Genomic DNA, 141,684 nt, shown 5'->3' with positions numbered 1-141,684 from the left:
AGGAGGGGAAGAAGAGAGGTGAAATCACACAGCAGAACTGGACGTTGAACCCGGAAATCCCTACACCTAAGAGCTAGGCCACATTTGTGAGCTGGCAGCCTCTTGCCTGGCAGGGCCTCTGCAGACCCAGGGTGAAAAGGGAGGGGAAGGGGTGCTGCAGAAGGTTGTATTCCTTAGCCCTGCACAGCTGCTGGGTGGAGTTAGTCATGTTCCCTTTAATAGAAGGCAGTCGTTAAAGCTCTTTGCTTCCTGTGTGTAATGTGCATCCCTCGTCTGCGCCCCTGGGGTCCCCTTGGCTGTCCGCTCTCACAAGCAGCTCTCTGGGTTTGAGCGCAGACCGATCAAGTGGTTCGTTTTGCTGAGCTGGGTGGCCCTGGGCTGTGATGGGACCGATGCCAATGCCACATGGGGTTCAAGAGAGACCCGTTAGGAAGTGGTTGGGCAAACTGCACACAGCAGCTGCTCACCCCCATCTAGGCAGGAAGTGGAGCTGGCGGGGAGGGGAGAGGGGTTAGAACAGCGCTGGACATTGTTCCATCCTGCAGGCCACCTTGTTTGTGTTTGGGCCAGAGTGAAGCTCCCGAGAAACTGTCCAAGCCCTTCCCAGAGGGGGTCCTGTTCAGCCCCAGGGACACTAGGGCCGAGGTAACACACTGGATAGGCTCTGGCCAGCTAGCAGCAGCCACTGAGCCTGGCCACCTTCCAGTACTGGGGGAGGCTGCTGGGTGATCTAGGGAGAATCTCCAGCTGCTAGGAAGGACCAGGTGACATTTTGGCCACACCCAAACCAGAACTAGAACCAGAAAACAGGCCTGTCCTAACACCAAAGCCAAAGGGGAGGCTCCTGAAACATCCCCACCCTGTCTATCTCCAGTACTTAGGAGGAGCCACTGACAATATTTAATGGGTTTATTCTCACACCCCCTGAGAGGCAGGGCAAAGCTATTACCCCCATTGTACAGATGGGGAAACTGAGGCACAGGGAGGCTATGTGACTTCCTCACACAGGAAGTCTGTGGCAGAGCAGAGACTTTAACCTATGTGTGACAGGTTGGATCACAGAAACCCCCTTGAAGGCTGCCAACTGATGTGCCAAGACTACTTCTGCTCCTGCTTTCCTGTCCTATCACCTTAGGACTTCAGTGCCCTGCCTTGTTTGAGCCAGACCCACTAGCCTGCTGCAAACCCAGACCCAGGTCTGAACCACGTCCCTTAACAGCTGTAGGCGTAATTGAAAGAAACTTAGGAAGTATTCCTGTCCTTGCCACTCAGATGCCCAACTCCCAATGGGGTCCAAACCCTAAATAAATCCGTTTTACCCCATATAAAGCTTATACAAGGTAAACGCATTAATTGTTCGCCCTCTATAACACTGATAGAAAGGTATGCACAGCTGTTTGTCCCCCCCCCCCCCCCAGTATTAATACATACTCTGGGTTAATTAATAAGTAAAAAGTGATTTTATTAAATACAGACAGTAGGATTTAAGTGGTTCCAAGTAGTAACAGACAGAACAAAGTGAATTAACAAGTAAAATAAAATAAAACACACCAGTCTATGTCTAGTACAGTAATCATACTGAATACAGATAAAAACCTCACCAGTTCCAGTCAGTTTTCTTTTACAGACTAGTCTCCTTCTAGTCTGGGTCCAGCACTCACTCACACCCCCTGTAGTTACTGTCCTTTGTTCCAGTTTCTTTCAGGTATCTTTGGGGGTGGAGAGGCTCTCTCTTTAGCCAGCTGAAGACAAAATGGAGGGGTCTCCTAGGGGTTTAAATAGACTTTCTCTTGTGGGTGGAGACCCCCTCCTCTCTCCTATGCAAAGTCCAGCTGCAAAATGGAGTTTTGGAGTCACTTGGGCAAGTCACATGTCCATGTGTGACTGAGTTCCTTACCAGCCAAGCCACATTCCTGGGAAAGCCCAGATGTGGATTGGCATCTCCAAGTTTATTGATGGTTTAAGCGCTTCTTGATGGGCACTTACTGAGAATAGCCTTTTCTCAGGAAGTTGACCAATGGCTTCACTAAAACCTACTCAGAATCAAACAAGTGAGCAGCCAATATCCATAATTTTGAATACAAAAATGATACATACACACAAATAGGATTAATAGAATCAGTAGATCATAACCTTTACAGAGATATGTTACATGGCATATGTAGCATAAAACACATTCTAGTTATGTTATATATACATTCTTAAGTATATTTCCATAAATCCTTATGGGGGGTACTGTCACACCACGTCTTAAGTCCCAGGCTAGTTCCTGACCCACAAGGGCCATCCTTCCAGCGTACTGAGCCTGTGACGGTTCTCAGGGTCCCCAGAACTGCAAGAGAGGTAGCCTTGTTCTTGGTGGCTAGCTGTTAACCACTCACGCACTCCCCTCTGGGCTACACCAGCCCTGTCTTTGCCTTGCAGGTTAACGATGGGTTCAGCCTAATCTCCAAGTTCCTTTGAAACATTCCCCTGTGAGAGCCAGCCCCTGACACTGGCTACTGACAGAACTCCCAAATCCTCTGCCCCCAAGGAGCAGCATACCACGGTTTTACTTTAAACCACCGCTCCTGTATAACACCCAGGACTTGCGAGGATTTCCAATAAAACTGAAGTAGTTTTATTTAAAAGTGACAAGAGATTCACCTGGAAACAAGTGGTTACGATACAAAACAAAGTCAGAAGACACAAACTAGGGCCAACGCTCACCAATAAAGTAGGTTCCTCCCAAACCCCAAAGTTCAGTCTGTTGCTGAACCAGCTGGTTGGCTTTACAGGACCCAGAATCCAAACCCACTCTCCTCCAGATGTCTCCTCAGTGACCGGAGACAGAGGACCTCTCCCAACTTTGGGTTAAGTCTTTTGGTTCTTTCTGAGACTGGGCGATCCCCTGCCTGTTGTAATCTCCCCACTGTATTTTCCACTGAATGCATCCGATGAAGTGAGCTGTAGCTCACAAAAGCTTATGCTCAAATAAATTGGTTAGTCTCGAAGGTGCCACAAGTCCTCCTTTTCTTTTTGCGAATACAGACTAACACAGCTGCTACTCTGAAACCGGTCCTGTGGGAGTGGCTCCAAGTGGTTGTGATTGTTTGCAGTTCTTGGATAGCCTTGGGATGGAGCAATTATAGACATCAGAGCTTTGCATTACATCACCAGCTAACCAGCAAGGGTGGAGCTCCCTCCTGCTTGAATGGGCCATCATCACGACACATTAACCCTTGGTGACTAACTTTTACATCCAAGACCATAAAGCAGACTTTCAACATTGTTACATTATTTCTTGAGTGTTACCCATACACACATTTCTCAACGATCCTGAGTCTTGCTAAATTACAAGCTTTCTGTAGACACCTTACATGTTACCCTTTGGATAAATACCCTGCAGGACATGTGTTTGGTGTAGTGCGTTGGTCAGGTCTGAGGTGAGAGTTGTTTGCAAAGAACAGGGGAACCTTGCCCACTGAGCTCTGTCACTGTTGTGAACTGATGTTTTGGTTTGGGGTCCATCTCTGGTTTTAGACATGAATAGCTTTCAAGTCTGATTCTGTTTAATCCTCCCATCTGGTACTATATTAAAACAGAGATTGGCTCAACCAGACAGTTTGGACAATAGCTACTTACATACTAAACAACAGGTATATCACTTTTGCTTATGGGGAACGTATATCGAGAACCAACCATTCGGGCTTTTTGAAAATTACACCACCAAAATGGTTATTTCAACAAACAAATTTTTCACGAAAGGTGTCTGTTTTCCACAGAAAAAAATTGATGTTTTTGGAAAAAAATAAAAACTGACCACCCCACTACCAAAATATTTTGGACAAACCCAGAAACATTTCAATTGGGCAGTGCTAGTGCCTCATGGGACTTGTAGTTCTGTTGGCTCATATCTCTATTCTCCACTATGGGCCAGGCTCCTGGATGAACTACATCTCCCATGATGCACCAGGGACTCCCCATGACACACTAGATGACCTCTCCAAGAGGGGAGGCAAGGGTGTATCATGGGAAACAAAGTCCAACCAGGGAACCTAGTGTATAGAGGCAAATAGGAGCATTAGGCACTTGACCTACAACAGCCATGGGGCAACATTTCTAAAAACCAAAATATTTTGGATTTTGGCCATAATTTTTGGTATTCAACTTCCTGCCACAAAGCAAACTTATCCATCCCCCATTTTTCATCCAGCTCCACTAACCATGCTGATAAGTAAAGCAACATTTCTCACCCCTCTGCACCAGCACAATTGCAGTCTTTTCTACACTGCAGGACCCACCAGGCCTCTTAAAGTAGCTCAGGGTCTCATTTTTATGGGCCTCAAAGGGTCATGTGGCTACTCCTGACAATCACATGACCCTTGCAATTCTTAAAGGGACAATGGGTTACCAAACATCTCTCATCTTGCCTTTAAAAAAGCCGTAATGGACTGGAAACTTCATGCCAAACCACTTGGTGTGTCAGGGTATGCTGGAGCTTATGGAATCAAGTCCCTGGCTCTGACCCTATGGCATTGCATTCAGGTTTGACCCAGAAGCAGGAGGGGGTCTGTTTTACTGCTACAGGTCAGGTGCTGTCGTTCTCAGTGCCTTTGTCCCAAGATGGCAGAAATCCCAGTAGGACAGTGTATCTCCCAAGAGCCCCACCAGTCAGGGTGGCACAAATCTTGCAATATTGACTTCAGTGTCTCTTATGACATTTTCTGCCTGTCTGGGCTGAAATTTCATGAGATGAGCTTGGAAGATTTTTGGCTTCTTTAGATCCAAATGCAACCCCTCACCCTGATTCAGTGTTAGATTGCTCCTGGAGTCTGGTCCAGATCCAGTCACACCTCCTCAGTCCAGGTATGTTAGAAAAAAGACATTGCATGTTACCAGTCAGTCTAGGAGTCAGAACAGCAGACTGGCATATAGGAGACCTGGATTCTTTCCCCAGCTATGCCACAGGCTCCTTGTGTGAACTTGGGCAAGTCATGTCATTGCTTTGTGCCTCAATTTCCCCATCAGTAAGACAGGGCTAAAGATGTGAGATGCCGTGCATGTGCACTGGACTAGTATTGCCCTGTGAGCTGGCAGGGGATATAAAGTCAAATGTTGACAAGAACATAAAAGCAAAGCCATTTCCGTCATAATGACAGTAGCCTCCTTTAAGGCCTTTCATCCACCAGCCTGCGCCTTCGTGTGCAGGCACAAGTCCAGGCAGGGTGCGGGCTGGTGAAGGAATGTTGCCATCAGCATTACGCTGGCAGGGCACTGTTCTGCAGCAGGTAGGTACAGGCCCTGGAGGAGCGCCTGGGATGCCTGCTCTTCGGTGTTCGAGCAGGGATTCCTGCCAGCCCCCGGGGGACATGGGGCGAGCTGTCAGTGCCCAGGAAGAGAGCTGGGCACGATTCCTGAATTTCCCAAGGTGCCCCCCCTCTCCCAATGGCTTTCGGAGGCTGAGTGGGCATCGCTGCAAATGCTGCTCTTCATCATGATGAGGAGGATCCTCAGCCCACCCCCTCTGCAGCTGGCCAGATGCTGCTGTCAGGGGGCTGATGCGACAAGCTGATGCAGGCCGAGGGGGATCAGCAGCAGAGGTGGGCTGGGCTGACAGCACCATAGACCTGTCTGAGAGCCCCCCAGGGCCTGCACTGCCACGCTGCATTGGCATCAGGCACCTTGGTGCCGAAGGACAACTTGACAGCAAATCCAGCTCAGTTCTGGTCACGCCCAGGTTCATTCCCAGCCAGCAGCTGCTGACTCAGCCCTTTGCTGGGATAGCAAACAGTGACACCCTGTGGCCGGCTGGTTGGCCTATATCCCTACTCTGCATTTGCTGGAGAACCAGCTGATCCCAGCAATCAGAGCCAGGGGCTGCCTCCTGGCCAGCCAGTGCTCAGAACCCCACTGGAAGTGGGGTGCCCATCAGAGATGCAGTCACTGATGGGGACCTCAGTAGCTGGGTGGCTGCAGGAAGTGGGCCAGGGGGATGCAGTAGTGACTGGGGAGGTGCTGATACCATGGGGTGATAGCACTTTACAATCCACAAGCTCCCCTCCCTGTTACAAGCCCCCCGGCTACTGCGCCCCCTCCTCAGCGCCACTCAGTCTTTTCTGCTACCCCCTGCTGGGCGCATCTGCCTCTGCCCATGGGCATCCTCCCTCTCCTTCTTCTACCTGGCCACGAGCACAAAGGGGGAGGGGGGCACTGGGGGTGCAGAGCTGTCGGCAGGGCATGGATCCACATCAGGGCAAGTTGTTCCAGGAGAAGGGGGCTTTGAAAGGGAAGATGGTCCTGCAGCTAAAGCCTGTAACAGGCCTCTGGGTTTCACTGCTGCCTTTGCCTTGTGTGGCCTGGGGCAAGCTGCTGCCCCAGCTGTAAAATGCAAGTTGTGATTCTGCGGGTACATGGGCCATGCATCGTGTGACCCCGCCGTGGCTGGCCCTGCACGCAGCCTAACTTAGCAACTGTGAATGGTGCATTGAACAGAGGGGGAGGTAAGTTTTTACCCTGGATTTTACAGGCTCGGGAGGCTGAGTGGGGCTATGCCTTGCAGCTCAGGCCCTTGAATTGACGCATGCTTCCTTAGGCATTGTGACTGTACCCTTCCGGGGACAGGAAGGGGGGCACGGGGCTAAGGTACAATCTTAGGAGGCAGGAGCCCAGAGCCCAGTTCCAAGCTCTGCCCCCGACTCTTGGTAAGGCCACACACTCTGTGCGCCTCAGTGTTCCCACCTGCAACGAGGCCAGTACCACCCCCTCCCGTGGGCTGGTGAAGAGCACTGAAATCCCAGCCGGAAGGTTTTAGGGCCAAAATCTCCCTGTTACTTGGTCCCTGCTGGAGAAACATGATGCAGCCAGGCTTTGAACTGGGGCGGGGCATGTGTGTGTAAAATGAGCAAATCATGCTGGCTTGGGTTAAAATAAAATCACCATAGCCCTTTCAGCCAAGGAGCAGGAGCCCTTCAGCACCCACAAAATTTCACAACCCCCACATGGCCTGGAGCCCCCATCTCACCAAGGCAGGCAGTGCAACATGAGACCCATCAGTCAGGCCAGGCTTGCTAGCACTGGCTACTCAGCTGCCTGCTACAAGAGTCCGTTCCCCTCTCTGGTCCTGGTTTATACCAGGTGGCAGCAGGGTCCATGATAGGAGTGGAAATGGTTCTGCAGGACCCATGACTGATGTGGAAGGTAGGAGCCCAAGAACTGGCAGGTTGGACTGGCCTATGATATTACCTTCACCCATGATCTTACTTGGCTGGATAGGCCAAAGCAAAGATACAAATGCCCATCAGAGGAGGGCACGTCGGGGGCAGGCTGACGTGGGGGGGAGGGGAGGGGAAAAGAAGATTGAAGCACATCAGGCCACATAGCTCCAAACATTTCCTGGCACCTCGCTTGTCACTGATCAGGTCAGGACCCACAGACGACAATGATAAACAGTCAGAAGCGCAGTAATGAAAGGTGAAGGGGCTCTTGCCACCCACCCTCCAGCTCAGCGTATTTTATACACTTTATTCTCTCGTATGGTCATACGACTGACAGCACAAGCGTCCACAGATTCCCCTCTTCCGCTTAAAACTCACTAGACCGGAAGTGGATGCGCACGGCTCCTCATGTCTCATGATGGGACGTGTCTGGAGCCCAGCCCAGTCGCTCATTGCAATCACTGTGCCGGAGGAGGTGGACCAAGGGTTGTGAAGGAGAGGCTAGTGCAAGGTCAGACAGAGCCTGAATGGACAGAGCAAACACATGGCCAAGGGGGATGAGACAAGCCTGGAGCAGCAGGTCCGGACAGTCCCCTCATGGGCTGCTGAACTTCAAGGTCAGCTCCAGTCTCACCCAAAAGCAGAATTCAGAGATCCAGTCCAGCTGAGCCAGCCCGTGCTATCCAAACATCCAGCCCAGCTGCAGGCTCATCCCCTTCAGAGCCCCTGTGGAACGGGCTACAGAGGAATGGCTCTGCGCCCCCAGGACAGTTAGATGCTTAGGGGTACTGAGTGACACCCCAGCCCCTGGTGCAGAGGGACGCTGAGGAGGTACACATGGTGGGTAGGGCTGGCCTGCTGCTGTGAAATGAGAGGGAGCCCCCACCTGCATCAACACCCAGTGTGGAGGGGTATTCCCTTGGCAATGAATTAGGAGTGAATTCTTTACAATGAGTGTGTAGGTGCTGAATTAACAGGCCTGGACCTGGACCTCCATCCCCCAACTTGTCTCCCCTGCTACCCTGCCGAGGGGCCTCAGCCTTGACTTGAAGGGACAGCCTCCAGGAAGAGAGCAAGGTCCATGCCCATTCACTCGCTAGCAGAGGCTGAGCAGGGGGCCGATGGGGATTGTGTGTCAGGCAATAGGGACACCTGTGCCTAGATCCAGCTGGCCACCAAAAAAGCAGATGGCAGCAGCCGGGTCTGGCTTGGACCAAGCTCCTCCTAGCCCTCCTGTCCACCATGGCCTCTTGCCCTCCACCCACCTCCATCACTGGCCTCATGCACTGGTTCAATGGGCAAGAAACTTGGCTTTGGGGTTGATCCAGGGACAGCTGGCTCCTGAGACGAGCGCAGCAAGCTCAGGCACCTGGAGAGGCTGGGATCGCTAGCGGACGAGAGGTTCTGGGTGGGGCAGGCTAGAGACGATCTGGAAAGAGCCAGCAGGGAAAGTGAAACCTTTAAACACCAGGGGTGGGGGGGAATGGTTTCCCATTCGCCAGTATGCGATGCGGAGGGCGACTGGGGGCCTCCCCATTTCCAGGGACTGGGGCACATCGACCAACCACAGTGTGTTTGGGGTGCGGGGAGCAAAGAGTCATCTAGGTAGTTTGCACCGTCCCAGGTTAACAACCGTCCATTTGATCATGTCCTCAGCAGATCGCCCCCGAATCTGGTTAGTATCTGGAGCACATATGGCATGTGAATTAAGCCGCTTCAGTTGGCACGGCCTGAAGCTTAAAATGTCACATTTCAGTCCTGGTTGCTGGGGCTTTGCCTTTCTTGCCATCGCTGGAACACGGCAGCCCCTTCCTCATCTCTCGGCTCCGGCCCCTCCACTTGAGGACTTGGTCACTGAGCTGGATTTTCTGCCAAGGGCCTCAGGCCTAGGCTGGGGCTGCCTGGAACTGGAACCGGGTTCTGGGAACCTTTGAGAAAAATCCTGCAGAGAAGGAAAACCCCATCCCCGACCACCACACAAATATTAGACAGTGAACAGCCTCTCCGGCCAAGAATCTGCACCCGCAGCCTGCCCGAGGAGCATCAGGGATAAGCTAACGGGCAGCTACCTGGGTCCCATAGCCAAGAGGACACAGGAGCTCTCTTGGGCTCTCACTGGGCTGCACAGCCTTGGCCCACTCCCCAGACAGGAGGGCCCTGAGGAGCTGCTACCTGTCTCCCTCCCACACTTGGGGCCCAGGTCTCTGCTGGCGTCAGAGTCATTCCACCACAGAGAACTGGGCCCTTGCGCTGTGCACAGGATGTTCTCATTTGCTCCATTGCAACTGGTGGCTGGCTTCATCCTCCTGCCTCTGTGGCAACTCCTTAGCTACCCATCCGGGTTCCTGTTGACCCGCTGTGCTTAACATACTTCTCCTCTCCCCGCACTCCCACAATTCCTCCCCCACCCAGGTCAACTCCTCCTGTGTCTGACCAGGAGTTGGGAGGTTTGGGGGGAACCCGGGCCCACCCTCTACTCCGGGTTCCAGCCCAGGGCCCTATGCGACAGCTACAACTCCCTGGGCTACTTCCCCATGGCCTCCTCCCAACACCTTCTTTATCCTCACCACAGGACCTTCCTCCTGGTGTCTGCTGATGCTTGTACTCCTCAGTCCTCCAACAGTCCACATTCTCACTTTCAGCTCCTAGTTCCTCTTGCTCCCAGCTCCTCACACACGTGCCACAAACTGAAGTGAGCTCCTTTTTAAACCCAGGCGCCCTGATTAGCCTGTCTTAATTGATTCTCTGCAGGTGTTCTAATCAGCCTGTCTTGTTTCCAGAAGCTTCCCGATTGTTCTGGAACCTTCCCTGTTACCTTAACCAGGGAAAAGGGACCTACTTAACCTGGGGCTAATATATCTGCCTTCTATTACTCTCCTGTAGCCATCTGGCCTGACCCTGTAACAAAGTATATAATAAATCATAATGGTATCATGTAAAAAAAAAAAAAACAAAAAAAAACCCTTCCCTGTTACCTTAACCAGGGAAAAGGGACCTACTTAACCTGGGGCTAATATATCTGCCTTCTATCACTTTCCTGTAGCCATCTGGCCTGATCCTGTCACAGTGGGCAGTCTCACCTGAGCCCGGCAGATGTCCAGCATGATCCCTGCCCGAACCAGGCACCAGATCTCACCCACCAGCGAGATGAAGATGTTCATGATGTCCATCCACCGGCCGACTGTCATTAGGAGGATGAGGAGGCCTCCCATCCTCACAAACACCGTCTGATAGACCATCTGCTCGCTGGGGTTATGCCTCTGCTCCTCTGCCAGGAACAAAGCCATCCCACAGTCACGGCATGAACCATTTCCTACCCTCCCTTTGGGCTTGGGCAGCAGCTTCAGCCACGCCATGGGGCTGCTATGGCCAGGAAAATGGCTTAGAAATGGTCCCTTCCAAAGACACTGGGTACAGCTACGCTGGAGGTGTAACTCCCAGCTTGGGTAGACACATCTGCACTAGCTTTGGTCAAACTAGCGTGCTAAGAACAGAAGAGTAGCTGCAGCAGCACGAGTGGTGGGCTGGGCTAGACACCTGAAGTATGTACCAAGGGTCCCAGGCAGGCAGGTTCTCAGGGTGACTAGCCCATCACCGCCACAGCTCCGCTGCTAGTTTTGTATGCAAGCTCGGCCACATCTCATGCCAGTCTCTCTACCTAAGGTGGAAACTGCCCCTGTGGCTCCAGCATAGACACACCCTTTGTGACACCAGGAGCTTTGCAGCCACATTGCAGCCATGGGAGAGAAAAACTGGCATCTGTTCTGTCCCCAGGGAGGGGCTGCAGGAAGCCATGCTCCTGAGCTGCTGCCCAGGACAGTCCAGATCTCTGCCCTTGGCAGAAATTGGAGAATGGACTGTAGGCATTGGATTTCTACGACCTGTGCTATGCAGGAGGTCAGAAGAGAGGATCACAGTGGTCCCTTCTGGATTTATAATCTGTGGATCAAGGTGGTGGGAACAGTTCCCGGGACTGTGCTTCATTGCAAAGGCAAAGCTAAATGCTGAGGTTAAGAATGAGAGAGAAACATGCCTGAGCGCTACCGAAACTACACAAGCAGCAGGAGAGAATTCGGTCCCATTCTGGTTCCAGACATTCATGCCCACCACACTCGCTCCACCAACAAAGGGCAAAACAGAAGCGCCACATCATCAGAACAAGCTCCCATTGGCTGATCATACCCTTGTGGGCAGCTTGGCCCCTTGTCCTGCATCCAACAGCTGGACTAGTGAAGAGGGCTTTAAACTAGGTTCACCGGGGGAAGGAGACCAAAGCCCTGAGGTAAGTGGGCAAGTGGGATACCGGGAGGAGGCACGAGCAGGAGCGCGTGAGAGGGGAGGGCTCCTGCCTCATACTGAGAAAGAGGGGCAATCAGCAGGTTACCTCAAGTGCCTATATACAAATGCACGAAGCCTGGGATGTATAAGTAGGGGCATAGTGAGCAGATCGAGGGACGTGATCGTCCCCCTCTATTCGACATTGGTGAGGCCTCATCTGGAGTACTGTGTCCAGTTTTGGGCCCCACACTACAGGAAGGATATGGATAAATTGGAGAGAGTCCAGCGAAGGGCAACAAAAATTATTAGGGTTCTGGAACACATGAGTTATGAGGAGAGGCTGAGGGAACTGGGATTGTTTAGTCTGCAGAAGAGAAGAATGAGGGGGGATTTGATAGCTGCTTTCAACTACCTGAGAGGTAGTTCCAGAGAGGATGGTTCTAGACTATTCTCAGTGGTGGAAGAGGACAGGACAAGGAGTAATGGTCTCAAGTTGCAGTGGGAGAGGTTTAGGTTGGATATTAGGAAAAACTTTTTCACTAAGAGGGTGGTGAAACACTGGAATGCGTTACCTAGGGAGGTGGTGGAATCTCCTTCCTTAGAAGTTTTTAAGGTCAGGCTTGACAAAGCCTTGGCTGGGATGATTTAACTGGGGATGGGTCCTGCTTTTGAGCAGGGGGTTGGACTAGATGACCTCCTGAGGTCCCTTCCAACCCTGATATTCTATGATTCTATGACTTGCTCATTGGGAGCTCTCCGTTTTAAAGGTCCCATTATGAACAGTTAGTTCTCATGAATAAGACCAGGGGGTTCCTCCGTCATGCCTGGAAGTGCGCAAAACAAAGCCCCTTGCCAAAAATCCCAAGGGCCCTTGGGAGCCTTCTGGCCAGGAAAGAGCTCAGCTGGTTTCTTAGTGGCCACGGGGACCTCACCTTGCATGTAGATGACCAGCAGGGTGTAGCAGATGGTGAGCGGCGTCCAGAAGCGTATGGCCTCCGAGGTGGTGAGGAAATCCCTGTTGATCAGCGCGACAGCGGCCAGGTCAGCCACCACGAAGGTGATCTTGAGGGCGTTGCAGAGCAGAGTGGGGATGCCGTGCCAGGTGGTCAGCAGGAAGATGCAGACTCCGCAGTAGCGCTCCTTGCTGTGGAGCTCGTACATGGTGCAGACGTGCCGGGCCAGCCTCCAGACGTAGCAGGTGATCAGGCCGGCCAGGCCCAAGCTGAGGGTCAGGTTGCAGCTGCGGTGGGAAGCCCCCTCCAGGAGGTAGCTGAGGCTGCAGGAGATGCCGCACCCCAGGGAGTACTGGCACAGCAGGTACAGCTGGCTGCTGTGCGCCCCCTGCGGAAGCGGAGCACTGGAGATGCAGCACGCTCGCTACATGCCCGTAGGGCAGCGGGACGTGTTCCTCGAGACGGAGGCTAGGATTCAGTGGCTGGTCTAATTCCCCAGCACAGCAAATGGAAACCACTCAAGACATCAGAGAGCAGCCGCCAACATGGGGCAGGTAATGTTACAGCACAGCCAAGATAATGGTGGTGTAACGAGACGGCCCAGTATGGTGCACATGGTGCAGCACGGGGACTAGAACCCTGCTCCTTCAGCTCCACCTCCCCCCGCCTTAGCTAAGGGACTGCCCCAATGCAGGCGGCGCCTTTGTTCTCTGTTGCCTTCGAATGTCCGGCACAACATCCCCTCGCCTGCCCTCCACCCCCAACCCCTGGTGGCCTGGGGCCATACATTACATACATGCCTTGAGGTTTCGTGAGCTGCAGACCCTGGTAGGTTCTCCCATCCCACAGCAGCCCAGACAAGGGATGGTCTGGTGTGCAAAACCTCTGAGCCTACACTTGCTTCTAATCATGTGTCATCTGACTCTGCCCAGGAAGGGTGGGCCAGTGGCTGGTACCCTAGGCCAGTGGTTTTCAAACTTTTTTTCTGTCAACCCAGTTGAAGAAAATTGGAGCTGGGGATGAGGGGTTTTGGGTGTGGGAGGGGGTCAGGGCTCTGGGCTGGGGCCAAGGATGAGGGGTTTGGGGTGCAGGAGGGGGTCTCTAGGTTTGGAGGGGCTCAGGGCTGGGAGTCGGGGTGTGGGAGGGGGTCAGGGCTCTGGGCTGGGGCCAGGGTTGAGGGGATTGGTGTGCAGGAGGGGGCTCCAGGTTTGAGTGTGGGCTCAGGGATGGGGCAGGGGGACAGGCTTACCTCTGGCAGCTCCCAGTCAGTGGCGCATCTGGGGTGCAGAGGCAGGCTTCCTGCCTGCCCTGGCACTGCGGACCGCACTGTGCCCTGGAAGCAGCCAGCAGCAGGCACCGCCCCCGCCAGCTACCATTGGCCAGTTGGAGCCAGTGCTCGAGGCAGGGGCAGCGCACGGAGCCCCATGCCCCCCCGCCTAGGAGCCGGATCTGCTGCTGGCCGCTTCCGGGGTGCAGCGTGGTGTCAGAACAAGTAGGGACTAGCCTCCCTTAGCCAGGCAGCACTGCCGACGGGACTTTTAACAGCCCGGTTGACGGTGCTGACCAGAGCTGCCGCGACCCAGCGTCTTCCATTCCTGGGTCGAGACCTGCAGTTTGAAAAGCACTGTCCTAGGCTGCCACTCAGCCGATCAACGTTTGACTCCTGGCTCTAGTCTCTTGGTCCTCAGAGCAGCAAGGTCTGGAGAAGGAATCAGAGTCAGCTCTGGAAGGGACTGCTCTGCAGCAACTCCCTCAGGCCAGCGGCAGGGTGTTCATAGACTCCACCCGTAATCAGGTCATCAGCTAGGGCTGGACGCTTCCTTGGGCAGGAATATTACAGGCAAATGGAAGTTGGAGAACCACGCACAGTGTGGCCTAGTGAATAGAGAACTAAACTGGGACTCATGAGACCTGGGTTCTATTCCTGGCTCTGTGTGACCTTGGGCAAGTCCCTACCCTCTCTGTGCCTTGGTTTCCCCTTCTGTAAAATGGGAATAAATGACACAAATCTCCTTTATTAAGCATTTTGAGATCTACTGAAGAAAAGTGCCCTGTAAGAGCTGGGAGTTATTACTACAGTGCACTAGACTATGCATCAGGAATCCACCCTCCTGGTCCAGTCCCAACGATGGCTCATACACGACTACAGAGAGAATCAGGCGATTATTACAGAGGCCCTTACTCAGAGATGACTCCTCACCTTATTCAGGGACAGCAGCATAGACACAGCCCTGAGGGAAAACTCCAGCACCACCAAAGCAGCCACACGATACCCAACCACCGTGAAGATCAACGTCAGTAGAAAGAAGTGGATGTGATCCAGTACAGACCACTGGGAGCGGATGGTCTCCTCCTCCTTCTGCCTGTCCGGGTCACTGGGAACAGAGAGAGACAGGCTCAGGACACTGCTGGCTCAGGATCAGTCCGTGGGGAAATTCCTCCCTCCTGCTGCATTAGGGGAAGTCCAGGTCCCAGGCTGCTAACCTTCAACCACCTTCACCCCCTGTAGCCAGGTTCTTGTAACTCGCCCCTCCGTGCAGTGCCAGAGCGTGGGAACATCCATTGGCTTCAGTGGAAACAAAGCATCTGCAGGATCAAGCCCCAAGGGGCTGTCCGACTGCCCCCCATCACTCCAACCAAGAGCAGCTTTTCTTGCTTTCTCCTTCAGTCCATCCAGGCCCCTCTCCTGCCTGGAGGCTTCCCCCTGCTCCCCAAGTCCTCCATCCAAGGCAGCCAATAATAACTACCATAGCAGCTCAGGATCCCGAAGTGTCACGTGTCTGCTCTAGTTTATGCATAAAGGCCAGCTATGAGCATCCTGCCCCAGCGAGATGCAGCCGGTTCGGGCGGGGGAGGAGCTCAAGTCAAAGACACCAGGCCTCAGCCATACACTTATGAACGAGGGGCAGGGGATTTTCACAGAGCAGCTGGGCTTGTGGGTCTTCGGGACTGACCCAAGAGATCCAGGCACACGAAGCTGCCCAAGGTTGGCTCCACCTCACGGGCAGCGACTCTCGAATTCTGGCCACACAAGAGGCCCCCTCAGCCGCAAAGTAAATAATAACCCTGAAGAAACCCAGTTCCAGACGCTTCCCCCACCAAAACTACCCACCCATCTCTTCACTGTCCAGCCCAATGCTCTTTAACCTACGCCAGGTCCCCTGTCTCAGCCCCCCTCCCCGGCAGCTGTTCCTCACAGGTCATCTCCTGGGCTCTGGCCAGGGGATAGAGCGGATCCACTCTGGTGGTGGGTTCAGGGCCAGGGAAGGGGGTGTTCCCCTTTGGCTTTTGAGGTGGCAGGCCTGCCCTGAGCAGCATTGGGGGGGGGGGCAGGTGTCCCTAGGTTGGAGCAAGGCGAAAGGGAAGAGACTCCTTCCAGAAGCAGCTGGGGCTGCGCTGAATAGGCTGCAGCTGCTATAGAAAAGCCGCTTCGTGCAGGGGTAGCTTGGTGCTTTCCCCTCCCTGTGCTGCAGGCAAGGGCTCTGGGGCGCACCCCCACAGCCACCTAGAGACACCCAATTCCCAGCCACAGGGGCGCTAGTGTGTCCTCACAGAGAGGGCTGAGCAGCTCGACCAGCAGAGGTTGCCCAGCCTCCAGGATTCATTTCATGCGATGAAACCTCCAGGAAAAAAGCCAGCCAAAATTGGCAACCTTAAGAGTGGCCTGTGCATTGCCGGGTGGGGCACAAAGACTTCTTTTTTGCCATCTTCCCCCCTTTCCCCAAGTGTAGTTAGTATCTGGCCCTGCTGGCCCCCAGAGCCAGCCTGAGGACTGTGGGGCCAGCCAGGGAGCCGATCCTTTGGGATTCGCCTGATCTGACACGTTGGCCAAGCCAAGAGGGGCCCTGAATGCATGTCTTTAATGCAATAACTTTGGAACGCCCTGTCTGATCAATTCCAAAAAGCCAGGGAATGTTCTAGGCATCACTGGGCAGAATCCTACTGATGGGCGGGGGAGGGGTCAGAAAAACCAACAGGGGGAAGGGGGCGGGGCACATGGAGACCCTGGCACCTGGTTTGCAGAGCCAGCAGCTTCAGCCAGGCCTGCAATCCTCTGCAGATCAAAGAGCTGATTGGGGGCAGCCCTTAATACCATCCAGCGTCACACCACCCCAACCCAGCTCTGCCCATCCTCCCCATAGAGGCTAATGTGCCGACCCCCAGAATTAATAATGGGCTGGAGGGGGACGGAAGGGAAGCCCACAAAGCCATGGGTATGGGGGAGAGGGAATGTAGGTACAGAAAGCCCCTGGCATGCAGGGCAGAAAGAGAGACAATTTTATGGGGGAGAGGGACACCCTGTGCCCCTGGCATGAGGGAGGAGTGGGGGGATTGCAGGGAGTCCCTGTAGTAGAAGGGGATGAGGGGGCAGCACACAGGGATCTTGGGGGTGGGGGGGAGGCGGGAAGAGAATGGAGGGAAGTGTGCAGTGAGCTGGGCCTACACAAGGCATGAAGTATATCACGCCCTTGTGTTATAGGCTAGTAAACAGCGTGCGTGTGTGGGGCGGGGGGGGGGAGGGAGGCAGGAGGCAGTCTAGCCCCAGATGCCAGTAAATCTTTGCAATCAGATCCAAGGCTCTGCCCAAGGAAAAAGAGCTAGAGACTCAAACAGATTTTCCTCCACCAGGCCCAGGGGCAGCTCCGATACCAGGGGACTGGCAGGAGCCCAGCAGGGGACAGAACCAGCCATTCCAGACAGCCTGGTACGGTCACGCTACAGGCCAGGATGCTGCGACCCGCCTGAGTTTTAATGCCAGGCGTCAGAGTCCGTTCTTCACCACGTAGCACTCAAGCAGCTTGGGTGCCCATCTCAAGTGAACCCACAGGGCGGTGGGACCTGGGGGCAGGGAGAAAGTGCTTGGAGGAAATCAAAGCTGCTCAGGGAATCATTTTTGTTGGGACAAGCGATTCCTCCCCCACTTACTTCAGACACTGGATGTAGAGATAAATCTTCACCAGGCTGCAGAGGACAGACACGGCACAAGCTCCTATTAGCCCTGCAGGGGAGAAAAGAGCCGGGTGGGTTGTGGGGAAGCCAAGAAGACCAGAGAGGCAACCCAGTAAAGGGCTTTAGCCTCACCTTGCAAGAGAGAGTCCATCAGGGAGGAACCCCAGGCGAAGCCAGGGAGCCAGGAGGCCAGGAACTCAAAGGAGAGCATTTTTCACCAGCACTGAGGGAGCTTGGAATCAGGTGTGAGGAGCTGGTCTCTGCACGGTCTCAAAGGTCTGCAGAGAGACTTTTGATAAGAGGCGCCAGGAGGAGGCTAGGGTGCTGGTAAATCATTCTCCATGAGCCCTGCCTGCAATCAGCTGGCCAGAGAGGGCCGGGGGAGTGGGCAGGCCAGCAGCAGTGGGAAGGGCTCTTCACAAGGTTGCCTGGAATTCCTGTGTTAAAGGGACCCAGCCAGGCAAGTTAGTTCTCAGAACAAGGGTTCACCTAAAGAAATAGTTCCACTCATTGCCCCGTTCACGGCCAAGGAACAGATTTCTGTTGGGCACAAATCATTCGCCCTGCCAATTTCGCATCCCCAACACTGCAATGTTTTGCTAGCCTAAGGCAGCCTGGCCCAGTAGCAACATGGAGGGGAAAAGCTGGGTTCTGTGCTTGGTTCTGCTACTAACTCAAAGCCTGTGATATTGGGCAAGTTAGTTTGTGGCTTGTGCCTCAGTTTCCCCATGTGTAAAATGCAGCAAATGATGCTCGCCCTCTTTCTAAAGAGCTTCCAACCCTTCTGATTAAGACTCTCCTTAAGTACTGGATATTGTTTTTAGTGCATGAAAACTGACCAGAAACAAAAGTGAACTTGCCCACCCCAGCTTCTCCGCTAGCCTCTGAGCATGAAACAGAAACAGCCAAAACATGGAAAAGTACCAGTTTTTAAAAAAAACCTTTGTGGGTTGTATTCTCTCTCTTGGTGCTCACCTAGGGGAAGAAAACTGGTTCTTTTCTTAAAGTGATTTTAAGCCTGACCCCGCCCTGCATCTGTGTAGTTAATCAGTGTAAACACAGGGGCGGGAGACAATATATGGGAGAGAAACTAGAGGAAAAGCTGGTCTCTGTCCCGCTCACCCCCTTTCCTCAGCTCTCTTCTGTCTGGGTATTTCTAACGAGCCTGGTGGGATCTATGTGGAGAAGAGGATGGCAAAGGACCAGCCTCCATTTACATGTCCCTGCCACAGGGTGGAAGGTGCGAATGGTCCAATATAACATTTCTCAGCCAGTTTCTCAACACGGTGGTATTTGTGTTTGAATTACACCCCCCTTTTTCTCTAGCAGTGTGGTCAGACACTGAGGGAGAGGGACCTGTTGGTACTTAGTGATGATTAAAGTAACCAATGATTACTATGATGTCCTGATACTTTAACCCCTTCAGAGCTGCAATCTGAAGGCCCCACTCCTGTGATCAGCTCTGTGTGGGTCAATGCTAACAGCCATGCACCCTGCAGGGCTCATTGCTTGCTAAGCCTAATTGTAGAGCATCTGAGTGGACTGTACTTCAAATCATAGTCAGCCAGGATTTTAGGAGAGCAGGGCACCTTCTGGGGCATGAGCCCAAATCTGCCCCACCTCGCTCCCTGCTACTGGAAACCCTCCCCAGTGCTCAGAGTTGCAGCCCTGTCTGCAAACCCTCGAGAGCAGCTAAAGCTTGAAGCCAGGTGTCATCTCTTTGCGACCTGGCCAGCTTCTGACTGCTCAATGTAGCTTGGGTAGCGGCCCCCATCCCCTATGGCACAAGGAGCTGTTTGGGGCAGGAGGGTTAATTGTTTGTGTCAGTTATTCTTGGCGCTGGGTGGGTCTGCTCCAGCCCACATCCATGGCCTTACAGCCCAGCTGCCCCTGGAATGTTTGAGGGGTGTCTGTCCTGCAAGAGTTTCTGCTGGTGCAGGGGGATAAATTCAGGGGGATGGGGAGGGACTGTGATTTGGGGGTTGGGGGAGTTAGAAGGGACAAGCTGAGTGCTTGACAGAAGGGGCAGGGAGTGGATGGGGCTACTCATGACTTGATATAGGTGTTGGCCACATAAGCAGACACCTAAAGCATCATCCTTTTAAGCACCTCTAGCCCAGCCACCGCCCACCAGCTGGAGGCCAATCAGTGACAGTCCTGGCCTTTTCAGAGTGCCCCCTACCCCCAGCACCAACGGGGTCCCCCTCCCACCCCAACTTTCAGAGGGGAGGGGAACTGACTAGAGCAGCAAACCGTCTAGGGCTAGCCCCAGGGCCAATTCAGAGGGGGGACCCAGCACTGAATTGATGGTGGTGGTGGGTTCTGTATATTGTTGAGTTTCTGCACCACTCGCTGGTGGCATCAGGGCAGGGCACCAGGGGGTGATTCTATGGGGCTGTGCCCCTTTCTGCAGTGCTGTATGCCCTTTGCTCCAGGGGCACACATGAGGGGAGCTGGGCACATGGCGGTATGATGCCAGTGAAGTATAATTGGTCGCATTTCTTGCGTGGCCCCAGTAGGTGGCGGCAGGAGTTCGCAGGTGAACCAGGCCTGCTCAGGGTGATGCCAGGTTTAGTTGCTGGTGCACAGGACAGGGATCCCAGCCCCCGTGTGCACACGCTATGGCTGATGTGCCTGGGATTGAACTAGGGATCGCCAGAGCTGAAAGCACAAGCATCTACAGCTTGAGCCATAGCTGGGGGCTGAGAGAGATGCCTACAACCGCCTGTGGCTCCGCACCGAGGGGCCCGTAACGCCCCCCCGTGGGTTACAAATGCCTGGCAGTGCCTGTCCTGCTGCAGCCTGGCATCGGCACCAAAGACCGACCAGCAGGTGCCTAGGGTGGCAGATTGGCGGCAAGGGATGAAGCTGGTGGGACAGCCTGAGGGCGGGGGCAGCTGCCAGACGGGGCTCTGAGGAGCAGGAAGTGGCCCCTGCCCCTTGCCCAGGTGCTCCCCGCCCCCAGCACAGGTAAGGCTGGGGCTCAGGCGCTGACCTGGCTCCATGTTAGTGCCCAGCACCCATGGGCTCTGCTGCCCAGCTGCTGCTTCAGCTCTGTGGTGTCTGCTGAGATACCCTAAATCAGTGCTATATAACCGAATTTATACACCCTGAGTCTTCCTATCCCTATCATAATTTAAAGTTACCGGTAATTCCGCCTTATTATATTTTTGTATCCATTTCAACTCAGTCTGTAAACTCACAACGCTTACAGAGTATTATTGTAATATATAGCTAGATAATATCTGAATGCTACTTAGAGTAAGCATTGCAAGTCTCGTGTTTTTCACAGCATGATGCAATGCTCATTCTTATGACTGCATGTGAATTGGTATAAATACTTGAACTGCTTTATGCAAGGTTAATATTAATACAAAAGTAGGTTTGCTTCAGGGAAAGGAATTTTAGCGCAGCCCACAGACTGTCTGGGAATCCTTCAGCTTCGAGGTAACAACTGACGTTATGGAAGTGTGGTGCGGCCACCGTGTCCCGGCCACGAACCAGACAGCGAGGTGCTCATCTGGAGGGGGGGGGGCCAAGCTGGAGGGGCAGAGTGTGGGGCACTGGCAGTGCTGGGGCATGGGGACCCCCCTCGCCCCACCCCCTGCGTATGGAAGATCAGTGTGCCCAGTCCTGGGTTGCTGGGGCTGGGGAAGGGAGGGGGACCACGTGCTCCCCATTAACTGGAGCCCTACGGGCTGCGAGCTGCCCACTGCTGAGACAATGGGTCTGTTTGTGGTTGAGCTGAGCCACTCAAGCCTGAGCTCGCTTCCCTCTTGGGCCCTGGGCAGATGGTGCCGACCTGCCTGGAAAGGGCCACTGGGAAGGGTAGCCTTGGCTGAGGGTATTGCCTACCCAGGGAGCAGGTCTCAGTCGCTTGCAGGGCTAAGGCTGAGGGGGTCTTTCATCCTGGTGTGGCCCAGTTCATCCCGGGCTGGTCCAGTTCATCCCAGGATCTGTCACTGGGGCCCAGTAGCCTCTGCAGCCCCAGGCTGGGGTGTGATAAATGAAGGGGGGAGCTCCCTTTTATGGACACCCAGCCAGCCAGTTAGCTAGCTATAAAACCCGTTAGTAGCTGTTCTCTACTTGCTTTACCTGTAAAGGGTTAACAAGCTCCCAGGTAAAAGAAAAGGAGTGGGCACCTGACCAAAAGAGCCAATGGGAGGGCTAGAACTTTTTAAAATTGGGAAAAAACTTCTTTGTCTGTGTGTTGTTTTTCTCCTAGAAAGAGGAGAACAGGGAGCAGTTATGCTGTGAGAAGCTGAAAGCCAGGTATGAAAAACCATCAGATCATACCTAAATATTGCTTATCAAAACCCCGCAAAATGCAAGTAAATCAGGGAATGTCTAGGAAGCCGTGATCAGGATTATTCCTTTTATTTTTTATTGGCTTGTGGACTCCTCTGTGCTAAACCCCAAATGCTTTTTGCTTTACTTGTAACCTTTAAGCTGGACCTCAAGAAGGTTATTCTTGATGTTTAAATTTTGTAAGTGGTTTTTTTAAATCTAGCAATAGCCTACGTTCCAGGTGTATTTTCTTTTTGTTTTTAATAAAATTTACCTTTTTTAAGAACAGGATTGGGGTTTTGGGGTCCTAAGAGGTTTGTGCAGGTGTTGTTTTAATTAGCTGGTGGCAACAGCTGATTTCCTTTGTTTTTCTTTCTCAGACCTTCCTGGGAGGGGGCGTGAAAGGGCTTGAGGGTGCCCTACAGGAAGGAATTCCCAAGTGTGCCTTCCTGGTTTCAAAGGGTTTCTTTTCATTTGGGTGGTGGCAGCAGCTACCCATCCAAGGTCAGAGAGAAGCTGTGACCTTGGGAGTTTAATACAAGCCTGGAGTGGCCAGTGTTAATTTTTAGAATCTTTGCGGGCCCCCACCTTCTGCACTCGCAGTGCCAGAGTGGGGAAGCCTCCAACCCAGCAGCACCAGGCCTGGGGGCGGTGGTAGCAGCAGCAGGGGAAGTGCCGGGGGTCCACTGCAAATCTCTAAAGGTGTGTGCAGCACAGCATCTTAAGCGGCCCCTGGCAGGCACCATGTTACCAGCACCGATCTCTGTGCCCCCCAGATGGCTACTCCCTGCCCAATTCTGCTGCTCTCTGGCATTGCACTCCCAGGCTGTCTGCATGGTGCTGCCCTTCCACTTCCTCAGCAAGGGGCTCAGAGCCTGGCCTTGCTCTGATGGGCCCGGTTAGCTGCACAGGTTTTTCTTTGCACTTTCCCTTGGAGCACCCCTCTGGATTTGATCACCTCCTTTCCCCCCACAAAATACACCAACAGTCAGCTAGGGAAGAGCACACATTGGTCCCTTCTTACACTGTGGCCTGGATCCCCAGACATCAAGAGCCAGACATAAGTCATTACTGCTGTTTACCCCGACACTGGGGAGCTGGATTCAATTCTGGCTCATACAGGTGACCTGATCACTAAATTCCAGTTGCAGAATCCCTGTTCAAGGTGCCAGAATGAATGGGGTGTGCTCTCAGACCACAGGGCAGGGTGCCTGCTGCTCCCATACAGGGCAAGTATCTGGGTGGAGCAAAAGCCTCCCCAAACCTGCATGGCTAACTGTCAACACTACGCTGCAGGGCGTTGCCCTGCTGCAGTCACTAATGGCTCAGTTCTCTAGTGCAGGTGCAGTCATAGAATATCAGGGTTGGAAGGGACCTCAGGAGGTCATCTAGTCCAACCCCCTGCTCAAAGCAGGGCCAATCCCCAATTTTTGCCCCAGATCCCTAAATGGCCCCTTCAAGGATTGAACTCACAACCCTGAGTTTAGCAGGCCAATGCTCAAACCACTGAGCTATCCCTCCCCCCAGTCTTTAAGCCTCGTATGCACTGGTGTATTTCTAACCATCTCCCGTGGCTTGGCTTTGCCAGTGGGGGTTGAGCCTGGGACCTCCTGAGCCAATGCCTACAGCTTTACGGCCTGAGCTGTTTGTTTCCAGGCAGTACCACCCCCACAAATCTCTATGCATGTCTAGCCACCAGAGGGGGACCAAGAGCCATACCGTGTTCATGGGGAGGCACAGTAGCCCCACCCCGGGCAGCTACAAAGGCCGGGGAAGCTGCGCAGGCAGGATACAAAGGCTGACAGCAGTTTATCGGCCCCTCAGCTCCCCCTGCTCAGAGCAAGTCTAAGGGTGATTGTTAAAGTTGGCTCTGCTAAGGGCCAGATTCTCAAAAGCTCAGCTCCTAGCCTTCCCTCCATCCTAGTGCCCCGCTGAATGCCTGGCGCGAGGGCAGCCCTGCTGCCCTGAACAACCCCGGGGGAATTCCTCCAAAGCAGCAGCACACGGCGAGCCTGAAAGCCAAACGCTCCCATGGCGGTGCTGGCCCGAGGGTGGGGGGAATTGAAATCTGTCACGAGAGTGCCCAGCTCCGCACTGACGCAGTGATCTCATCTCCTTTTCTGGGTGTGAGGGTACAGGGAGAGCCCACTGCTGCCACGTTCCCTTGGCAATACCAGAGATGCCCCTGCATCGGTTCAAACTTGCTGGTGCCTGAAATTCCTAGCCGGGAGGCCAGTCCCCAGATCTCCCCCCAGCAGCGTTCACTGGCAACACGCTGAGCTGGGTGTGATACAGGTGTGATTTGGGCACTGTACTCCCAGCAGAAGCAGGTGGTTGGGGCGGGGAAGAGGGAAAGGAACCTGGTTCAGCAGCAAAATAAAAACCTGCTGGAGAGATGTAAAAATAAAAAAGTAGAAAAAAATCTTTTATTTGATTGCCGCAAGCAGCCCGGAGCTGGGGCTGATTCCAGCATCTGCTGAGTAGAAGTGAACGCCCTGCACAGAGTGGGCAGCACTGGCTTAGGCGCACCCAGCGCCTGCCAGGCACTAGGGCAGGGTGAGATTAAGGCTTAGAGACGTGGCAGAGCCCAGGACCTAGACGTCTCCCTTGCTCAGTAAGCTGTTCTCCTGCTTGCCCCCTGGGAGGGCAGGAGCAGGCCCCACTGACCCGGCCTGTGGCACAGCATCCACCCCCGCACCTGCCTCCCTCACATGCCCCAGGCTGCGTGCAAGGACCTTGGAACACTGAGCACAGCCTGCACCTCCGGGTGCCGCCTGGCTGAGCAGAGGAGCTGAACTCGTCCCTGGAATCAGACTGAGCAGGAATGTGGGGAGGTGGTGATGTGGGGCGTTCCTGCCTTACAAGGCCAGGGGAAGCAAGTGTCGAAAGTTAACCCCAAACTAGCAAATCAAATTCACTGTGAAACCCACGCCTGCGCTGCCCTCCTTGCCCCGCAGCTGTGGGGCTCCACGGCCTCATCTAAGGGCAGCCCCTCACCAATTTGCTTCCCGGTTGATTTTGGTTCCTGTGCCGTGCCTGGTGTCTGAGCGCCTGGAACTTCTCCCGGGACAGGGATGGGCACAGCAAGGTTCATGGGCAACCCAGGCTGGGACCATGCTGGGACTCAGGCATTGCCGGTTACGTGCTCTTTAGGACAGACTGCTGCAGGATTTGCCTCCAGACTGAAATCTTTGTACCCTGTCCATGACAGTCCACTCTTCCCTGCAGCAGCTCCCATTAGGGTTAAATGCGATTTACTCAGGGAAGAAGTCCAAGGCCTGCACCGGGGAACTTCTCCTTGAACAACGCTTAGGAACGGCACTGGGTCCTTTATGTCCTTCGAAGGCCAAGTTAACCTGGCAAGAATCCACCTGGCACATGTATCTACTCAGCTCTTTACAGCATCAAAGAACTTTTCAAAACATCAGGTCATTTAATCCTCACAACTGCCCTCTGATCCCCATGTCACAGATGGAAACTGAGAGACAGAGCAGGGACATGGGCTTGCCCAAGGCCCCAGAAGGGAGTCTGTGTCAGAGCTGGGATCAGAACTCAGACCTCCTGGCTTCCAGGCACATACATAGAGGACAGCTCCCTCTCGCTCCACAGCAGCTGGCCAGCGCTCCCGGACGGAAGCCCATTCTCACTCGGAGCAGTGTCTGCAGGTGGGAGCTTCTTGTAGGCAGTGGAGTTGGATACAGAGCTCCTCTCTCCTGAAACCCTACAAATCTGGGGGATTTCAGCACCCCCCGAAAGTCTCAAGCTGACTGTCTGGGCTCCTATACTGCCGTATCCCCCGTCCCTCACTTCTGGTCCCATCAGACTGGCAGAGAGATTCCAGAATCCATGTGCAGATGATCTCGTGGCAGGATCTGCCCACATGGCCGCAGGGGCTTAAACTCCATGTTGCTGGTGGCGGTAGGTGAGCTTCCGGAGTTCGTCCCAGAAGAGCAGGCTGAGGATGGTGTGAGGCCCCAGACGGAGGTAGGCAGGACCGATCCCTTTGTACAGAGCCAGGATGCCCTCTTTTCTGGAGATCTGCACAAAGCAGTCGAGGAACCCTTGGTAGTGCTTCCCCTGGGGACAGGAGACACAGAGAGGTATCAGAAACCTGCCCCAGCACACACAGGACACTCCTCACGTTTAATATACATGGATCTGGTCTACGTGCTATTGTAACTCACTCATTGTAAGGCCAGCAAGGACCACGAGGACCATCTAGCCAGGCCTCCTGTCTGAGACGGGCCAGAGAACCTCAGCCAATAATTTCTGCAGCAAGCCCATAACTTCTGGCTGAGCTACAGCGTCTCATTTAAAAAGACATCCCAGTCCTGAGTTACAGACTCCAATTGCTGGAGACTCCACCACTCCCAAGGATTAATTCCTCCCTGTTAGTAACAAGCACATTATTTCTAGTCTGACTGTCTAGCTTCAGCTTCCAGCCACTGGATCTCATTGTCTTTTTCTGCTAGATTAAAAGAATCACCTGCCACCAGAAATCCCTTCCCCACATATTCACGTAGACTGTGATCAAGTTACCTCTTCACCTTCTCTTATGAAACGAAATTGCCAGAGCTTCTCTAATCTTTCACTAGTCTCCCAGACTTCAGAGCATTCCTGTGGCATCTTTCTGACTCTTGGAAAATTGTCAACATCCCTTTCGATGTGTGGACACCAGAACTGGCCAGAGGCTCCAGGAATGGTTGAATGCTGTACACAGAGTTAACTCTGCCTCTCTACTCCTGCTTGATATTCTCCCGCTTTAACATCCAAGCCAGGCCAGATTTTCAAAAGAGCCGTGCATGGTTAGTGCTGAGCACTACTGAAAACTCTGCCCCCTGCCCTCCCTGAGCTCAGTAAACAGAATAATTCACAATGCTCTGAGCTCCTTATGTGAGGATCTCTACATGCTGCAGACAGTGGTTAGTTAGCTCTCACACTCGTCTGTTTGGGGGAAGTCAACACTACTAAGCCCCATTTTACTGATGGAAAAATTGAGGCACAAGCAGTTCTGACTATTTTATAGTCCCCCCATCTTCCCACTCCCAAATTACAGCTTGTGACGTTTGCAGTGCATGGCCCCTAGGTCTCAACGGACCAGTGACAAACACATACCAGTCTGGTTCATCATGGTTAAAATAGGAGCTAGAGTTATATAAATGTCTTTAGACTTTATGAAATGCTGGTACGTAGTTGCCTGCATTCATCTCACAATATCTGAATCCCCCGTTAGAAAGTAATATTTAAAGTGTTTGCTGTCTAACTGTAAGTCATCAGGCAGGAGAGAAGCATTAACAAATGTGAAATACTCGTTTCCAACAGGTGTTGGCTCCTGCCCAACGAAAGAGGCCCATCAACGCCAGGCAAAGCATTGTGGAACATCAGAGGACAAAAGACTTTGTTGATTGCTCCCCTTCCCTCCCCATCCCCGCCATGAAGAGGATACTGAATTCCTTCCAACAGCTGAATTTGCAACTTGAAGCAGAAGCAGGGAAGGAATAACAAGCCCTAATGAGGAGGAATTTGTGTCTTTTATGCCTGCTTGGACTCTAAGGGCAAGGAATTCTAAGCACAAGCCCAGTGTTTGGTGTGGGTTAGCCCTGACGGACACATAGAGCCTGCTTATTAGAGAAGCTTCTATTACCTTTTGAAACTTAAGACTAACTCATTTTGTACGTGTCTGTTTACCTGCTTTAACCTTGTAACTCTCCTATTTCCTTTTCCTAGTTAGTAAATCCTCAGATCATTTATTATAGGATTGCCTACAAACATTGTGTTTGGTATGAGACCTAAGGTGCAATTGACCTGAAGTAAGTGACTGGTCCTTTGGGACTGGAAATAACCTGAATCTTGTAGTGATTTTGGTATAAGGGACTATCTATCACAAAGGCAGGCTTACTTGGGTGGCAAGATAGATTGGCGTACCCAAGGGGACTGTCTGTGACTCCATGGAGGCTGTTACAGTGTCTGAGCAGTTGATGCTTGATAATTGGTTAGTGAAATTTAAGTATAGGACTCACAACCAGTTTGCGGTTTGTGTCCTGATTCTAAACAGTCTGCTCTGAGGTTGGCACTCACACTCTTGAGCCACCAGGGCAGCTTGACACACCTTTTGGATCATTTTCACAAAAGGGTGGGTTTTGCATTGAAAGAGGTAAAGTACTGAAAATCCACAGTTCAGTAACAGAGCCATTAATGAGCCAGACTGTGTTGCCAGTTACCCCAAAGTGAGATTGATCAGCCTGCGCCAGAGTAACTGTGGGCAGAATCTGGGTCTTTTCTTTTCAAATGAAAACCTGCAAGATGTTGCAGTTTTGTGGACAAGACGAGGCCTAATGCCACCAGGTCTCCTCCATCTCCATTGGGAGCCATTCACCCTGTATCTGGACCTCATGAGCATTCTCATGTCTTTGTGAGCTCTCAGGCTGGACTATTGCAACAGACACCAACACACGCTCCTCAGCTAGTGCAGAACATGGGTGCAGCCAGCTTCAGGGGGCTTTCCCACCTATTCTCCTCAGCCTGTACCGGCGTCTGGGTGGAAAACTGTCAACTCTGATCTGTGGAGCCCTTCTATGGGTTGGGTCTCCCAGCAGCCAGGCCCCACCTCAGCAAAGGTCAGCTGAGCAGAGATGCTCAAATGAGCAGCCCTGCACTGGAAGCCCTGGGAGTTGTCAGCTCTCCAAGAGGCCCCACTGTTCTGGGATTCACTGCCCCATAGTCCAGCCGGGCTCAGGAGGGTGCATGGCTCAGCTGGTCACTCACTGTGAGGCTGGCACATAGCGGCTAGAAGGTGGGTGGTGTCGGTTTAGTCCGGGCCTGACCACCTATGCCCGGCCTTGAGCAGCATGGTGTGGATTTTGCTTTTAAATGCTGTGAAGTTGAGTGCATTCAGCAGACTGGTGCACGTGAAGACGGTCCAGGTAGCATAGCCTAGTAGGCTGAGCACAGGGAGGCGAGCCAGGAACCTCTGGGATCCAAGCCCCACAATTCGGCAGCCTGCTTGTACAGCTCAGCTATCAGTAAATGGGGATCCTGGCGTTCCACCTGTGGGACAGACTTACCATGCCCCGCTCATCCACGGGCTGGTTATAGAGCCTGGTGCTGACCACGTCGAAGGGAGTCATCGCCACGGCCACCGCCACGCTGCTGATCATGCCTCCCGCCAAGGCCACCATCCAGCTGCCCTCCTTGAACCACTGCCAGACAGGGGACCAGTTACACTCAACCCTGCACCAGATCCTGCTGCTCGTGATGCAGCAGCCACGCGTTGCCATGAGCACGAGAACGCCACCATCGCCAGAGCAACAGAGATGACAGGCACATGCAGGGAGCAGGCAAGGTAAATAGGGGTGGGGGTGAGAGAGATGAGGCTGTATAGGGATCCAATACTCCTCGAAGTGACCCACCATGCCCACTGAGGGTGGGGAAAGCCCCAGGCCCAAACCCAAATCCAGACACCCCTGAGCTCCTGGGCAGGGCCAGAAACATGAGGCTGGCTCCAAATTTCACAAATGCTCCCTTCTGCGTCATGGGTCGAACCAAACCCTTGAATCTGACGCCCCACCCACCCCTGAACCTTGGAAGCGTTCAAAAGCTGAGCCAGATCCGCTCCAAACACGGCTGGTTTCCTCCATCTCTCTAATGGGCCGAACTGGGGCCCTGGATCCGAATCCTGAACCACCAGGATGATGAAATGTCGATTCACGTGGGCCCAAGAACCCATCTCTCGAGACACAGAGGTGCAATTAATTCCCAGCCCCTAGGGGGCAACAGATGGGCCTGTCGGAGCAGCAACTGGCCCCGACAGCATGAGGGGAGGTGGCCCTGCCCTCTGCGTGTCCTCTTCAGGCAGCTGTTTATTTTCCCGTGGGCTGGGAGCAGCCGGGGCGCCCCCGCCAGCTCACCCGCCCCGCTGTTATTTTTAGCTTTTATGATCCAGGCGAAAAGCCAGGATAAAGTGTGTTTTAAGCAGTGCGTCAGTTCCGCTCGCCTTCCTGAATGTTCGCCCGCACCAGAGCCCTGTTGATCTCGTGGTGGGAAAGTACCGAGTCAGCGCTGGGGGCCAGGGAGGGATCCACTTGAGGGCAGCAGTGCTGTGTTTTTCTGAGTTACGTTAGGAGCAGAGCCAGCCTGTCAATCTGAGTGGCCAGTGGGGGGGAGGGCAGGCTATGAGACCACCTCACTCCCCCCCGCCCACCCCCACTTCTGGGGAGTTGGAGCAGAGGTGGGGGGTTAAATCTGGCAGCCCAGCAGCTGCTTGCTTTGCTGATCATGAAGGCCTGAGTCAGACCTGATTAGGGGAATAGGCATCACTGTCTCTAAGGGAACAAAGACCCATGTGAAATTGACACCAGTCCCTGCTCCCTCCAGTCCACCCTGGAGGGTGTACGGCAGGGGAGCTGGCATCGTGGGCTATTTCGGTAGATCATGTGAATGAATCTGTGGCAAGGAAGATAGCTGCGGTGTTCCTACAACAGAGGGAGGTGCAACAGAGATTTCCCCTGCCGGTGGCTGCCCCTCCTTCCCTGATCCCCACGTCTACAGAGCCTGGATGAATGAATAAGAAGCTGCCTGGCTCAGCAGTTGGCACCCTGCACTGCCCCATTGGAGCCCTGGGTTTGCTTCCCAGGAGTGGGGTCACTCCATGGGGGCAGCTGCATCCACGCACAAAGGACGGATTCCTCCTTGGTGATCGAAAGCAGGGGGAAATGAAGGCAAGGAGCCCTGGGTGGGAAGCCGCGGCATGAGCATCATCTCTGAAGAGATGCTGCAAGCGACTGGACCAGGGGCCTTGGGACACAGATGGCCTCAGAAACCAGGCCAGGGCTTTGTGGCTGCTTGTCTAACATGACAGGCCTTAGAGGCCCACAATACCACAGATGGCGCCTGGAATCTTTTGTGCCCGAGAAGTGGGTGTTGTGCTAAGCGTCCCATCTGCTGGGGTGCAAATTTAAAGGCTGGGGCAGGGATGGCCTTGGAGACTGGCCCACGAGAAGGGGATAGACCAAACCTAACCCCTGGATACCTCCCGTCCCACACTCCAGAACAGGGCTGTCAGGCGTCCGGTTTTCGATCAGACGCCCGGTCGAAAAGGGACCCTGGCAGCTCCCATCAGCACCGCCGACAGGGCTGCTAAAAGTCTGGTTTGCCACAGCGAGGCTAAGGCAGACTACATGCTCGGCTCCACGTGGCTCCTGGGAAGTGGCAGCATGTCCCTCCAGCTCCCAGGTGGAGAAGCAGCCAGGTGGCTCTGTGCGCAGTTCCAGCCCGCAGGCGCTGCCCCAAGTGCCAGCTCCTTAGCTCCCATTAGCCAGGAACCACGTGGCCAGTGGGAGCTGCAGGGATGATGCCTGCGAGCAGGGGCGGCACAGAGCCCCCTGGCTGCCCCTCTGCCTAGGAGCCGGAGCAACATGCTGCCAAGGAGCTGCGCAGACTTCCTCCATCCCCGGGAAATGCCAGGGCCACCTGAGGTCAGTGCCGCCTTTAGCCCACATCGCAAACCCCCTTCTGCACCCCAACCCCCTGCCCCAGCCCTGAGACCCTTCCCACACTCTGAACCCCTCAGCCCCAGCCTGGAGCCCACACGCCCAGCCTTCCCTCCCTCCCTCACCCCAACCCCCTGCCCGAGCCCCCTCCTACACCCTGAACCCCTCATTTCTAGCCCTACCCCAGAGTCTGCACCCACAGGTGGAGCCCTCACTCCCTCCCGCACCCCAACTCCCTGCCCCAGCCCGGTGAAAATGAGCAAGTGAGCAAGGGTGGGGGAGAGCAAGCAACAGAGGGAGGGGGGATAGAGTGAGCAGGGGCGGGGCCTGAAGAAGTGGTGGGGTGGAGAAGGGGCCTCGGAGAAGGGAGGGGCTGGGCCTCGGAGAAGGGCGTGGTGTGGCAAGGGTGTTCGGTTTTCTGCAATTAGAAAGTTGGCAACACTACTCCAGAGCCAGGCCCCATGACCCTGCCCATCTCTCACCCCTTAGGGGCCAAGCAGCCCCTCCCACCACTGCTCACCTTGAGCTTCTCGACCCACTCTTTGGCTGACGCAAAGGTGGCCAACTGCACTGCAGAGCCCACCATGACACGGGGCACAGCGCCGTTCACACCCCGCCACAGGCCCACAAGCCCCTGCTTCCTGTAGATGGTCTCAAAGGCGCTGGAGACACCCTATGCAGAGAATCAGACAGATGATGAGATATTAAAGTGGCAGAAAACAGGAGGATTTAGGGATCTCTGGGAGGAAGGGGGGAATCTCTGGGTCAATCCAGTACTGCAGTGGGCAGGGCATGCTGCACCCAGTCAGTGGCTTTGATGGGGCTCAGTGGCTTTGAGTGAGCCTGTGCCAAGGATGCAGCCTGGCAGAGGGTCTGCCTGTAAGTTAGTATCTGAGAGAAGCGGGGCTGCACTAGACCCAAGAGCTGGCAGGTGTCCACTTACATAATCCCCTTACAGGCAACTTTGTGGCTACACCCAGCAGCCTGGGACAGACTGCTGTCTGTACGGCGTGTCCTGGCCAAACTGTACCTCCAGCCCATGAGGAGGCCTTGGCTTCCTCCGCCCCTAGGAGTGGAGCCAATAAAAGTGCCGAGGACTTTGGAACCTGCTTCGTGCGGCTGCCACGCAGAGAAACACAAACAGCCTGGTGGGGCCAACGTCACCAGAGTCCCCAGCAGCAAATGGCCCATGACAACAATTCGTCCCCCCGCACCTCGCCCGCCCAGGCCCGTTCCTCCCATTCAGCAACTTTCTTCTTGAAAAACACTCTGTGTCGTCATCTGCAGGAGCATTCATGGGAGTGTGTACAGAGCAAGGCAGCTGCGGGAGCCTCAACAAAGGGGGCCCCCGGAGGGAACAGGACCAGTGCGTTCCAGGGAAACGGGCATGAAAACTCAGTGGTTCCCTGTGCCATTCAAGTGCAAGGGTCTTGCACTCCACAGGCCGGACAGAACATCCAGCACACACAGACAGCACGTGTTGCTACATGTCGCACATGTGCCACGTGTGTCATGGACACATGCACACACATCCACCATTCATGTCACATCCATCGCACACACATGTAACCATCTGCCACACACCACACTCAGGCACACACATCTACCGCACACGCCGTTCTCATGGGCACCTAGGCATTTCCACTAGATTTGCACACATGGACCCAGTATGCAATGCATGTCACACTTACACATCCATGCAGGCCCATTTACTACACAAAATCCACATGCAAGCACACACACGACCCCCATAGTGCTATACATTCAGACCCCCTTTGCACATCGTCCTACTGTGGAGAACATAGGAATTCTCTCTATTTATTTTTATGACTAATATAACTGTACATAATCTCTGTGGGTTTGGATGCTGAGGTGTTGCTGGCTAAAAGGTTCCTGCAGAACCCATGGACAACGGCTGAAGACAGAATCTATCCCCTGGTGCTCAGTGGGAGAACACCAAGAAGCCACTGTGCAAAGAGCAGACCGTTTGGAGAAATGCAGAAACTAGTCTGGCCAGGTTCAGATGCTCAGCACAAAACCACAGGAGATCACCAGGTGGGACAGGAGTGTGGAAAGGATCAAAAGAGAACCTGTGATTTCAGGGGGCAGAGATACTGATGGGGTGACAGACTATCCAAGATGCAGCCATTACAAGATGCAACTTGTCTCCCGCAGCTGGGTGCCTTACCTGGAACCTACTGGCAAGGAGGGGCTCAGGTTAGGTGAGACAGAATGTGTTTAGGCTTTTATTGTTTTAACCCCATTTCTCTCTGCTTGTTACATTTCTGTGAACCAGTAAACCAAACTTGGCTTTGATCAAGCTGCCCAGAGGCACCACAGGTTCACACTGGTCACAAGCTCCGGAGAGAATTCTATACCCAGAGCCAGAGGGGTCAGAGGCAGTAATATGATGTGTAAAGAGGGGGTGTTGTAGCCAAGTGACCCCTGAGGTTCCATTTAAAAGAGGGGCCCAAAGAGAGACAGAGATCCAGCTGCAGCTCACCCTGGAACCCCAACACCAACATACACACAACGCACACTCTACACCCAGCACAGCCACGCAGTCCCCTCAGCATCCTGTGCACCCAACACTCCTCATCCCACCACCAGCGTTAACAACTGCTCCAGGTCACATGCACAAACCAGGGAAGACTGGGCAGATCCCAGAACCCTCTGCTCACCCGGTGGTTGTGCTGATGCCCCACAGCCATGGCTGCCACAGTCTGGGCTTGCAGATGCGTTTTGACCTGTCACAATTTAAAGGGAATTGGCCAGGTTAGAAAGGAGCAAGCTGCCAGGCTACACCCAGCCCCCCATAGCAAGTTAGACACCCATGTGGTGGGGCTGGCTCAGGCCCTCGTGGACAGCAGGAGTCACCCCACTGAACCACTCCCACTCCTCTTAGTCTCTTCTAATGCAAGGGAGTGAAGATCCAGGCACCAACTTGCAACCTGTCCTAGTGATGTGGGAAACAACAGGGCACCCACCGCCCATGGGACCCACCCTGCTCTCCAGACTCACCCACAAAGAGCCCAAGTCCAGGAGGTCCTTTTCCAAACCCTCCCACCAGGTGCTGCTGCTAATGATCCATCACTGCTGTGACCCACATTGAGAGGCAGCATCCTCCCCGCCTTGGGCTGCCCCCTCACAAGGGCATAACTTGATTGACGGGAAGTTTCTTCTCTAATTTACCCCCCACGGGTCCACTACGGGGTTTACTGCATTGTCCTCTGAAGCAGCTGGTGCTGGGACATGACCCTAGAGTAACTGGACCGCTGGTCTGATCCATGTCTCAATTCCTCTGCTCCAACGCTGAGCAGGGTCAGACCTTCACATGGGAGACCTCTGAGGAGGAGCAGGGGAGCTGCTGGAAGTGGTGTTGGGCTTCCCGTAGGCGGCGCTGTTCCCTCAGAGTCTTTAAGCCCCAGCATGGTGCTTGTGGAGTACTGAGCACCCAGCAGCATCAATGGGAGGTGCTGGGGGATCAGCACTTTTAAAAATCAGGTCACTTAAGTTGGCACCTAAACATGGATTTAGGAGCCTAACTTTAGGCATATACCTGTTAGCCTAGAGGCATGAGCCCCAGTGTTGTGGCCAAATTCTGCTTTGGTTAAGTACATTTTGCCTCCCTGAATACCCCTGCGCTTTACATGGAAAACGATATTCTCATTCACTTTCTCTCCTCAGCAGCTGTATCATGTTGCTGAGCGCTGCTGAACAGCTACCACATCCCACCCCAGAGATGGCTGCATTTACAGTAGTGGGTGAAGCGATTCCTGTACATGCCCCTAGGATCCTTCAGGATGAAAAGCACTGGAAAAATCCTTATGCCCATTCAGCTGCCCCCTTTCTTGACACGCTAGAAGTCAATCAAGAGCTTGTGATCTAGTTGACTGGTGACCAACTGGCACCTCCAATGGCTCATGTGGATTTATTACCAAGGAAGGAATTTACTTCCCCAGACTCACCGGAGAGCACAAATTCCCTCTCCTAAGCCAACGAGTGTGGCTCTGTCCACCCCCTGTTTTGTTTCTTTTGGCAGAAGCAGATCGCATTTGATTTCCTCACAATGACTGTGAGCTCAGCAGACTTGATTCTGAAATCAGAGCTGAGGGGGAAAAGTATAACTCCGCCATCCGCATTCACCCTTCATCCACCTGGCTGGGTTTGTGTCTAATGAGACTGATTTGCGGCTGCAGTGCATCCTATAGAGCAGAGGTGGCCAAACTACGGCCCGCGGGACTGTCCTGCCCAGCCCCTGAGCTCCCAGCTGGGGAGGCTCGCCCCTGGCCCCTCCACTGCTGTCCCCCTTCCCCCGCAGCCTGAGCGTGCCACGCCGCCAGTGCTCTGGCCCGCTGCTCTTGCCGGGCAGCGTGGCGGCATGGCTGGCTCTGGCATGGTAAGGGGGTAGGGAGCGGGGGGTCCCGGGACAGCAGTCAGGGGACAGGGAGCAGTTGAATGAGTCGGGGGTTCTGGGTGGGGCCAGTCAGGGAGCAGTGGGGGGGGTTGGATGGGTTGGGGGTTCTGGGGGGCAATCAGGGGGCAGGAAGTGGGAGGGGGCAGATAGGGGGCAGGGGCCAGGCTGTTTGGGGAGGCACAGCCTTCCCTACCCGGCCCTCCATATAGTTTTGCAACCCCAATGTGGCCCTTGGGCCAAAAAGTTTGCCCACTCCTGCTACAGAGCTAGGGGGAAGGGGTCCCATGGGAGCTCAGGCATCTGGGGAAAATGAACAATTTGCCTCTTTGTAAGTCTGCCTGTCCTCCCAGCAGAGAGGAGCTGGGGGTGGGTTGCATGAGTCTCTGCCTGGCTCCCTTTCAGACTTTGAGCCCTGTTGTTTTCTTCTCTTGCAGCTGCCAACCTCCTCTCCAGAGCCCAGCTAACATCCACTGCAGAGGACTTGATAAAGGTCATCACCACCTCAGCTCAGGCTTCACCAGGGGAGGGATAGCTCAGTGGTTTGAGCATTGGCCCGCTAAACCCAGGGTTGTGAGCTCAATCCTTGAGGGGGCCATTTAGGGATTCCTGGGCAAAAATTGGGGATTGGTCCTGCTTTTGAGCAGGGGGTTTGACTAGATACCTCCTGAGGTCCCTTCCAACCCTGATCCTCTAGGATTCTATGGTTGTGGCAGCCCCACAGAACCCAGGCTGGTCCAGTCCTGAACAGCCCACTCCAAGCCCCTCTGCTTTTGTCTTGGGTTCTCCCCTACAGTTCTACTAATGCCCCTCAATCCTGACCCACAGTCTCCTTAGTCTGCCCCCACTCCTAGAGGGGCCCCTCAGCCGTGACCTGCAGTGATTCAGCCGAGCTCACTCCCAGGTCTGCCCGGCAGAGACATACCAGATCTGGTGGTACCCTTGCGAGGTGCACGGATAGGGACTTGCCAAGACCAAACCCTCTCTCTCTCACGACCTTATTAAGATTGAGGCCAGGAGTCCGGGGCGCTGAAAGTCTCCTCCAGAACTCATTGCCCCTTGGAACCCACCCCACCCAGACTGCTCTGTAAATACTCCAGCCCCTCCAGCAGCACAGAGATGGGCAGGTGGGGGCAATGGCTGTGGGCCAGAAGAGTCAGCCAGCTGCTCTCCCAGCTCAATTTCCCTGCAGGGCCCCTGTGAGCCATCACTCTGGCACTGCTGTGGGGGACGATTTGGGAATTCTTCATACAGGCAGAGGTGGCAAGGGGGCCATAAATCAGGTACTTCACAGGGACTCCAGATGCAAACCCAGGCCAGTCTGGGAACAGGATCCTTAATGACCCAGAAATGTCGCTGGAGGCAACTGAGTGACACTGACACACGATGCAGCATAAACACGATGCACATTCATGACAACTTTTACAGGTGGCAGGAGCCCTCGTCTCCTCCCACCCCCTTCTGTTTGACCCATTTTCTCTCATTAGAGACCCTGGTGCTATCCGGATGGGAGCTGTCACTTCTACCAAAGGGAAATCATAAGCCTCGGGGGGGGGATTGAACCCCACGCTCCTCTTGGGAACCATCTGAGCTTTTCCACCTTAAGCAGCAGAGACGAGGATACAGTTAAAACCTTTTTGCAGGAGAACGGGGCCAGCTAGCTCTTGTGATATTCTAGCCCTCCCTTGTATCTATGGGGCAGGGTGGTGCTGAGAACATCGCGCTGAGGTACTGGGTCTGGCTCAAATGTTAACCTCCCCTCCTGCTTTTATTTCTGCTCGGTTCTGTGGTCTCAGAGGGGTTCGTTTGGTTTCCAGACCTGTTGGATAGATTCCTGCCCCTCACCAATGTTGACAGCCGGCTCGGTGTGACCGGGAGGTTGTTATCAGCTCACATACTGTTACTGCTGCACCTGCAGGGCCCTGGGGGCTTTAGCATGGCGGGGTTCACGCGAGCATTTGCATCAGTTTCACCCATGTGGGTTGCACCTGGGGTTCAAACAACCCCTAATCTCCATGCAAAATGCAACTGGGGCTGATACGTTCCAGACCCAGAGTTCTATTATGGGGGTGATTCTCCACCCAGAGCCACGGGAGGGGACAGAGCTACCAGCTTGCAGGCTGTATGGCCACCTGTGACAGGGCTCCCTGAAGAGATGTGGCCCAATATCTCGTTTGCTCCACCAGGAGGGGTCTCCTGGGATAACAGGTTGCTACTAGCCTGGTACTGTGTGACCACAGCGTGCCAGCCGCCCCACAAGAGCCACCTCTCGCAGCGCTGCCCCCACCTCAGCCCTTCTGGAGACTCACACCACTTTGAGGGGACGATCCATGGAGCCACCACTGCAGAGACCCGGAGTCTTGTCCCTTCCTTGCCCCCACCAGACACCTGCTTTCCCCCTAACTCAGGCTGACCGCACAGGGAATTCCTCCAGCAAACACAGCAGCAGGGGAGGTTTCCATTGCATCTGCCCAGAGGGCCAGGTCTCCCAACACTCCAGCAGGCGGATCACTTCCCCCAGCACGGAAATGCAGCCCCCTCTGGAGCCGGCCGCGGCAGCTGCCCAGTTTTCACAGCCCAGCCGCGGTTCGGGAGGGAAAGCGGAGAAGAACCCTGCCTCCGAGTGACCGTGACCGTGCAGGAGGATGGTTCAGGAGGCAGAGGGTGTCCGCAGGGGCTGAGGAGGGAAGGCACCAGACGACGGGGGCACGGAGGGGGCCTCGGCAGCGCCGCGGCGGGTACTCACCAGATACGCCGGGCTGCCCACAAACGCCCCCAGCGCCCCAGCGATGGCCCCGGCCGCCACGGTGCCGCCGGGCCGCTGCGTGAGCCCGCGGTCCTCGGCGTGGGAGTAGCAGTAGAAGCGGACCCCGTTCATCAGCCCCTGGTAGAGCAGCCCGGCCGTCAGCCCCTTCTGCAGCCCCCGCAGCCCGTCGGCGCGGCTCACCGCCCCCAGCGCCTGCAGCACCCCGCGGTAGTGCCGGCGGTAGGTGCCCCGCGGGCGCAGCTCGCCCTGCAGCTGCAGCCGCGTCTTGATCACCTCCAGCGGGTTGGTGAGGACGCAGGCCAGGCAGCAGGCCGTGGCGCCCAGCACCAGGTCCACGTGCGGCGAGACCGAGCCCGGGCCCGGCGGGCGGGCGCGCTCCATCGCGGCGCCCCGAGGACGGAGACCCGGGGCCCCGCTACGAGCCCGGCCCCGGCAGCGCGGCCCCCGAGGGGCTGCCCCGGGCGCGCATCGGCAGGACGCGAGGGCGCAGAGCGAGCGGCTCGGGGCAGCGCTGCCGCCTCGGTCCTGGCACTGCCCGCTCCTTCCCCGCACCGCGGGGCCCCGCAAGCTGCGGCCGGGCCCCGCCCCCGGCCAATCAGCGCCGGCCCTGCCCCGCACACCCCCCGCGGCCGGCCCGGGGCCCCCAGCGACCCCCCCCCCGCACCTGCCGCCCGTGCAGCCCGGATCACCAGGGTGGGAGCGCGCAGCCCCCTGGAGGGAGCCGCCAGGGAGGGGGCCAGAGCCGGGGTGGGGGTCCAGGCTGACACACAAACGTGCGGGGCGCAGTCAGGGTGTGAGCGGCCAGGGGTTACCCCGTGGGCAGGGGCACAGCTCGGGAGGGTACAGGGTGACCCATTGAGCGGGGATGGGTGGGGCACAGACAGGGCGTGGGGGAAATGGGGTGACCCACTGAACGGGGATAGTTGCGGTAGGGGATCCCCTGAGGTGACCTGGTGTACAGGGCAGTGGAGGTACAGGGTGACGCAGTGAACGGGGATAGTTGCGGTAGGGGATCCCCTGAGTGACCTGGCATACCTGGTGCAAAGTACAGGGTGACCCATTGAACAGGGCACAGTCGGCGTGTGGGGTCCTCTGAGGTGACCTGGTGTGTGGGAGATACTCAGAGTTCAGGCTCCCCTGGGGTGACACAGTGTATTGAGGCGTGATGGGGGTGCAGGTTGCCTGGGGGTGAACCTGCTATGATGGGCACAGCTGAGGTGGGGTACTCAGGTGAGTCCGTATACTGGGCAGGCCCACCCAGCACTGTTGACATACGGTGATTCAAGAAGGCTGCCTTAGAAAGCACTGGCTTGATTCTTGGCATCCCTGGTATAAACTGACCCTGAGTAAGAGGATCTGAGCTGCTCACAGAAAGCTGCTGCCTGGCCAGGTATTTTTGACCCTCACTGTTCACACTAGCTGCGCATGCTGCCTTCGTGCTATGACTGGCCCGAGGAATTGCCTGGCCACCTCCTAGGTACTCAGATGGGCCGCAGCCGGATTGTTGCTCCCGGGAGCCATTCCCTCACCAGAGCCTACTTCCTGCTAACGCTCCCCCAGGCCATTGGAGAGAGGATGAGCTGTTGGCCCAGGAGAACGTTTCAAATGAAATACAAAAGGAGCTTGACTGTTACTCAGGCAGAGACCCATGGCAAGGCTGATCCAGCCAATAGGGATTGCAAAGGAGAAGGATCTCTCACCGAGCCTGGCCGTACTTCGTGGAGAATCAAAGGGCGGTGGGAGGAGAGTAGCGACGGCAGGGATTCAATTCAGCTGGAGCTGTCCGGAGCTGAGATCTGGTAAATATTTTCAAACCCCTTGGTGGGGTTGTGAGTTGGTTTCAGAGTCCATGAGGTCCCACAGCTGAAGCCTGGTGTGCCTCGCAAGGCAGAAACCCTGAGCTGGTGCCCTGAGTGACAGAGTGAGGGACGTTGTTCTAGGCATACTGAGCTGCAGTGGGGAAGCCTCGGGCTTGGGGAGTGAATGAGTTGTTTGTGGCTTCAAGAATAAACCTGCAGAATAAGGTGATGTAACATGGCACACAGCTGGCTGGTGGCTTTCTACCTCACCTTGAGAGGAAAACGAGCTGTTTGACTGTCCTGCAGTTAACTAATTAAGGATTATGTAAGATACCAGGTGCCATGTAGCAGCTCACGAAAGCAAAGAACTAATAGCCCTAACTACAGTCAGGTCAACTCAGTGCAAGTTTCCCCACGCACAGCTCAGCTGCTGCCCCTCAGTCCTGACCTGCAACCCCCTCGCATTAGTCTGGTGTCCCACCAACACAATGATGCCAATACAGTACCTCTTAAACTTGACCCGCAGCCCAGCCACCCCCATCCTGTGTCAGCACCCCAGTTCTGGTACTGCATCTCAGCCCTGATCTGCAGTCCTCCAGCTGTCCCAGCCTGTGTGTTGCTTTAGAATTCAGGTGGTTCTTAAGCTATTTACCAGTGTGGGCAGCATCAACACAATCTATATACTAACTGTATGGCCCTAAGATGTCACAAGGGCTGCAGCTGTGTGTTGATTGAGCTGCAGGTTGAGAACCACTGGTTTAGACAAAGATGCCCTGGACCTGAGGTTAAGACCATCCACCTCATTGCACTTGTGACAACATTTGGTCACAGAAAGCTACAGGAAACTGTGCAGATACTTGAAGGGCCAGGCTAATTTCAAGATTTTCTCTTCCATGCTGGGCCCTGAAACAGATAGACCAAAGGGGATCCAGTGCAGGCTTAGGAGGATGTTCTCATGGCCCGTGACCCATAGTTTCCTCTGTGAGGCTTGTCAGTTTCTCCCTAGATTAACGGTGGGGTTGGGTGCAAAGTGCCTTGAATCTGGAGAGCCCCCAGGGCTATGTCCTGGTGGTGGAAATGGTTGTTCGGCACTTTCTCACCCTAGCTCCGCCCCGTGTAATGTAACCCAAGCAGAACTCAGTCTCGGGCTGGACTTTCTATTTGGGGCTGTGTTTATTGTGAGCCCTGTTTATAGCTCGCTGCTGGTCTGCCCTTTAGCACAACCTCTGCATGGAGCGACACAGGGTGAAAACTCTGTGTGGCAGGTCTCCATCAGGCTAAAGGCTTTTCCCATGTGTGGCACCCAGCTGGAGAAACATTTGCTAGCACCTAGGTCCCTGGCTGGGCTCCCACCCCCCAGCACGTACACAACAGCTGCTGGTTGCAGTTGCCAGACACAAGTTGCTGTCATTGCAAACAAGCCTTCCCAACCTCAGCCAGGCGAACAAAGCAAAAACAACAAGAGCTGCACCAGTGCAGGGGGCTGGACTTGATGCCCGCTCGAGGTCCCCTGCAGGTCTATGGTCTGTCTCATGGGATAGACCTGCCCCAGCTGTTAGCAAATAGGCTCTGCCCCCCATAGCTGAGCAATGCACTAGTGCTACTGTAATAGTTTTACAATGTCAGGGGTGGGGGGGAACCATGCACTGGGTAAGTAAACAGCACGTGACTCATGGCCCTAGGCAGGAATCAGAAATGGATTGCAGTTTGTCGTGCGCTTCTTTGGCAAGGTCTGCTTACCCCCTTTCCCCTCAAGCAGCCTCGAGCTTGCTCTGCCGAAGGAATTTATATAGCCCCACTCCCTGTAGTGTTGAGCCCCTATCACTTTAACACACATCATCAGACTTTGCACTTATAAACTCAGAGCACTGAACACACACAATCCACCTTGCGAGGGCAATGGCTGATGGGGCTTTATTAGGAGCCAGTGACTGCGGCACCTGATAGACAGGTTTCAGAGTAACAGCCGTGTTAGTCTGTATTCGCAAAAAGAAAAGGAGTACTTGTGGCACCTTAGAGACTAACCAATTTATTTGAGCATAAGCTTTCGTGAGCTACAGCTCACTTCATCGGATGCATATCGTGGAAACTGCAGCAGACTTTATATATACACAGAGAATATGAAACAATACATCCTCCCACCCCACTGTCCTGCTGGTAATAGCTTATCTAAAGTGATCATCAGGTTGGGCCATTTCCAGCACAAATCCAGGTTTTCTCACCCTCCACCCCCCCACACAAATTCACTCTCCTGCTGGTGATAGCCCATCCAAAGTGATAACTCTTTACAGGGTTCCTTGCCTACAGACAGCCCCGCAACCTGAAGCAAATACTCACCAACAACCACATACCACACAACAGAACCACTAACCCAGGAACTTATCCTTGCAACAAAGCCCGTTGCCAATTGTGCCCACATATCTATTCAGGGGACACCATCACAGGGCCTAATAACATCAGCCACACTATCAGAGGCTCGTTCACCTGCACATCCACCAATGTGATCTATGCCATCATGTGCCAGCAATGCCCCTCTGCCATGTACATTGGTCAAACTGGACAGTCTCTACGTAAAAGAATAAATGAACACAAATCAGATGTCAAGAATTATAACATTCATAAACCAGTCGGAGAACACTTCAATCTCTCTGGTCACGCAATCACAGACATGAAGGTCGCTATCTTAAAACAAAAAAACTTCAAATCCAGACTCCAGCGAGAAACTGCTGAATTGGAATTCATTTGCAAATTGGATACTATTAATTTAGGCTTAAATAGAGACTGGGAGTGGCTAAGTCATTATGCAAGGTAGCCTGTTTCCTCTTGTTTTTTCCTACCCCCCCGCCCCCAGATGTTCTGGTTTAACTTGGATTTAAACCTGGAGAATGGTCAGTTTAGATGAGCTATTACCAGCAGGAGAGTGAGTTTGTGTGTGTATGGGGGTGGGGGGGATGTGAGAAAACCTTGATCTATGCAGGAAATAGCCCAACTTGATTATGTAAAGAGTTGTCACTTTGGATGGGCTAGCACCAGCAGGAGAGTGAATTTGTGTGGGGGGGTGGAGGGTGAGAAAACCTGGATTTGTGCTGGAAATGGCCCACCTGTTGATCACTTTAGATAAGCTATTACCAGCAGGACAGTGGGGTGGGAGGAGGTATTGTTTCATGATTTCTGTGTGTATATAAAGTCTGCTGCAGTTTCCACGGTAAACATCTGATGAAGTGAGCTGTAGCTCACGAAAGCTCATGCTCAAATAAATTGGTTAGTCTCTAAGGTGCCACAAGTACTCCTTTTCTTTTTGCGAATACAGACTAACACGGCTGTTCCTCTGAAACCTGTCTTTACACAATGTGCATGATAATCAAATTGGGCTATTTCCTGCACAAATCCAGGTTTTCTCACATCCCCCCCACCCCCATACACACACAAACTCACTCTCCTGCTGGTAATAGCTCATCCAAACTGACCACTCTCCAAGTTTAAATCCAAGTTAAACCAGAACATCTGGGGGGGGGGGGGGTAGGAAAAAACAAGAGGAAATAGGCTACCTTGCATAATGACTTAGCCACTCCCAGTCTCTATTTAAGCCTAAATTAATAGTATCCAATTTGCAAATGAATTCCAATTCAGCAGTTTCTCGCTGGAGTCTGGATTTGAAGTTTTTTTGTTTTAAGATAGCGACCTTCATGTCTGTGATTGTGTGACCAGAGAGATTGAAGTGTTCTCCGACTGGTTTATGAATGTTATAATTCTTGACGTCTGATTTGTGTTCATTTATTCTTTTACGTAGAGACTGTCCAGTTTGACCAATGTACATGGCAGAGGGGCATTGCTAGCACATGATGGCATATATCACATTGGTGGATGTGCAGGTGAACAAGCCTCTGATAGTGTGGCTGATGTTATTAGGCCCTGTGATGGTGTCCTCTGAATAGATATGTGGGCACAATTGGCAACGGGCTTTGTTGCAAGGATAAGTTCCTGGGTTAGTGGTTCTGTTGTGTGGTATGTGGTTGTTGGTGAGTATTTGCTTCAGGTTGCGGGGCTGTCTGTAGGCAAGGACTGGCCTGTCTCCCAAGATTTGTGAGAGTGTTGGGTCATCCTTTAGGATAGGTTGTAGATCCTTAATAATGCGTTGGAGGGGTTTTAGTTGGGGGCTGAAGGTGACGGCTAGTGGCGTTCTGTTATTTTCTTTGTTAGGCCTGTCCTGTAGTAGGTAAATTCTGGGAACTCTTCTGGCTCTATCAATCTGTTTCTTTACTTCTGCAGGTGGGTATTGTAGTTGTAAGAAAGCTTGACAGAGATCTTGTAGGTGTTTGTCTCTGTCTGAGGGGTTGGAGCAAATGCGGTTGTATCGCAGAGCTTGGCTGTAGACGATGGATCGTGTGGTGTGGTCAGGGTGAAAGCTGGAGGCATGCAGGTAGGAATAGCGGTCAGTAGGTTTCCGGTATAGGGTGGTGTTTATGTGACCATTGTTTATTAGCACTGTAGTGTCCAGGAAGTGGATCTCTTGTGTGGACTGGACCAGGCTGAGGTTGGTGGTGGGATGGAAATTGTTGAAATCATGGTGGAATTCCTCAAGGGCTTCTTTTCCATGGGTCCAGATGATGAAGATGTCATCAATATAGCGCAAGTAGAGTAGGGGCTTTAGGGGACGAGAGCTGAGGAAGCGTTGTTCTAAATCAGCCATAAAAATGTTGGCATACTGTGGGGCCATGCGGGTACCCATAGCAGTGCCGCTGATCTGAAGGTATACATTGTCCCCAAATGTGAAATAGTTATGGGTAAGGACAAAGTCACAAAGTTCAGCCACCAGGTTAGCCGTGACATTATCAGGGATAGTGTTCTTGAAGGCTTGTAGTCCATCTTTGTGTGGAATGTTGGTATAGAGGGCTTCTACATCCATAGTGGCCAGGATGGTGTTATCAGGAAGATCACCGATGGATTGAAGTTTCCTCAGGAAGTCAGTGGTGTCTCGAAGGTAGCTGGGAGTGCTGGTAGCGTAGGGTCTGAGGAGGGAGTCTACATAGCCAGACAATCCTGCTGTCAGGGTGCCAATGCCTGAGATGATGGGGCGCCCAGGATTTCCAGGTTTATGGATCTTGGGTAGTAGATAGAATATCCCAGGTCGGGGTACCAGGGGTGTGTCTGTGCGGATTTGATCTTGTGCTTTTTCAGGAAGTTTCTTGAGCAAATGCTGTAGTTGCTTTTGGTAACTCTCAGTGGGATCATAGAGTAATGGCTTGTAGAAACTCGTGTTGGAGAGCTGCTGAGCAGCCTCTTGTTCATATTCCGACCTATTCATGATGACAACAGCACCTCCTTTGTCAGCCTTTTTGATTATGATGTCAGAGTTGTTTCTGAGGCTGTGGATGGCATTGCGTTCCGCATGGCTGAGGTTATGGGGCAAGTGATGCTGCTTTTCCACAATTTCAGCCCGTGCACGTCGGCGGAAGCACTCTATGTAGAAGTCCAGTCTGCTGTTTCGACCTTCAGGAGGAGTCCACCTAGAATCCCTCTTTCTGTAGTGTTGGTAGGGAGACCTCTGTGGATTAGTATGTTGTTCAGATGTCAAGAATTATAACATTCATAAACCAGTCGGAGAACACTTCAATCTCTCTGGTCACGCAATCACAGACATGAAGGTCGCTATCTTAAAACAAAAAAACTTCAAATCCAGACTCCAGCGAGAAACTGCTGAATTGGAATTCATTTGCAAATTGGATACTATTAATTTAGGCTTAAATAGAGACTGGGAGTGGCTAAGTCATTATGCAAGGTAGCCTATTTCCTCTTGTTTTTTCCTACCCCCGCCCCCCCCAGATGTTCTGGTTTAACTTGGATTTAAACTTGGAGAGTGGTCAGTTTGGATGAGCTATTACCAGCAGGAGAGTGAGTTTGTGTGTGTATGGGGGTGGGGGGGATGTGAGAAAACCTGGGTTTGTGCAGGAAATAGCCCAACTTGATTGTCATGCACATTGTGTAAAGAGTTGTCACTTTGGATGGGCTATCACCAGCAGGAGAGTGAATTTGTGTGGGGGGGTGGAGGGTGAGAAAACCTGGATTTGTGCTGGAAATGGCCCAACCTGATGATCACTTTAGATAAGCTATTACCAGCAGGACAGTGGGGTGGGAGGAGGTATTGTTTCATATTCTCTGTGTATATATAAAGTCAGTATGCTGCAGTTTCCACGGTATGCATCCGATGAAGTGAGCTGTAGCTCACGAAAGCTCATGCTCAAATAAATTGGTTAGTCTCTAAGGTGCCACAAGTACTCCTTTTCTTTTTACCTGATAGACAAATGCCCTTGACACAAGTACGTGGCATGGGAAAGCAATGGCCAAACTGCAGAGAAGCCAACACACCCATGAAATAGCCTTGGTCTCCTGAGCAATTGTGTTGCCTTGCTAGTGGCAACTTTTGTATCTGTGCCTGAGCCCCAGTCCTGGCGGAGCCCCTCGCGGCACATGGCCTGTGCAGGGATTCAGCGGCGATTATTGCTGGGGGGCGACTGAGAACAGTCTTCTGCACAACACAGTTCCTGAGCTGCGCCCGGACATGAGCTCCCAAACCCAGCCCCGAGCTGGGAGAGGGGCAGCCTCTCTGCTCCAAGCACACAGGCGCGGCTGCTCCTTCCCCATTGCCATCCAGGAACGCACAAGGCTGAGTCGGGTCTTTTGTATCATGAAGGTCCATTTGCTGAAGTCCGACAGAGCATGATGTGCAGTGGGGGGAAGACATCCCCACACATACAGCACTCCCTGGGAGAAGATGCAAACACTAGAGAGCACCGACCTCCTTATGGACTTCCAGGCTCGAGGCCTTAGCGCCAGAGTCAGGATCTGTCTAGTCCTACTGGGCTTGCCCTGTTGTCTCGGGTGACTGATCCCCTCGAAGCCTGGCCCAGCTCTGTGAGACTAAAGCCCAGTGGTCCCCAGGTGTCCCCTACCGCCACAGACTGGCTCCTGTCACTGCAGTCAGTGTTCCGATCACCTAAAGCAGTGACTCAACCTTTCCAGACAACTGTACCCCTTTCTTGAGTCTGATTTGTTTTGTGTACCCCCAAGTTTCACCTCACTTAAAAACTACGTGCTTACAAAATCAGACATAAAAATACAGGTGTCACAGCTACACTGTGACTGAAAAATTGCCTACAGTCTCATTTTTAACTGTATAATTATAAAATAAAAACAAGTCATTGTCTGTATGAAATTTTAGTTTGTACTGACTTTGCTCGCTCTTTTTATGTGGCCTGCTGTAACCCTAGGCAAATCTCTAGATGAGCTGATGTATCTCTGCATACGCCCAGGGGCACGCGTACCCCTGGTTGAGAACCACTGACCTAAAGACCCCCTGTCAGGACCCATTGTAGGAGGTGCTGTTTCCAGGCTCCTAATAATAACCCCTAACTCTTATCTACCGCTTTTCATCAGTCACTCTCAAAGTGCTCTACAAAGGAGGTCAGGATCATTGTCCCTGCTACACAGATGGAGAAACCGAGGCACCAAGCAGGTAAGTGACTTGCCTAAGGTCACCCAGCAGGTCAGTGCCAGAGCTGGGACTAGACCCCATATCCCAGCCCAAGGCTCTATCCCCTAAGCCACACTGCCTCTCCTGAGGCCTGAGTCTCTTCTCACAAGCACCAGTGTTAACGCAGGTGTGAATGCAAGGACATCTGTGAAGTTAGTCTGGTGTGGGTGCAGACCTCAGTGATGGTTGTGAATATCATTCAGACCACATCAGGGTGTCCCTGGAAAGCCATTTTGCATTGGAACGACCATAGTGGGTCAGATCACTGGTCCATCTGGCCCAGTGTCCCATCTTCTGACAGTGGCTGGTGCCAGATACTTCTGGTAGTTGGAGTTTTAAGGGCACCTGGTCCTGGAGCATGAGCATCTTGGCTAATAGCCACTGATGGACTTATCCTCCAGGAACTTATCTAGTTCTTTTTTGAACCCTGTTATAGTCTTGGCCTTCACAACATCCCCTGGCAAGGAGTTCCACAGGCTGACCGTGCGTTGTGTGAAGAAATACTTCCTTTGGTTTATTTTAAACCTGCTGCCTATTCATTTCATTGGGTGACCCTTTGACTGGCCCTTAACTGTTCGCTAAACACAGAGCCACTCTCTTCTTCCGGGGTGCACCCCAGTAAGCTGAAATACAGTAAAACCAGCAGAGAACCAAACACATTGTAGGATTCGTAGCAATCTGGTTTGAGTCATTAGCTACCCCAACTGCTCTGGGGTGCAGCAGGGCAGAGGATCCCTGGCTCCCAGGGGATCTCTTACAGGCTGGGAATTTGGATTCCACACTTTGCAGACCCCGCACCCAGGCACCACCTGCGCTTTAAATCCTCTCATCACAGATGGGGATGCGGGAGGAGAAGGTTTCCCCTCTGAACTGGCTCAGTTGCTGCGGCCATTTCGGAGAGCTCGGAGCATTAGTTCATTGGGGCTGATGCAACAACCAGCTCTCTTTGGACCCAGCTCCCAGGTGCGTTGCCTTCCAGGTGAGTAGGCTCCTGCGGAGCAGCAGGCTGGATTGTGCTTTGCACTGCAGCTGTTTCTAGGCATACCTTTGTTCCCACACCCAGAGCATTCCAGAGTCAGATGCACCTTCCAAAGGGCAGAGAAATGCCATGAAAATAGCAGCCCCTGCCTCCAGTCACCTGCAGCTGGTGACTTAGGATGAGCTCTGATGCAAGTTCAAGAAGGGTTCTGGGGCAATTCAATGTTCCCTGCGATCTAACGGAAGAAGCTGGGCTGCCAACCAGGGAGGGGTTCTGAAGACGAGTGGCCCAAACTCCGAAGAGGCAGGGGTTGGTATCCATCCTGCACCTCACTCACACTTGTTTTTAGATGCTGGCTGGTGGGGTCCCTCCTCCTGAGCACGCCCACACCAGGAGGGAAGCTAATCAAAGTTAGGCATCTAATTCTCACTGAAAGTCAATAGGAGGCAGGCTGCTAAAGGCTATTTATAACTTTCACGATCTCCCCCCGTGCTGGGCTGCTCCTCCGCCGTGACTATGACATGGTGAACATTGGCTAGTAAAAGATGGCAACCACTTGAGGGGATTTTGGAAGGAGCATGTCCCATGGCTGAGGGGCTCCTGCAAAACAGCCTTGTTTTGGAAGGAGAAAAGGCTTGGGCCCAGATCCCCAAAGGTTCTGGGGCTCCCAACTTCCCTTGAAATCAAGGGGACCTAGGACCCTAACTGCTGCTGTGGATCTGGGCTGCGGTTACCTGATTAGCATGCCCAAGAACAGGAACTGGGCTTCGGCCTTATGGCCAATTCTAGGCTAGAACCAACGTGTGATTCCATCTGACATTTATTCTATCATTGCTCAAATGCCAGCTGTCCAGGGATGGAGGAGAATTCAGGGACGGGAGCATCATCTTCTGGGGATCGCTGATCAGCCAGGTGGAAGGATACAGTTAGTTCCCCACCCTCTAAACACAGTAAGCCACATGCACAGCACTCGCTGAAGCTCTGCGCTTTTTTGCAGTCACTTTACAGAGCAGAACTTCCCTTTGATCCTCTCAGCATGCTTGCAGGGTCAGCATCATCCTCATTTTACTGATGGGGAAACTGATGCACAGCGAGGGGAAGAGACCTGCCCAGGGGGTCACAAAAGCAGTGCAGAGCCAGGAGGAGCCCGTAGATATTCTAATTCCCAGGCCTTTGCCTTAGCCAGCAGGTGCATATGGTCCCTTATTTGAGTCCGGTCGAAGTAAGTAACTGACTAATAGTACAAGTTGGTAAATTAATCACCAGCTCCCAGCTGAGGAGAACGTTTGTTTGTTACCTCACCCAGCTGACTTTACGTTCAGACTTGATATCATCTCCCATCCCTCCCAGACGCCTACGCCCAGTGAATCCTCAACACTGCCCACAGAGCAGTCAGACAAACATGGAGCCCCTGCAAGGACACTGTCAGCGACTGCATAACCCAGAATCAGGGCTGGGCGCTAGGGTCAGGGATCTGATCCCCAAAATCAGAGAGGGGGCCCTTCCCACCAGAAACCCTCAACTCTCCCACCTTTCATAGCCACCCACCCAGGAGTGGAAAGGTTAATCTGGGATGAAGTGACACGGTGTGACAATGTTACTGTAGTACCCCTCGTGGTCAGTGGGGAGCAATGGTCCAGTTCCCTGCATTCCTGGAAAGACGGGCGGGGAAACTGGGAGCTCCAAACACCCCTTAACCAGGCAGGCTGGGGGTGATCAAAGGAAGGGGTTGGAATGGGGGCAGGGAAGGGGTGGGAAGAGGTAGGGCAGGGGCGGGGCCTCAGGGAAGGGGTGGAGTGGGGGCAGGGCTGGGGGCAGCGATGGGGGTTTGTCAGTGATGCAGCCCTCAAACCAATGCACTAGTCCTCATGTGGCCCTCGTGGTCATTTGACTTTGAGACCCCTGCTCTAGTCCAAGGCCTGCTCTCCCAGTAGGTTAGGAGTGTGATTGTTTTTCCAGTACAACCCCTCGTGTGGACACAGGTGCCTTCTACCTGGTCAGCAGGTGCCCCTTTCTGCATGGGAACCATTGTACCAGTAGGAAGCACCCTTACTGACAGAACTGCATGCCCACCAGGGGAGTTCTAGCACTTTAACTATACCTAGGTATAGGAAGCTGTGCAACAGTCTAGCCCAGACAAAGCGTAGGCAGGCCCAGGGGAGTCCAGCTAAGCACAGTAACAGGGGGCAGGGGTTTTTCTTTTAAAGATTCCTTATATGGCTCAGGGTCTCCTCCTGTTTCAATCTGTGGGCAGAGCCCTTCAGGGCAAACTCTCCACCTTCAACACCCCACTGCTTGGTTCTCAAAGTCCTTCATTCCTCCCAGCAATGGGACCAGCCTCAGTCCCCAGACTGATGATGATCCTGGCCCATAGATTACCAGTGATGGTTTAGAGCAAGCCACAGAGGAAAACCAGCTGCCAATGAGAGAATTCCAGCTCGCCAGACGTCAGCAGGACAGGCACCAAGTTACCAATGAGTATTTATTCTGGGGCAGAGGAAGCAGATGTATATACACGTACATTCAGTCACAAAGTTCACCTCCTGAAAAAAAGGCCCCATGAATATATATTACATTAGGTCTCCAACTTATTAAAAAAATTCCCAAACAAATAAAACCCCCAAACCATTCTCCACAGTGGATAATTGCTGTTACCTTACATGGCCCCAGTTTCATAAGGATTTGCTTTTGCACACAAAGGATTAATAGATATTCCCCCTGCCCCCCTCTCCAATATTTGTACGACCTCTCTCAAAGCTGAGATTTGGAAAGCAATCCAGGAGATTTAGACACATGTTCCAGTTAAATGAATGGAAGGCGTTTGTCTAAATCCTCTAGAATACTCTGAAATTCTCAATCCCCATGTGTCTAAATCTCTCTGCTCCTCCTACATTAGGTTGCCTGGATTTGTTTCAGTATTTCTCACACACTTCCCCTTGCCTGTGTCAAATCTCCTAACGACTCCAGCAGCAGCCACTGGGCAAGTGGGTGGAAGAGAGAGGGGCCTACATACCAATGGCCAACATCTCTGATGCTGAACATGCTGCTTGTGCTTCCAGAAGGGGGTTGATTTTGGATCAAGCACAACCCTGTGCTCCAGCTTCTCCCATTCTCTCCCCTTTTAGACATCAGATCAGACCCAGGAACCCACGACCATAGCCCGAAAACTGAGCTAGCCCGGGTGCAACTTGTTCTACCTGAGCTACATCTTTCTTTCTCGCTGTGGCTTTGCAGGGCTGTGATGGGACAGGTTATGTGCCCTGGGCAGAGATCTATTACTACCAGAGAGATCTCCTGAGCAGAGAAGACCCAGCCCATGCAGCTCACGAATGGTCAAGGAGAGGTGTTGGGGCGGGGGGATGAGCACCCCTTGAGATGAAGCAGTGCATTAGTTTGCGATTGTATTAACAAGGATAAAACATGCACAGCAGCCATTTAGTGTTCCAATCTCACCACATTTACAACCTAACGTGTTCTAAAATGAACAACTAATCAGTACTAATCAGCGCTTGGACCCAGTCTGGTGCCCAATGATGAAATGAGCAAACGCTCTGCCCAGACCCACCCCACCCTCATTAATGTTAGGTTATTATTCCTTTAAGGAGAGAGTAACTTGCCCAGAGGCAGCTGAGTGATGGAGGAGAGCCTGGACCCAGCCAGAGTCTCTGCGAGGCCCGCTGCACAAAGAACTTGATGCATGTGTCCACGCATGGTGGTTGACCTAGATGAAGCTCCCCTAACTCCCACGCTGTGGGCCTGGTACCATATGGTCCCACTGCCACGCAGCAGAGAAGCGACGTACCACGGTGCAGGGTGAAGGTTTCCGCTCAACAAGCCCAAGCTTCGCTATTGCAAGCGCTGAGAGGCAGTGCTCAGCCAATCCAGGATTTACACACGTATGCTCCCAGCTAGAGGGACATCACTGGGAACCCCGCCTGCAGCGAGTTCAGACACTGCCAAGGAGAACGTAAGCTGGTTTGCTGGAGAGAGTCTGCCTGCCTGCACCTGCCACCACCAGGACAGGGGCAGGATTGCCCCACAGAGTTAGTGTCAGGGGTGGGTAGGTTAGTTTGTGCCACTTATAACGTGGGGTTGTGTCTTTCCCTCTGTTAACACCAGGGGTCCCGGGAGTCCCGGCCACGGCACAGGCTGTCGCTGCGCTGCCAGGCGCTGTGGATCAGGCTCAAGGCATCCTCGCATTTCTTCTTCACCGAGGCTTCTTGGATTGCCTTGTGCTGGAGATCAACCTGGAACACCCAGAGAGCCACAGGTCACTGCAGCTGACTGGCACAAACTGTAACACAGCGTGGGGCTGCGTCAGGCCTGAGGAACCCTGCGGGTCACTGCCCAGGAGGTGGGCGGCACGTGGCCATTTGAGGAACCTCGCCACCACCACAAACTGCTTTGGCTCTCCAGACAAACTAGGGTCTGTGGAAGAGCAGGACTAACAGCGCTGGCAGTGTGGGGGATGGGTTATGTCACTGTTCGCCTCCCCCCATGCTCTCCTGATGCCTCTCCCGCCTGCCCTGCAGTCCTCCCTGCTCTTCCAGTCTTCACCCCAATGCCCCTCACTCTTGACCTATGGCACTCGCTGCCAATCTGGTTCTGGGTCCCCACACCCCAGCTCTGCTGATACCCCTCAGTCCTGCCCCACAGCCCCCACTGTTATCCCTGGACAGAGCCTGCCTTGAGCAGACACTAGTTGGTGTAAATTAGCGTCCAACTCCCGCTGGACCCAGGACACACATCACAGCTGACTCATCTCCAATACAGGCTGTGAGCTGCAGCCTCCAGTGAGGATAGCCACGTGACACCCCCAGCAATGGGTACTGCCCATCGCTCCCCAGGCACACCACTCAGTGCCTGCCCCCTCAGCAGGCACACAGCTCTCCCCACGGCCACCAAACCTGACCCGCAGAAGGCAGGAGTGGGGGCTGTGTTGACCCAGCAGGCTCAGTGGATCTTCGCTGCTCTCTTACCCTAAGCATGGAGGCCAAGAGTTTGAACCCGATCCAGCTGCAGGCAGATGCAGGCCAACCTCTGCAAGACCAGCCAGCCCCACCCATTCCCCGCAGTTGGGCCTCCTAACCCAGTTAGGGATGCAGGAACAGGCAGCTCACCCTGTTGCCAGCACTGCCTTGGGCCTGTTTACCTGGTAGATATTTCTCCACACAGTGCTCAGCGCCAAGAGGAACCTCTCCAGTTCAGTAGTGCAACTAAAGTACAGGACCCAGGGGGGCATGAACTGGTTGCGATCCTGAGCAAACTCCTAAATGCCAACAGAGAGGCACAGCGGTTACTTACTGGAGCCAGCTCCCCTTCTGTATGCCTGTCAGGCCCACACACGTGCCCACACTCACTATTATACAGTACTCCTTGCCGGCTTCCGTAGAGACAGTGGCCACGTCCGGCAGCTCCACGGTGGCGAGCGAGCGGAAGAAGCTCGTCTGGCAATCCTCGTGGCAGGTGAAGGCCTTCTCGTCCGTTATGACAAGGCAGCAGGGGATGCAAGGCGTGGGGACCACGCCCTGGGGGATAACCTGGGGGCGGGTGAAAGGTAAACTGTTAGAACCAGTCACCCTGCTGGCTGCAGGCCACAATGCTCTGCTTCTCATCCAGCCCCAGCGTACGTGCAGGGGTCTCTCTCCGGACGCTGCTGCGTGTGCCTGAGATAGAAGCCACTCCCAGGCCCAGAGCCACAACTGATGTAAATGACTTCAGTGGAGCCACACTGATTTACGCCAGCAGAGGATCTTGCCCACCCTCCACTGGCCCATTCTCCAAGATCCTACTCCAGGTCGCCTCTGCAGCTTCAAATCCTGGGCTGTGCACGAGACTCTGCCTCACTGTTTATCTTAAGGATCCCTCGAGAGCTGCCCTTTTGGTTCAGTCACAGAGGCCCTAGAAATGACAGTGCTCAGATGCTCTGGGGAGGGGCTGGCCAAGCGTCTGAACAGACAGATGTGCTTCGAAGCCAGGGCCGCTCTGTTGGCTGAGGGGGAAGCAGTGGTTGATTCACCAGCTGCTTCCGTGCCCCAGAGACTGGGCCCCCCAGCCATGCCTGAGCCTGGTCTCCTTCCCGGCAGGACAGTCGTTGCCCCAGAGCACCACGGCTGTTGGCCAGCGCTATGTATCAACACCATGGCAGTATGGAAAAGGGGATCCCTTCAGCATGCGGGGGCTCCTTGAGTCAGGACCCAGGATTGCACAGACTGTCCAGGAAGTTTTTGGAAAGGGTAGGGAACAATTTCCTGGTGCAAGTGCTGGAGGAACCAACTAGGGACAGAGCTCTTCTTGACCTGCTGCTCATAAACCAGGAAGAATTAGTAGGGGAAGCTAAATGGATGGGAACCTGGGAGGCAGTGACCATGAGATGGTTGAGTTCATGATCCTGACACAGAGAAGAAAGGAGAGCAGCAGAATACGGACCCTGGACTTTAGAAAAGCAGACTTTGACTCCCTGAGGGAACTGATGGGCAGGATCCCCTGGGAGAATAACATGAGGGGGAAAGGAGTCCAGGAGAGCTGGCTGTATTTTAAAGAATCCTTATTGAGGTTACAGGGAAAAACCATCCCGATGTGTAGAAAGAATAGTAAATATGGCAGGTGACCAGCTTGGCTTAATAGTGAAATCCTTGCGGCTCTTAACCACAAAAAAGAAGCTTACAAGAAGTGGAAGATTGGACAAATGACCAGGGAGGAGTATAAAAATATTGCTCGGGGATGCAGGAGTGAAATCAGGAAGGCCAAATCCCACCTGGAGTTGCAGCTAGCAAGAGATGTTAAGAGTAACAAGAAGGGTTTCTTGAGGTATGTTAGCAACAAGAAGAAAGTCAAGGAAAGTGTGGGCCCCTTACTGAATGAGGGAGGCAACCTAGTGACAGAGGATGTGGAAAAAGCTAATGTACTCAATGCTTTTTTTGCCTCTGTCTTCACGAACAAGCTCTGCTCCCAGACTACTGCACTGGGCAGCACAGCACGGGGAGGAGGTGACCAGCTCTCTGTGGAGAAAGAAGTGTTTCGGGACTATTTAGAAAAGCTGGACGAGCACAAGTCCATGGGGCCGGATGCGCTGCATCCGAGAGGACAAAAGGAGTTGGCGGATGTGATTGCAGAGCCATTGGCCATTATCTTTGAAAACTCATGGCGATTCGGGGAAGTCCCGGACGACTGGGAAAAGGCTAATGTAGTGCTCATCTTTAAAAAAGGGAAGGAGGAGGATCCTGGGAACTACAGGCCAGTCAGCCTCACCTCAGTCCCTGGAAAAATCATTGAGCAGGTCCTCAAGGAATCAATTCTGAAGCACTTGGAGGAGAGGAAAGTGATCAGAAACATTCAGCATGGATTCACCAAGGGCAAGTAGTGCCTGACTAATCTAATTGTCTTCTATGATGAGATAACTGGCTCTGTGGATGAGGGGAAAGCGGTGGACATGTTGTTCCTTGACTTTAGCAAAGCTTTTGACACTGTCTCCCACAGTATTCTTGCCAGCAAGTTAAAGAAGCATGGGCTGGCTGAATGGACTATAAGGTGGATAGAAAGTTGGCTAGATTGTCGGGCTCAAAGGGTAGTGATCAATGGCTCCATATCTAGCTGGCAGCCGGTATCAAGTGGAGTGCCCCAAGGGTCAGTCCTCGGGCCGGTTTTGTTCAATATCTTCATTAATGATCTGGAGGATGGTGTGGATTGTACCCTCAGCAAGTTTGCAGATGACACTAAACTGGGAGGAGAGGTAGATACGCTGGAGGGTAGGGATAGGATACAGAGGGACCTAGACAAATTAGAGGATTGGGCCTAAAGAAATCTGATGAGGTTCAACAAGGACAAGTGCAGAGTCCTGCATTTAGGACGGAAGTATCCCATGCACCGCTACAGACTAGGGACTGACTGGCTAGGCAGCGGTTCTGCAGAAAAGGACCTAGGGATTACAGTGGACGAGAAGCTGGATATGAGTCAACAGTGTGCCCTTGTTGCCAAGAAGGCCAATGGCATTTTGGGATGTATAAGTAGGGGCATTGCCAGCAGATCGAGGGACGTGATCGTTCCCCTCTATTCGACATTGGTGAGGCCTCATCTGGAGTACTGTGTCCAGTTTTGGGCCCCACACTACAAGAAGGATGTGGAAAAACTGGAAAGAGTCCAGCGGAGGGCAACAAAAATGATTATGGGACTGGAACACATGACTTATGAGGAGAGGCTGAGGGAACCGGGATTGTTTAGTCTGCGGAAGAGAAAAATGAGGGGGGATCTGATAGCTGCTTTCAACTACCTGAAAGGGGGTTCCAAAGAGGATGGCTCTAGACTGTTCTCAGTGGTAGCTGATGACAGAACAAGGAGTAATGGTCTCAAGTTACAGTGGGGGAGGTTTAGGTTGGATATTAGGAAAAACTTTTTCTCTAGGACGGTGGTGAAACACAGGAATGTGTTACCTAGGGAGGTGGTGGAATCTCCTTCCTTAGATATTTTAGGGTCAGGCTTGACAAAGCCCTGGCTGGGATGATGTAGTTGGGGATTGGTCCTGCTTTGAGCAGGGGGTTGGCCTAGATGACCTCCTGAGGTCCCTTCCAGCCCTGATATTCTATGAGTCTATGATTCTATGACCCCACCACTTGATGCTATGGGCACGGCAGACGTCTAAGAGACTGCAGTCTACAAAGCCAGAGTCGTTTTACAAACCTGGTACCGAGGACCAAGTACTGCCCCAATGTGGAAAGTGACCCCAGAGGGTTCTGCTTCAGAATGATCAGCTACAATCAGGGGGGTTCAAGCCTGGCTCCTTTACGCACGGGATGGATGTGGAGCAGATGGGATCATGGACAAAACAGTGTGTAATTTAGAGATGACGACGATACTGGACTGCAGCCCTCAGGCGCCCCCGCATGCTTACTGCAGAGTGCTACACAAAGGTTTCATTGGCTGGCAGGTGAAAGTCTGGAACACTAATTGGAATAGGTGTGGTATGCCCGTAAGAGAGAAGGTGCAGGGCACAGTACTACACAACGGGCAGTGGGACAGATGAAATATCGACACCTTCCACCTTGATTGCCTGGCCCTATCAGGAAGTGTGTCTCCATATGTCCTGCTCTTTTCCAGAAATACCTGGGCAGAAAAATCCCAAGAGAAAAAAAAAAAGGGGGGGGGGGAGTGTTAGGATACAGATATTCGGGCCTGTCTGTAAAGGCCTAGACTTTAAGAATGTAGGTCTATGTTTATCATTTAGCTAGTTAGAGAGGTATAAAAGAAAGAATCAAAAGCACTGTCTGCCTGTGTAAGAGCCTTCTCTCATGTGACAGTCTGAGGCTCTGTTCTTAAGCTAAGGCCTTTGGCTAAGCAGTGGGAGCAGGGATAAGCTGGAAAACGAAAGGCCACGTCCTCACACATTTCAAACCAGTCATATTGAAATAAGACAATCTGGGGCTGTTAGCAAGGTAATCCGATCTATCACCTCCAGAGAAAGGGAAGAGCCTAGAAGATGTAAAAGGAAATTTAGTTTGATAGTTTTCTGTTTGGTAAGAACTCGCTTATCAATAGACACAGCTGGGAAACCCTTAAGTCTTTATAGATGTAGTTGTGAAATCCTCACTTCTGTATTGTTTTGTCATTATAGTTCCCACTTTGCTATTGTTTATTTGCATGGTCTTTGTCTGGTTCTGATTGTTTCTGTCTGCTGTATAATTAATTTTGCTGTGTGTAAACTAATTAGGGTGGTGGGATATAATTGGTTAGCTAATCATGTTACAATATGTTAGCCACTGAATGCATCCGATGAAATGAGCTGTAGCTCACGAAAGCTTATGCTCAAATAAATTGGTTAGTCTCTAAGGTGCCACAAGTCCTCCTTTTCTTTTTGCGAATACAGACTCACAGGGCTGCTACTCTGAAACCTGTGTTAGGATTGGTTAGGTAAATTTCAGTAAAATGATTGGTTAAGGTATAGCTGAGAATATTAGTATATAAATTAGGGGCAAACAGGAAGTAAGTTAGGATTCGAAAATAAGGAAAAAGGAACTTGGATTTAAGTTTGCTGAAAGTTCACCCCAATAAACATCGAATTGTTTGCACCTTCGGACTTCGGGTATTGTTGCTCTCTGTTCATGCAAGAAGGACCAGGGAAGTGGAAGGGTGAAGGAATAAGCCCTCTAACAGGTTTCAATGAACCCCTGGGAGGGGGCTGGAGAGCCTGGCTCCTTTATGCATGGGATGGATGTGAAGCAGATGGACAAAACGATGTGTAATTTACAGATGACGACGATGCTGGACCGCAGCTCTCATCTCCACCCCCCCACACCTCTTGCACGCTAACTGCAGAGTGTTACACAACGGTTTCATTGGCTGGCAGGTTTCCCTTCAGGGTCAGGAAAACGGATCATAGCCTGGCACTATTCAAAGTGGCCCTGTGCCGCACACAGATCAGCGAGCGCACAGGGAGCTGCTCACCCCTTTGGATACGGCCTGGCACAAGTATTGCATCCAGTCTGCCATCTCCTCTTCGTTCTCGGCGCTGAGCTCCAGGGAAGGGCGGTCGGTCAGGATCACCTGGAAGGAGTGGGGGCGATCTGTGGTGTTCGATCGCCGGCACCCACCACACTGCTCCCCCCTGAAAGGATCAGAAAGCAGAGATCAGAGACTAAGAGACGACCACAAGGGAGGAGAGCAAAGGTCCCAGATGCACCATGCGTCTGGGCACACTGCTCCAGGGAGGGCAGGACATGCCTCAACATCACCAGGTTCCTCTCACAGGCCCTGAGGCTCCTCACCTTCCATCAGCCGGAGGACCCCTCATGTGGGGCGATTCTGGGCTTCGTTCTGCCCTTTCCCCCACTCCAATGCACATGAGAAGCCACTGGAAGTGACTGGGAGGTGTTCGGGGCTGTGCTGATTCTTAGCTCTGACATACAGCTCCTGATCTCGGCCTGGTCGATTCCAAGCTTTCTCAATGTCTGGCCAAAACTGGGGCCTGGCCGATGACAAGCTGGCTGAGGCTCGGACTGGAGTGGATGGAGGTAATGTTGGGTGGGGGTAGCGGGGTGGATATACCACTGCAGCACTCGTTGCCCAAGAAGCTCACAATCCCAGAGTAATTATACCCCTCCGGACACCAAGCTAGCAGCGATGACTCAGGCCTGCTTTGGGCCGTCTCTAGGTAGCTCAGAGTCTGTGGCATTCCTGGTCTCACCATCACCTCAGACTTTCGCCACCTCCCGTTGGGTTAGCGCAACGCCCTCTGAAGCTTCAGCTGGCACAGAATGCAAACTCAGTGCTCGGTGAAACGAGTCCCGGTGAGTCCAGCACGTCCAGGCCCTCTGAGCAGCACTGGGTCCCCAGGTGCAAGTTGACTTGTTGGTTCTAATCACTATGGCTTAGAAACCTGGCTTCTCTTCCTCTGCACCATCCGGGAGTGGAGAGCAAGTGAGGTGGGCTAGCAGAGAGCCCCTAGAGGGGCACGTAGAGGTGGGGGTGGGGAAGGTATTTACATGGGAGGGTCCAAACTCAGGGAACACCGTATTGTTAACGGGAATACTCTGCTCTCAGATACAGGTTGGGGCTCCCACGGATTTCACAGGCACTTGTGCACATGCTTAGACCTAAAGCTTCAAACAATAACTCACTTTCTATAAATGGGGAAACCGAGTCACTGACTAAGCCTCTTGTTCAAGGTTACACAAGGAGTCGGTGGCAGAGACAGGAATGGAACCCAGGAGTCCTGACTCCCAGATCCCTACTAATTTTGACTTAACACAGAAAGAGAAGAGTTTCTGCCATGTTGTATTTCAGTGACTGATCTCTGCACCTTAGCATGGGGATCACTGCTAACAGCCTGCCAACCGCTGGGGAATTCCTGTGTAGTTATCCCCAGCAGATGTATGCTTCAAATGATCTTAGCGCTGGATCGACAGTCCTGGGAAGTGGATGCACTTATCTCCAGCACAGTACAAGTGGCCTCACCTTGCCCAGCTTCCGTACCTCAGTCCCAACCTGCAGGGACCTGGGGGGCAGGCGGGTGAGTCCAGTTTCCATGGCTCATTTGACCGTCAGCTGTCTGTAATGGTAGTCTCTGATGTGGAACACAGACCCCTGCACACTAGGGACTGGCCTGAGGTCTTCCCCCCAACTCATTTCACATAGGGCCAAATGCCCCTCAGATATCACTGACTTTCTCTCCCTGCTGCTGGGAGATCTCAACTGGTGAAATACAGGTGAAAGGCTCCGGCTCGCATTACCAATCATCCAAGACTGTCCACCGCTCTCCGCTTCAGCTTAAATGTGGGCTGCTGCCTTCTCCTGGTGTGAGAGACTGGGAGGTGCAGAGATGTAACACATGTACTTAGCGTACACATCCCTTCCAGCAGACAAAGACACCCTAGCTCACTCCACAGGCCAGTTCTAATGAGACCCAGTGACACGATCAACTGCCTACGGCAGGTACAACTTCAGTAGGGAGAGGAACATTGCTACAGTACTGCACCACAGCTAACATGCTTAGTGCCCACTTACCCCATGTTCACGGAGAGCAGAGGGATAATGTCAGTACGGTCTGGATACTGGTATAAGATCCCATTGCTGCTGATTGGAAACACAAGACAAAGCAGATAACTCAGCTAGTGCCGCCTGACCAGCAACACAAACCTCCCCTCACTTTAGCCCAGCAGCTGTCATATAAACTTCCCTCCCTGCTAGACAGTGGATTCCTGCTGCTAGCAAAGCACAGGCTGCGACGGGACTGAGCCACACTGATGCTATGAGAGGCTGGCTGTAGCCGGAGCCCGTGTCCCTCACCAGAACGAGAGCTAAGGAAGCACAGGTCAGGTCTGCACTTGGATATTGGATAAAGTCTCTATCAGGGGACTTCATCCTGGGCTTCAGGACAATAGGATCTTTGGAATTCTCTCTCTCTTGCTATCATGGTACAACATTAACAAGGGCAGCAAGAAGAGTATCATTTACATCAAGTGCAGGCTGCCCAGGGCTTAGCTCCCTGGGCTGCTGCTATTAGCAACCAGGACTGGACCCAAGTCCCAGCTCTGGCTCTGCCCCGAGGGGTCACTTGGCTTTACTGGAGCAGAAACAATAATGGGCTCCAAACAACGCCCGATCTAGCAGCCATGGGGGTGGGCGGGAGGGAGATTTGAAGGTATGAGGGGTGTGGAGAAGGCCCACTCCTGCTCCTGGATAAAAGTTAGCCTTATATTATGGTGCCAATCTGCTAAGGTCAATAAGGGCTGACGGTCGGGATGGGATTTCTGGTGTCTTTCCATCCTGAACTCGCCCAGGGGCGTCCAGGCTCCTCCAGACAAGGCTGTTTGTACCAAGCAACAAGGCTTCCCCACTGCATTGCCTTCCCTCAGCACTTCACACTCCAGACCTGTCAGAGCGCCCCTGTGAACGCAGTCCCAGCTCCCACCTGAGCACCACAAAGCAGGTCTTCCAGTGCTCCTTCCCCAGGTAGGAAGTCCCAGACTTGTAATGCAGGATGCCTTCTTTAGTGACCGAGTTCTCAGAAGAAGCATAAAGGGAAGGGGCCGGTCCCAATGTCTCATCCATGGGGTCCTCCCAGTGAATGAGGCCATAGAAGCGCACGACCACATCGGAAGCCTGTGAGAGACAGACCAGCAGACTGAGCAAAAGGGTTACCAATCTCCCAGGCCTAACAGCAATAGGGCTAATCCCAGGGACAGCAGCAGCCTGGCCTGGGGGGTCCATACCGCAGGAATCACATCTCTAGGACACATCTCTGAGAGCCTTAAGGGCCTGGACAGAAAAGGATCGGGCAGCAAGTCAGAGAATCGCTCCTGTGAGGGACTACATGGCACAAGGCTTAATACAGTGTAATCATGGTACAGAGCACCTTCCACTGGAGCGTCTCCATGCAGTTCCTAACAACTGAACTCAGCCCAGCCCTCTGCAGGACAGATGGGACACTGAAGGACCCCACTGCTGAAACTGCAGCCACCTCTGGGGTGGTATGGAGCAGCGAACAGACCACAACAGGGACAGGTGGCGAGGACTGATCTGCACAGTTGAGTTAATACCTGTGGGAACGCACTACAGAATAGAGTGCAGGAGCCCAGTAAGAAGCCCCTCTCCACAGAAGGTGCGTTGGTAAGAAGAGACGTCAGTGAAGAAAATATTTCAAGATACTCCTAATTCCCACCTCACCTCGCACTTTGACTCTTGGGCCACAAACTTGGCCAGCGCCAGCTTCTCCATAGTGGCGTCGGTGAGGATGCTGGGGTACGGCGGCTCTCGGCAACCTTTGATCATGGCTGACTTCAAGGAGACTAGGAAGAACCTGGGGGAGGGGAGAATGGAGATCTTCGTTGAGGTCACCTCTCGGACTAACACCCCTCTGGAGCACAGTTCACAAGGAGAGCTGGGATGCCAGCTCAGAAATTATAGTGCCGACTCAATCCTGCAATCAGGTCCATAGGGGCAGACCCATGCCTCCCACAGATAACGCAAAGGGGTTCACAAGGTTCAACCTACATGGATCCAACTGCAGGATGGGGGCCCAAAGGTGCTAAAGGGTCTTGATATAAAGTAAGAGTCCAAGGAAATGGAAGCTTTGAAGCTGCTGATCTCTGGGAAGGAGCCTGAGAACGCTCCTCTCAGGGACCTGAACTTACAAAGCCCCGTTGAAGTAACACACTGGGAAGGAAAACAAACAGAGAACATTTCAACTGGCTTACGAGAGAGCTGTCCAGAGTGCTGCCTAAGAGGTCACATAGGGCCTAAAGAGTCCAAGAGGGCACAAGCCACCTTCTCCCTGCCCAACATGGAGACAGCAAAGCTGCAGATTTGCCAGTGAACTCAAAACCCGACAATTTGTCCTCATCCCTATTCTGTCTGCGGCCAGTCAGTCACTGCCCGATCATGGGAGGAAGGCTAATGTCAAACCTTTCTTCTGCAATAAGAACAGGCAAAGCCATTCACCGCAAAACACGGTCACCCCAGCGGGTCTTGGGAACCAAACAAATGTAAGCAGCGTCAAGATAATTAGAGAGGTATTGAAAGTAGCAGGCCCTGCAGACAGCACAGCATGTCAACCAGCAGAGGGAGCTATTGGGAGCATTTTGCAATTTTTAATGCAATCGAAGTCAAACCATTTGTGGGGGGCTAAATTGTTGTAATTAAACCAATCATCAAATCTGAGCAACAGCCCTGGGACTTTTAAACAACAATGAAAGAGAGATCATGAGATCCAGCCCCTCCCCAAATGCTACCCTTAACTAGAATCACTTGCATTTGCTTCCCAAGTAATTTTTCAGATATAAGGGGCAGCCCGGAGGCTTTAGGGGAGTGGCCGACAAATAACCCCAGGCGCATGGAAAGATCAACCCGTTTGCACACAACAGTAGAGCTTACTCTGTAAGGGCCACGTCGGCGGTGTCCAGCAGGAACTGCTTCCGACGGTTGGTGCAGACCAACATCACTGTCTGCTGATCCAGGCCAACCTGTCGTGGTAACACACAAGCACTCATTAGGGAGGCTGAGGAGCAGGATGGGGACAAGGCTTTGGAAAGGCACCCCAAATGTGCCCTGAAAAGGCTGATGTACTGCTGACTAAAGGCCACAGGGGGGAGCCAGCAGCAGGGGCTGTGTCAGAGCCCAAGTGGCAGAGCAACAGCTGGGATGGGAGGATGTTGGCAGGTAGAGGTGGCACCAGAGGGCTGAGGAGGCAAAGGCGCTTCCCTCTGCATCCCCAGTTAGGTCACCTGCATTGAGCCTGCAAACCTCCCGGCCATGGAAGAGTCGTTCTTCAGCGTCCTCCAACAGCAAGAGGAGGGACAGACCCCGGGGACTGGAAAAGCCAGGCAAAGCAAGAGGTGTTTTCCTTCACATCCTCTCCGCTTCCCCCAGCGCATTGCTGCACCCTGCGAGCGACAGGCCTGGACTCACCGAGATGTAGTCTAGCTCATTGTATGAAACGGTCTCCTCCACCAAGTACGGCTTTTCTGCGGCTCCTAGCATAGGACACAGGACAGGTGTATGGGCAGATGGGGAGGACGCTCCCCAGACGCAGTACAGAGATTTGCCCAGATCTCGCCCACCGCCTAGCAGCAGGAGCTCAGTCTGCAGAACTAGCAGCCCAGGGATTCTGAGGAGCAGGAGGAGGGGATCTGAACTTCTAGGGGCCAGAAGGGTTGTCCCTGGCAGACTGGCTGGTGAGGTACCGTGCCTGTCACCTAAGCAGGCCTGCCCCTCTCTGGTTCCCCCAACAGCTGATATGTAGCATTACGAATGCCCTGGAGCCAGCTGGTTGTGGTGTGAACCTATGGGGCAGATGGCCCTTTCCATAGGGGTGTGTACTCCACACGCCACCCTCACGATACATCTAGACTTCTACAGGTAAACCCCCTGCTGAAGACCAAAGACCCCTGCCGGCCTCCATGGTGCCTCCCAGGAAGGTAATTTAGAGAGGCCACTGGGATGGGCTACCTTTCCGGATCAGGTACACATAACAGTCCGTCAGCAGGACATAGAGCAGCTGAAGATTCCCCTCCATGTGCCCAGTGCTCATTCGGATCATCTGCGAGAAGAGGAGAGATGACACATAAAGAACAGAGCTTCCATGCTCACTGCCCACAGTTACCATGGGCGCCCGTGCAGCAGGGCCACAATTCCATCTCCACTGTGCAAAGCTACGAGCTTCGGGATCCAGTCAGCATGCGGTGGCCTCCTCCATGGCTGACGTGCACTTGGGTTCTCTAGCCCGTGTAATAACCGTGTCCCCAGACAGCGCCACAGCCTTCGAAATGCCCCTGTCTGCAGCATGGCTCCAGGGCACCCTCAGGTCTCACCTACTCCACAAGGCAGACGTGCTATAATGAGGCCATGCACTAACGATATTATTCATAGATATTAAGGTCAAAAGGGACCTTATGATCATCTAGTCTGACCTCCTGCACAATGCAGGCCACAGAATCTCACCTACCCACTCCTGCGATAAACCTCTCACCTATGTCTGAGCTATTGAAGTCACATCATGGTTTAAAGACTTCAAGGAGCAGAGAATCCTCCAGCAAGTGACCCGTGTCCCATGCTACAGAGGAAGGCGAAAAACCACCAGGGCCTCCTCCATATTTGGGAGCGGGAAAATTCCTTCCCGACCCCAAATATGGCAAGCAGCTGCACCCTGAGCATATGGGCAAGAGTCACCAGCCAGATACCCAGGAAAGAATTCTCTGTAGTTACTCAGATCCCAGCCCATCTAACATCCCATCACAGTCACAGGCCATTGGGCCTATTTACCATGAATATTTAAAGATCAATTAATTGCCAAAATCATGTTATCCCATCATACCATCTCCTCCATAAACTTATCAAGTTTAATCTTGAAGCCAGATAGGTCTTTTGCCCCCACTACTTCCCTTGGAAGGCTATACCAGAACTTCACTCCTCTGATGGTTAGAAACCTTTGTCTAATTTCCAGTCTAAACTTCCCGATGGCCAGTTTATAGCCATTTGTTCTTGTGTCCACATTGTTACTGAGTTTAAATAATTTTTCTCCCTTCCTGGTATTTATCCCTCTGATATATTTATAGAGAGCAATCATATCTCCTCTCAGCCTTCTTTTGGTTAGGCTAAACAAGCCAAGCTCCTTGGTCTTCTTTCATAAGACAGGTTTTCCATTCCTCGGATCATCCTAGTAGCCCTTCTCTGTACCTGTTCCAGTTTGAATTCATCCTTCTTAAACATGGGAGACCAGAACTGCACACAGTATTCAATGTAAGGTCTCACCAGTGCCTTGTATAACAGTACTAAAACCTCCTTATCGCTACTGGAAATACCTCTCCTGATGCATCCCAAGACCTCATTAGCTTTTTTCACAGCCATATCACATTGGCGGCTCATAGTCATCCTGTGATCAGCCAATACTCCAAGGTCCTTCTCCTCCTCCATTACTTCTAATTGATGCGTCCCCAGCTTATAACTAAAATTCTTGTTATTAATCCCTAAATGCATGCCCTTGCACTTCTCACTATTAAATTTCATCCTATTACTATTACTCCAGTTTACAAGTTTCAGAGGAACAGCCGTGTTAGTCTGTATTCGCAAAAAGAAAAGGAGTACTTGTGGCACCTTAGAGACTAACCAATTTATTTGAGCATGAGCTTTCGTGAGCTACAGCTCACTTCATCAGATGTTTACCGTGGAAACTGCAGCAGACTTTATATACACACAGAAATCATGAAACAATACCTCCTCCCACCCCACTGTCCTGCTGGTAATAGCTTATCTAAAGTGATCAACAGGTGGGCCATTTCCAGCACAAATCCAGGTTTTCTCACCCTCCACCCCCCCCCACAAATTCAGTTTACAAGGTCATCCAGATCCTCCTGTATGATTTCCCGGTCCTTCTCTGTATTGGCAATACCTCCCAGCTTTGTATCATCTGCAAACTTTATTAGCACACTCCCACTTTTTGTGCCGAGGTCAGTAATAAAAAGATTAAATAAGATTGGTCCCAAAACCGATCCCTGAGGAACTCCACTGGTAACTTCCTTCCAGCTTGACAGTTCACCTTTCAGCGTGACCCGCTGTAGTCTCCCTTTTAACCAATTCCTTACTCACCTTTCAGTTTTCATATTGATCCCCATCTTTTCCAATTTAACTAATAATTCCCCACGTGGCATGGTATCAAACACCTTCCTGGAATCTAGGTAAATCTAGATCCACTGCATTCCCTTTGTCTAAAAAGTCTGTTACCTTGTCAAAGAAGGAGATCAGGTTGGTTTGGCACGATCTACCTTTTGTAAAACCATGTTGTATTTTGTCCCATTTACCATTGACCTCAATGTCCTTAACTACTTTCTCCTTCAAAATTTTTTCCAAGACCTTGCATACTACAGATGTCAAACTAACAGGCCTGTAGTTACCCAGATCGCTTCTTTTTACCTTTCTTAAAAATAGGAACTATGTTAGCAATTCTCCAGTCATACGGTACAACCACTGAGTTTACACATTCATTAAAAATTCTTGCTAATGGGCTTGTAATTTCATGTGCCAATTCCTTTAATATTCTTGGATGAAGATTATCTGGGCCCCCCAATTTAGTCCCATTAAGCTGTTCGAGTTTTGCTTCTACCTCAGATATGGTAATATCTACCTCCATATTTTCCCATTTGTCATGCTACCATTATCCCAAAGATCCTCATTAACCTTATTAAAGACTGAGGCAAAGTATTTGTTTAGATATTCGGCCATGCCTAGATTATCCTTAACTTCCACTCCATCCCCAGCACCACAGCACCTTTCCTAGTGTAGATGGGACCTGCCTGAAGATTCCCTGCTGCCCGGGCAGATAAGGAGTACATACGGAGAGGAACCCACCAGTTCCCAGATGCTAGTGCCTCCTTCCCAGCCTTCAGTCAATAACCCACATTCAGCACCACAACTGCTGTAAGGGAGGCTGAGGAAGGCGTTTGCCTTCACATGGCCAGACTTACCCTGAACAGCTGTTCCTCGTTTTCCCGGAAGACATGGATCATCAGCAGCAATAGATGGTTGTTATCCACCCTGAGAGAAGTGGGAAGGAGGGTTTGATATGTAGGGACCCTTCCCTGCAGAAGTGTCTCAGGGGCCCCAAGCGCACCCCCAAGGTGCAGTAGTGGACGTCCTCAGGTCCCAGCAGGCGGTGGGATTATGAGGTAGCACTGCAAGCTCCCGAGTCCTGGGGTGGCCTCAGCTCTGAACTTGCCACTCACCTGTGAGCTGCTCCTGCGGAAGCTGTGCCAAAGGCTGGCAGGGGATGTGACCAGGGGTCACTGGCGGGAGCAGTGAATATACAGGGTAAAGTGGCTATTCTTGCCCCTCCCTGGCTCCTACCTCCTGCTCCCCGCCACTTCTCAGAAGGGCCTGCCTTTGCAGAGGGGAAATCTGGGATGACATGGGTGGGCTGTGCCTCCCCTCTTTTATGGACTGCTCTGTTCAGTTCATATCATGGCCTCTATCCCTGCCCTTGGCACCCGTGTCAACCACTTAACACCCCACCCCCAGTACCCAGACAAAGCCAACTGCACATCTCAGCTAGCACTAGCCAACTCTTACAGAAACCCCCAATTCCAAAAGGCAGACCCCCCCCGCCCAAAAATCACCCCCCAACTCCCAGCTCCTTCAGACCAAGGAGGGGAGCAAACGGTCTCACACAGCCGCTCTTCTCGCCCATGGAGGGGAAACTTTATCCGGAGAGCCATTCCCCACACTGCTGCTTTCCTGGTCCTGCCCAAAGATCCTCAGAGTCGGAGCTGTCCTGCTGCAAAGACACCCCCTACCCCCTTCGCCTTACCTGAACTCCGATGGATGGGCCATTTCCGACGGGCTGCCCTGTCCCTCCTCCACCCCCGAGTCCTCAGCGCTGCTCAGAGAGGGACTGGGCTGGTCTCCTTTCAGCCTGCTGAGCGCCTCCATGTTGCCAGTTTCCATTTCACTGGCTTGGGTTTTATCTGCCTCCTCCTGAGCGTCCTCTACCGCCCCAGCTGTTTCTCCCTCTCCTCCTTCTTCATCTTGTCCAGCAGCCTCAGGGCTACCAGGAACATATGGCGGTTGGCCAGCCCCTGTAGGGTCATGGTCGCCACCACCTGGCGCAGGAGAGTTTGGACTCTCGACGGTAAAGCGGTAGAAGTCCATGGGGGTCGAAATCCGCTCGATATAGCTGCCAGAGGGCGGCCCATCCGGGGTCTCCTCTGGCATGTCAGTCCGAAAGGACTGATTGGGGGGGTCGACGGGGCAGTTCCAGCCACTGGGGTCCAGCTGCCCGTTCAGTTTGTCAATCACTTTGCTCAGCGGCTGCCCCATGCTCTCCATGGAGGTGTCCTTCATCTCCGGGATCCGCAGGCCCAGCTGGCTCAGGGCCGAGTGCTTGCTGCTCTCTCCTAGCCTCTCCTGGCCCTCCGGAGAGGGCAGCCTCCTGTCTGTCTTCAGCTCAGTTCCTTCACTCAGTCTGTTTGTGCCACCGTCTCTGCCAGCCTCCGTGGCACTGGGGGCAGGGGGGTTCACCATTTCCTCCAATTTCACCTTCTTTTTCTTGCCGGTTTTCTTCTTTTTAGCTAATCTGCAAGGGGAGAAACCTGCACTGATGTTACCAGAGCCTAACCTTGCCCTCTGTGCCCATGGGAGGGAACCCTGGACTCTCTGGGTCTCCCTCTTGCGCACTTACACCACCCCCTGGGTTATTCCTCATACGCGCAGGGTGGTGTTTCTACTAATCAGAGGATTCGGATGCACAAACAATGGGCTAGAGGAGAAAAGCCCAGGGGTGTATTTTCAGAGCTGAACAGGATGGCACTCAAAGACCCAGCACTTAATCAGATTCAGATGCACACGCACAGTGCCTTTCATCCAAGAACCACACTGCCCTTTGCTGCCATTAACTGAAGCTGCACAACACTCCTGTCAGCTTGGAAGTATTAGTCCCCACCGCAGATAGGGAAATGAGAGTAGAAAGGTTACGTGACTTGCCCAAGGACACTAGGTGAGAGTCAGTGGCAGAAAGAATCCAAGTCTCTCAACTCTTGTTCCTCTGTTCTAAGCACTGGACTTCCCTGCCTCTGGCCAACCCATCTCACTTGTTGTAGCCTCTCTACTTGAGTTCAAAATATTCCATCTCCGTGCCAGGCCTCTCAAGAAAGGCAGGTTTCACAGGGGCAGCCGTGTTAGTCTGTATCAGTAAAAACAACAAGGAGTCCTTGTGGCACCTTAGAGACTAACACATTTATTTGTGCATAAGCTTTCCTGGGCTAGAACCCACTTCATCAGATGCCTGGAGTGGAAAATACAGAGGCAGGTATAAATACACAGCACATGAAAAGATGGGAGTTGCCTTATGAAGTGTGGGGGGTGAGCGCTAATGTGGCCCATCCATCCTAACTGAAGGCCAATGGCATATTGGGCTGCATTAGTAGGAGCATTGCCAACAGATTGAAGGAAGTGATTATTCCCCTCTATTCAGCACTGGGTGAGGCCAAATCTGGAGTACTGTGTCCAGTTTTGGTCCCCCCACTACAGAAGGGATGTGGACAAACTGGAGAGAATCCAGCGGAGGGCAACAAAAATTATTAGGGGGCTGGGGCACATGACTTATGAGGAGAGGCTGAGGAAACTGGGGTTATTTAGTCTGCAGAAGAAAAGAGTGAGGGGGGATTTGATAGCAGCCTTCAACTACCTGAAGGGGGGTTCCAAAGAGGATGGAGCTCAGTTGTTCTCAATGGTGGCAGATGACAGAACAAGGAGCAATGGTCTCAAGTTGCAGTGGGAGAGGTCTAGTTTGGATATTAGGAAACACTATTTCACTAGGTGGGTGGTGAAGAACTGGAATCTCCATCCTTAGAGGTTTTTAAGGCCCAGCTTGACAAAGCCCTGGCTGGGATGATTTAGTTGGTGTTGGTCCTGCTTTGAGCAGGGGGTTGGACTAGATACCTCCTGAGGTCCCTTCCAACCCTAATCTTCTATGATTCTATGATTTCCAACAGTTGACAAGAAGGGGTGAATATCAACAGAGGGAAAATTACTTTTTGTAGTGCTAACGAGGCCAATTCAATCGTGGTGGATGTGGCTTCTTGTCAACTGTTCGGAATGGGCCACATCCACCTGATTGAATTGGCCTCCTTAGCACTAACTCCCCACTTGGTAAGACAACTCCCCACTTGGTAAGACAACTCCCATCTTTTCATGTGCTGTATATTTATACCTGCCTATTGTATTTTCCACTCCATGCATCTGATGAAGTGGGTTCTAGCCCATGAAAGCTTATGCCCAGATAAATGTGTTAATCTCTGAGGTGCCAGTTTATGGAGGAAATTCAATGTAGAGTGCCTCTAGCTGCCAGTAGAGGGAGCCGTCAACCCACCACACTGATCCTTTTTCTAGTTATAGACACTCCATACGCATGTGGAAGGTGGCATTCTGGGTGCTCATGCCACAGACAGGAACAGGCTCAAAGTCAGGGTTGCTGTTAGTAAGGGCCAGAACACCTATTATCCTGTTCCCATTGGTTGGGTGCTGAGTGTAGGGAGGTTCCCCAGAGAAAGCAGAATGTAATCCCACTCCTGCTCACCCATCTCTCAGCATTGGAGAAAGCCCAGCAGGTCAGAAGCAGCAGCTGTTCCCACCGCCCTTTCCCCCAGCTACCAGGGAGCTGGACATGTACCAGGCTGGGACACCGCAGGCTGAGAGATCCCACAAGTTAAGCAGGGGTAAGAGACTTCTGGGGAGAACCCAGGGTATTACTGCAAGGTGGGGTTAGTGGTTCAGTAGGGGCAACCTCCCTTCAGTCTGGTCTCAATCAGTGCCCTTGCTGGGCTCCTGGAAGTACTGACTTTCTGATGAGAAACTAAACAGAGGTCTTGTGATCACTGGAGAGCCCGTGGCCCTCGCTGCATGCCAGGAGCATCATGTGGGGGTTGCTCTGGAGCGAGGCACTATCAAACAGTAACTCCCCCTATCAGACACATTCACAGGCCAAGAAATCAATACAGGTGTGCAGATTTAAAGGATAAACGTTTAAAACAACATGTGGTTTCTCTGCTGATAATAAATTGTCAGGTATGGGTGCATCTAGAGCCAGCCAGCTGCCCCAGGGCCTGAGGAACAAGATCTGCTACATCTACAGCAAATCAGCTTGTGCCTAGAAACATACAACTCTCACCAGATGGACGTTCCTAGCCACAGGTCAGGCTGTGCCAAGGCTGCCCTGCACACGGCATCTTCATCAGCCTACCAAGGGGGTGGCATATAACCAGCCTCCACTGACTGACGTCCTTCATGGGGTTTGTTTCTAGGCTGGTCAGGCCTCTCGAGGCCATCAGGGAAGAGGCCTGGCAGCCTTGAGTGAAGGAATGAATCAACTGATGCCATTAGCAGTAGGAGGAGGGGGAGACCTGGAAGGTTCAGATCCTGCACCAGGAAACAGCTGATATGCACTGAGCTAAATGCAGGGTGCTGTGCTGAGGGTAATACAGGAGATATACCTGAGATGTGCAGCGGGAATAAAAAGGGGCTAGTATGAAATCAGTATGAAAAGGATTGTTCTCTCAGTGCCAGCCCTGCATGCTCAGGGATCGGAAAGTCAGTCCCAGGGGACCACAACTGTGGCTCTCGTTTTACGATATTTCATTCTGTTCCCCATGCTATAGTATCTGTTTCATAAAATTCAAAGGCCACATTTTCAAGAGACCTCTGCCCCTGGCAGCTCCCATTGAGAACAATGGAGAAACGCTGCCTCGCCCCCCCAACTGAGAACAATGGGTGTTGATGGGTGCTGAGCACGTTGGAAAGTCTGGCCCCAGAGGTATGAAACAAGAACCCAGAATCGCTGCCTGCCGGGCTCCTGCTTCCAGCAATAACCCCCCTGTGGTACAAGGGAGAGCACATGGCAAATGTCAGCTCCTGCCCACAACTAGCTTGCAGACCCCTCTCCTTGCGTTTGGGAGGCATGGCACTGACCTGATGACTTCCAGCTCCGTGCCGCTCTCCAGCTGGTCTGTGCCTTCCATCGTGGTGTCCATCCTCTCCAGGGAGGTGGTGTGCGCCGGGGTGGTTTCGGTGGAGGACAGCACTTCCACCTTCTCCTCGTTGAAGGGGTTGTAGCGCTGCGTGGGACTCTTCATGGAAGCCTTGCAGCCGTTCAGATCGGAGGCCACGGAGTGCGGGCAGCTGAAAGTGTCCGTTAGGTCTCCATCTGGGAAACAGGAGAGGGGAAAAACCAGGATCCCAGTCAGCTGCTACTATGGGAGCAGGAATTCCTCACTGAGCTTCTGGACCTCAACAGAGCAAGGCTGCACACATGGTGCTCAATGCGGACTCTGAAAGGTCCTGGCCCGGAGCACCACTTGGGTATAAACTATCCAGTAGACTTGCTCATCAAATTGCTCATTAGGATCAGCATTTGGGAGTCCCCTGCAGGCAGCGGGCACTCAGTAGTGAGAGGGCATATGTGGGGGAGGCAGGAGAGATCCCAGTGCCACAGACAGTATCAATCGACCTTTCCCAGCAAAGGAAACGTAATGCCTGAAAACAGAAGTTTAATGTTCAGACAGTGACTGTGCAGGCAGCCATCAAACAGGATCACAGTCTGATGGGAGCTCCTGGTACAGGAGGGACTGTCAGCACTGGTACATCACAGGCTAGGCCAGTGGTCTCCAAAGTCAGGTGTGCAAGATGATCAACTGGGGAGCACAGCGGGAGGAGCACCACCAGAGGAAAAAAAAGGGGGGGGGCGGCCCTGAGTCCTCTGGCCCATGGAGGAGCAGGGGCAGCCGCACAGCCAGCGGCTGGAGAGAAGAGACGCTTTGAAGGGGAAAGCGCCGCTTCTCTCCAGCCACTGGCTGCGCGGCTGCCCCTGCTCCTCCCGAGTCCTCCGGCCCGTGCTCGCAGGGCCGCATTCCGAAAGGGGCTTCGGAGCTGCAGGCCAGGGCCCCGGGGCCCCCTTAGCCCAGGACCCTGAAGCCCCTAAAGCCCCTGCGTTCCGGGTGGCCCTACCTGCCGGGGGGGGTGGGGAGGGCAGCTCCCAGAATCGTGGCCATGGGGGTGGTGCTGCGCTGCGCAGAGCCACCTGCACACCCCCTGGCACCAAACAGGAGCTGCCCCAGGTAAGTGCTCTGCACCCCCTGCCTGCCCCAGCCTGAGCCTCCTCCCGCACCCCCATCCTGAGCGCCCTTCCGCCCCCTACCTCCCTCCCCGCCCCCGCACCCCACCCTGAGCGCCCTCCCGTCCCCTACCTCCCTCCCAGACCCCGCGCCCCACCCTGAGCGCCCTCCGCCCCCTACCTCCCTCCCAGACCCCGCGCTCCACCCTGAGCGCCCTCCCGCCCCCTACCTCCCTCCCCGCCCCCGCGCCCCACCCTGAGCGCCCTCCCGCCCCCTACCTCCCTCCCCGCCCCCCACCCTGAGCGCCCTCCCGCCCCCTACCTCCCTCCCCGCCCCCGCGCCCCACCCTGAGCGCCCTCCCGCCCCCTACCTCCCTCCCAGACCCCGTACCCCCACCCTGAGCGCCCTCCCGCACCCTAACTCCCTCCCAGACCCCGTACCCCCACCCTGAGCGCCCTCCCGCCCCCTACCTCCCTCCCAGACCCCGCACCCCACCCTGAGCGCCCTCCCGCCCCCTACCTCCCTCCCAGACCCCGCGCCCCACCCTGAGCGCCCTCCCGCCCCCTACCTCCCTCCCAGACCCCGTACCCCCACCCTGAGCGTCCTCCCGCCCCCTACCTCCCTCCCAGACCCCGCGCCCCACCCTGAGCGCCCTCCCGCCCCCTACCTCCCTCCCAGACCCCGCGCCCCACCCTGAGCGCCCTCCCGCCCCCTACCTCCCTCCCTCCCAGACCCCGTACCCCCACCCTGAGCGTCCTCCCGCCCCCTACCTCCCTCCCAGACCCCGCACCCCACCCTGAGCGCCCTCCCGCACCCTAACTCCCTCCCAGACCCCGTACCTCCACCCTGAGCGCCCTCCCGCCCCCTACCTCCCTCCCAGACCCCGCACCCCACCCTGAGCGCCCTCCTGCCCCCTACCTCCCTCCCAGACCCCGCACCCCACCCTGAGCGCCCTCCTGCCCCCTAACTCCCTCCCAGACCCCGCACCCCACCCTGAGCGCCCTCCCACACCCTAACTCCCTCCCAGACCCCGTACCCCCACCCTGAGCGCCCTCCCGCCCCCTACCTCCCTCCCTCCCAGACCCCGTACCCCCACCCTGAGCGCCCTCCCGCACCCTAACTCCCTCCCAGACCCCGCACCCCACCCTGAGCACCCTCCCGCACCCTAACTCCCTCCCAGACCCCGTACCCCCACCCTGAGCGCCCTCCCGCACCCTAACTCCTTCCCAGACCCCGCACCCCACCCTGAGCGCCCTCCCGCACCCTAACTCCCTCCCAGACCCCGTACCCCCACCCTGAGCACCCTCCCGCACCCTAACTCCTTCCCAGACCCCGCACCCCACCCTGAGCGCCCTCCCGCACCCTAACTCCTTCCCAGACCCCGTACCCCCACCCTGAGCACCCTCCCGCCCCCTACCTCCCTCCCAGACCCCGCACCCCACCCTGAGCGCCCTCCCGCACCCTAACTCCCTCCCAGACCCCGTACCCCCACCCTGAGCACCCTCCCGCCCCCTCCCTCCCTCCCTCCCAGACCCCACCCAGAGCGCCCGCTGTATCAAAGTGTTAAACCAAGAGTTTCAAAAATAATAAAGCATATTCAATCACACTGCTCCCACTAAAAATATTATTATGAATAATAATTTCTTTTAGTGAGAGCAAAAAGGTTTTTTGTACTGTTAATAAATAAAAAAAATATTTAAAAAATATTGTTTATTTCATCTTTATCTCATCGTTTTTCAATTTCTATTTTTTGGGTATGTTTTATAATTTACACACTATATCAGTACAGTAGTACATGGATATAATTTATACATAAATAAACATACATATATTGGGCGTGCGTGCTCAAATTTTTTTACTGATGGGGTGCACGATCCAAAAAGTTTGGAGACCACTGGGCTAGGCAATAGAGACAATCAGACCTCAGTTCCATTGTGCTCCTCAGCTGCGGGGGGGGGGGGGGGGGGGGGGGAGGGGGGGGAGGGGGGAGGAAGCAACCTGCAGACACTAGAATGAGAGGATGTTTTTGCCTGCCCAAGGTGCCATTTGCCTTTAGCCTCAATGGGCTCAGAACTTGTGCGCAGTGGGGGGAGGGTCATGCAAACATACACAGGCAGTGCTGGAGAAGTGCAAAGCTTCCCTTACAAGTTGGGTGTGTGTGAGAGGGAGATCTCAATAGCATCAATTAATCAAACTCATTTCTTCAGGACCAAGCCACAGCTGTTCTCTGAGCTGCCATGCAGAAAGCCTAGGGATGGCAGGGGCCAGAGGAGCTGTTGTGGATGGAGTATCTTGCATTGCTCAAAACTACCACCCCTGCTTAAGGAGGGACACTGACTGGGTCCAAGACTGATGTGACCAACCTTAACTGGCTGGAAGCACAGTAACTGCAACACAGGGCCAACCAATAAAGAAATGATCCTTCTGTTCTTATAGGCCTGGTGATTTAAAGAACCCTAGAAAGAAGATCTTCATTAACTTCACCAATTCTCCGATGAGAAATCAGAGAAATAGTTCAGAGAAACCACCCGAGCAGAGGTAGCCAGTTCTCCACTAAGGGGTAGCGGTGGATTTAGCTGCCTTTTCCCTATGGAGCTCAGGGTACATTAATGCTCAGACTCCCTTTGCCAGGAGCTCTCTGCTTTGGAAAGAGAAGTTCTGAGATTGCAGCGGATAGCCCATAACAGTGGATGCTACTTTCCTCCTGATATACAATAAACAGAGCAGACTGGAGGTGTGGGGAGAGAAATACATCACTCACCCAGCAGCAAGGGAGAAGAAACAACAGAGAACAAAAAAGTCTTAGTACAACCGGCTGGGCCGATATTAGTGGTAAGGGCCAGAAGATACAGTGCAATTCTGATTTGTGGACACATGCAGTTCTCACTCAGGGTTATCTGTCCACAAAATCAAGTCAGGTAAAGGAACATTACCATACCCTTTAGACAGACATTCTCAGGCCAGATAAGAATCTATCAGTGTTCCTGCAACCAGAGATTTTAAGAAAATATTAGCAGGAAATTAATTTCAGATTCATGATCATGAGTGTTTCCAGTGGAAGCAACAATCTAAAGCATTGGGCTCAATCAATCAAGAAACAGAAACAATAGCCTACTTGCTTAACAGAATTAAGAGACTGTCCAGTAATTTACACTTGAAAGGTAGGTTTTGCGTTAGGAAAACAAACAGGTTTTTATAAAATCCGACGTTAAGAGATGGTTTGGGAATATTAATTTCAAAACAGTGTTTTTGTTTAAATTTAAACATTGCCCTGTAGTTATCAGTGACAGATATGAAACCACAGTGAAAGTGAAAACAACTAGATGCAAAAGTGAAACTGACTGGTCTATTTTCACCATCCAAATTGAGTAAAACAGAAAAATTAAATGACGTTTTAGATCTATTTCAATTTCAGCCACCTAATTTGTTACCTTTATTAACAATAAGGTTATTCGGTTTTATCTAAAATACAGGGTTTTATTCTGACAGGGTCCATTTAAATGGGGAAGGGTGAAAGGAGGGGTAAAAATTCTTAACTGCTTGATTTGTGTGTATATGGCTAGAAATCCATTTAGTAAGCTAAGGTAGGAGAGAAGGGTCTTTTTGATGCAAGCAAGGTTATTGCAGAGAGGTCTGATCAGTACTGTAAAATTGGATCCTTATGATTTAGAGCCCAACCTTGCAATCTGACCCCCATGGGTGGCTCCATGCCCCCAAAGATCAGACTGCACAGCTGGGGCTGTGTTATAGTGGCATGAACAGAAATTGCGCACAGAAGCAGCACCGATCTCGCACAGCAAGGAGGGATTACACCACAGCCCACGCAACGACACATACTATTAAGTAGCCCATTGTTTCTTGTTTAAAAAATGCAGTGAATACTCTGCATTTTCAAAGTGTATTTACAAGTTTAGGGAACAAACACCATTGTTATGTTGAAACACCAGAATTAATCACAACCTCTCAACAGCCAAACAGGCTTGCCATAAGATGACACCCTGGATGCTGCCTGGCTGGGGGCAGGGAGGAAAGGGGGGATGACATGACAATGACTGATAATACGCACACCACCATACCCACCAACTACACCCCCAGTAAACACCAACACCAAAGCCAGCCACCATGAGTGCTGTCCAATATCCCCTGTTTAGCAATCCACAGCTGCATCAAACCTAATTTCTTCCATCCAGGGTAACCAAAGGGCCCAGTCAAAACATTATGGTTAAAGAAAGCTCCCAGCCTCTCCCAGCAAGAGCTGCTGTGGGTAGTGGTGGGGGAACACTGGCTTCTGTGGGGGAATCATAGTTCCAGGACCCCTCGGTATGAAGTGCTGGAGGGAAGAGTGGCTGTGAGGAAACACATACAGATTAGTTCATTCCAGCCGTTCCAGGAATGGTCAGAATAGTAAACGCTGTTAGTACCCTGGCTGCAGAGAACTCCAGAGCTAGGCGAGACTGTGTGTTAACCACATGTGACTGCAACAGGAAAAGGTTCAGTGGTTTTTTGTTTTCGGCTACTCAGAGTGTGCTCTGAAAACCAGAAAGAGTGTCTCTCTTGTGCTTGGAGAGAGAGAGAAAGTTTACAGAGAGGAGAGAACATTAGAGACCAGAAGCCATCCTAATGGAATTCAAGCAGATCCTTACCAAAATGTGGTATGAAGTATTGGTTTTGATGATGATAATACAAAACAATTTCAGCTGAAGGAATCTATCAAGCTTTTAGGTAGAAACGACAGAAAATATATACGTATATTTCCTCCATGGGTAAAGAAGACAGATTTCCTAATCCAATTATATATGAACAATACACAGACCTGTCTAGTCATGTCTTTATGTGAGTGGAGATGATGTATTCCATGCAGAGAAAGTAGAACAGACTCCCATAAAATGGAGATGTGCCCTTTACTCTAAGAAATAGAGATTGCTGACAGCCAGGGTTAAAAAGGAGAGCAATGACCAAACGAAATAAGGTCATTAGCTGAAGGTTATGGCTTTGACAGATATTTTAACCCAAGAGAGAAGCCTAAGTCAAGGCCTGTGAAGGGGAGAAAAAACTCACCTAAAACTGAACAAAAATTCTATTAAAAGTAGAATTCCATCAGAAGCCATTTTCAATATCCTGCTGGCTAATTTATGAATGTAGATCTCTACATGTCTGCTAATCAACACATCTGCTCTTTACCACATGCAGGAAACATATAGCATATGCTGTATTGAGAAGGAACGTTTTGGTACTTTAGTTTATAACTACCTGATACATTTGGGATGTTCCCTGATCACTGTGTGTCAGTTTCATGGCAGGAGTAATTTAACAGGTTTATTATTCTGGTAAAAAGATTCCCTTATTAATCCAGCTCCCACAGTATATTAGATAGTCATTTGATTAAACAAATCCAATTTCACTTGATAGAAACTTCAGCTACCAGTGTCCTGAGCAGAGTCTTACAACCATTGGTCAGACACATATGCTCGGTGCACGTGACATACTAATCAGCATCAGGAGAAACAGTCACAACGTTCTGTGATGTATAGTAATGTCGGAATCTCTGTGGGTGCTCAGTAACTGGAGGGAAAGAAACCTCACCCACCAGCAAACAGAGTAAGTGACACAGAGCTCCAACTCTGAGCTCAGAAGATCCATTCAACAGAGAGCTTGTTTCTGCCGCTACAGAATTCCACCAAGATTAGAAGGTCATTCTTATTTTAAAAAAATCATTTGCATGCAGCAAGCTTGGTATGGAAAGGACGCAGAAGAGAGAAAACATGGTAATAGGTGACTATGTCCCACCTTCCCAGGCTGTGCTGGGCATGGACGGCACTGCAGGAAAGACATCTCCAAAATCATAATCTACAAAAACGAGGGATAAAACGGAGGATTAAAAGCAGAAGTCGTTGGGAGGGATGGGGGACATGGGGAGCATGTGAACAGCGGGGAGTGGGGTAAACAAAACAATCATCTGAAAAGAATGAGAAACTGCTTAGGACACTTTATTTTACCGAGTCCCCTACCTCACTGTGGGAAGGGGATGGGACAGTCAGTATCATCCCCGTCTACAGATGGGGAAACTGAGCCACAGAGCAGAGCGGTCATGAAGTGAATCTGTGCCAGAGCCAAAAACTGCACCTAGCAGCTGGGACTCCCAGTTCCCATTTCTAAACCACACTTCCAGCTTCTTGTGAGTTTCAACCTCACAGCTGCATCTCCCACATTTAACCCTTAAGATTATTTGTTAAAAGGTGCCACAAATACTTGTTTTCTTTTTGCAAATACAGAACAACACAGCTGCTCCTCTGAAACCCGTAGTAACCACTGTGACAACACAATGGCAATATCTCATACGACTGGACAGTCCATAAGAGAGTATTCCTGGGACCCAGACACGTTCTGCGGATGGCGACAGAGCAGGGGATGGGTTACATCTACAATGGGGACCTGACAGGCTGTGAGCCAGTAGCTTGGGCCTAGTCTCCAGTATAATGGCAGCGAACAAGGGCTTGGAGATCAATACAAAATGGACTGATGCCTGCTAAGTGCACCCTCTGCCCTGCACTGCCTCCAATCTGTGTGGCTGGGGCTTTCAGCATTGCTCCTGACTGCCTTACGACAGTAACAACAGGCTGGCTGTGCTGTGGAGGTCAGGAAGGCTGCTGGGGAGCTGAGGAAAGATTTAGTTAAAATTGCTGCGAACTTTACTTCTGGCCTTAACAGCCGACTGGGCCACCCTCATACTGGATATATGGGAAGGCCTGGGTACTGTTCAGCTACAAAGCTTTTATCATACTCCCAGTGAGAAGAGATGCTGGGCTGGGTATTGTCCTAGAACCTGGGAGCTTTTCTCTCATTCTTCTGCACATTCAGGTTCTTGTGCAAACAGAAGCTGCACGTCCACCCCTCCCTTCGGTGGCCACTTACCCTCACTTGAAGGTGCAATGGCACTGTCGTCCCACTCCAGATTGGTCGAGGTGACAGAGTTGAAGGAGTTGAGCGACAGGCTGTCTGAGCCATGGATGGAGCTGGGCAGGCGATCCTCGAAGTCCAGCAGATACTGAGGCTTGTAGTAATCGGGCATGTAGGGCGCCAGGTCCAAGTAAGGGGCATCCTGAGAGCAGAGCCACAGAGAAGAGAGACACTGCATCAGACGCAGCCTTTCCTCTGACAACGCAGCCAGTGCTGACATTATACAACAACAACCCAGACGGCCGTGTGTAATACAAACAGGACATTAGATGTGCAAACAACCTGGTTGCGCATGTTTAGTAAACGAAGGGATGAGCAGAGATGACAACATTCCAGTGCCTTGTTTTTCCTTCGCTCTGAAAGCACTAGCCAACAGCAGGCAAATTGCGTACGGCACCAAGCGAGCCTCCACCACACAGATGTACCATTGCACATCAATCTTGACCCTGCAGGACCGGTTCTTGTTCCACTCCTGGGCTCCCCTACCCAGCTCTGCCAATGCCCCTCAATCCTGACCCCCTTGCTAGCCCGGCCCTTCCCACAGCTCGGTCAGCGTGCCTCAGTCCTGCCTTTGCAGCACCCCGATGTTTGACTCCTGCATGGGGACAAGGGTTGTATGGTAGCTCGTGATGTGATTAAGTTTCTACTGGGGATTGAACTGGTGCTGCTGTTTGGAAAAGTTCTCCCCTGACTGAGAAGGAAGCCTTGCTGGATATAATAAACCTTTATATGACTTCATTATCCCTCAGGCTGTTATCAAATATTTTGTTTTCATAACTTAGGAGCGACAAAGGGAGCCCTAGGAAATATGTGCCAGAGTTAGATTTAATCACATTTCTATTTCCACACACATATACATGGGACTCTATTTACTGACACTGGCTAACACAATCTCTTTTCTTGGAGCACACAGATGCTGAGGAAACAAGACTGACTTGCTGATCCAGCAGCAGGCCACTTGCGCTGACCAGACACTGGAGGAGGAAGAGGACGCCACCAGGAAATTGAACCTGCAGCAGGAAGCAAACCTGTGCCAGCCACAGAGTGGCTGATGGAAATGGATCCAATGGAGAAAGCAAACCAAATGTCACACCTCAAATGGACTTCAGTGAAAGCTTCAGTGTAGCTTCATGTCTGAAGTTCATTACAGAACCCTTCGTAGCCACGGTATTCTAAACGCGTAAGCAGTAAGGCAACAGACAATCTGCCACCATGACCATTTCCTCTCCTCTCTTCCCTCACGCATCTCCTGTCCTCAGGGCTAGGGTTCTCTGCCTTTTGCTTTAGGATGGGCAGGGAGTCAAGTGGCTGCAGACGCTCAATGCGGCTTAGATAGCAGCACCGCATGGGAGCATGGAAAACACCCTCCATTCTTTCCTCTCCACCCATGTGCATGACGGGCTCTAACTTCTCTAGTTCTACAGTCACTTTTCCCCACAAGTAGGGATTTTGGAACCTACATGTTTGGGTCCTAGAAACCCCCAACCTGGAAATCCCTTGCGGACCCACTTCCATTGGTCTTTTACTACATGACATCCACCTTCACTGCCTGCAAGGCCCTATGTCAACTCATCCCCATCAGCATCTCTCCTCTCACTCCCTCCCCGAATTCAATCTCCACCTCCCCGCTTCGTTTCCTTCTCCTACTCGTTGTGCCTTCTCCCACGCTGCCCTCATGCTCGTCTTTGTCTGTCACACCTCTGCCTTCAAAGCCCTCCCTCCAGGAATCATTCCCCCACCTTCTCCTAGCCAGTGACCCTTTCTTGAATGGCTGAAATTATCTTGTCCCACCTCTCTGGGGTTGGGAGCTCCGTAGGCAGGGAATGTGTGTTTCACTGAGGCTCTAAAGCAGGGTTGGGCAAACTTTTTGGCCCGAGGGCCACATCAGGGTTGCAAAACTATATGGAGGCTGGGTAGGGAAGGCTGTGTCTCCCCAAACAGCCTGGCCCCTGCCCCCTATCTGCCCCCTCCCACTCTCCACCCCTGACCGCCCCCCTCAGAACCTCCTACCCATCCAACCCCCCTGCTCCTTGTCCCCTAACTGCTCACTCCAGAACCTCCCGCCCCCCGGGGCCCCACCCCCTATCCAACCCCCCTGTTCCCCATCCCCTGACTGCCCCTCCGCCCCTCCCCAGAACCTCCGCCCCATCCAACCGCCCCCTGCTCCCTGTCCCCTGACTGCCCCCCGGGACTCCCTGCCCCTTATCCAACTCCCCTCTCTCCACGCCCGCTTACCATGCTGGAGCCAGCCACACCGCTGCGCTGCCCGGCAGGAGTGGCGGGCCAGAGTGCTGGTGGCAAAGCGAGCTGAGGCTGCAGGGGAGGGGGGTAGCAGAGGAGGGGCTGGGGGCGAGCCTCCCCATCCGGAAGCTCAAGGGCCAGGCAGGACAGTCCTGCAGGCTGGATATGGCCCACAGGGCAGTAGTTTGCCCACCTCTGATCTAAAGCAATGTGTATATTATGGTGCAAGGCAAGTGATTTATAAGTAGTCTTTGCCAGAGCTTGGCAAAAATTTCCCTTAGTAGAAGCACCGTTTCCTTTCCCGACATGACAGCCCTCTGCTGCCTTCTCCCGGCCATGACCAGGGAGGAGAATGTCATCTTTTGTAGAACTGGAGAAGGCAGTTTTATGCCTTTTACGATGAGATTACTGGTTCTGTGGATGAAGGGAAAGCAGTGCATGTATTGTTTCTTGACTTTAGCAAAGCTTTTGACACGGTCTCCCACAGTATTCTTGTCAGCAAGTTGAGGAAGTATGGGCTGGATGAATGCACTATAAGGGGGGTAGAAAGCTGGCTAGATTGTTGGGCTCAACGGGTAGTGATCAATGGCTCCATGTCTAGTTGGCAGCCGGTGTCAAGTGGAGTGCCCCAGGGGTCGGTCCTGGGGCCGGTTTTGTTCAATATCTTCATAAATGATCTGGAGGATGGTGTGGATTGCACTCTCAGCAAATTTGCGGACAATACTAAACTGGGAGGAGTGGTAGATACGCTGGAGGGGAGGGATAGGATACAGAAGGACCTAGACAAATTGGAGGATTGGGCCAAAAGAAATCTGATGAGGTTCAATAAGGATAAGTGCAGGGTCCTGCACTTAGGACGGAAGAACCCAATGCACAGCTACAGACTAGGGACCGAATGGCTCGGCAGCAGTTCTGCGGAAAAGGACCTAGGGGTGACAGTGGATGAGAAGCTGGATATGAGTCAGCAGTGTGCCCTTGTTGCCAAGAAGGCCAATGGCATTTTGGGATGTATAAGTAGGGGCATAGCCAGCAGATCGAGGGACGTGATCGTTCCCCTCTATTTGACATTGGTGAGGCCTCATCTGGAGTACTGTGTCCAGTTTTGGGTCCCACACTACAAGAAGGATGTGGATAAATTGGAGAGAGTCCAGCGAAGGGCAACAAAAATGATTAGGGGTCTAGAACACATGACTTATGAGGAGAGGCTGAGGGAGCTGGGATTGTTTAGTCTGCAGAAGAGAAGAATGAGGGGGGATTTGATAGCTGCTTTCAACTACCTGAAAGGGGGTTCCAAAGAGGATGGCTCTAGACTGTTCTCAATGGTAGCAGATGACAGAACGAGGAGTAATGGTCTCAAGTTGCAGTGGGGGAGGTTTAGATTGGATATTAGGAAAAACTTTTTTACTAGGAGGGTGGTGAAACACTGGAATGCGTTACCTAGGGAGGTGGTAGAATCTCCTTCCTTAGAGGTTTTTAAGGTCAGGCTTGACAAAGTCCTGGCTGGGATGATTTAACTGGGAATTGGTCCTGCTTCGAGCAGGGGGTTGGACTAGATGACCTTCTGGGGTCCCTTCCAACCCTGATATTCTATGATTCTATGATAAGTGCTGACTTGTGAAACTGAATGATGCCTCTGACCAAGGGCTATCCCATAGCTACTGCAGCAGAGACGCTCTGAGGGTGCATCTCTCTGGCAGGCACCGTGGACAGCCAAGGGGCAGAGTTTATTAAATATTAAGCTGGCCCAAGCTTCAAATGGTGTATGGAGTTTTCCTGCTCTACAGCCTTTCTATCCAGCAGTGAAGCCAGTGAAACAAGACAGTAATTCTTACCAGATCCAAGTCAAAGCGAATGAATTCCAGCCCAGATACCAGCGTCAGGAACAAGGTCAGGTGATCGTGACTGCAGACCAGGGCATTCCTGTGACAGATAAATTATAAGAACGTTCAGCTTTGGCATGGAGACAAAACAGTTGCGAGTGCCCTCATCGAGCATATGACCTTACAAGTCAAAACACATTCTCCACCCATCTGGTTTTCAGGACATGACCCTGAACTACAGAGTAAACAACCTTACACTCAGACAGCTGAAGTGGGATTGCATTGGTTTTAGCACGTCAAGGTTTCTCTTTGGTATCAGTGCTCGAGGCTAACCAGGGTTGAATGGCTGTGAAGGCAGCATACTTCTCTTGCAGGCTCAAGGCTCAGGAGAGCCAGCAGGCTGCACCTCCTTGAGACATTTGCCCCTTCCTGAGTTAAGATCAGCCGTCGGGGCATGCTGTAACCATCTGTCCTCCAGATGAAAGAGGCAGACAGGGAGTCTCCTTGAAAACCCTGAGGATCAAGAGACATCTACTAGACTTGCAGTGAGGGCATCAAATTAGCCAAGAAACTGGTGAGCTTTCTTCTTTAAATGTACAGCCCACGTGCTTACCAAATTCATCGCAAGCATTGGTCAAGTGGCAGGCCCTCTAGCGCCCCTCACTGCAAAATAAAAACAGTTATGGTCTCCTTTGAACATCTCTGGGGGGGCGGCAGGGGAAGAGCGGGTCAAAGTCATTCAAGACAGAGAGAAGCAAAGTACAGTAACACAAAGCAGGAGGTGCCTGTAGTAGCCAGTACATTTGTGAACACACACAGAGAGGCTGCCATGATCATAAACTAGGTGATAAGTGCTATGGGTAAAATGTTCAAAGGGGCCTGAGTGACTTAGGAGCCTAAGTCTGATTTTCAAAAGCGATTTAGTCCCTTGGGACTAAAATCATGGGATTTCACCTCTTAAGGTCACTTATACATCTTTTAAAATGTTACCAAATGTCAATCAAGGACGTAAGAGAATGTGCCTTATCGCTGCCTTACTGGGCTCTGTCTAGTTTATTAAAGACAATCATGTTCCAGCAGACTCCATAGTCTTGTTGATGTTTAGAAGGATGAGTTGGCCATGACAAGCAAGTGCCCTGCAGCCACACGCCACCATCCATGAGTGAGAGACTGGCTCCATGCAGCTGAAACTCCGTGAGTGGGCCCACCAGCTAGCTCCAGGCAGGGCTACAGACACAGTTACACAGAGGAGTCACACCTTCCTCTTTGCCTGGGACATCACAGCACCAGCATGCTGTCTGCAGCACTAGCCAATCCAGCGCCCGCACAACTGGCCAAGCCTCTCCCTAGAAAGGCAGTTGTAAGCACTCAGCATTTCCAAAGACCTTGGGGGAGGACCCTGATTTGCTGCAAGTTTGTTTCTAGAAAAATGGAGATTAGCTTCCTAAAAGAAAAATGTAACCAGCAGCGGAGCCCAAGAGACAGCTGGCAGGGCTGAGAGGACTGTGCTACTCACTTGACATAGTACTTATGCAGCAGACTTAGATTCTCCTGAAACAGCCTTAAATAGCTCTCCAACGAGTTCTCATTGAGGGCCAGGTATAGCCAAGCTCGACCTGAAACAAGCATCAAAGGTTATTTATCAGCAGACCCTGCTTTCCAGAGCTGGGCAAATACTGGGAGGGGGAAAAAAAAAAAAAAAAAAGGACCTACAAATATTCATTCATATTTTTAAACCAGTGTGCTGAGGCTGTTCAAGCCCCATCTGCATTCACATGCCATGAATAGTCTAGTGAATCAGTTCGCTGGCAGGAATGTTATTGGACACCAGAATTTTAAGAAACTAGTAGCAGGAAATTAATTTCAGATTAATGATCATGAGTGTTTGCAGCGGAAGCCACAATCTAAAGAGCTGTGCGCACCCAATCACAAAACAGACACAATGCCATGTGCCCTACAAGTGCAATCAAAAGCTAAACCAGCTGTTATTTCAAATCGTGAATAATTACAATGAATGGCTCAGGCAGGATTAACAGACCAAGAATCACCCCCTAAATCATTTCAAATAATGAGCAGGATACTAGACAATCAGGAGCTGCTGGAGGACAATGTGTGAGCGGAAAGAGAGGTGAATTTCACTGAAGGGTGATGAATGCGCTCAGTTCTGCTCTCATCTCACCGGGGTAGGGAGGAAGCGGGGGGAAGAGAGTAGAGATAAGCTGGTAGAACAGTGGGGCTCTCGACAGCACTCCTGCTCAAAGCTGGCCTTGATGTGAAAAAGGTCCCACGCACTTTTAATAATGGGCAAAGAACATCTGCACATTTCACATCACATTTCCTCTGTCTGTCTCAAAGGAAAAGGAATTTCAGTACCTGTGGCAGTTACACAGTAACCTTCTGGACAGAACGGGAGGAGCCCATACAGATCACCTAGGGCCATCCTGCCAAAATCTTTCCCACAAGCCAATTCCACTGCCTGGCTGGTTGGTTTGTTTCATAGATCCACTAGAATCACATCCAGACCTTTGATTCAGAAAAGCCTGGCTATGAGATCTGTGTGCAAACCCCAAAAGGGGACAACTGGGAGACATCAGATAAGACACTTTATTGCCATGCCCAGCACAGGTTTCCAGTGCTGGTGCTGTCCAAATCCTGCATTTGGATACTTCAATCTGTATTTGCATGTTTCATAGAATCATAGAATCATAGAATATCAGGGTTGGAAGGGACCTCAGGAGGTCATCTGGTCCAAACCCCTGCTCAAAGCAGGACCAGTCCCCAATTTTTGCCCCAGATCCCTAAATGGCCCCCTCAAGGATTGAACTCACAACCCTGGGTTTAGCAGGCCAATGCTCAAACCACTGAGCTATCCCTCCCCCCAACCAGGTTTCAACCAGGTCTTAGGGCCCAAGTGATCCATGGGCTTTTATGCCCAGATCTGAGCATCCAAATGGGAGATTGGGGCATTCCACTAACATCTGGTAACTGGGCTTGCAGCATTTCTTATTAAAATGGTCTCATTCCAGGTCATCTATGCACCTCTGTAACAAACAGCCTGTGCTACCTATGGTCACCACACAATGACTCCCTACTTCCTGGTCTGGACAAGGCAAACATGGAGGAGACTGCTGACTGTACTGCAGGGCCAGCTTCAGAGATCGCATGTGTGACTACTACTTCACTGACTTCCTGCATATACCAGGTATGAACACAGACCAGAATCTCAAACTTACAGCAATTAAAACCAACTCAGATCTCATGCCAGCTTTCCTAGAACTGAGACTTGCCTGCTGAGAGAGCTGCCCTAGAAGGCGAAGAATAAAATACTTACTGCGCCCCAAATTGGTGGCCACATGTTGCAGGACTTCTATCCGCTTGATGGCTTCCCTGCGGGTGAAGTGAACGACCAGCACCCAGTAGCCTGAAGAGAGGTCTTGCAGCCTGGGGGAATGGAAACGGCAAGGATAGTTAAGGAAAGAATTCATTTCTTTCAGACCCTGAAGCAAAGAAGTTATTGCCTAGAAAGAGTGGAGGGAGGGATGCGCTTTCCATAGTCCATATTGGAAACCACCCATCCTTGAATGTCATGACAAGAGCACCACTCATGGTGTCTCAGCATCAGGCTGGGATAGGATGAGCTACAGAGGGTTTCCTAACTGGGACGACTTTTTCAAAACCCAAGCACCTCGTTCTGAATAAAAAACAGAGAGGAGAAGGGGAGGAAATTCAGAGAGGTGGGAGGAGGAGAGTACCTTTCAAATGGTGAGGGAAAGACAAAAGAAGGAAGAGATTGAAAAGGTGGAAACAAGAATTGGGTCCCTAATCTTGGTGCCCTGCAGTATTTTTTTCCAGCTAGGATGACCTTGACACCGGAGTTTAGAAGCAGGTAGCCAAAATATGCATCTGGGGATCCCACTAGGATACTGCACAATGAAATCATTTGTTCCCCTTCCTGAACACCCCATCCCTTCTTCAAGCCCAGCTCTGTAACTTGGGTGGGGCACAGGCTGGCCGAGCACACCGTCCCACAGCCTGGTAGATCTTACCCATAAAGCAGAGCGTGGTCCAGGTGCTCGCATAGCCGCTGCAGGACTTTGTCATGATTCCTAATTGCTGGGGTCTCATCCTCACAGGCTGCAAAGTAACTCTGCAACTGAAAATAGAAGAGACAGTGTCAGCTACCGAGCAGGGGAATAGCCCTCCAAGTTTCAGTCAATTACATTACAATCTCTAGGGCCATATTCATACATTCCTTCAGCGACCCACCCTGATGTAAGGAAACCCTAAGCCCTTAACTCACCCATATGCAGCTTCAGGGCCACATTCAGTCCTGGGGTAAACAAGTGCAATTCCATCAGATTTCACTGCGATTGCATCCACCTATCTCCTCGCAGCCTTATTGCCCTACCATACAGACAACATAACGGACTGTAAGCCTGTCCTTCGGCCTGTGCCATGGCTTGCTGAGCACATTTAAAAGCTCACCAGCTTGCACCCATGAGTACAGGTTTGGCAGGTGATTTTCCAAGAAGCAGAGACACGTGGCACAGGTCAGCCAGCAGGGCTGTGCTTTTAAAGGGAAGGAGATTTCTGAGCAGGATTAATGTTTCTTTGTGATTGTTTCATGTTTCCAGCATGCATTTGTGTCTAAATATTTATTCCTTATGCTTTGGATATGAGCCATTCGCTTCGGTACTTTGAGAGTCATCAGTGCTTGGAAACACAGGCCAGTCTTGACCCATTGTTAATGGGAAGTACTGAACAAACAGCCTGATTTTAGAGGCGGCACTATGACCTCCCCATGCCTCTGGATCTAGCCAGGGAAGGGCACAGCTGTCTGGACCTCATCTACCATTCCAAACAAGCATATTATTACTGCCCCAACAAGCCGCTGCCCCAGTTTCGACCTGCCATGCAGTCTTTGGACTACACTGAACAGCACCTGAACAAACCAAGGATGGCGTGGCTACAAGCTGAAAATCAAAGACTCCGCTTCCTGTGACTGCGGTGAGAACATCCGAACCATCAAACACATCATCATGCAGTGCCTCAAATATGGATTCAAAGGTGAACTGGATGTTAACCACCATGTCACAAAGGAGGCCTTGAAATGGCTTATGGACCTACAGTGGCCTCTATAGCACGTTGCTCTGCAGACACCACATGCACGCATGAGCGAGAGATTGCAACAATTTTCACTGGATTCACAACAGCTGCACTGACACTAGTGAGACAGGCACTTCACTGGGTGTGGATGTCATGTCTCTGTTGGTCAGTGCTGAAGTCCCCTCTGCTTTTCTGCCCGGGCAGTCACTATAGAAACCAGGTTATCACTGGTGTGAGGAGAGCTCAGCACTGGCCAAAGTCAGCGTGAGGAACACTGATGTGTAGGCAATGGTTCTCACAGCCAGGCATGTGCTAGAAAACAAACGTTCATCATTCAATAGGACAACTACTCAAGCGCAACATGAGCTCTCCCTATGCACATCTTTAAAGGGTAATGACATATCAGTCCAATTCTAGCTGGGTTTTTTGGTTAGGGTGCAGGACAGGGAGTTCAGTTCCTGGCTCTGACTGACTTACTGGGGGACCACTGGTAAATCACCACCTCAATTTCCCCATCTATAAAATGGGGGTAATACCCACAGAGAGGCTGGAATTTAATTCATTAATGTTTGTGACGCAAGTAGGGCCCCCTAGGTTACAGGCACCGGAGAAGAGCAGAGTATTCCTATTATTACACAGATGCAACGAGATGGTCATGCATCTTTGTAATAAATAAAGTGTAACTAATTCGTTGTACTAGGCCTCAGACTGACCTACATGCCTAGAGAATGGTCTTGTGACTTTGGCAGGAGCCAGGAGATCTGGGTTCTATCCCCAGCTTTGTCACTGACTCACTGTGCAACTTTGGCTGAGTTATTTTGCCTCAGTTTCCCCATCTATAAAACAAGGGTGGTGATACCGTCCTGCCACCCAGGACGGTAATGAGACTTCAGTTTTTAAGGTCTGTAAAGTGCTCGGAGATCCTCCACACCGAATGTGCTAGATGGGCAAAGCACAGAATCGGATTCTTGAGGCTGGCTCTGCACTGACAGGTTTCAAAAGGCAGGCTGTGTCTCCGGGTAGCTTCCAGGCTCATCTGCACTGCTCCCACAATGCCTCCATTCAGGACAACCCAGTTAGTCACAGAACTGCCATGGGCTTGGGAAAGAAAGAGACTCAGCGGCCATGGCCTGGTTTAAATGCCCAGCTCCAGTTCAGTCTGCCCACATGAACAGTCCGATGGGTTCTACGTAAGCTTTTAACAGAGCAAAGATTATCCTGTCATTTCTCAGCAACAGCAGCTGTTCTTGCAGATGTAAGCACCTCGCTAAAGAATGGCTCTGAAACACATGTAGGAGGCTGCTCAGTGTGTTCTCCAAAACCTAGCAGCAGGTCTGAGTCGCAAAGCTCAGCTGTAGTCCTTTCGCGTGCCTGGATCTAAGGTGTTGCTTTTGGCCCATCTCTACCCCAATCTTCACATACATTAAACGCTATCACCTCTGGTAATCATGTGGGCAACAGAATACGCCCTTTGAAACTCAGCAAGCACTACAGAGAAGCATTAGTAAACCACAGTTTAATAAGTCACACCTAGATCTAGCTCAGAGATGTGCAGCAACTTGTTTCCAAGAGCACCCTGCAGCACTGGGAGGAACAAAATAATCCACAGAAGCATGTGCTCATTTCAGAGAAATGCAACTCAACATGTTACTCAACCGTCATGCTGCTGGACATCTCTGCACTGGAGTTAAAAGGTATGTTGGGGGTTCCATTAGACACACAGGTTTTCCAGGGGGTTTAGAAACCAAATCATTCGTGCATGGCTCACAGTTTACAAAAATCAAGGGTTCTGGATGCTATTCCTGGCTCTGCCACAGACTCACTATCTGGCCTTGGACAAGTCCCCTTCCCACTCTGTGTCCCAATTTCCCAATGTGTAAAATGGAGTATCATCAGGAGTGTCGTGAGGCTCCAATCACAGTTATAAAAGACATTTTGAGGTTACCAGATGAAAGGAACTAGACAAGAACATTACTATTGGCTATCAACACTTTTTACTACATCAAATCCAGTTGAGCTACATTTGGATAATCATATTGGATCTAAATGACCAGTGGATCAGATAGGATATCAGTGTGAACAGGGAAGAGCCAAGACAATTAAAGCTAGGGCTGTTCCTAGATATTGCAACACACATTATGTACTTTAAGATTAGACAGGGATCAGAGACCTCAGCAATGTGAAAGAATCACAGGAGGAGATTAAGGACAGAGAGAGGCAGGCAGCTTTCCTTACTACTATTGGCTTAAGTCAGACACTTGTCTTTGATATTGACAAAGGGCTCTGGTAGGGAGGATCGGAACTGCACACATTCCCCCATGGTGTGCGAGGACTATAGATTGTTGCTGATAAATATCACCTCACTGGACTGCTCTCTGACAGTGTTGCATAATTGGGCTTATAAAACAAGAGCCTTCACCATCAGCCCCAGGGTTCCATTAGGATCAGATTTCACGGTCTGAAAATGGATCTTTAGTTTTTCTCGTTGCACTTATGCTCAGCCCATCACGTCAGTAAGAAAGGCAGGAAGGCAATTTCACAGGCAGCACTTTCACTGGGATGGGAACGTAGATTATTAGCGAAGAGACTAGGAGAGAGGCTACATCCGCAGAATGGGCCTGCTCCAGCCAGGGAATCCCAGCGGATGGCTCAGAGGGCCCAGACCTTTTACTTCTTGCAATACAGTGTAAAGTTGTTCTTTTTTGAGCTGTAGCCCACGAAAGTTTATGCTCAAATAAATTTGTTAATCTCTAAGGTGCCACTAGTACTCCTTTTCTTTTTGAGAGACACTAGAAATCCCCTTAGCTCTAAATCCTAATTCTCTCACACGCTGACTTGCCAGCCTTCTATTTGGGGCCATCTCTAACACATACTCAGGGTTCATTCAGTAGGATTACTGATTACCTTCTAATCTTAGTCATATGCCTCACATTAACTACTCCTATATAATATAGGTAGAATGATAGTGAGGAACCATGTGATTTGCGCAATGTGATCCTGAACTAGGCTTCTAGGGAATGAGGGAAATGATCTAATAGGCCTTGATCACCTCTAAATCTTATGACCTCAGACTCCCACCAGCGTGATTTCTGTGTAACAAATGAAGGAATCACATGCTTTACAGGTGTTTGTAGTCACCTTTTCCAACTCTGAGCTATATCAGACCAGACCCTGAAGTGTTGCCAGAGAAGAGGGACCCTGAAGAATTAAAGTGGGGTCTCCCTGTTTAGCTTGGCTAGGAAGCCGACGACTGGAATTAAGAAGGCATGACTGGTCATGCTTTGGGCCTGCAAAATCAAGTGCAACAAATGGCAAGTGTTGTTTCTTCTACCCAAGCAGAAGAGCACTAGAGACTATCTAATGTCATATCTATTAAGAGAGTCCTCCCACGCGGTCAAGACCGAAGACAAGGAGCTTTCATATTCTGAGCATACTGGCCTTTGGCCAGACAATTCATCGTGAATTGAACTGATATTCTTTCCTGCTCTGATCCCTGTTTCAAGACCAATGTTAGTAGTTTTGAGTTAATAATGAACACTAAAAACCACAGTTGGATTATCATCTTTTCTCTACCCCCAGCTTCAATGCCAGTGTGATTTTAACCGTTAGTCTCTCTATCAGTTCAGAAGACATGCAGAGACAAGGTTTTAAGGGGCCCTCAGTGCAGCCTGTTTGCACTCAGAATTTTCTACATGGACAAAGCCCCTGCATTTCAGACACCAACGATCCTAACGGTGCCACATGAGCACAACAGAGAAGACAGTTTAGAAGTGCTGACCCTGCTCTTTATGCGATAGCTGTGGTTCACAGCTTTCCAGTGGCCAAAAGCATTTGCTTCTAGCTCGGACAGCTTACAAGACAGCAGACCATAAAACCACATCTGATCCCTCGGGCCCATAGCCCCTTTCCAGCACTGGCCCAGGACTGAATTTTATCTAGTCCCAGCAACAGACCCATCTAATTTTCAGTCCCCTCATTGCCAAGTAGGCCCCTGCTTCACTGTTCTCAGCTGGACAGACAGACACCAGGCTGTTGCTAGTAGCTGTGAAGTGTCAGGCTCAGATCATTAGAGCCAAGCCTTTGGTTGTACGGATTAAGGGACAGGATTCTCTCTAAGTGCTTTTTCTTTTGCGTGTTATTTTAGATGAGGCTTTAAACCTGGTCGGATCTAAAAAAGTTACTGGTTTATGGATTAATTAGGAGTTGCTTCCCACTCAGGGCCAAATTCTGCTCTCAGAGTGGTGTAAATCCAGCCTCACTCAAATAATGCCAGGGAATTAGTACAGACAGACGCTGGGGTAACCGAGCAGAGTAGTGTGGGGGAGAGGGGGAGCGGCCTTGACTCTCGACATTGGAAAACCCCCACTGCGCTATAGACTCCCTTACAAATCAGAGAATTCAGGCCCATGTCCCAGGCCCACTTCAGGAGGAGGTGGGCTTTTAACCAAGCAGAAGGAGAGAGCAGAAGGAGAAGCAGAAGGAGAGAGCAGAAGGAGAAGCAACCAAAGCAGAAGGAGAAAGCCCTGCAGAGCCAGGGGCCCTGTGCAGACTGATCCCACCCAGGGTACCCTGCCCCCAAGCCGGGGAAAGACCTGCTGTGCCTGGGAGCGCCAGTCTGACCAAGGATGGGAACGTGAAGCTTGAATCATCTGACTGCACAGCGCCTGTCTGTCTGTCTGCCCGCCTGCCCAAATGGAAACTCTGAGAGGCAGGGACTCTGTGCTCTCAACTGAGCGGGGCACCGTGTGAGCTCTCCGCAATCATTCATAAAGCCACCGGTGTGGTTCTTAGATTATTCCCAGGCTCTATCCCAGGTGGAATCAGATGCTTTCTGGTGCAGTTGTTCTCTTTGTTCCTTCCAAGGCAGCGAGTTCTCCAGGCAGGACTGGCTCCACAGCTCCACCAGAATTACTCAAGTATAAGGCTGTGCCGCTAAGACATGGATCAAAGCTTTTTAATTCCTTTTAAATGAATCAGGAGACGCTGCCAGTGACTGTGATCCATCCTGGAGGCTCTGGTCCGTGTTAATAGGGCAGAGGTGATAAGATGCTATCATCTTTCAGGTTTAGAAAAAAGACCATTCAACGCCCTGGAACTCACACCCCACTTCAATCCTTACCCCAGTTTATTCCTCCAAACCCTTTCCCGCCACCCCTCTGCATAAAGCTAATAATATTTTCTCAGCTTTTTGATGGATGAAAATACCCTGGAAGATTATGCTATTAATATGCAGTTCCAGGGTGGGGGAAGAATGGCATAATATTCAATTATTCCACATCTATGACAGCCATTATCTACAGTCAACGCTTTAACATGCTCCCACAGTGAGGAGGCCTAAGGGCCAGGGATGAAGTCACATTTAAAGGCACAGTCCCATTTAGCAACAGATGTAAAGCAGGGTGGGTTCTGGAAGAGCGATCTGCTAGGCCCTACAAATTTATCCATGGCAGCTCCTTGCTCTGAGGGAGGTGGTTGCTCAGGGATGGGAGAAGCAGCATGTTACAGAGTTCATTGATGTAGGGAATAAAAGTGTTGGATTCCTGACCAAACAAGTGGTGTATTGGACACATTCCAGTCTGCATCTAAGCCACCTGGAAACTCATCATTATATTGCTAGAAAACAGAATACAGGAGACTCTGCTGTTTCTCCCCATCCTGGGAGGTTCTGCGCACTCCTCACCATCGGGTTTTTCCTCCTTATTTATAAACCATAGAATCACAGATTTTAGGGTCAGAAGGGACCATTATGATCATCTAGTCTGACCTCCTGCACAATGCAGGCCACAGAATCTCACCCACCAACTCCTGTAACAAACCCCTAACTTATCTCTGAGCGACTGAAGTCCTCAAATCGTGGTTTAAAGACTTCAAGGTGCAGAGAATCCTCCAGCAAGTAACCCGTGGCCCACGCTGCAGAGGAAGGCTGTCAGGGTTCCCTCCCCACTCTGGACTCTGGGGTACAGATGTGGGGACCTGCATGAAAGACCCCCTAAGCTTATTTCTACCAGCTTAGGTTCAAAACTTCCCCAAGGCACAAATCCTTCCCTGTCCTTAGATGAGTACTGCTGCCACCACCAAGTGAGTTAGACAAAGATTCAGGAAAAGGACCACTTGGAGTTCCTGTTTCCCCAAAATATTCCCCCTAAGCCCCTTCACCCCCTTTCCTGGGGAGGCTTGAGAATAATCTACCAACCAGATAGGTAACAAGGTGAGCACAGACCAGACCCTTGGGTTTTTAGACACTAAAAACCAATCAGATTCTTAAAAAAACAGAACTTTATTATAAAGAAAAAAAAAGTAAAAGAAGCTCCTCTGTAAAATCAGGATGGAAGGTAATTTTACAGGGTAATAAGATTTAAAACAGAGGATTCCCCTCTGGGCAAAACTTCAAAGTCACAAAAAACAGGGATAAACCTCCCTCTTAGCACAGGGAAAATTCACAAGCTAAAACAAAAGATAATCCAACGCAATTGGAGAGAGTCCAGCGAAGGGCAACAAAAATGATTAGGGGTCTGGAACACAAGACTTATGAGGAGAGGCTGAGGGAACTGGGATTGTTTAGTCTGCAGAAGAGAAAAATGAGGGGGGATTTGATAGCTGCTTTCAACTACCTGAGAGGTGGTTCCAGAGAGGATGGTTCTAGACTATTCTCAGTGGTAGAAGAGGACAGGACAAGGAGTAATGATCTCAAGTTGCAATGGGGGAGGTTTAGGTTGGATATTAGGAAAAACTTTTTCACTAGGAGGGTGGTGAAACACTGGAATGCGTTACCTAGGGAGGTGGTAGAATGTCCTTCCTTAGAGGCTTTTAAGGTCAGGCTTGACAGAGCTCTGACTGGGATGATTTAGTTGGGGATTGGTCCTGCTTTGAGCAGGGGGTTGGACTAGATGACCTCCTGAGGTCCCTTCCAACCCTGATATTCTATGATTCTATTAATTGGATGTAGGGGACAACCTTGGTTCGCACAATCATGAGCTAATTCAGTTCAAACTAAATGGAAGGATAAACAAAAATAGATCTGTGACTAGAGTTTTTGATTTCAAAAAGGCTGACTTTAAAAAATTAAGGAAATTAGTTACGGAAGTGGATTGGACTGAAAAACTTGTGGCTCTAAAGGCAGAGGAGGCCTAGAATTATTTCAAGTCAAAGTTGCAGAAACTATCAAAAGCCTGCATCCCAAGAAAAGGGAAAAAACTCATAGGCAGGAGTTGTAGACCAAGCTGGATGAGCAAGCATCTCAGAGAATCATAGAATCATAGAGTATCAGGGTTGGAAGGGACCTCAGGAGGTCATCTAGTTCAACCCCCTGCTCACAGTAGGACCAATCCCCAATTAAATCATCCCAACCAGGGCTTTGTCAAGTCTGGCCTTAAAAACTTCTAAGGAAGGAGATTCTACCGCCTCCCTAGGTAACGCATTCCAGTGCACACTAAACAATCCCAGTTCCCTCAGCCTCTCCTCATAAGTCTTGTGTTCCAGACCCCTAATCATTTTTGTTGCCCTTCGCTGGACTCTCTCCAATTTATCCACATCCTTCTTGAAGTGTGGGGCCCAAAACTGGACACAGTACTCCAGATGAGGCCTCACCAATGTCGAATAGAGGGGAACGATCACGTCCCTCGATCTGCTGGCAGTGCCCCTACTTATACATCCCAAAATGCCATTGGCCTTCTTGGCAACAAGGGCACACTGTTGACTCATATCCAGCTTCTCTTCCACTGTCACCCCTAGCTCCTTTTCCGCAGAACTGCTGCCTAGCCATTCGGTCCCTAGTCTGTAGCGGTGCATTGGTTTCTTCCGTCCTAAGTGCAGGACCCTGCACTTATCCTTGTTATTATTATTTCTTCTATGAGGTCCTCACTACTCACCAAAACTAAATCTAAAATGGCAACCCCTCTTGTTGGTTCAGCAACTACTTGGTGAAGGAATCCATCAGCTACCGCATCCAGGAAAATCTGAGCCCTATTATTATTACTAGCACTTGTCCTCCAGTCTATATGAGGGAAGTTAAACTCTCCCATGATCACACAATTCCCATTAGTATTTACTTCATTAAAAATGTCTCTATCCATATCCAGATCGGATCCCAGCGGTCTATAGCACACTGCAAGCACTATCCCAGGGCAGGCTCTAGTAGTTTCTTCCTCAGTGTGATTTTTGCCCAGACAGAATGGACATTTGCTCCATTAAATGGACATTTGCTCCCTTTACCAAAGTGGCTTCCCTTCACCATGTACACTACAATAGTAATAACACATCACTCCTACAGAGTATTGGACTTTTGCTGCACAGGCTTTAGGGAATATACCATCCTGCAATGTACAAGCATTTCTCCATTTTAGAGATGAGGAATTGAGACACAAGGAGGTTAAGTGCCTGCCACAGAGTAAGTTGGTGCCAGACCCATAATTAGAGAGCAGAAGTTCGTGGCTCATCCCAACTACGTACAATTCATGCAACACAGGGGAGCTGGAGTAGAATCCAAGGAGTCCCGATCGGTCTCCTTCCAGGACGTTTAACAGGTTGGACACTAACATATGTCCCTCCAGGGCTGACATGCTTATTCGCAGCTCTGCCATTGACTGGAGAAAGCAGAAGGTGCAGATACTGAGCAAACCGGAAAAGCAGGCTCTCTGCTGACTTATCATATGATTCTGCAGCCAACGGTGAGTCAGAGGACATACAAGCTGATGGAAATCAACATCGCTCCACTGAAATCAACAAAGCTTTGCTGATTTACCCCAGCAGAGGATCTTACTCATGATTTTTTGTTTTGTTATATATGTAACTTAGTACTTCTCTCCCAGGGCTGTCACAAGGTATAATGAAGCTAGCAATGCTTGTAACGTGCTTTGAGATCACCAGCAGAGAATTCTATCCTATGGCAATGATGATCTGTCTCTCACCTTCGTCAGGAATTTGTCTTCCCTTGCCCATCTCACCTCACCTGCCCGTCTTGCAATGAGCCTCTGTATGCACACCCAGCACTGGAAAGTCATGATGGTTTATTATCCTTGGTTGAAAGCTCCTGAACACCTCACTATCCAGACTATGGAAATTTCCCATTTCAGGGAACGAATCCAGGCCTCAACAGCAAATGGCTAAACTATTTTAAGCATTTCCTCATTTTCTTCCCCTCCTTCCCCAAACCAATTTAGACTGTTTCAATTTCCATCCCTGTTCTTCCTTTGCACAGCTAGAAACGAACTAACGCGATTCGTAGCTTACAGCCTGCTTGAGACTCTCCACCATTGTTACTTTTATGGAGCTGGAGAGCAGTCCCAAGAGCTCAACCTTTTGTTATGTAAGGAACTGCATCACACCGTCCTTCTGCTTGTAAACAGTCAGCAAACCCCAGGATTAGATCACCTCCTCTGCTTCGGAACTGTGATGGTCATCGAGCATTTTTCATCCAGATTTCTACACATCTCCAAGGAGCGTCTGCAGCACTTCCCACTAGGGGAAGTAACGTCAGCAGAAACAGAAGCTTCACAACATGCTGCCTGCATTCTTTAAGGATCCTCTGACACAGGGCATCGGCATTTTCTTTAGCAGCACTGAGGAGGAACCTGTCTTCTGAACCACAGTGCCAGAGGTTCCAGGGCATGGTCCACTGGCAACACCTCAAAACAGTGTTGGGCATTCTGCTGCTCCTATGGGCAGCGTGCAGTAAGTCAGCAAGACAGTCTCTTTTTGAGCCCTGACACTGGGTGCCTGAAGAGTCTTTGATGAGCAGGATTCCTAATGCAGCCTTCCCTTCCTTATCTGTCAGACTGCCTTGAAAGCTAGCACTCCTCAAATGCACTCAGCACACAAGGGGCAGACAACCAAGGGGTCCCTTGCATCCTAGTATTGGTGACAAAATGAATGGTCACAAACATATACATGTGATATTTATCTGAGAAAAATATATCTTGGTACAGGGGGTGTAGCCCTGCACTGTACACATTCCCTATGGTGCAAAGCCCTGCTTTGCTACTGTTCTGCCACACCCATATCCCATCTGCAGCGATGTCCAGGGCTAGTCTAGTGCAAATACATGTGCATGCAATGAGACTTTCCTCTGTAATGTCAGGAGCTGGGCGATGCACTTGTGTGACTTGTTTTTGCTGAAGGGCTCGTGGTCATGTGACGGCACCCAGCCCCGTGAATGTGGGGCACCTGTACACAGCAGACATGCACACACAGTGATTCCTCTGAAGACTGACTCAGGGTTTCTGAATCACACCATTTTAATTAGGATCTGCTGGGCTGTTAGAAGTGGGGATGCAACCCAAACTTCGCACACCAAAACTCCACACCAAACAGAGCCAGCAGGAGACCCTCAAGAGCGTGCTTCTGGGATTAATAATGGGGAACTGCAAGAAGTGGTCATGACTGCTGTGGATCAATAGACACAGAACTATGCAACTGAATTACGGGGACATGGATACATCAAGGGATGGGTGACACGCCCAACCCCCAAGAACAGTAGCTCTCAAACTTTTGTACTGGTGATCTCTTTCACATAACAAGCCTCTGAGTGGACCCTCCCCCATAAATTTAAAACACTTTTTAATATATTTAACACCATTACAAATGCTGGAGGCAAAGCGGGGTTTGGGGTGGAGGCTGACAGCTTGCGACCCCCCCCCCCGTGTAATAACCTCGCGACACCCTGAGGGGTCCTGACCCCCAGTTTGAGAACCCCTGCCCAAGAAGAACACACCTGTTCGGTGTTAGACATTAGTGGAACCTGGATCTTGCAGAAACAGAGTGTAACATCCCCTCTTTCAAAAAACCTGAGGACTCGGCCTCCATTCCTGACACCTCTTCCAGCGCGCAGCGTAGGGCAGAATCCATCAGAGCTGCCGCTGCAGAGATGGTCACCAGATTTAATAATTTTATTAAGATAATGTTGAAATAAGAAACGGTACAGAGTTCAAGCACAGAAGTTTCTGGTTGTCAGGGGATAAGGTACAGATTATCAAGGGGTGCGAAATTCGATTTAGGAGCTGGTGGAGTAAGAATTACATAATAATCTGCCATCTCCCCGACTGGGGGTAAAAGTTTAACCAGTCAGAGTACAGACATTGAGATATGGAGATAAGATATCCACACAACGGCTATGTTCAGGTGCGGAGTATAGAGAGTGGATACGACGGTGGGGATGGGTCTACCCTCATTTGGTGGGATTTAATGTTCAGTGGGTTTATGGTTCCAGTTCATACGGTCCGATGGGGAAAGCCTCTCAGTCTCTTTTCCACAGTGGGTGCACGATGTCGTACCGGCTCACACCTCCTGGTGCTGTCGGTGGCCGGTGATGTGCTCGATGTAGATGTCCCTGGACCATCGGATGGTGTCCGAGACCACGAGGTGCCGCATGAGCCGTGTGTAGCATCTACTGATCCCGCAGGTCCACAGCACACGCTCGTTGCAGGGGTCCCAAGCGCCCAGGGCTCTGATGATCTGGGCGTCCAGCTGCACCTCGTAGCCCTTCGCTCTCAGGGTGTCGGCCAGAGGGGTGTATTTTTCCAGTTTCCGAGCTCGGGCTTCTCGGAAGGCTGGGGTCCTGTTCTCGAAGGGGACCGTGATGTCGACGAGGATGATCTTTTTCTGGGCCTCGTCGGTGACGACCACGTCGGGTCGCAGCGGGCTGTCAGTACCGGGGATGGTGCAGTTCACGGCGACCGCCCCCCAGGCGCGGTGCGATGGCTTTCACCAGGCAGTTCTGGATGGCGTTGTGGCGCAGCTGCCAGGCTCTGGAGTGGGGCTTGCAGCTGCACAGGACGTGGGGCAGGGTCTCGTTGGAGTAGCCGCACTTCCTGCAACGCTTGTCTTGGTTCCCGTGGTGGACGGCTCCGTTGAGCGGGACGCAGTTGAGCCGGGCGCGGTGGATGAACCGCCAGTCGGCAAAGCGCGTGAAGCCACCCCCAGCGAGGAAGTGGTTGCTGGTGTCCCACTTGCTGGTCAGTTCGAAGGCTTTACCCTGGTCCAGCTTACGCTTCAGGGCTTCTATGTACAGCGAGTGCATGGCTGCCTTCAGGGTCCTCTCCACCAGGCTCCTGGGCACTCGGGGTGACGATGGTGTTGCCCTCAGACCTGATCTGCGGCACCAGGACTCCCAGCTCCAGGCGCTCCTTGCACCACTCCCAGCGCCAGCCGATGCGCTTCCCCAGGCGGCACGTGGCATTGCGGGCACGGGACCACAGTGAAGCGATGTCACCCCCATCTCGGCCAAATTCGCCATCCAGGGAACCGCTCAGGAAGCTGGTGGTGTCTCGGTTGGAGGGGGCTCTACCGATCCGCTTTTGTGTTGCGTCATGGAGGGCTTTCGCTGCGATGCTCCTTACCATGGCGTCGGGACACGTCAGCAGGCGGAAGGCGTGGGTGATCACCGCGATGTCACACAGGTCACCCATGCAGGGGACATTGGCACCGCCATGCCTATGGGTGATATAGACCAGCTCGTTGCTGGCTCTCTGGGGAAGGAATAACCACTTCTTCACCAGCTGCCGGATGATCTTGTCTGCCTTGTTGAGGGGTACCTTTGCCACGGCGGATTCCCCTTAGGACGAATGAGATGCGGGGTATCAGGAAGGTGTTCAGGGCGTTTATCTTTTGCCACAGTGCTAGCAGCGAGGTGTCGATCTTGGTGGCATCCTGCAAGATCTCTGGGATGGTGTCCTCGGGTGTCTGTCGGACACGGAAACCCGTCGGTGTGCCGAGGTGTCGGTAGGCCTGCCCCTCTGCCAGGGGGATGACGGGCTCGCCCTGGATCTGGAATTCTGTCGCCTGTACCAAGTCCCTTTTGCTGCCATCTATGTGGAGGGATGCGCACTTCTTTGCATTGAAGCGGAGCCCCATCCAATCGGCAACTCAACTGGTGGCATCTAGGATATGCTGGAGGTTCTCTGGGTCGTCTGCGGTCAGGACCAGGTTATCTGCGTAGGCCAGGACGCTCACCCTCTCACCGTGGAGGCTGAAGCCGTCTGCGCCCTCGGAGATCGCTCGCAGCAACAGCTCCTTGGTGAGGTTAAAGATGATGGGGCTGAGGGGACAGCCCTCCTATCGTGTGCATGCCACTTCCCAGGGATGCCAGATTCCTTTCCCCAAAAGTTTACAAACTATCTATGCCAATCATCAAAGGGATGCGATACTATCCTGCCACCCTTGGGGACTGATTGCAAAGCCCACAACAATTCCAGGCCACGCCAAGCTGAAGTGGGCATCCACTGACTAAACTAGTGCCCTCCACACGGCAGAATAAAGTGCTACCACTATGCAATGGATGGGAGACAGCATATATTATACACAAAAAAGCCATCAAACAGAGTTATCAGTGAAGCACAGCCACGGGGCTTGGTGCTACACAAGGCACAAAGGCAGACGTGGCCACGGCTCCACAGGGCTTCCAGCCTAAATGAAGACACAAGACAGTACATGCCTAGCTCAGGTGGGTCAATACTAGTGAGCCTGGCAGAAGCACTGGGTTTTAAGGGGGGCACTAGGGGCAGTGGGTTAGAGGAGGAAGCACCCAGAGTCAGAGACACCATGGAAAGTGGCCTGAAAAGGGGAGTGGGAAAAGGATGAGAAGGAAGCTGTTTGGCTGCAAGTTTGAATGAATGAAGGCACTGAAGGGTAGTAAGAAAGGAAACCAAAGGCATAGCCAAAGGTGGAATTTAGCAGAACCTTGAAGGGGAGGATGGGAAGCTTGGATTTAATTTGGAAAGCATCGGGGAGCCCGTTGAGGGAAAGGATGTGGTAGGATCAAGGAAGGTGGGGTGGGACAGGATTTTAGCTGAAACTCATGGTACCCAACCCATGGTAGTACAGACTAACCTCTGGAGGTCATCTCTAGTTTGGGATTGTGATCTAGTTATTATATAGCTCATGGCCACACTGACTAGGGGAAACCAAGCTAGTGACAAACCTTTAAAGCTAGTTTTGGCTAACACAGGTTGAAACGTGGATGCTCTAATCAGATAATGAAATGGTTGGGCATGGCTCAAGACTAGCTGAAAATTATCCAGAGACAGCCTGGGGTGGAAAATTTTCATTATAAGCACCAATCCCTGGTTCTGTAACTGCGCTAACAAAATAATCATCAAGGTGTCTCCAAACACCTGCCCATATACCTGGTAAAAACACAAACAGAACAACCCCAACAACTCTGTACCATCCCTGTGTAACCACACTACAGCAATCCAGCCCCAAGTAGTTGCAGTTAACAATACCACACCTGTAACCTGTACACTTATTGCTTGCAGGTCTTCAGCAACGTGCTCAGTTCTGTACAAGATGCATAGTATTGCTCACCCCTGCTTTAAAGAGCTCTGTGCATTTTATATGTCCTGTTGAGCTGCCTCCTGCAAATATCGTTATAAAGCACAAATGAACAATTGAAAACAAACCTCTCTCAGTCTAATTAGTCATTTGGCCAAAAGAAACTGTTTGGAGTGCGGTGATCAAATACTCCTTCACATGAGAGTCTCCTGTGAAGTAATTTCCTGCCTGTGGCTGTGGGCTGAGCTGGTAACTTAAATATAGACTCTAGCAGTTGGACAAGGAGGAAGGCCGGGAAGCTTTGACAATGTGGTAGCATTTCCTTCAACGATATTATTCTATGGTCTTTCCACTTAGCCACCTCTCTCCTCCTCACACGCTCTCGTCAGTTCAGTTCATCATTCCCTGGGTTCACTCAACTGCAGATGCTGGGATTAACCCAGTAACTTCAGCTCTGATAGCATGATAAGCAAAGCCAATGCAGGAGATGGAGCAGGACGTCACTCCATTCAGAATGTGGCTCAAATGAGCTCTGAGCCAAAGCTATCTATAGACCTTCTGCTGGACAAAGTAAATGTGTCCACATCCAAAAAGCATCCCTGCAATTACCAGCTGGGTGTTTCTAAGTTTCACAAGCGACGGGACACAGCGTGATCTGAACAGAGTCGGATCGATGTCATTGCGACACTTACGAACAAAAACAATTCCACCTGCCAGCCAGGCAAGGAGGCGGACAGAAACTCTAAATAAAACTCCTCAAGATTCCAAATAATTACAGGGATGTAAATTTAGATCTGTTTGTAAACAAAGAACAGTAGAAATGTTTGTCCAATGGGGAATAGGGGACTTTTTTGAATAAACAGGGTTGCAGAAGAGATGGGACATACATAACCCAATTTCAGAGAAGAGGGGAGCTAATGTCACTGAAAATCATTTTTCATTTACCAGCCAAGAATTGAGCTGAGGCTTGTGCATTCCTTCTGCAATCACCAATGCCAGATTCAACACGACACCTAGAACAGGGCAGGATGGGACATTCCTTACACCGCTTTATAGTAACTTCACCAACTCTTGAAAAACAAATTGACTTTTGAACTCAAGTCTTGGTGCGTGTGAACCTTTTCAATCCACTTTTTTACTGCTCTTCTACTACAGAGCAAAAATTGAGTAGAATGGAAGAGGCCCTCTTCCCACTACCCCCACTCCTTTGGCAGGATAACTCGTGGATAAAGCATAGCATTTCTGTTTACTCCATGCTGAGGACTGGTTTTGATACGTCACTTCATTTCGATGTCTCTGGAGGACAGGCTCCTCAAGAGAGATCATATCCTAGAGCACGCTGGAGAAAGTTTTAAAGGCCTATGGAAAAACCAAATGGGCCATGTGGTGAGATCAGAGGGAGTTGAAATGCTGGATGTCCAGCTATAAAGATTGCTCCTCCTCTGCAACTTCTGACCTTGGCTACAAGGTTAGCTTCGGTGCTGCCCTCATCTCCGAAGTCTGGAATGTGGATGTTAAAGACTGCAACACAGAACATGGACTCACGGCATCGAAAGCTGGATGCAGTGCAGCAAGCCTTTGCTCAAATGGAGAAGTAAGAAAAGATTGTGGTCTGTGCTCACTACTTCAAGAACACAATGGCAAGTTTGTAGAAAGTCCCTTCAGGACTGGGAGACACAGAAACTGCTGTAACGAAAAGTAACTAAAGCCCTTCTGAGGACTGATCAGCCGCGTAGCTGCGGGGGAGAGGGAACAGCAGGGGAAGGGCCAGGGGTGAGCCTCCCGGGCCAGGAGCTCAGGGGCCAGGCAGGACGGTCCCATGGGCTGTAGTTTGCCCACTTCTGGTACTGAGAATGGATAATACAGAAGCAGGCAAGGATCAATGGATATTTTTTGCTTTCCTAATTTCTGAAATATTGGTACCAAAGTACTCCACAAAAGGCATGTACCTGTCCTTAGCGTCAATGCCATCTATTCCTGAGACAGACTGACATATAAACCACTGATGCTTATGAGGGAAGGTTTTGTACCTCTCCCAGGAGAAAACAGATGATGAATAAATGCCAGGTCTTGGGACAGTTACAGATGGCACTGCAGCTTTGGTCAAGCCTGGAAGGAGTTTAAGGGGTTAAAAAGTTCCAGGAACCCCCATGAGATAGGTAAATACTATCCCCATTTCACACACGTATTAACTGAGGTTCAGAGAAGTTAAACAACTTGCACAAGCTCTCCCAGCAAAGCTCTCACCGGAAGCAACAGAACCATACTAGAATTTGGAAATTTCTTCCACACCTAGAACTGACCTTCATGACTCAACTGTGGTCTCCAGCTCTGACTGGTTACTGAATGCTCAGCTCACCTGGCTTTGAAATTCTTGAGTACTGCTTCAGAGATATCCCCTGATGAGACAAACACTCTGAAAAAGCAAAATAAACAGCTAGACAGGGCTACTCAATACACACCTGTGGGCCAGCTCTTATTCCTAACCACTGTGTTCTTGCAGGGCCATTGATCTGAAGTGCAGAACTGTAAAGCCCCTTCCCTGAGTACGTGCTTGATTAGCAATCATTATTCTATTGCAACAGGATTGCAAAACAAGCGCTTATATCAGTGCAGTGAGTGGAAGTGGAGGCTGATCACGTAACTTTAATTACATTGGGCTTCTTTCTGTCTCCATTTCCAACCTCTCAGCCCCTTCCAGAGGGGCTGATAACATCTTCCATCAGGAACAAGCAGCTTTCTCTGAACAGACAATACTCCAACTGCTAGCAAAATCATGGAACTAGGTTGGTGGGGAATTAGGTTGGTGGGACACGTGAGCCATTGGTAAGATGCACCATATCCACAAGTTTGCTGCTACGGCCTGCTCTTTCACCCAGCACCGTGACAGATGTACTGTGCCCGTGCAGGGCTGGTAATGAGCTGGGTCACTGGAGGTTTCCTGCTGCACGGGTATGGAGCCTTTGCATTGCAAGTGAAACCGTGTGTTTTTAAAGCCTGTAGTTTGCTGTGAACACAGTTTGAAAAGCTCATGTGTCTAGCAATGTGATCAAGTCTAGCAATGTGATCAAAATGACAATTAACAACTGGCCTAGGGGCTTGGCAGTGAGCCAGATTAACTCTCCTGTGGACCCGGGGCTATTAGATTTTGTGGGGCCCCTGTATACAAGCCTTTTTCCTGGGAGGGAGTTTGGTGCAGGAGGGGGTGGGGGCAGGAGATTGGGGTGTGGGGTCTGGGAGGGAGTTTGGGAGCCGGGGGGGGGGGAATTCTGATCTGGGGCTGGGAGTTGGGGTGGAGGAGGGGGTGCGAGATGCAGGCTCTGGCCAGGAGGTGCTTACCACAGGCGGCTCCTGGCTGGCGGTGCAGCAGCAGGGCTCAGGCAGGCTGCCTGCCATAGCCCACGCCGCTCCCGGAAGTGACTGGCTCCTAGCACGTCTCTGCGGCCCCTGGGGGGAGGGGGACAGCGGCAAGTGCCACCCCCATAGCTCCGGCCAATGGGAAGCTGTGAGGACGGTGTTGGGGGCATGGGCAGGGGCCGCAGAGACATGTTAGCAGCCAGCCGTTTCCAGGACCGGCGCAGGGCCACGGCAGGCAGCCTGTTTGAGCGCCCCACTGCACTGCAGGACTTTTAGTGACCCGGAGTTGGAGATCGCTGCCTGTGATTTATTTTTTGTGGGGCCCCCTTGAGCCGGGGCCCTGGGCTGCAGCCCCTAAAGCTCCCGCCTTAATCTGGCCCTGCGGTGAAAATGCAGTAGAATGAGGTTTAGGAGTGACCCTGGATCTCCATGCGGGAATCATATTCTATGGTCCTGCTTTGAGCAGGGGGTTGGACTAGATGACCTCCTGAGGTCCCTTCCACCCCTGATATTCTATGAAGCATGGGATCCAGAGCTCTTGTCTCGTGTTGGTTGCCCAGCCATTGGCCAAGCACAGTAATTGCAGCTCTGAGGGAGGGGTAGGGGGTTGAGGTAAAGAATGAAGGTGAACTAGAACAATGGGGGTGGGCTCAGCCTGCCTTAGAACTTAAGAACGTGAGAGCAGCCAGCCTGGGTCAGACGAAAGGTCCATCTAGACTAGTATCCTGTCTTCCAACAGTGGCCAATGCCAGGTGTCTCAGAGGGAATGAACAGAACAGGAATCATCAAGGGATCCATCCCCTGTCATCCACTCCCAGCTTCTGGCAAACAGAGCCTATGGACAGTCAGAGCACGGGGCTGCTAATAGCCATTGATGTACCTATTCTCCAGGAACTTATCTAGTTCTTTTTAGAATTCCATGATAGTTTTGGCCTTGACAACATCCCCCGGCAAAGATTTTCACAGATCGACTGCGCATTATGCGAAGAAGTACTTCCTTTTGTTTGTTTTAAACTTCTGCCTATTAATTTCATTGGGTGACCCCTAGTTCTTGTGTTATGTGAACGAGTAAATAACATTTCTTTATTCACGTTCTCCACACCAGTCAAGATTTTATAGACTTCTATCATATCCCCCCTTAGTCGTCTCTTTTCCAAGCTGAAAAGTCCCAGTCTTATTAATCTCTCCTCATACGGAAGCTGTTTCATACCCCTAATAATTTTTGTTGCCCTTTTCTGTACCTTTTCCAATTCCCATCTATCTTTTTTGAGATGGGGTGACCAGAACTGTATGCAATATTCAAGATGTGGGTGCACCATAGGTTTATACAGAGGCATGATGATATTTTCTGTCTTGTTATCTATCCCTTTTCCTAATGGTGCCTAATATTCTGTTTGCTTTTTTGACTGCTGCTGCACATTGAGTGGATGTTTTCAGAGAACTTTCCACAATGACTCCAAGATCTCTTTCCTGAGTGGTAACACCTAATTCAGACCCTGACACCACCAAATTCAATGACAACATTGAATTTCAGTTGCCATTTCATTGCCCAGTCACCTAGTTTTGTGAGATCCCTTTGTAACTCTTTGCAGTCTTATGTTCATTAATAAGCTTTATAGTAAATGAAGTGAATTTCGAAGGGCAGCAATGCGACTCTGGTCAGCTCCGCAGCAAAGAGACTAGAAGGTATTTCTGCCAGCGAACGCCCTCTCCGTCATTATTACTTATTCCAGGTCTGGTTTATTGGATCTCATTTCCTGAGGTAGACTCAATTGAATAAGGAGATGGAGAATCTCATTTTGCTCTTGAAGGTCAACACATTAGCCAATCAATACTCTTATCTTCTGGGTTCTAATCAAACTCGCTTCTCCCAGCAAGAGTCCCAGAGACAACTGTGAAATGAAAAATGTGCAAAACTTGAAGTCCCTTCACTTTTGCATAGGCAGGAGACGTTGGGGTATCTGGGTGCAGGTGCACGCTTCCGGGTCACCTGATCTGACCCAACGTTTCTTAGAACAAGCATGTGACAAAGCAGCGATCCCAGCATTCTATTTCTCACCCCAGAAACGTAGAGGTAACCAACACAACTTGTGCTATAATCCAGATATCTGCTCTCATATTAGCAGATCCAGTGGCTTTCCCTGAATAGCATATTACCATCTGAGAAACAATTTTCACTGATGTCAAAATAGCCTGGAGAGAGAGAGATGCATGTTCATGGTGCACCAGAACAGGAGCCTTGATTACAGGGTGCTGAACCCATAGAGGGTAGAAGTTGTACAGCTTGGAACAGAACTCTCAGCCCCGACACTTTTAAGCAGTCAAGCAACAGACTGGAATCTGAGGCTTACAGCTTCTCTGTCTCATTACTCATGTCCAGGTTCCCTCTACTCATGAGCTCTCTTGGGCACCCCATGTCATTTTCTTCCATTAGAACTGTCCTGTTCCAGGGTGTCCTACACTTGTGTATTTTCAAACCCAAGGGACTTCATTTAGGTTAGGTATGCTATTTCCAACAGAGAGATTCGACTCCAGGCACCAATCGTTTGCACTGTATCTATACAAACAGCCCTGTTGCAGCCAGACAGGAACTGGAGATTGGTTTTAACTTGTGCTGGTGACACCTGTTTGCATGTACTAGACCAGGGGTCAGAAACCTTTCAGAGGTGGTGAGCCGAGTCTTCATTTATTCACTTTAATTTAAGGTTTTGCATGCCAGTAATGCATTTTAATGTTTTTTAGAAGGTCTCTCTCTATAAGTCTATATATTATATAACTAAACTATTGTTGTATGTAAACAAGGTTTTCAAAATGTTTAAGAAGCGTCATTTAAAATTAAATTAAGATGCTGATCTTACACTGTCGGCCCGCTCAGCCTGCTGCCGGCCTGGGGTTCCGTTCACCTAGGCCGGTAGCGGGCTGAAAGGGGCCGGCAGTCAGAACCCCAGACTGGCAGTGGGCTGAGCAGGGGCGGCGGCCGGGACCCCAGACCAGCAGTGGGCTGAGTGGCTCAGCCCGCTGCCACTCAGCCCGCTGCCGGTCTGGGGTTCCATCCGCCGGCTCCTGCCACCCAGGGTCCCGGCTGCCGGCCCCGCTCAGCCCGCTGCCAGTCTGGGGTCCCGGCCCTGCCCACATAGAGTAGGTACCTACTTTCTCCCTGGTTCTGGCCCATTCTCTCCCTCTCTCTGACCTGAGATGAGGGTGGGAGTACACTGAGAACAGGGCTGGGGGTGAAGAAGCAGGCTGGGGGTTGGGGTGCAGAGTGTGGCCAGGAGCTAGAATGAGGGAGGGGGCTCAGGGTTGGGGCAGGAGGTTTGGGTGTGGAGCGCTTACCTGGGCAGCTCCCATTTGGTGCGAGGGGTGCAGGTGGGAATGTAGGTGTGTGTGTGCAGGAGCTCCCGTTCGGTGCTCAGGGTGGGGGTGGGGTGGGGGTGTGGATGTGGGGGTGCAAGAGTCAGGGCATGGGGTGGCTGGGTATGTGTAGGGGGTGCCGGAGTCAGGGCAGAGGGCTGGGGGTGTGTGAGGAGGGTTCATGGGTCAGGGAAGAGAGCTGAGGGTGTGTGAGGGAGGTGCAGGGGTCAGGACAGAGGGCTGGGGGTGTGGGCTGGGGTCGTGGGGGTGCTCCCAGCCCCCTGCCCTGCGCGGCTCATGGCAGGGGGCTGGAGGGGATATGCCGATTCCACCCCCTTCCCCAACGTCCCCGGAGCAGAGAGTGCGTTGCGGCTTTGCTTTTCCCTCTTCCCCTCTGTAGCAAGGGCCGTCAGCTGATCGGCGCAGGGAGGGAGAGAAGGAGGGCAGGAACCCTGCACGCTGGGGGAAGAGGCAGGGGGAGGGGGAAGCTTGCCTGCCCTGCAAGGAGAGAGCGGTGGGCAGAGAAGAGTGCGCCAGGCCGGATTTTGAATTGCACGCTGCTGTCCCCGGCTGACAGCAGCATGCCATTAAAAATTGGCTCTCGGGCTGTCTTTGGCACACGTGCCATAGGTTGCCAACCCCTGTAATAGACAGCAGCCTCTTAACTGGTCATTGCACACACGGTTGGCATCTTAATTAAGACCTGAAACACACCCTAGTCTTGACAGCCAGGTCTGAATAGCCTGGTATTGGTACAGCTTGTCAGACACAGATGATCAAGACTTAGGGGTGGCACATGACTGCAAGGGAGAGTGTTCCCGATGTTACAGAAAAAGGCACTACAGGTCACAAGTTCTTCAGCACAACAGAGGCACAGATTCCACGGGAGAGAAAAACAAGCAAGGTTCAAAATCACTACAGGAAGAGCAAGCTAACTGGTTTTCAGGAGTCTGCTATCTAGGAAAACTCTGGAACAAAGAAATCTGATCAACATCAAGATGGCTAAAAATCCGGCTTCTGCAAATCATGTAGGTACTAACATGTCTCTCTCTTTACAGAAAGAAGCAGCCTTTGATTTTTCGTCAATCTTTCATAGAATCCCAGCAGCTAGATATGGTTTTTCTCTCTCAATTTAATTCCACTATTCCTAGTCACGCCCCTGTCTGTCACACCAAGTAGTAATTCTTCTACATCTTGGTGTCTGCTTCCTTCAAAGTTCCCCTCATTAGCCATCACTTAGCCAAACAATACAGATTAAGCACTTTTAACATCACCTCACAGGTCAATCTCTACAGACCTCTTGATTATTTTTAAAAAGAAAAGGAGGACTTGTGGCACCTTAGAGACTAACAAATTTATTAGAGCATAAGCTTTCGTGAGCTACAGCTCACTTCATCGGATGCATACCGTGGAAAATACAGTGGGGAGATTTTATATACACAGAGAACATGAAACAATGGGTGTTACCATACAGACTGTAACAAGAGTGATCAGGAAAGGTGAGCTATTACCAACAGGAGAGCGGGGTGGAGGTGGGGGGGGAGAAAGACACTAAACTGCTGGAAATGGCCCACCTTGATTATCACTACAAAAGGTTCCCCCCTCCCCCGCTCTCCTGCTAGTAATAGCTCACCTTTCCTGATCACTCTTGTTACAGTCTGTATGGTAACACCCATTGTTTCATGTTCTCCGTGTATATAAAATCTCCCCACTATATTTTCCACTGCATGCATCCGATGAAGTGAGCTGTAGCTCACGAAAGGTTATGCTCTAATAAGTTTGTTAGTCTCTAAGGTGCCACAAGTCCTCCTGTTCTTTTTACGGATACAGACTAACACGGCTGCTACTCTGTAACCTTGATTATTTTTGTTGCTCTTCTCTGAATTCCCTCCAGTTTGTCTGAATCTGCCTGGTGATATATCCTGGACTGAATCTAAAATGAATAAGAAACAGCTAAGGAATGCCAAGAGCTTGCTGTTCAACTGTTATTTCTTTATCCCAGACAACGGGTTTCCATTCTCCATTACTCTGACCAGCAGCATAATGCTTAGGAGCCATGGTAGATCAGAGGCAGTGAGACCAAAGGATGTCAATTACCGGTCACTGTATCAGATTCACAGCTTCACAGTTACAATTCCACCTTACAAGCCATTCTCACCATGTGAAAGGGTTTGCACCAGCAGTCTGGAGAACTAGTGTAAAGGTTCAAAATACCATTGCTGCTTTCTCCACCAGCAGATGTTCACATGAGCTTCCAAACAGTCTCTAGCAGATACAGTGAGTAGGCTTCATTTTAGATGCCTGTATAATTTAACCCACTTGTGACTGAAAGATCAGCCTGATTACAACTTCACCTCTGCATCAGGACACGGCAGTAGATATTTCAAAAGAGAACGCCTGAAATGACAAATATACTTGGAAGAAATAAACGGCGATACTTTGGTAAGTTTTGCTTTTAGCAATCTGTGTTGAATTATATTATTATTATTAGCAGATAGTCTTCCTGACTGAACCTTCAAACAAATACTAGACGCCTGTAAATGCCCTTGGAGGATGACTGGAAGAGAAGTTCTCAAGCTTTGGGGAGCATGTTCCCACCCCTAGGGATCGGTGAGACTTTCTAGAAGGAGTACATAAAGTACCTGAACCGTCCCCATATATTCATGGCTAATTTGTAAGCGCATTTGTCATCAATTATTGTCCAACTTTTTTTTTAAACAAGCTGCCTTTGGCTTCAGAAAGCTTTAGAACCCCTGGGTTATACTTGCACTAAGAGGTTCTCCTGGAATATTTCTCCTTCCACAACACCTATTGAGAATGATGGGAACCACGTGCTATTTCTTATTTGTTTTCCAACATTAATCATGGTTAGCTGGATAGACACGTTAATAACATTAATGACTGTATACATCAGAAGTTATCCTTGATGAAGGACTCAGAGGCCCCATTCCTTAGCTGTGTTTCAGCTGTTGCACACCACTCCACTGGCACAAAATGGCTGTGTATCTTGCCATGAGAGTATCACCCCAGTGCAGCAGGATCCTCTGGTGACATATAGCTGGTTTAGCAGCCAGCATAGGGGACAGTACCGGAGGAGAGGGGATGTGGTCCTATTTACACTCCCTTCAGACGGCACAATTAGCAACCCCTCCAGGTGTTCTCACTAAGGGGACTGGGCCAACACACAGCTGGTGCAGGATCAGGGGAACACAAAAATGGCTGAAGAAAGCATTTGCATCATAACGAGGTGTAAATCACTCTCAATGACTCTTGTTAGTATTGTAGAGGATTCTTGGTATAATACAGAAAAATACTAGTTCCCAAGGTCAACAGCATGAGCGGAAGGCATCAGAGCGCTTGGTTTGTGACATTTGCTTTGCTATCCGTAGATCATTACCGTAAGACAACAAAATGTCTCAACTGAAGAGGTTTTAAAAAGCCCCAGCTCTTTTTGAGCTGGCCTGTCAGAGGCACGGATCACACATGGGGCTGCCGAGGCTGTTCTGCATATGCAGGGCTAGTAAAAGCTACAGCAAAGTCACACTGTGGCCAGTACAAAGGCAAATGCATAGCAAGTGCTGAGGATTCATAGACTCACAGACTTTAAGGTCAGAAGGGACCATCACAATCATCGAGCCCAGGGATTTTCAAACTGTTTTTCTGGAGACCCAGTTGAAGAAAAGTGTTGATGTCCGTGACACAATGGAGCTGGGGATGAGGGGTCTGGGGTGTGGCAGAGGGTGGGGGTGCAGGGGGCTCTCTGCTGGGGCGCGGGAGGGGGTCAGGGCTCTGCGTGCAGGCTTTGGGCTGGGGCCGGGGATTGGGGTGCAGGCGTACCTCAGGTGGCTCCCGGTCAGTGGCACACAGCGATGGTGCTAAGGCAGGCTTCCTGCCTGTCCTGGCACCGGAGACTGCGCTGTGCCACAGAAGCAGCCAGCAGCTGGTCTGGCTCCTAGACCAAGGCACGCAAGCAGCTCCGTGCAGCTCTTGCCTGCAGGCACCGCCCCCCAGTTCCCATTAGCTGGCCCCATGGCCCCCCAGCCTAGGAACCGGACCTGCTACTGGCTGCTTCCAGGGCGCAGTGCAGTGTCAGAACAGGTAGGGACTAGCCTGCCTTAGCCAGACACCACCGCCGATGGGCCTTTTAACGGCCTGGTCAGCAGTGCTGACCAGAGCTGCCGTGACTCAGGGCCTTCCATTCTGCGACCCGGTACTGGGTTGCGACCCGCACTTTGAAAACCACTGGCCTAGTCTGACCTCCTGCACCCTGCAGGCCACAGAACCTCCCCCACCCGCTCCTGAGACAGCATTTGTCAAAATACAGGTGATGAACAATGTCAATTCTAGGCAGATTCCAAACAGTCATTAACCTTTAAATGGTATGGGACATTTGGTCAGTGAAATCAATCATCCGTCATATAACTGGGAGGAATCAGTCTGTGCTAGAACGGGCCCTGCAGAAAGGAGAGCATAAGCAATGGAGGCTGAGCCATCTCACTCCGCTGCCCTCCCCTCCAGTTCTCATGATATCACTGAGCATAACCGGACTTGGGCTGCTGCTGCAGGTAGCCTCCCAGTGAAGCCAGAAGCTGCAGTATCAGCCTGCCAAAGGGGAAATCCACTCTGAACAGCTGCCTTCACCACTTCTCTCCTGGGGAAGAACAGGCAATCAGAGCAGCTGCAGGAGCCAGGCAAAGCTCATCCCGTAGGGGCAGAGGAAGGAGAGGGAGCAGCAGATACCATGTCCACAGGATGGGGGTCGGGGGAGATTCCAGCAGAGGAAGGAAGATCTGCTACCACCTCCCCACTACCCTCTTGTGAAAAATGAGTCAGCTGATCTTTCCTCCTCCTCTCTGTCCCCTCAACACCAGACCTGGGAGAAGGAGAAGAACACACCGGAGAACACCAGGCCTGGGAGAAGGAGAAGAACACCAGGAGAACACCAGGCCTGGGAGAAGGAGAAGAACACATGGGAGCTGGTCCCAAAGCCTGGTGGAGGGGTGAAGAACCACTGAAGCTGCTCTTCTTCCTCCCCGCTCACCCTTCTCCCAAGCCCTGAGGGTGAAAAGCCTCCACAGCTGCAGGAGGAGCAGGACTGCTGGGGGGAAGGGGTAGATGTGGGGCTTGGAGGGGGTGCTGAGTCAATGTAGGTCTGGGGCAGATGTGTGGCAGAGACTCAACTGATGTGGGGCTGAGGGGCAGAGAATTGACAGAGGGCTGGAGGGGACAGAATTAAAAATGGGCAGTTTGGAAGCTTGGAGAGCAGCAGGAAGCCCCCTGCACCATCAGGCAGCACTTTGTATAAAGTGGTGTGATCTGATCTCAGGTGGGTCTTTCAGTGAGAGCTCCTGCAGCAGAGGCCAGAGCCACGTTATGAATTGGCAAGAGTAGGCAACCCTGCCATTGTCACACACGCCTGGAGACGAACAAAAACCACGATTTGGGGCCTTGCTCAGGATTTTTTAACTTTTGAAATTGGCAGCACTGGGAATCCACATCCTGGCACCGAGTTTGAGCCAGGCAGATAACAAATTCCTCCTTTGCAATGGAGCCTGCAGCTACCCAGATGGCACAGAAGTCTGATAATGGGACACATTTGGGTCACTAGTTTGAATGTGACCAAGGCCATCACTGATTGCACGTGCTACCAGCTGAGGATTGGTCAGGAGCATATATGAAATCTATGCATTTATACTGTGTTCATTTGTTACTGTACTGTGTGTACCTAATTGGTGATCTCCATCTAGTGCCCCCAGCCAACAGCGGTACATATGATTACCATGGCAGAGTGGTAATTTCTACAGAGAAACCAAAGACTGATCTGCTCTGTCACCTTTAAAAGTGCCCCACCTATCCCAGGGTTAAGGCACCTAGTGTGGAAGCTTATGGTGTCACTGACTGCACATGGCTGTGCAGAGATCTTCAGATCCCAGCAGTGACGGTCTTGTGCCTTTGGCAAGCCTTATATTCATTTTAAAAAACAATCATCCATAAATTGCCACAATTAACATAATTCCTTTTTTGAGCACAGCCCTCTAAGCTGGAAGTGGGGTGCACATGCCTTCTGGCCAGGTGTTAGGGAGAGAAGCAGGAGCAGCTAAAGAGAAATAATGAAATCCATATCACTAAGCTGTGCAAATAATCTCCAGAAAAGCTAACCTATCTTCCTTTGAATGAACTGGTATCTAATAGGGAAGACAGAGCTGACAAACTACAGACAGTAAATCAACCCATCACTCACAATTCCCCCCGATATTTGATTTGAAACAGCAGACAATTCTATACTCCCAAAGGCAATACCCGTACAGAGCTGATTAAGGAGAAAGGTCATACATACAGCAGTTTTGCTCCAGTTACAGCAAGTGGGGGCCTATTCTGCCAGTGCTGAGCCCTCTCAACTCTTAATGCAGTCAGTGGGAGTTAACGGCACTTGGCACCCCTCAGGATGAAGCTGACAATTTAGATTTCTTTAACTCTGAATTTCTGCCCATCCTTCTGTACGTTTGGGGCTCGAGCCTGTGCCATTGCAGTCAACAGTAAAACTCTCATGGCCTTTAATGATGCAGAATTGGCAGGCGAAATACACCAACAATTGCCATGCTTGATTATTCAAACAAGTGTGGTATTGTGTCATTGTGGTATTTCCCCCCTCATTTTACATACCTAAAATACACAACAACTCTTGGCAAATTAACCTTCTTCCACCAGGATTTTCAAAAGGTAGTTTAACAAGGTCCTTCTTGTGATCCACTGGTCTATTTTCTGTCACTTTTCTTAAATGATCTGTAACTTTTTAAATTATTCTTTCCAGTCAAGCTGACTCCCTTACATTTTTCACCTACTGATTATACTCTGGCACATGATCATTAATTACTTCATTGAGAGGGCGGGGAATAAGGAAGTATCCTTGCCTCCTTTCCAGGGCTTGACAAATCCACTTGCCAGTGGGATACTCTCCCAGGTAAATGAACAGGCCTCCAATACCAATTTCTGTACAATTTACTGGCTACTTTCATCCTGAAAAAGCCCGAGGGGCTGGTTCTGATCTCATACCAGAGAAACTCAAAAGTCCATTGAAGGCAAGGAAGTAACACTAGTATAAAATCTGAATCAAGCCCTATTTTTCTAGCCCTTATGGTTGTGAAGGTAACACACTGAATGTGCCCTGATGCAGGATGTCCCAGTCAGCAGCACACGATCTCCAGTGTCTCCGCCCTTGTCCCATGGTTTCCCAATGTGAAGCAACGTGAAGCTGACAAAAATCTGGTCACGATTCACTGTTGCTATTCAGAATCTGTAGGAAGCAGTAAAACTAAGACGCATCAGGTCAATTTCCAGTTGTTGCTTAGGAAATTATGAGGAGCAGCAGCAACAGGCATTGGCGCTATTGGCCCTAGACTTCACTGGTGCTTTCCCTCCCTCCTACTCATCATTTGTTTCAGCCTTTGCGTGTTTGGTGTAGTCCTGGCTATTTTGTGTAAATCAAACTGGTGGCAAATATTAAAGTAAGCTTTCTGTGCGGCTAGAGGGCTCAGAGTGGTTTTGAAATCAGAGATCCAATACTCTCTTACAGATATACTCTCTTCAAGTTGCAGTGGGGGAGGTTTAGATTGGATATTAGGAAAAACTTTTTCACTAAGAGGGTGGTGAAACACTGGAATGCGTTACCTAGGGAGGTGGTAGAATCTCCTTCCTTAGAGGTTTTTAAGGTCAGGCTTGACAAAGCCCTGGCTGGGATGATTTAACTGGGAATTGGTCCTGCTTCGAGCAGGGGGTTGGACTAGATGACCCTCTGGGGTCCCTTCCAACCCTGATATTCTATGATTCTATGATATTAAAACCCATTCTACACAGCATGACAATTCAGAATGATTAGCAGCCTTGTTCAGGAAAGACCAGGACTGGAAGAGCAGAGGATGATGGAGGTCAGGCTTAAGGTGAATTTTCAGATCTCTGTGTGGGCTTTGTCAGAGTCTAGAAGGGTGCTACCTGATTTCCAGCAGGCAGGGAATTAATTAGCGGTTCTGATCTCGCACTAATGTACACTGTGGAGTAAATCAGGAGGCTGGAGACCGAGGGCCCAAGTCAGACACCAGTGAATTCAGGAAGCTCTGTAAAAATAGCTACCCAGTAACTGGAGGAAAGTGATGCCTTGGAGGAACTAGAGCTCCATATGCAGTGGCTAGAGGGCGGAGTTGTAGCCCAAGTTGGGACTTTTGCTATTTGATTGTGGCTGGTTTGTTAGAACTTGCACACGTCAAGGCTGGGTTGACTCGGGGGTGTTGGTTTGGAAATTATTTCCACTGTGGTCAACACCACCGGCGGGAGTCCTAGTGCGCTTGTCTGCGTTTAACAACATCTCCACCCGCGCAGAGCAGGACATTACCACCGCGGATGACTGGGGAAGTCAAGCCTACGCCAGCTTCCCCACAGCGGGTACCAATGATGCAGCTGCACACTGGGGAAATCTGGAAAAGACCAACCCAGCCCCAATGTAAACAACATCTAGATATGGAGAAAACGGCTTGGGGATGGTGAGGGGCAGCCATGGGTGGGCGAAGCTGACCCACCAGACTCTGTGCTGTAGCCCAGCTGGGCCTGCAGACGGCACTGGGAGGGGCAGGGCCCCCGGGACGCCAGGCAGGGCGGGGACAGGGCCCCCGGGACCCCGGGCAGGGCGGCGGAGGCCGGGGGCCAGCGGCCCGGGGTGCCGGGGGAGACGAGGCCCCGGCCCGGCTGCTCTCACCTTTTTGACGGACAGGGAGATGTTCTCCAGGATCCGGTCCTTCACCTCCCCGGGCTCCATGGCGCTGCCTCCGGCGGCCGCTCGCTTCCTCCCGCGCCGGCCCGGCGGCCTCAGCCGCTCGCCGCCGCCCGCCCGCCAGGCGCCCGGGGGCTCCGTCCTGCTGGCTCGGGGGCCCTGCCCCGCTCCCCGCCCGGCCCTCCGCTGCGCCCCGGCCCCGCCGCCCTGTGCCGGGAGCCCGGCCGGCGCAGGGGAGGCGGCGCAGCGCCGCGGCCGCACTCGTGACGGGGGCGGGCAGGCGGGCGGGGAGACGCGGCGCGGGAGGCGGCGGCGTCTCCTAGCCAGAGCCGGAGCCAGCCCCCTGCCGAGGAGCTGGGAGCCCCCGGCCTGGCCTCAGCCCCCTGCTGCCCCCGGGCTCCGGGCGTCCCCCCCGGGACGGGCCCCGCGGGCCTGCGCTTGGCGTTATCCTCCGCCTGGCGAGGCCCATGTTCCCCCCGGCCACCCGATCGCGCCCCGGGGGCCCCGGCCGGCTCCTCACACACCTAGCCGCGAACCCCCCCAGGGTCAGGGGGCCTGCAGTGCGGGGGCCTGCCCGCCTTTGCTCGCTAAAGAGAGCGGCTCCGGGAGCTCGGCCGCCCGACGGCTGCGCTTTAGTCACGGGAGTCGCAGATTTCCTGATTTCTAGGGCTTAGCAGGAGGCAGGACTGTGCCCCCCTGCCCTGCAACTGGGGGGCAGAACCAGGCCTTTCGGCTTCCCCCGGGGGCTGCAGCCGGGGCCGTGCGACCCGTCCCCGCTGCACCCCGGGCTTGGTGGGGGCCGCGTTTTTAGTCACGTAACAGACAAGTCACGGGCTCCCTGAATTTTTGTGTATTGTGCCTGACCTGTTTGTGACTTTTACTAAAAAGAACCCTGAAAAATCTTAGCCTTAACTATGAGGCATATGTTCTAACCCTTTAATAATTATTGTGGCTCTTCTCTGAAACTTTTCCCATTTATCAACATCCTCCTTGAATTGCGGACACCAGAACGGGACACAATATTCCAGCAGTGGTCCCACCAGTGCCAAATGCAGAGGTAAAATAACTTCTCTACCTCTACTTCGGATTCCCTTGTTTATATATCCAAGGGTAACCTTAGCCCTTTTGGGCACTGGGAGCTCATGTTCAGCTGATTATCTACCATGATCCCCAACTCTTTCAGAATCATGGCTTCCCAGAGTCCCCCATCCTGTAAGTGTGGCTGACATTCTTGCTCCCTAGTTGTATACATTTACATTTAGCTATATTAAAATGCATATTGTTTGCTTGCACCCAGTTTATTATTGTTTTAGTGATCTGTGCTCTTCATTATTTACTATTCCCCAATTTTTGGGTCAGCTACAAATTTTATTAGTGATGATTTTGTGTTTTCATCCAGGACATTGAATGTTAAATAGCATAGAGCCAAGAATAGATCCTTGCTGGACTCTTTGAGAAACCCACCTGCTTGCTGATGATTCCCAATTGTCAGTTACATTTTGAGACCTTTCACGTAGTTACCTTTCAATCCATTTAATGTTAATTTTATATCATTCTGGTTTTTTTAAATAAAATGTCATGCAGTACCAAGGCAAACGCGTTACCAAATTTGTAATCTCATAAAAAAATCAAGTTAGTTTGGCAGGTTCTATTTTCCATAAACCCATGTTGATGGGGCATTAATTAATTACCCTCCTCTAATTCTTTATTAATTGAGTCCCATATCAGCCGCTACATTATCTTGAGCAGGATCCTTGTCAGACTGATAGGCCTATATGGGTCATCCCATTTATCATTTTTAAATATGGACACAGCATTTGCTTTCATCTAGTCTTCTGGAACTTCCCCCGTGTTCCAAGACTTATTTAAAATCAACAGTAATGGCTCAGTGGGCGCCTCAGACAGCTCTTTTAAAACTCTTAGATGCAAGTTATCTGGACTTGCAGATTTTAAAATGTTTAACTTTAGTGGTTGCTGTTTAACAAGCTCCTGAGATACCAGTGGAATGGAAAGAGCGTTATTATCATTATATGATAGACTACATAATCCATTTCCTCCCAAAATACAGAACATTACGATTTATTGGACACCTCTGCCTTTTCTGCATTGTTATTGATAAATCTACCATTTCCATCTGGTAATGGACCAACACCATTGCCAGGATTCTTTTTTGTTCCTAATATACTTTAAAAACTCCTTCTTATTGTCTTTAACTGTGCCGACCATAGATTTCTCATTGTGATCCTTTGCTTCCCTTATCAATTTTCTACAACTTCTAGCTTCTGAAATATATTTATTACTTTCAACTTCCCCTTTCTTCCATTTGTTATTTTTTAATATATGCTTTCACTCCCCTCTAAACCAATAAGGCCTTCTTCCTTGATTGTGGCTTTTGAGGCATTTAGTAAAATGTTCTTAAAAACAATTCCGAATTATCATTCACATTTTTCTGATTACTTTTTTCCTCCCAGCTGATTTGGCTGATATCTGTTTTCAGCTTTTTGAAAGCACAAAGTATACATTGTGACAGGGTCGGGCCAGATGGCTACAGGAGAGTAATTTTTTTTTTTTTTGGAAGCAAAAGCTATTTTTATTTGCATAACACACTTACAAAGTAAAAACAGCAGCATATGCAATGTGTAACACAGCAACCAATCACAATTGTTTTCTCATTAGCTTCAGGGGAGGGAAGTGTTCAAGCTTGCACGGGCCCAGAGCGGGGGGCTTCCTCGACTCTCACAGTCTTCCACCCCCTCGAGTTACCTGGCGCCACGCCCGAGTGTCACCAACAATTCCCTCCTCTGAAAGCACCCAACAAGAGGGGCAGGCTGTGGGGTGGACAGTCCGGGGGGGGGGGGGGGGGGGGACATGCACCCACGTGTGAAAGGACCCCTCTAAGGTGGTGGTGTCCGCAGCAGCTGGGGTTGGGGTCCCTTACTCTCTCCCCCAATCAAAGGGTCAGACAAAGGGACCCGGACTGGGATACCGAGCAGAGAACCTCGGACAGCGTCCACCGCTCCTCAAAAGCATCAAGGGAGTCGGTGGATGCTGCCCAGAGGAACTCCGCCCGGCTACGTGAACGGACCGAGGATTGGAAAACGGCCCCACCGTCACAGGAAACTCCATCGGCCAACCTCCTCTCTCTGGTTTTATAGATGGCCGTTTTAGCCAGGGCCAGGAGGAGGTTAACTAGGAGATCCCGCGACTTTGTGACGCCACGGATGGGGAGTGCATAAATAAAAAAGTGAGGGGAAAAATGCAACCAAAAACGTAATAGGAGATTTGTGAGGAGCTGGAACAGGGACTGCAGCCTGGCACACTCCAAATATACGTGCACCAGGGTTTTCCCTCACACCACAAAAGGGACAAGTATCTAGGACGGGGGTGAACCGCGCCAAGTACATGCCCGTGCTCACAGCTCCATGAAGGAGCCGCCAACTGATGTCCCCAACGGGCCCCGGAACCAAGGTGGAATACAGGCTGGCCCACCGGGGCTGCTCACCCTCCAAAGGTGGCAGAAGGTCTCGCCACTTGTGTCGGGGCAGGACACCAGGGTGAGGGCGTGAAGGGTGTGGAGCATGAGCATGTATAGATGTTTCCTTGGTGCAGTTTAGAAGCATACCAGCTGCAGTTCATGCAGCCGGCTCGCAGTAAAGGGGTGAGGGGGTCGAGTGGGTCTGCGGGGCAGGGGTCCAATTAAAAGGTCCGGCGGGCCTGGGGTAGAGGGTGGGCGGGGTGTGCCCTCGAGCAGGACCCGGTCGAGGTAAGCTCGAGCAGCAGGCGGCAAAGCAGCCTTCACCTCCTGAAGTACGCGCCGGGGGGTGCAAGGTCTGGAGAGCCCCATGTGCCGGGCGACTGTAAGGGGATCCAGCCAGTCTCCCCGGTCGTAGTCCAGGAGGTCTCCGACTCTCGTGACTTCTGCCAGGATCAAGCTCTGGCGCACCGAGCGGGACTCCGCCACCTGCACACAGAGTTGGGGGTTGTGTAGCAGGCGCTCCGCGTGGAGATCTACCCCCTCGGTGGCCGCCACAGACCTGGTCATTAAAAACAGTTTCCAAGTCTGGAGGAGGTCCTGGTAGAAGACTGGCAGCCCGGAGAGGTCTCGCAGAAGACCTCCCGGACGGAGATAAAAGAGCTGCCGGTCATATCGGAGCCCTCGGATGTGGCGCAGGATGGCGTGCGCCAGTGTGCTCCACGCCGAACTGCCTGCACCATAGAGGAGCCTCCGTAGGGCCTGGAGGCAGAAGACACGGACCTGAGTGTACAGACACCTCAGGCCCTGTCCTCCTTCCTTCAGGGGTAGATGAAGAACCCCTACAAGGGCCCAGTGCATTCCTGACCAAAAGAACCCCAGAATCGATGTCCAGAGGTTGGTCAGGAAACCTGGGGCCGGGACGAGGGTGTTGAGCCGGTACCAGAGCGTGGACAGGACTAGTTGATTAAGCACCAGCGCTCTCCCTCAGAGGGAGAGACGTCAGAGTAGTCCCGTCCATTTCTGGAGCCGCTCTATCACCCCGCCCTCTAAGTTTTCCCAGTTTTCCGGCGGAGAGGGATACGTGGCAGAAAGGTAAACGCCGAGGTAGAGCAGCGGACCCGCGCTCCACGGGATGGTCTGAAGCGCAGGTGGGAGGGAGCTTGCCTGCTGCCAGTCTCCTACCGCCAAGCCAGAGCTCTTAACCCAGTTGACCCAGGTGGAGGAGGCTGCCAAATAGATGGCCTGGCAAGCCTCCACCCTCGCCAAGTTGCTGGGGTCCTGGATCACGAGGAGCACATCATCAGCATACGCCGACAGGACCAGCCGCAGCTCCGGCTCCCACAGCACCAACCCTGTCAACCTCCTGCGGAGGAGACAGAGGAAGGGCTTGATCGCCAGTGCGTACAGCTGGCCCAAGAGGGGGCACCCCTGCCGTATTCCTTGCCCGAAGCTGACTGGTTCGGTCAGGGTCCAGTTGAGCTTAACCAGGCACTCTGCGGAAGCGTACAGCACCCGGAGAAAACCCACAAACTGGGGTCCGAAGCCAAATGCCTGCAGAGTGCTCAGGAGGTACCCGTGGTCCATCCTATCGAACGCCTTCTCCTGATCTAGGGACAGGAGGGCGAACAACAGACCGTCTCTACACCCAAGTTCCAAAAGGACCTGAACCATAAATAGGTTATCAAAGATACTGCGGTCCAGGATGGTGTAGGTCTGGTCTGGGTGGATCACGTCCGCCAGCACAGACCCTAGCCGCAGCGAGATTGCTCTTGCTACGGATTTTGTAGTCCGTGCTGAGGAGCGAGATGGGACACCAATTTCTAAATCACGGAGGTCCCCCTTCTTCGGCAATAAGGCGAGCATAGCTCACCTGCACGAAAGAGGGAGGACCCCGCTCTGCAGAGACTCGGCCCAGACGGTGACTAAATCTGGGCCGAGGACGTCCCAAAACACGTGGTAGAACTCCACGGTCAGCCCGTCCATGCCTGGAGATTTATTGGTGGGCATGCGACGGAGGGCTTCTGAGAACTCGGCCAGAGTGAGAGGCAACTCTAGCCGGTCTCGGTTGCTCGCGCTGACCTTAGGGAGCTCCTCCCTAAGCACTCTGCAAGCGCTAGGGTCAGTCGGATCCAGGGAGAAAAGACTTGCGTAGAAGGCTCGGGCCCTCCCACACATCTCCGCCGGTTCCGTGAGGGGGGTGCCATCTTCTGCCAGGAGGCAGGTGGCGTGTTTCTTGGCCCCCCTCATTTTCTCCAGGGCATAGAAGAAGCAGGAGCCACGATCCATCTCCCGAAGGAGGCGGATGCGGGATCGAACAAAGGCGCCCCGGGCCCGATGGTCCTTGAGGGCCCGAAGCTCCTCCCGCTTCTCCCGGCACGCTCTGCAGAGGAGCGGGTCCTCGGGGCTGGTGGCCAGATGCCTCTCCAGCTCTAAGACCTCCCGTTCCAATTGCTCTATCGCCGCATTTCTCCGTCGGCTGTTGCCCCGGGTGTAGTCACGGCAGAAAAGCCGGGCGCGCACCTTCCCCAGGTCCCACCATCGCCGCGCCGAGGGAAAGGCACGCCGCTGCCCTCACCAGGCCAGCCAGAACTCCCGGAAGGACGTCACAAAGCCCTCCTCCTCCAACAAGCTGTTGTTAAAATGCCAATAGGCCGGCCCCAGCCTTTCCACACAGAGGGAGGCTGTCATGGTGGCTAGGTGATGGTCAGAAAATGGGGCCAGCCGAATGCTGGAGGAGTGGGCTCGTGAGAGATGGAAGCGTGATAAATAAATGCGGTCCAACCGGGAGTGGCTCGACCCATGGGCTTCCACCCGGACAAAGGTGAACGTGGAAGTGTCATCCAGGTAGTGGTCACGCCAGATGTCCACTAGGGAGTGATGTTTAACTATCTCCCGGAGGGTGTCCGCGGCGGCTGGGCACTGCTCGGTCTCCGAGCAGTCTCACTCCTCAAGGGTGGTATTAAAATCCCCTCCCAGGACCAGGCACTCGTGCGAATCTAAGGTGCCAAGGAAGGCGGACGCCTGCTGATAGAATTGCAGCTGCTCCGGGCCAGATGTCGGGGCATAGACGTTAATGAGGTTAACCACGAGCCCCTCCATACGGACCCGGAGATGCAGCAGGCGGCCCGGCACTGCCTTGGCGACCCCTAGCACCTCGGGCCGTAGGTCGGGGGAGAACAGGGTCGCCACTCTAGTCTGTCGAACCGTGGAATGGCTAAAGTAGACCCTGTCCCCCCACTCCAGCCGCCAGCTGTCTTCGGCGGTTGGATCCGTATGGGTCTTCTGCAGGAAAATCACAGAGTACCCTCCCTCCCAAAGGAAGGAGAGCACCTGGGACCTGCGGAGAGCCATCCTACAGCCCCAGGTGTTTAACGTTGCGATGGTGAGAGGTGTCATGGGGAGGGCTGGGGGTTCCTCACTGGCAGGGACGCTCACATCCCCCAGCGAGCCGCACAACAGTCCTTGACCCATCCTGTAGGTGAGTAATTGGTCACGGAAGATGCGGACCCGCCAGTAGGCCGTGGCATCCTGCTTCCCCGTCCCTTTACCTTCCCCCATGAGGGCCCTTGTGGCCTGGAGGATTTGAAAAAAATCCCCCCATCGCTGGAGAGCAAGCTGTACCTTGTTGCGGGAGCCACGGACATCCTCTAAAAACTTCCACAGCTCTCCTCGCAGCTCATGGGGGGGTGGGGTTACGGTTTCCCGGTTGTTCCCTGGCGGGGCCCTTGGTGCAGCCCCGTGGCCCACTAAAACGGGCAAGCAGGGTGCGGACCCCCGACAAGGTGCCTGATGGGCTGGAGCTTCTAGGCCCGCCTCAAGCCCTGGGGCGATAGGGGACGGTGGAGGGAAAATAACAGCCCCTAATGGGTCGGGGCAGGAGAATGCAAAGGCCACTCCCTGGGGGTCATTGGTTGGAAAAGGGAAGGAGACAGCCCCGATAACATCGCAGGAGGTAGACTGGATAGGGGTAGAGGCAGGGGCAGGGGCGAGGTTCTGGGTTTCGGGAGGCAAGCAGCTGGATGGTGGCGCCTCCCGATCAGGCTCGAGGGTGGGGAGGGAGCTCTCAGTGATACCGGGAGCAGGCTCTTTGGTGGATTTAGCGGCTACAGTATCAGGAAGTGGATTATCTTCTGTAGGGCCCCCGCCCGGAAAGGAAGTCGATTGCTCCGCACCAACGGGGGGTGCCCCTGGCGGCTCGTGTCCCGGCCGCGTGGCGCCGGCTGTCATCTGAGCAGGCTCAGTGGTCGTCAGCGGGGTGCCATCAGTGGCCGGGTCAATGGAGGAGTCCAGGGGCTCCTCAGAGGTGGGAGCAGAAGCAGCAGTTAGGGGGAGGGAGCATGGGGAAAAGAGGGGTGGAGTGAGGTTGCCCAAATCGAGGTTTGCTGGCAGAAGGTTGTCCTCCCCCTGGGCGACCAGGGTCAGATCTAGGGCCTCGCTCTCCTTGAACGTGGAGGAGAGGTCACTTTCCATCACCCCGGGGTTCTCCCTGCTGGCACCCGCCATGACGGTTGCCTCGGGGTTCACGGTGGCTTCGGGTAGTGTCAGGACAGAAGGGGCTTCCTCGAGGGTCTCGGAGGGGAGGGTCTCCCGTGGAGGGGAGACACTGCCTTCCAGTGCTACCACGTCTTTCCCGACTGACACCGGTGGATGGGACGCTCTCATGGGCAAAGCGGAAGGTTCGGCATCGGTGCCCCCCTTCCTGGTCTTCCGGGGGGCCTCCGCCTCGGGTAGATGAGGTGGAGCTCGAGCCTTCCGCTTGCATCGCTTCCCCTGGACTAGGGCCCAGCCCTCCATGGCATCATCTGGGGGCTGGTTAGCAGGGGGTAAAGGCGATGGCTCCGGGACTTGGGACGGTGGGGGTGGCATAAGGGAGGGAGGATTCTCCCTGGGGCAGGCTCTCTCCCATGCCTGGTGGTATCTCTGCCACACCCTCCTCCATAGGCCCTGCCAGATTGTCAGCAGCAAGGGCGGGGCTCTCCCGCTCGTCTGGGCATTGTAGGGGAGGTGCCCCTTGGGCCTGAGTGGGAGAAGTGGTGGTCCGAAGAGGAGGGGGGGCAGGTTCGGGTATCGGGCAGCCAGGAGCGTCGGCAATGATGGGGCCGATGTCCTGCTGGGTCTCGGGGATCCCAGGTGCCTCTCCTTGCCGGGCTAAGGGGCAGTCCCTCCGGACATGCCCTGACGCCCGGCAGAGGTAGCACCGGACTTCCCCCGTGGAGAAATACACCCGGTAACAGGCCCCCTGGTGGGGGACTAGGAAGGACCCCTCGAGCGCCTCTCCGAAACGTGCCGCCGATGCCAGTAGGAGCTGCATTTGCTGGCGGAAGGAAAAGATGTGATGGAGGGTGGGGTCCTTGCAGCCCAACAGGAGAGGGCTGATGACAGAAACAGGTTTCCCCAGCGTGGAAAGGGCGGGTAACAGGGCAGCATTGGGAAGAAAGGGAGGGACGGAGGTCAGGACCAGGCGGACGCCCAGGTCCTCTAGTGGCTCTAGGGGGACAAACACCCCCCCCCCACCGCCAGGCCCCTCTCCACCGCCTCCTGGGCAGCAGCCTCCGATGCTAAGAAGAAGACGACCTTCCCATACATTTTGGAGGCCGCCACAATGGCCGAGGGCCCCACGACCCTCGCCAACGCCCACACGTAGGTCTCCATGTGGGGCAAGGCGGGCACCAGGAGGCATTGGATACCGAGCTTCCTGGTCATGGTGGGGAAGGGGCCCCGGCGGTGTTGATGGTGGCAGAGGCGGTGGGCGGGAGAGATGATGAAGCGGCAGGCGGGGGGGGGGGAGGGCTGCCGCCGCCCGGGCATACATCCTGGGGGGTGAGGGAGGGACACCCGCAGAGCCGATGGAGGGGGCAGCGGGGAGGGACGCCGTGGTCGGTGGTGGGGCCGCAGCAGTGGGGGTAGCCCCTGCCACGGAGGGCCTGGTGGTTTTAGCGGGGCCCTTCCCTTTCTTCTTGCCCTGGCCTTTCCTGCCAGCGGGGGGGGCTCCCCTAGAGTCTGGGGAGGCAGTGGGCATGGCAGCGCCGGAGGTCACCCCGGTGCCCTCCACTGCCAATGCCCCAGCAGGAGTGGTGACAGGTGGTTAACAGGAGTTGGGGTCAGGTAAAAAGGGACAGGCCGTGGGATGGGCAGTTCGGGGGGGGAGGCCATGAACCACCGTACGCTTGTCCAGAGAGTCCTGTTTGGTTGGCTGGTGCTTCTGGCCCACACAGTGGAATCAGGGCGAGCAGCTAAGTCCAGAGGCAGATGTTAAACAGCCAGCAATGACGATGGAGGGGGCAGTGATGAGGATAGTAGTTTGTGGGTTGGGAGGACACAGATGGATCAGGGGGCAGCTCTGTGCCACACCCCCTGTGTCCCTACAAACACAGTCACGACATAGTGAAGGCCTCTCCCCACACGAGAGCACAGTTCGAAAGTTACTCAGTCTTGGGCCCCCTCCACAGCGATTTGTAGATTTCCTGTGCGGTGTTCCTCCAATAGACGGCTGTTTCTTTGTCTGTTCCGGGCTTTCTTTTTCGCATTCCAGGGATGCCGGAGCGGATGGTAAGAAATTCTCTCAGCTGGAGACAGGTCCGCAGACAAACAGCAAGCGGCTGGGTCTGGGGTCTGGGTCCTTCCACTCCCCCGCCCCAGAGAAGCAGGCCGGCAGATCCCCCCTCTCTCAGAGGGCGGGGGTTTCAGCTGGAGCGGCAGCAGCGTCCAAGGGTGGGCCAGGGGAGGGGGGGGGGCACCTAACAGCCGGCCAGCACTCTAGCAACAGCTGCGAAAGAAAAAAACACAACAACAGAAAGAAAAGAAAAGAAAAGAAAGGGGGGAGAGCATCTGGCCCAGTCAAGGGGGAAGCCGAAAGCAGGGGCAAAAGCAAGGAAAGCCCAGGCCAGAGGGCAGGCTAAATAGGTCCTTTTTCCCCAGGGAAGGTAACAGGGAAGGTTTCAGAACAATCAGGAACCTTCTGGAGACAATTAAGACAGACAGGCTGATTAGAACACCTGCAGCCAATCAAGAAGCTGCTAGAAATCAATTAAGGCAGGCTAATCAGGGCACCTGGGTTTAAAAAGGAGCTCATTTCAGTGTGTGTAAGGAGCTGGGAGCAAGAGATGCTAGGAGTGAGAGTGTGGACTGTTGGCGGACTGAGGAGTACAAGCATTATCAGACACCAGGAGGAAGGTCCTGTGGTGAAGATAAAGAAGGGGCGGGGCGGGGCGGGGCGGGGAGGAGGCCGGGGGAAGTAGCCCAGGGAGTTGCAGCTGTCGCACAGCTATTCCAGGAAGCACTCTAGACAGCTGCATTCCACAGGGCCCTGGGCTGGAACCCGGAGTAGAGGGTGGGCCCGGGTTCCCCCCAAACCTCCCAACTCCTGGTCAGACACAGGAGGAGTTGATCTGGACTGTGGGTTCATGAAAACGGCCATACTAAGGGCTGCTGTGAAGCTCCAAGGTGAGCAAATCTGCCAATAAGAGCAGGACCCACCAAGGTAGAGGAGGAACTTTGTCACAACATATATACAAAGTATACATATTACTGGTTTGGACTTGATTCTGTTTGCACATTACAAATGTGATCAAGTCATGATCACTTGTACCTTGGCTACCATTAATCTTTAACTCTGTGATCAATTCCTCTTTATCTGTCAAGACTAAATCTAATTTAGAATTCTCCCATCCTGGTTTAAAACACTTTTAGAGTTAGGAAATTGTAATCTATAATGTTTAAAAAATTCCAGGGATGTTTTAGTACTCACAGCTTGAGACTTCTAGCATATTGAACTACGGCAGCTCAGTCTATAAGTACCTACATGGGGGAAAATATTTAATAATGGGCTCTTCAATCAAGCAGAGAAAGCTGTAACACGACCAAATGGCTAGAAGTTGAAGCTATACAAATTCAGACTGGAAATAAGGCATACATTTTTAACAGTGAACATAATTAAGTACTGGAACAATTTACCCAAGATTGTGGTGGATTCTCCATCACTGACCATTTTTAACTCGAGATTTGATGTTTTTCTACTAGAGCTGCTCTAGGAATTATCTTGGGGCAGTTCCCTGGCCTGTGTTATACAAGGGGTCAGGCTAGATGATCACAAAGGTCCCTTCTGGCCTTGGGATCTATGAATCTAAGATGACGTTTTCACTAGCAGAAGGCAGCATGAGATCCACTGGTAGGAAGCTGAAGCTAGACATATCCAGACTAGAAATAAATGAAGTGAGGGTAATTAACCATTGTGACAATCTACCTGCAGCTCTGATGGCTTCTCTGTCACTTGCAGTCTTTAAATCAAGATTAGGATGTCTTTGCAAACAATATGCTGTAACTCAAACAGAAATTAGAGGCTTTACGCAGAAATTACTGGGTGAGGTTCTCTGGCCTGCGCTATGCAGGACGTGCTACTAGACGACCAATGCCCTCTTATTCTCAGAGCAGGGATGGTGCAAGTTAATGGCAGGGCTGGCTTCCTCCCCAGCTGTCATGCCTCAACCCACCTTAGAGCTACCTCTGAGAGGGAGAAAGGAGTTCTGTCTGTTTAACTTGTAGCCTCTCTGCTAGGACTGTAAACAGGGGAGCCACTTGGTGCCATCTGTCACAGTCATTTGAGAGACACGGATTCTTGTCCACTAACAATTGGCCTGAGCCAACCAACCACTTTTCTGTCAGTTAGGGTCCAATCCTGCTAGGTTCTGGACACCCTCAACTTTTATCTACTCTGATGGGAGTCAGAATCCTAGAAGCACTCAGTACCTCATGGGACCAAGCTCTTACAGACCTGTGTAGATTCTGAACTATGGACCGGGAGGTAAAAATGACGGGATCCCATTACCAATCTGCAGCAAGTCGATTTCCCCCATTCTGCTTGTATAATAATGACCTGTTCAAACCCAGAAGTAATTTCCTTAAAACACAGTAAAATGCAATGACACACACGAGAGATCAGGGAGGGGGCTGCTTAGGAACTTCTGGGCTGGTGCTAGTTGTTCTTATAAAGAAAAATATAATTGAAGTTTGTTTTGGAAAATAATAGGGACTAAAACTCATTTGATATAGGGCAGGAAAATCTTTTAAAATGATTTTGGCCCCTTTTGGTGGGGGTGGGGAAATACCATGATATAAACCAGGCAGCTCAGGAATTTGGCCTGAGCCACCAGCAGTTCCCCTATCCAGCCACTAAAGGCTTCTGTGCAGAGGGCAGACGTAGCTGCTGTCTGCAGAGCCAGGCACCCCTGTGCCAGACAGAGCTTTGGAGCGCAACCGCCCCACTCCAGCCTTGACAGCAGCTGCCTGACAACCCTCCCCATACACAGTGACTGGAGGAATGAAAAGACTGGGTGTAAGAGTCTCAGGGAAGCCTCTTCCTTTGCAAGCTGGAACTAGGGACAGCTGCAGGACCCTGCCTGCTTGGGGATTTGGAGGCCTGCCGGAATTGAACCAGGGGAGCCGGGAGAGGGAGAGGAATCGGAGAGGTGGTGTCTCTATATTTGCACATTGTGTATATTTAAGGTTGGATTTTCAAGCTGTAATTATCCCATATTGGGGTGGGGCAGGGGAGTTCATAAACTCCAAGACAAACTAGATTTATTCTTGGTTTAAAATCTCAATTTTCAGGCCAGTCTCACGATTTTTGGGGGGTTTGAGTCAGGATTTCTGAACTCCAGGAGCTGACGCTACTGAACACAATGTTCAAACGATTGTGGGGACTGATGGCTGATTTTAGTTTCACCTCCACATTAAGTAACAAGAAAAATGTGTTTAATTTGCACTGTTTCCCCAACCTGGTACATAATTCCCTGGCAGGGCTCTGCAGTGAGCTGGCTGATGCTCCAGCATGGAGCACTGAGCGCTTGCCAGCTTTTTGTGGTAAACTCCACCAGCGTAATGCAATTGCAGAGTTAGCCAAGCCAGTTTTGCAACTTTGCTGAGACTGTGGGAGAACCTCTTGGGGAGCAAGTGTGTTGGGAAAGAAGCTTATAAGCACACTGGGTAGAACAGGGCTGGAGCCAAAAAATACAGTCATTTTCGTTCCCAACTACTACTGCAGTAGAAATATCAGAAATGTTATTATTGTTCTATCCAGAGACCCCACTAAAGATAAGGGCCCCCGGGCTTGGCACTGGATCTCCCTAAACACTTCCAGTCTAACTAGCCAAGAAAGACAACCGGTGGGAAGGGAATCTGGGGCACAGATGGGGGACGGGACTTACCCAAGGCACATAGAACATCACTGACAGAGGCAGGATTAGAACCTGCTGCCCTAGGTCCACGTCCAGTGCCCTATCCACTAGCCCCTATGACCTCAGAAAGGAGGAGTTAGGAAATGACAGAACAGTGATCGGAATTTGAACGTTGAACATTGAAATATTCCCTTTCAAGGGATTTGACAGGTCACATGTAGAACATTGGTCTTGTTTAACGATGTATTTTGGGATTAAACTGCATAGCAAATGAAGGTTCTGCACCACTGGCCAACACTAAATGCATCCGCTTGCATTCTTTCTAGTTTGATCCCCAACTGCACGTAGACAGTATACAACCAGGAATTTGCTTCAAGCCTGGAGCCTGCTCCAGCTACATACTCCTTAGCACCAGAGTGTGTTCCCTCATATTTTGCCCTCAGCCCTTTGGGCTTCTCGCATCTGTCCCTTGATCTCTCTAGGTTTCTACTTTAGCCCCCACCCCTTTCGTTAAGGCTGCCTTATGTCTTTCATTCTCCTTTGCCCCCGGCACGTTGATAGGGAGAGGTTATAAGCTGAGGCTTCTTTGCCCATCGCCTTCTCCCAGGCAGCGTGTCCATTAAATTGATCAGCCCGCTGCTGCAAAGATGCGGGTGGGGATGCAGCAGGGACTGAACCAGAATTTTACTAAAGTGCCATGTTCCTTTGGGGGCCCAGGTGTTGCTGTGGCCCCTCCAGGTCCTCCTTTTGCTTCTGTCCCATTCGTGCACCATTCACAGAGAACAGCACATTGGGGTGGAAATGAGATCACCCCCGTAACTAAATTTCCATTGTGGGGGCACTAGACCCCATCCTGACTGGTTCTGCCATCCCTGGAAATGGTGGCCCCTTGGCACATCACAGCCAAGCACAACACAAGGAGTGGGCCTGGGTGCCAGGGTGCAGGGCAGGGGGTCTCCCCCAGGACTGCAAGCCTGCCTGCATCTGCTGCAGGACCTGCCGGGACCCAAGCAGCCCAGCTCCCTGAATCACAGCCCCAGGGGGAGGCTGAGCTACCCCTGCCCCATGCTGCTCAGGAGCTCTTAAGCCCAAGGCCATGATTCCTGGAGTAGGGGGGGGGGCCCAGTCTCTGGCTGCCTGGGTGGAGGAGGGTGGGCCTCACAGCAGCTCCAGCCAGGCTCAAGTACCCCAGGGGAGACTCCCTACCTTGCACCCCACACATACCAACAGGCTGCCTCTGCCATCGATGGTTGGGCCCTCCGGCCCCTGCATTGCACCCCTGGGCTGCAGGCATATAGGGGAGGTCTCGTCAACGCTACATGTTGCAGATGGCTCTTACCTAGTTTAAAAAAAAGTGGGTGGGCGGGAATGTAGAGTAATAGGAACAGGCGTGCCTCATCGGCAAGGTAACATGGGCTGGGAACAAGCACTCAGCCTAAATGCATTGCACAACCTATCAAAAATACACTCAGGAACTAGACTGTAGTTAGACTGTCACCCCCTTCAATCCACGTCTCTTGAAGCCCCTTACAATGCGACTGGCAGATGTAGCATTAGCAGGTCTCCAGGTGAAGTGGCACAACCTGAGTAAGCCATAACCATTAAGATACAAAGAAGTGACAATGTACAATACACACACACACACACACACACACACAATTATACATTTACAGAAAGACACCTTCTCCTAGAATTCAGAGGCAGTTGTCACTCGGTAAAGCAGCTCCGGGGATGATATTGTCTCATTGTTTTCTTGTGCTCCCCCATCTGTAGCCAGCTGCTGTCTTGTTTTATATTCAGACTATAAGTTGTTTAGGTCAGGGATTGTGTTTGTTCTGGGTTTGTCAGTGCCTAGCACAATGGGGTCCTGGCCCCTAACTGCGGCTGCTACACACTACTACAATACAAAATATTATATTGCCCAACAGGAAAACAGTAACCTAGAGATGAGAGCGGATGGCAAATCAAATAGGAGCTTGTCATGTCATAGGGCAGCAAACCCCCCAAAACAGCCAAAGAAAGTTAGGGTGTCTATGCTGGCAGTTACAGCACCGCTCAGAGCACTGAAGGGAAACCGCAGTTGTGTGTTCACACTGTCAGCTGCCTGTGCAATAGCGAGTTCACACTTGCAGCAGCATTCGGAGCAGTGCACTCTGGGCAGCTATCCCACAGAGCATCTCTTCCTCTTCTGTCACTAAGAGTTGTGGGAAGGCGGAGGGGGTTGTGGGGCATCCTGGGTCCTGTCCCAATGCCCCGTGATGCATTGCTTCGCATCCCAGCAATCCCTGTGCTTCCGTCTGCATTTGGTGCCATCTTTCAACGGTTTGTGTACTGCGCGTCCTGCCTCTTCGGCCTGCAGGAATGGATCCCACACTGCTGACCAGTATGCTGCTCGCTCTCACGAACACGTCACGAGTGCCAGTGGAGTTATTCCTTGAACTACAAAGGCAAGAGGAGTGTGACATCGATCTCGCCACGCATCGTAGCTATGACATGAGATTGCTTGTGGCATTCATGGAGGTGCTGACCACAGTGGAACGCCTCTTTTGGGCTCGGGAAACAAGCAGTGAGTGGTGGGATCACATCGTCATGCACGTCTGGGATGATGAGCAGTGGCTTCAGAATTTTCGGAGGAGGAAAGTCACATTCATGGGACTGCGTGATGAGCTCGCCCCAGCCCTGCAGCACAAGGACACGAGAATGAGAGCTGCCCTGGCACTGGAGAAACACGTGGCGATTGCACTGTGGAAGCTGGCTACTCCAGACTGCTACTGATCAGTCGCTAACCAGTCTGGAATGGGAAAGTCAACCACTGGAGTTGTGTTGACGGAAGCGTGCAGGGCCATTAATCACATCCTGCTCCAAAAGACCGTGACTCTGGGCAATGTGCATGACCTTGTGGATGGCTTTGCACAAATTGGCTTCCCTACTGTGGAGGGGCAGTAGATGGCACACATATTCCAATTCTGGCACCAGACCACCTAGCCACCAAGTACTTTAATTAGAAGGGGTATTTCTCAATGGTTCTCCAGGCACTTGTGGATCACTGTGGGCATTTCATGGACATTAATGCAGGCTGCTCCGGAAAGGTGTATGACGTACATATCTTTTGGAACACTGGCCTTTTCAGGAAGCTGCAAGTCGGGACTTTCTTCCTGGACCAGATGATCACCATAGGGGAAGTTGAAATGCCCATTGTGCTCCTCGGAGACCCCGCCTACCCCTTAATGCCGTGGCTTATGAAACCATACACAGGGCACCTTGACAGCAGCAAGGAGTAGTTCAACAGGCTGAGCAAGTGCAGAATGACTGTTGAGTGTGCTTTTGGCTGTTTAAACGCCCACTGGCGCTGCCTATATGGGAAGCTGCACCTGGCCAATGACAATATTCCTGTGCTTATCACCGCGTGCTGTACGCTCCGTAACATTTGTGAAGGGAAGGGTGAAAACTTCACTCAGGGCTGGACCACTGAAGCTCAGTGCCTGGAGGCTGAATTTGAACAGCCAGAGACCAGGGCTATTGGAGAGGGGGCAGCATGGGTCCAGAAGGATCAGAGATGCCTTGAGGCAGCAATTTGAAGGTGAAAGCCACTAATATTTGTTGCTATGCACAGGAGTGCAGCGCTTGTAGTGCTAGGAGGTGATTGGGACTGGTGCAGATGATGCACTATGAAGGTTTAAGAAAACTGTTTGTTGCTCTGCAGGGTTTGCTTTCAAACCAACACAATTCTTTTGTTAAAAAACAACAACCGGCGGAGAGAGACAAACAAAAAAAACACATCAGCACTGAGGGGGATGGGGGAAGGGAGGGTCCCAGAAGGAGGTGGGGTCCTGGGACGATTAAAGATTTGTGTATGTCCAGGTATCCTATGCAACCTTCTCCTTTGGAGTACAGTGTAGCGGGTACAGTATTTCAGCAGGGCTAAACTGCAGAGGGATGGGTTTGAGCGTACTGAATTCTGGGATTCTGCAGTGCTGGACTGTGATGGGGGAGGAGTGGAATGCCGTGGGTACAGACTGAAGCCAGGAGGTTGATAAGAGTGTGTTGGCGGGGTCTGGGGGACACATGGGAAAGAGTTTTGTGACAGCAGCTGCAGGGGAGGGTGGGCATGGAGCTGCTCGGTTTGAAGAGCTAGTACTGTCTGGAATCCGTCCGCTTGGTGCTTCATAACATTTAAGAGCTGCTCTGTGGCTTCGTTCTGGCACACCGCGTTCTCCTTTCGGTCCCTCTAGTCGCTGTCCCGCCACTCCTTCAATTCTTGTTTTTCGGCCGTGGAGTGCATCATAACATCCTGCAGAAAGTCCTCTTTTGTTCTTTGTGGATGCTTTCTAATTCTGTGCAGCCGTTCAGCCGGTGATTAAGAGGGAGGCTGGGCTCCCAAGGTCATATCTGTGAAGTTTAAACACAACATTTTACAGAAGCAGTATTGTTCGCAACACACAGACCACGGATTCAGTGATTTAAAACACAGCCACTATTCACTTACCTGTCACTAACTGGCTGACCCCAGGCAAGCACACATAAGCCACAAGACCCCCAAAATGGTGAGTAACTGCAGGAGAAATCAAGTGTTCCAGGACTGTACTGTACACTGGGCACTTGGCGAGAGCCAGCACTGGGGGGGGGGGGGGGGAAGCTTTATAATCATTACTGTCCCCACATTTTCCACCGGCAGTGTTCATTATGGAAGATATCTTGCTGCTGAGGGTGAGCAGGGAATCAAGGGAGGATCTTCTCCAAGACTGCAGCTTCTACCCTGGCACTTATGCAGCTCGGCTGTATCCAGCAATGGTCCCCCCCCGCTCCCAGGTGACGGCAGAGTGGCCCAGGAAAGTTACCCTTAATGGGGCAAGAAACAAAGCAGCTCTGCCAAAGAACCCGCAACAGCAGATTGCCCAGTATCTCCATGAGAGTTTCCTGGAGATCTCTGAGGGAGGTTCCTGTGAAGCGAAGGAGTCAAACACCCTGTTCTGCTGCTCAGCCTAGGCATGGTGTACGCGCATCATACAGACACAAGTCTGCTTTCCGCAAACCTCCTGCCCCCAACAAGTCGCTTCAGTGATTCCCAAAATCAAAGCCACTTACCAGGGGCCTCCTCTCCTGTTTCCACTTCGCCAATCTCCGACAGCTGCGATTGGCTAGCCTCCTCCTGGGTAGAGAAGAGCTCCTAGCTGCATGCATCTCTGACCTCTGAGTTGTCCTCTGCCTCTGGGTCCCCCTCCACATCCTCGTCCAAGATTTCCTCCTCCTGGCTTGGTCCACTCTTGAGTGGCAGACAAACCACCGAAGTATCCACATTGGCCTTCACAGTGGAGGTTGGGTCTCCATTGAGTATCGCGTCCAGCTCTTTGCAGAACTGGCGGTTTGCCTCCCGCACCTTGTGGTAGGCGTTCCGCAGCTCCTTCACTTTGACCCTGCACTGCAGTGTGTCCTGGTCACGGCCCCTTTCTGACATGCATCGTGAAATCTGTCTGTAGGTATCATAATTCCTACAGCTGGAGGGCAGCTGGAACTGGAAAGCCTCCTCTCCCCAAATACTGACGAGGTCCAGCAGCCCAGTATTGCTCCAAGTGGGGGATCGCCTGGTGCGTGGAGCAGGCCTGGCCACCAGGAAAGATGCACTGAGACCACTGCATGCGTCACTAAGCAAACAGGAAGGGGACTTTCAAAATTCCCAAGGAATTTAAGGGGTGGGGCTGACAGTTGGTCACCTGAGGGCAGGGCAGTAGAGTTCAAACCGACGACTAGAGAGGCGAGAACAGGCATTGTGGGACACCTCCTGGAGGCCAATTGCAGCGCTGTAATCAACCAGGGTGTCCACACTGGCACTGCGGCGCTGTACCCCTGGCACAGAAAGTCGTACATCTCTCATCAGGGTGCTCCCCTCGGGATTTACACCGCAGAAAGCTGCTTTACTGCGCAGAAACTTGCCAGCATAGATAAGGCCTTACAGGCGCCTTCTTCTACAACATCCAAAACATATTAGTGTATAGTAGACGACAGCCGTTCTCTGCTCTGGCTTAATTGCAACCATCTATGGAACACTGTCACAGACACAATAAGAAGAAAGGTGTCAACAAACTGGAAGGAATTCAGACAAGAGCAACAAAAGCAGCTCAGGACCTGGAACGACTTATGGAGAACAAATTGAAGACTTAAATTGCTTTGATTAAAAAAAGGGGTTGGGACAGAGATTCATAGATTACAAAGCCAGAAGGAACCATTGTGATCATGTGGTCTGACTTCCTGTATAACACAGGCCACAAAACTTCCCCAAAATAATTCCCAGAGCAGATCTTTTAGAAAAATATCCAGTTTTATTTAACAATGGTTAGTGATGGAGAATCTGCCATGACCCATCTGCAATAGTGTAGGGGTACCGATACCAGGAGCAGAAGGATATTACTGACAGTGGCAAAAGGGAGTGAATATCAGCATGAACATTGACTGCAAGTCCAGTGTCTAATTACTATGGTGTCTAGCTACCTGCATTCCTGTGAACCTCCCCACACTGCAGAGAAACCAGTCAAAGCCTTTAAGCCAGGCACAAACTTCAGCTTTTAAAAATTTTGGCAGTTTTTAATTAGAAGGTGACTTAAAACTAGTCACTATTTTGGCAGGCTCTGCCTTCCTCAACAGTTAAACAATGCAAGACGCTTCCTCAGCTGCTGTAGTTTATGAATTTTATTAGCACAGTCATGGCACCACTTAGCACTTAACAAGCTTTGTCCATGGGAGACTCTCTACCTGCATGAGGGATGTCTCAGCCACAATTTACAAATGGGGAAATACAGGCAAGGGTGTTAAATGATTTACCCAAGGCCACAGAATGAAAGAGCCAGAATTAGAATCCACGATTTCCTGAATCCCACATTCCTGGTTTAGCCACTAGACCATGTAGCTGCCCTCTCAGACCCTTAGCCACGTGATGTTTGAATTAGCAGATTGTAGGAAACATGAATAACTTTACATCATGTGTGGGTAAGGTATAAAATACTAATGAAGAGCATGAGGCAGGTAAGAAGTGAACCTCTATGATTAAGTTCAGTGACATCGCCAAGGTGCTGTGTGTCATCTTTAATCCTCTTCCTTCCCATTATCATTGCTCCAACTACTAAGGGGCAGACAAGTGTGAGATGCAAGACTTATCCACTTGTGGCTGAAGTCTGGTCTACAGAGTTTCCATAGTGGTATAACTTTGTTGGTTGGGGGTGTGATTTTTAGTGATCGGTTTTACCAATATAACTAAGTAGGGGATGCAGTATTACTGGAATAAATGTGCTTATACTGGTATAGCGTATTCCCCTTCCCATACAGGTATAATTAAAGCAGAACAACTTGTGTGTAGACAAGGCTCAGATGTCTGGAGAAAAAAAAACTTCCAGACAAAGAAAAAATGTAATTGTAAACCAGGAATAGTCCTTGAGAAAGTGTGTTTCCAGTAGGGTCCTGCAGGGAGTGGTTCTTGTCCCTACGCTATTTAACATTTTAAACAATGACCTGGAAGAAAACAAAATCATCACTAATAAAGTTTGCAGATGACAAATATTGGAGAAGTGGTAAATAATGAAGACAGGTCACTGGTTCACAGTGATCCTGATCACTTGGTAAACGGGGCACAAGCAAATAACGTGCATTTCAATACGGCTAAATGTCAATATATACACCTAGGAACAAAGAATGTCGGCCATACTTACAGGTTGGGGGACTCTATCCTGGGAAGCAGTGACTCTGAAAAAGATTTGGGGGTCATGGTGGGTAATCAGCTGAACACGAGCTCCCAGTGTGATGCTGTGGCCAAAAGAGCGAATGTGATCCTGGGATGCATAAACAGTGGACTCTTGAGTAGGGGGAGAAAGCTTATTTTACTCCTATATTTGGAAATGGTGCTACCACTGCTGGAATACTGTGTCCAGTACTCACAGTTCAAGAAAGATGTTGACAAACTGGAGAC

At 51.8% G+C, this 141,684-nt stretch overlaps 3 protein-coding genes across 9 annotated transcripts; all 3 read right to left on the bottom strand.

Moving 5' to 3' along the window:
• Positions 1-7,438: 7,438 nt before the first annotated feature.
• TMEM82 (transmembrane protein 82) lies at positions 7,439-17,914 on the bottom strand. Its single transcript, XM_073316300.2, has 6 exons — positions 17,510-17,914; positions 17,354-17,426; positions 14,628-14,802; positions 12,407-12,815; positions 10,277-10,464; positions 7,439-9,138 (listed from the first exon to the last, which is right to left on the bottom strand). The coding sequence occupies exons 1-6, from the start codon at positions 17,586-17,588 to the stop codon at positions 9,010-9,012; spliced, it is 1,053 nt and encodes a 350-aa protein (XP_073172401.1). The 5' UTR covers positions 17,589-17,914; the 3' UTR covers positions 7,439-9,009.
• A 6,148-nt stretch (positions 17,915-24,062) lies between these two features.
• On the bottom strand, positions 24,063-38,873 carry SLC25A34 (solute carrier family 25 member 34). 3 transcript variants are annotated; one of them, XM_073316301.2, is made up of 5 exons: positions 38,313-38,866; positions 33,834-33,899; positions 31,673-31,825; positions 28,729-28,863; positions 24,063-25,741 (listed from the first exon to the last, which is right to left on the bottom strand). In XM_073316301.2, the coding sequence occupies exons 1-5, from the start codon at positions 38,712-38,714 to the stop codon at positions 25,559-25,561; spliced, it is 939 nt and encodes a 312-aa protein (XP_073172402.1). In that variant the 5' UTR covers positions 38,715-38,866; the 3' UTR covers positions 24,063-25,558. The 3 variants fall into 3 exon arrangements, with proteins under 3 accessions (XP_073172402.1, XP_073172403.1, XP_073172405.1); XM_073316302.2 differs by lacking the exon at positions 33,834-33,899; XM_073316304.1 differs by lacking the exons at positions 24,063-25,741; positions 28,729-28,863 and adding an exon at positions 31,324-31,570 and having other exon boundaries at positions 38,313-38,873.
• Positions 38,874-51,110: 12,237 nt separating this feature from the next.
• PLEKHM2 (pleckstrin homology and RUN domain containing M2) lies at positions 51,111-120,307 on the bottom strand. Of its 5 annotated transcripts, none has more exons than XM_073317193.2 (20): positions 120,069-120,306; positions 89,290-89,396; positions 88,575-88,684; positions 86,760-86,859; positions 85,256-85,343; positions 81,138-81,324; positions 80,013-80,072; positions 73,084-73,318; positions 68,930-69,694; positions 68,091-68,160; positions 65,080-65,170; positions 64,540-64,604; positions 64,006-64,094; positions 62,800-62,932; positions 62,045-62,235; positions 61,138-61,206; positions 59,080-59,239; positions 54,003-54,182; positions 53,795-53,911; positions 51,111-52,889 (listed from the first exon to the last, which is right to left on the bottom strand). In XM_073317193.2, exons 1-20 carry the CDS (start codon positions 120,126-120,128, stop codon positions 52,752-52,754), a joined length of 3,015 nt encoding a protein of 1,004 aa, XP_073173294.2. In that variant the 5' UTR covers positions 120,129-120,306; the 3' UTR covers positions 51,111-52,751. The 5 variants fall into 5 exon arrangements, with proteins under 5 accessions (XP_073173294.2, XP_073173295.2, XP_073173298.2 ...); XM_073317194.2 differs by having other exon boundaries at positions 61,138-61,203; XM_073317197.2 differs by lacking the exon at positions 53,795-53,911 and having other exon boundaries at positions 120,069-120,307.
• Between the last annotated feature and the right edge of the window lie 21,377 nt (positions 120,308-141,684).

This window comes from Lepidochelys kempii, chromosome 18 (assembly GCF_965140285.1).
Source record: "Lepidochelys kempii isolate rLepKem1 chromosome 18, rLepKem1.hap1, whole genome shotgun sequence".
NCBI classification, from domain to species: domain Eukaryota; kingdom Metazoa; phylum Chordata; order Testudines; family Cheloniidae; genus Lepidochelys; species Lepidochelys kempii.
The sequence above is the reverse complement of the archived record's forward strand: the minus strand, read 5'-3'. Positions and strand labels throughout refer to the sequence as shown.

What these genes read in the sequence shown, in the direction of transcription:
- TMEM82 (XM_073316300.2), bottom strand. Translation starts at nt 17,588, where the DNA reads ATGCTCTCCTTTGAGTTCCTGGCCTCCTGGCTCCCTGGCTTCGCCTGG. An exon ending in TGCTGCTGTCCCTGAATAAG is followed by an intron (nt 12,816 to 14,627) that starts GTGAGGAGTCAT and finishes CCGCTTCCGCAG; the next exon opens with GGGGCGCACAGCAGCCAGCT. An exon ending in GCTGGTCATCTACATGCAAG is followed by an intron (nt 10,465 to 12,406) that starts GTGAGGTCCCCG and finishes TGTTCCTGGCAG; the next exon opens with AGGAGCAGAGGCATAACCCC.
- SLC25A34 (XM_073316301.2), bottom strand. Translation starts at nt 38,714, where the DNA reads ATGGAGCGCGCCCGCCCGCCGGGCCCGGGCTCGGTCTCGCCGCACGTG. An exon ending in TGGGCAGCCCGGCGTATCTG is followed by an intron (nt 33,900 to 38,312) that starts GTGAGTACCCGC and finishes AAATTGTGACAG; the next exon opens with GTCAAAACGCATCTGCAAGC. An exon ending in AGTGGGTCGAGAAGCTCAAG is followed by an intron (nt 28,864 to 31,672) that starts GTGAGCAGTGGT and finishes CCTGTCTGGCAG; the next exon opens with TGGTTCAAGGAGGGCAGCTG.
- PLEKHM2 (XM_073317193.2), bottom strand. Translation starts at nt 120,128, where the DNA reads ATGGAGCCCGGGGAGGTGAAGGACCGGATCCTGGAGAACATCTCCCTG. An exon ending in ATGAGCTAGACTACATCTCG is followed by an intron (nt 64,095 to 64,539) that starts GTGAGTCCAGGC and finishes TTACCACGACAG; the next exon opens with GTTGGCCTGGATCAGCAGAC. An exon ending in GCAAGGAGTACTGTATAATA is followed by an intron (nt 53,912 to 54,002) that starts GTGAGTGTGGGC and finishes GTTGGCATTTAG; the next exon opens with GAGTTTGCTCAGGATCGCAA.